The 120,713-nt window shown below is 55.2% G+C and overlaps 3 protein-coding genes across 8 annotated transcripts; 2 read left to right on the top strand and 1 right to left on the bottom strand.

The window, feature by feature from the left end:
- Positions 1-15,261: 15,261 nt before the first annotated feature.
- Positions 15,262-42,241, top strand: GRAP (GRB2 related adaptor protein). 2 transcript variants are annotated; one of them, XM_005583086.5, is made up of 5 exons: positions 15,262-15,421; positions 20,638-20,735; positions 26,763-26,885; positions 38,541-38,709; positions 40,767-42,241. In XM_005583086.5, the coding sequence occupies exons 1-5, from the start codon at positions 15,344-15,346 to the stop codon at positions 40,950-40,952; spliced, it is 654 nt and encodes a 217-aa protein (XP_005583143.1). In that variant the 5' UTR covers positions 15,262-15,343; the 3' UTR covers positions 40,953-42,241. The 2 variants fall into 2 exon arrangements, with proteins under 2 accessions (XP_005583143.1, XP_045231197.2); XM_045375262.3 differs by lacking the exon at positions 38,541-38,709.
- On the bottom strand, positions 42,223-113,808 carry SLC5A10 (solute carrier family 5 member 10). Of its 5 annotated transcripts, none has more exons than XM_065532858.2 (15): positions 113,223-113,808; positions 105,352-105,423; positions 104,867-104,971; positions 104,468-104,527; positions 103,527-103,631; positions 94,476-94,581; positions 94,211-94,291; positions 92,414-92,619; positions 87,788-87,923; positions 50,837-50,944; positions 47,741-47,891; positions 43,335-43,503; positions 42,984-43,199; positions 42,702-42,759; positions 42,223-42,589 (listed from the first exon to the last, which is right to left on the bottom strand). In XM_065532858.2, exons 2-15 carry the CDS (start codon positions 105,364-105,366, stop codon positions 42,483-42,485), a joined length of 1,623 nt encoding a protein of 540 aa, XP_065388930.1. In that variant the 5' UTR covers positions 105,367-105,423; positions 113,223-113,808; the 3' UTR covers positions 42,223-42,482. The 5 variants fall into 5 exon arrangements, 4 of the variants coding, with proteins under 4 accessions (XP_065388930.1, XP_005583146.1, XP_015293235.1 ...); XM_005583089.5 differs by lacking the exon at positions 113,223-113,808 and adding an exon at positions 112,131-112,282; XM_015437749.4 differs by lacking the exons at positions 104,468-104,527; positions 113,223-113,808 and adding an exon at positions 112,131-112,282.
- FAM83G (family with sequence similarity 83 member G) lies at positions 60,591-94,859 on the top strand. Its single transcript, XM_065532857.2, has 6 exons — positions 60,591-60,651; positions 61,192-61,841; positions 76,929-77,096; positions 85,101-85,225; positions 85,930-87,196; positions 91,884-94,859. The coding sequence occupies exons 2-6, from the start codon at positions 61,320-61,322 to the stop codon at positions 92,271-92,273; spliced, it is 2,472 nt and encodes an 823-aa protein (XP_065388929.1). The 5' UTR covers positions 60,591-60,651; positions 61,192-61,319; the 3' UTR covers positions 92,274-94,859.
- Positions 113,809-120,713: the final 6,905 nt, after the last annotated feature.

Genomic DNA, 120,713 nt, shown 5'->3' with positions numbered 1-120,713 from the left:
TGCGCCACTGCATTCCAGCCTGGGTGACAGAGCAAGACTCCCTCTCAAAAACAAAACAAAACAAACAAAACAAAACAAAACAAGAAAACATCGAGTAGCAGTGGTAAAAGTGAACCTCTGTGTCTTGTTCCTGATCTTAGGGGGAAGCTGTCTTTCAGCATTAAGTATGATGATAACTGTGGGTTTTTCACAAATACCTTTTATCATGTTGAGGCAAATCCCCTCGTTTCATAGTTTTCTCTGTGTTTTAATCATGAAATGTTAGAATTTCTTAGATGCTTTTTCTGTGTCAGCTGCTATGACTGTGTTTTTCCCTTTGTTCTACTAATGCGGTATATGACTTTAGTTGATTTTCTTATGTTGAACCACCCCCTGCATTCCTGGGGTAAATCCCTCCCATCCCCTCAGCTGCAGCACCTGATTAGAGCCTTCGTCCTTGGCAATAATTGTTGTCTCAGTGATTGGCTTTCTGTGAGGTGAGCAGCAGGCCCTAGATGGAACCCCTGGTGTTTTGGTAACACCAGGATGGCCAGTAGCCTCCAGACACTGGAGGAGTCAAGGAAGGATCCCCGTTCGAGACTTCAACACTTTGATTCCTGACTTTGAGCCTTCAGAACTGTGAGATAATCTTTTTTTTTTTTTTTTTTTTTTGGGACAGAGTTTCACTTCATCACCCAGGCTGGCGTGCAGTGGCACAATCTGGGCTCACTGCGACCTCTGCCTCCTGGGTTCAAGTGATTCTTGTGCCGCAGCCTCCTGAGTAGATGGGATTATAGGCTGTGCCACCACACCTGGCTAATTTTTGTAGTTTTAGTAGAGACAGGATTTCGCCATGTTGGCCAGGCTGGTCTTGAACTCCGGATCTCAAGTCATCTGCCTGCCTTGGCCTCCCAAAGTGCTGGGATTATAGGCACAAGCCATCATGCCCGGCCTAATTTCTGTTCTTTTTTTTTTTCTTTTTGAGATGGAGTTTCACTCTTGTTGCCCAGGCTGGAATGTAGCTCTTGGTGTCTACCCAAATGAGTTGAAAATGTATGTCCACACAAGCCTGCACACATATGTTTATAGCAGCCTTATCCATAATTGCCAAAACTTGGAACTAAGATGTTCCTAAATAGAGCTGGGGGCGGTGGCTTGTGCCTGTAATCCCTGCTACTTGGGCAGCTGAGGCAGGCAGTCACTTGAGATCAGGGGTTTGAGACCAGCCTGGGCCACAGAGGGAGATCCATCTCTATAAAAAAAATACTTTTAGGGTCGAGCGTGGTGGCTCATGCGTGTAATCTCACCACTTTGGGAGGCTGAGGTGGGTGGATCACCTGAGGTCAGGAGTTCCACACTGGCCTGGCCAACATGATGAAACCTCCGTCTCTACTAAAATTACAAAAAATTAGCTGGGCGTGGTGGTGGGCTCCCGGAATTCCAGCTATTCAGAAGGCTGAGGCAGGAGAATCGCTTGAACCCGGGAGGTGGAGGTTGCAGTGAGCACACATCTTGCCATTGCACTGCCGCCTGGGCAACAAGAGCGAGATACCATCTAAAAAAAGAAAAAAAAATAGGCTAGGTGCGGTGACTCATGCCTGCAATCCCAGCACTTTGGGAGACTGAGGTGGGCGGATCACGAGGTCGGAAGATAAAGAACATCCTGGCCAACACGGTGAAACCCTGTCTCTACTAAAAATACAAAACTTACCCGGGTTTGGCAGTGCGCGCCTGTTGTCCCAGCTACTTGGGAAGCTGAAGCAGGAGAATCGCCTGGGTGAGGCAGAGGGTGCAGTGAGCCCAGATTGTGTCACTGCACTCCAGCCTGGGAGACTCTGTCTCAAAAAAAAAAAAAAAAAAAAGTAAAAGAAAAGAAAAAAAGAAAAACCCCGAAGACAAAACATTACAAGAGGCAGAAAAAGAGTGGAAGACAAAAATAGAAACAAAGAAAACAAATAGAAAACAGTAAAAACAAAAAAAGGCAGCTATTAATCCAATTATATCAACATCCCTTTGCGTATCGATGGTCCAAATGAACCAAGTAAAAGACAGAGATTGTCAGAGTAGAGCAAAAACCAAGACGTAACTGTATGTTGCTTACAAAAACTACACTCTAAAGACATATGTATTAAAAGCGAATGGATAAAGAAAGATCTACTATGCCAACACTAATCAAAAGACAGCAGGAGTCTCTATATGAATTTCAGACAGTACAGACTTCAGAGCAAGGAAAGTCATCAGGAATAGGCCAGGCACAGTGGCTCACACTTGTAATTCCAACACTTTGGGAGGCCAAGGCGGGCAGATCACCTGAGGCCAGGAGTTCGAGACCAGCCTGGCCAACACAATGAAACCCTGTCTTTACTAAAAATACAAAAATTAGTGGGGCGTGGTGGCACTTGCCTGTAATCCCAGCTACTCTGCAGGCTGAGGCACGGGAATCGCTTGAGCGTGAGTGTCAGAGGTTGCACTGAGCCGAGATCACTGCACTCCAGCCTGGTTGACAGAGACCCTGTCTCAAAAACAAAAAGAAAAGAAAAGAAAAGAAAAAGTCATCAGAGATAAAGACAGGGCATTATATAATTATTAAGGAGTCAATGCTCAAAGAAGACATAACAATCCTTAACATGTATGATCCTAACAACAGAACATGAAAATATGTGAGGCCGGCCGGGCGCGGTGGCTCAAGCCTGTAATCCCAGCACTTTGGGAGGCCGAGGCGGGTGGATCATGAGGTCAGGAGATCGAGACTTATCCTGGCTAACACGGTGAAACCCCGTCTCTACTAAAAATACAAAAAAATTAGCCGGGCGTGGTAGCGGGCGCCTGTAGTCCCAGCTACTTGGGAGGCTGAGTCGGGAGAATGGCGTGAACCCAGGGGGCAGAGCTTGCAGTGAGCCGAGATCGCGCCACTGCACTCCAGCTTGGGAGACACAGCGAGACTCCATCTCAAAAAAAAAAAAAAAAAAAAAAAAGAAAATATGTGAGGCCAAAAGGGATAGTACTGCAAGGAGAAACTATTATAATTGGCGACTTCAGTGTCCCTCCACCAGAAACGGACAGATCCAGCAGGCAGAAAATCCGTAACTCAGTAACACCCTCTATAACTGGATATAATGGAAACCTATAGACTATTTCATACAATGACAGCAGGAAAAGAAAGAAAAGAAAAACACTCTTGTTTTTCCCATATCTTAGTCTGTAGAGCAGTGACATGTTCACAACTCACTGCAGCCTTGAACTCCTGGGCTCAGGAGATCCTCCCACCTCAGCACCCTGACTAGTTGGAACTACAGGCTTGCATTTCTCTCTTTTTGATATTTTTTCATCAAGGAGCTCAAAATGTCATAATTTTTTAAAATTTACTTTTTTGTAGAGATGGGATCTTGCTATGTTGCCCAGGCTAGTCTTGAACTCCCGGCCTCAAGCAATCCTCCTACCTCGGCCTCCCAAAGTTCTAGGATTACAGGTGTGAGCCTGAGTCACCATGCCCAACCACAATTTTTTTTTATTTTTTGAGACGGAGTTTCGCTCTTGTTGCCCAGGCTGGAGTGTAATGGCACAATCTCAGCTCACCACAACCTCCGCCTCCCGGGTTCAAGCGATTCTCCTGTCTTAGCTTCCCGAGTAGCTGGGATTACAGGCATGCACCACCATGCCTGGCTAATTTTGTAATTTTAGTAGAGACAGGGTTTCTCCATGTTGGCGAGGCTGGTCTCCAACTCCTGACCTCAGGTGATCCACCCACCTTGGCCTCCCAAAGTGCTGGGATTACAGGCGTGAGCCACCAAGCCCGGCCCCAATAAAATGTGGTGTGTGTTTGTTTTTTTGAGATGGAGACTTGCTATGTAGCCGAGGCTGGAGTGCAGTGGCACGATCTCGGCTCACTGCAACCTCCACCTCTTGGGTTCAAGCGATTCTCCTGCCTCAGCCTCCCAAGTAGCTGGGACTACATGTGCGTGCCAACATGCCCGGCTAATATTTTGTATTTTTAGTAGAGACGGGGTTTTACCATGTTGGCCAGGAAAGTCTCGATCTCCTGACCTCGTGATCAGCCCGCCTCGGCCTCCCAAAGTGCTAGGATTAAAGGCATGAGCCAGCGTGTCCGGCCTACAGATACTTTAAAAAACATTTTATTTGTCATGCGTGCCCAGTGAGTCACCACGCCCTGCAATGATGAGTTTTATCTGGGCTGTTGTACATCTGATAAACGTCCAGGGGATGGCGCCCAAGAGGCATTTGGAGCTCAGAGAAGAGGTCAAAGGTGGACTTGGTGGGGTTGGGGAGGCTCTTGGGGCTGTGGGAGTGGTTCCTGAGCTGTGATCCCCACTGTGCCCCAACTTACATACCCAGAACAGCCGGGCTTGGGTAATAGTGGGATCTCCTGCTCACACTCAAAGGGCAAAACTGGGCAGAACTCAGGGCTTCCATTTTTTTTGTTTTTGAGATGGAATCTCGCTCTGTCCCCCAGACTGGAGCGCAGTGGCACAATCTTGGCTCACCGCAACCTCTGCCACCCGGGTTCAAGCAAGTCTCCTGCCTCAGCCTCCCAAGTAGCTGGGATTACAGATTCGTGCCACCATGCCTGGCTAATTTTTTGTATTTTTTTTTTTAGTAGAAATGGGAGTTCACCATGTTAGCTAGGCTGGTCTTGAACTCCTGACCTCAGGTGATTCTCCTGTCTTGGCCTCCCAAAGTGCTGGGATTACAGGTGTGAGCCACTGCACCCAGCCAGGGCTTCCTTTTTAGGATCCAAAGTTAGGGACAAGCTGGGGCCACCCTGGCAGGTCTCTTAGCCCTGGAAGGATCTGGCTGTCCATAATTAATGAGTCTTTTCACTCTAGCGACACCAAGGTATTCCAGGGCCCAGCTTGGTAGGGCCAGGAGCCAACAATGAGTCCACTCAGTGGACCTCAGGGACCAACATGGGCAGGCAGCAGACAGGGGCCAGGGGTCATCAAGACAGCAGGCTTGGCTTAATAGCCATCCTAGGGATGTGAGGGGTGTGTCCTTGTGGGTTCGACTTGCATTTCCCTAATGATGGATGAGGTTGAGTATCTTTCAGGAGCTGTGAGCCATTTGCATACCTTCTTTGGGGAAAAGTCTTTTTTTTTGTTTGTTTGTTTTTTGAGATGGAGTCTTGCTCTGTCGCCCAGGCTGGAGTGCAGTGGCCGGATCTCAGCTCACTGCAAGCTCCGCCTCCCGGGTTCACGCCATTCTCCTGCCTCAGCCTCCCGAGTAGCTGGGACTACAGGCGTCCGCCACATCGCCCGGCTAGTTTTTTTTGTATTTTTTAGTAGAGACGGGGTTTCACCGTGTTAGCCAGGATGGTCTCGATCTCCTGACCTCGTGATCCGCCCGTCTCGGCCTCCCAAAGTGCTGGGATTACAGGCTTGAGCCACCGCGCCCGGCCGGGGAAAAGTCTTTTAAGATCCTTTGCCCATTTTTAATTGGGTTGTTTGTGTTCTAGTATTGAATTCTATGAGTTCTTGTATATTCTGGATATGAAACCCTCACCAGATTTATTATTTACAAATATTTTCTTCCATTCTGTAGGTTGTTTTCATTGTCTTGAAAGTGTCCTTTGATGAGCAGAAGTTTTAATTTTGATAAAATACAATTTATCCTTTTATTGCTTGTGTTTTGAGTATCACATCAAAGGTTCCATTGCCAAATACAAGGCATGAAAATGTACCCCTACGTTTTTAATTTTTATTTAATTATTGTTATTTGTTTGTTTGTTGTTTCTGGTTTTTATTCTTTGAGACAGGGTCTTGCTCTGTGGCCCAGCCTGGAGTGTAGTGATGAGATCTCTGCTCACTGTAGCCTTGACTTCTTGGGCTCAAGCAATTCTCCTGCCTGGGCTTTCCAAGTGCTGGGATTACAGGCGCAAGCGGCACACTCAGTCATTTTTTTTTTTCTTTATCAAGATTGTTTTGGCCATTCTAGATCCTTTGCAATTCCATGTGAATTTGAAATCAGCTGGTGAATCCCTTTAGTGAATGTTTTATTTCAGTTACTACACTTTTTTTTTTCTTTTTTTTCTTTTTTTTTTGAGACGGAGTTTTGATCTTGTCGCCAGGCTGGAGTGCAATGGCATGATCTTGGCTCACTGCAACCTCTGTCTCCCGGATTCAAGTGATTCTCCTGCCTCAGCCTCCCGAGTAGCTGGGATTACAGGCCCCTGCCACCATGCCTGGCTAATTTTGTATTTTTAGTAGAGATGGGATTTCACCACGTTGGTCAGGCTGGTCTCGAACTCCTGACCTCAGGTGATACACCTGCTTCAGCCTCCCAAAAAGCTGGGGTTACAGGTGTGAGCCACTGCACCCAGCTATTTTAGTTACTATACTTTTCAACTTCATAATTTCCATTTGGTTCTTTTTTTATAATTTCGATTTTTTTTTTTTTTTTTTTTGAGACACAGTCTCACCCTGTTGCCCAGGTTGGAGTGCAGTGGTGCGATCTCAGCTCACTGCAACCTCTGCCTCCCAGGTTCAAGAGATTCTCCTGCCTCAGCCTCCCGAGTAGCTGGGATTACAGGCATGTACCACCATACCCAGTTAATTTTTTTTTTTTTTTTTAATCTTTAGTAGAGACAGGGTTTCACCATGTTGGCCAGGCTGGTCTCGAACTCCTGACCTCATGATACACCCTCCTCGGCCTCCCAAAGTGCTGGGAGTACAGTCGTAAGCCACTGTGCCCAGCAATTTCTATCTTTTTTTTTTTTTTTTTTTTTTTTTTGAGACGGAGTCTTGCTCTGTCACCCAGGCTGGAGTGCAGTGGCATGATCTTGGCTCACTGCAAGCTCCGCCTCCCAGGTTCACGCCATTCCTCTGCCTCAGCCTCCCGAGTAGCTGGGACTACAGGCACCCGCCACCACACCCGGCTAATTTTTTGTATTTTTAGTAGAGACGGGGTTTCACCGTGTTAGCCAGGATGGTCTCGATCTCCTGACCTCATGATCCGCCCACCTCGGCCTCCCAAAGTGCTGGAATTACAGGCCTGAGCCACCGCACCCGGCCCAATTTCTGTCTTTTTATTGGTATTCTCTGTTTGATGAAACACTGTCATCATACATTCCTTTATTTAGTTGTGGTTTCCTTTGGTTTTATGAACATGTGTATAATGGCTACTTTAAAGTCTTTTTCTGATAAATCAACATGTGGCCTCTCACAGGCAGTTTCCTTTGCCTGCATTTCCCCCCGATCTATGGGTCATGCTTTCCTGTTTTTTAAATTTTTTGCATGCTTCATATTTTTTTTGTTGGAAACAGGACATTTAAATAATACATTGTAGCAATTCTGGGTATGAGTCTCCCCTGCCCTGGGCTTCTTATTATTATTTTCTTGTTTATTTGTTTAGTGACTGGCTGGATTATTTTAGTGAAGTCTATTTCTTCCCTATGATGTTCAGCTTCTAAGGTCGTTCTCAGGGGGGCCCAGCTTTGAGTATGCCTGCAGTTACCCTGGGATGACAGTGGTTTTCGAAGGCTCTCTTCCTCTTTCCCTGACCATACCCAGCTGTTAAGCTATGCAAATTTTCTTTTCTTTTTTCTTTCTTTCTTTTTTTTTTTTTTGAGACCGAGTCTCGCTGTGTCGCCCAGGCTGGAGTGTAATGGTGCAATCTCGGCTCACTGCAACCTCCACCTCCTGGGTTCAAGCAATCCTCTGCCTCAGCCTCCCAAATAGCTGGGATTACAAGCACTTGCCACCATGCCCGGCTAATTTTTGTATTTTTTTTTTTTTGGTAGAGATGGGGTTTGACCATCTTGGCCAGGCTGGTCTTGAACTGACCTCGTGATACACCCACCTCAGCCTCCCAAAGTGTTGGGATTTTAGGCGTGAGCCACTGCACCCAGCCCTTCTTTCTTTGTTTTAATCCTTGCTTGGTTGAAATAAGCTCTACAAGTTGCCAATGGATTGCTTTATAATTTCCTGTAATGCCCCGCTGTACACACTGATCCTATCAAGTCTGGCTCCTTGGAAGGAATAGTGTGTGAGGTCCATGTCTGTTATTTGTTCTGACTTCGGGAGGGCTCCTTCTACTGGTGCTATTCCCTGTTTTCTCCTGCAAAGGAGCAGCCTAGAGTTCAGCTTGTGTCTTGAATCTTCTCCCAATTATCTCTCACTGTAATCTCTACTATTCTCAAAAGCACCTTTTGGGCCGGGTGCGGTGGCTCATGCCCGTAATCCTAGCATTTTGGGAGGTTGAGGTGGGCGGATCACCTGAGGTCAGGAGTTCAAGACCAGCCTGGTCAACATGGTGAAACCCCGTCTCTACTAAAAATTGAAAAAAAAATTAGCTGGGTGTGGTAGCAGGCACCTGTAATCCCAGCTACTCGGGAGGCCAAGGCAGGAAAATCGCTTGAACCCAGGAGGTGGAGGTTGCAGTGAGCGGAGATTGAGTCACTGCACTCTCAAACAAACCTAACCAAAATCAAAACAAAAGCGACTTTTGCTTTGAATTCCTTCATTCTCTGTAGCAAATGAGGTCAGTTGCTTTGGGAAGAGATTAGGAAGTCTTTTTTATGACCTGTTTCTTCATCAGGCAAAAATCTTTCTCGGAGCCAGGGCCCTGGAGCTGGGGGTGGAGACTTTGGAAAGCTTCTCTCTGAGTGACACCCTGCGCTAGGGGCTGAGGACTTGGTGGGAGTGGGGGCAATGGCCGAGGTCCTCGAAGTTTGCCTCTCCTGGTATGGAGTCACTTCCACATGAGCCAGGGCCGGAGTGATCAGGGCCCCAGCACCCGCAGCACACTGCACCCAAGGCAGAGCCTCTGTTCCATGAGCGGGGCTGGGTGCAAGAAGGAGGCCCCCAACTCTTGGCTACACTCACCCAGGACTTAGTCTCAGCAACAGATGGCTGGGGGTAGAATAGGAAATTGATGTCCTGTTCTTCCTGGAATGAAAACCTCCTGGCTGGGCGCGGTGGCTCAAGCCTGTAATCCCAGCACTTTGGGAGGCCGAGACGGGCAGATCACAAGGTCAGGAGATCGAGACCATCCTGGCTAACATGGTGAAACCCCGTCTCTACTAAAAATACAAAAAACTAGCCGGGCGAGGTGGCGGGCGCCTGTAGTCCCAGCTACTCGAGAGGCTGAGGCAGGAGAATGGCGTAAACCCGGGAGGCGGAGCTTGCAGTGAGCTGAGATCCGGCCACTGCACTCCGGCCTGGGCGACAGAGCAAGACTCCGTCTCAAAAAAAAAAAAAAAGAAAAGAAAACCTCCTATTGGGAGCTGGGGGCAGAGGGAGCCCTGTTTCCTTGGTCTGGAGGCAGCAGGGGACCCCATGTTCTTGCCTGCAGCTGTCCAGAGTGGAGTCTCAGCCTCACTGAGCTGAAAGGAAGGGCACGAGGGGCCATGATCTCAGTGCAAACACCATGGCCTCACCTTTTCAAACCAAATATTCATAGATGTTCACGAATCCATGTTTCTTCATTCGCATTTTCTTTTTTTCCAGACAAAGTCTTGCTCTGTCCTCAGAGGCAGGAGTGCAATGGTGTGATCATAGCTCACTATAACCTTGACTTCCAGGACTCAAGTGATCCTCCCACCTCAGCCTCCTGAGTAGCTGGGATTACAGGTGTGAAACACCATGCCTGGCCTATTTTTGTTGTTGTTTATTTTTGTAGAGATGGGGTCTTACTATGTTGTCCAGACTGGTCTTGAACTCCTGGGTTCAAACAATCCTCCTGCTTCAGCCTCCCAAAGTGCTGGGATTACAGGTGTGAGCCACCATGCCTGGCCTGTTTCTTCACTTTCTTTTCTCTTCTTTTTTTTTGTCTGAGACAGAGTATCCCTCTGTCACCCAGGCTGGAGTGCAGTGGCATGATCTCTGCTCACTGCAATCTCCACTTCCCAGGTTCAAGTGATTCTCCTACCTCATCCTCCCAAGTAGCTGGGACTACAGGTATGCGCCACCATGCCTGACCAATTTTTGTATTTTTAGTAGACACGGGGAGGCGGAGGTTGCAGTGAGCTGAAGTCATGCCACTGCACTCTAGTGCAGACAGTAAAAGCAAAACTCTGTCTCAAAAAAAAAAAAAAAAATTTCAGGGAGTTCTCTCAGGTGTTTCAGCCAATCTCTGCTAACAAAAAGTTCCCCAGTCAGCCTCTTTGGAGTGTTCCAGGGTCTAGTAGTCTAGTCCAGTCTAATAACTACAGAACTCAAACTGCATTGAAATTGCAGTTTCTATCCCATCTCAAGATCTTTAACATAATCACACCTGCAAAGTCCCTCTTGTCATATAAGGGAACATTCCGAGTTCTTGAGGTCAGGACCTGGATGTCTTTGGGGCCGTTATTCAGCTGATCACAGGGGGTTAGGGTTTCAGCACTGAGACAGTGGCTGGGTCTGCCCTGGCCTGGTGTGGCCTGTGGCCAGTGATGAGTCTTCCTCCTGTGAGCAGCTTTTGAGGGACCTCCATAAACCAAAACCAAAATCCTAAGCCCCTCAACCATCCAAACGGACTCCTTCTCTTGGCAAGGGCATTCCAAAGTTAACCTGAAAATGAGTTCAGGATATGATGAGAAGGGAGAGCTGGACATGCCTCGTTATAACCTCCTCACTTTTGGAATTACTGATAGAACAGACTCTTTAAGTCTGATAAGAAACATTTACACTCTATTGTCTGAAGCCAGCTACCTGGAGGCTTCATCTACATAATAAAACCTTGGCTTCCAAAACTCCTTATTTTTTATTTATTTATTTTTTTTTTTGAGATGAGGTTTTGCTCTTGTTGCACAGGCTGGAGTGCTATAAGGTGATATCAGCTCACTGCAATCTCCGCCTCCTGGGTTCAAGCAATTCTCCTGCCTCAGCTTCCCAAGTAGCTGGGATTACAGGCATGCACCACCACTCCTGGCTAATTTTGTATATATATTTTTTGAGATGAAGTTTCACTCTTGTCGCCCAGGCTGGAGTACAGTGGCATGATCTTGGCTCACTGCAACTTCTGTCTCCTGGGTTCAAGTGAGTCTCCTGCTTCAGCCTCCCAAATAGCTGGGATTATAGGCACTCGCCACCACGCCTAGCTAATTTTTTTTTATTTTTAGTAGAGACGGGGTTTCACTTGTTGGTCAGGCTGCTCAAACTCCTAACCTCAAGTGATCTACCCGCCTTGGCCTCCCAAAGTGCTGGGATTACAGTGAGCCACCATACCCAGCCTAATGTATTTTTGGTAGAGACAGGGTTTCACAATGTTGGTCAGGCTGGTCTTGAACTCCTGACCACAGGCGATCCTCCTGCTTTGGCCTCCCAAAGTGCTGGGATTACAGTGAGCCACCATGCCCAGCCTAATGTATTTTTGGTAGAGACAGGGCTTCACCATGTTGGTCAGGCTGGTCTTGAACTCCTGACTTCAGGTGATCCTCCTGCCTTGGCCTCCCAAAGTGCTGGGATTTCAGGTGTGAGCCACTGCACCCAGCCCATTCCTTTCTATTGATAATAACTCTCTCAACCAATTGCCAGTCAGAACATTCTTGAATCCACCTGTGACCTGGAAGCCCCCGACACCCGCACCCTTTCTTCCAGTTTCCCACCTTTCTGTACTGAACCAATGTACATCTTACATGTATTGATTGATGTCTTATGTCTCCATAAAATGTGTAAAACCAAGCTGTGTGGCTGGGTGCAGTGGCTCATGCCCGTAATCCCAGCACTTTGGGAGGCTGAGGCGGGTGGATCACTAGGTCAGAAGTTCGAGACCAGCCTGGCCAATATGGTGAAACCCTGTCTCCACTAAAAATACAAAAATTAACCCAGCCTGGTGGCCCACGTCTGTAGTCCCAGCTACTTGGGAGGCTGAGGCAGAAGAATCACTTGAACCCAGGAGAAGGAAGTTGTAATGAGCCGAGATTACACCACTGCACTCCAGCCTGGGTGACAGAGTGAGACTCCGTCCCCCTCCCAAAAAAAGAACCAAGCTATGGCCTGACCACCTTGGGTACATGTTCTCTGAGGGCTGAGTCCTGGGTCATTGTTCTCTCATATTTAGCTCAGAATAAATCTCTTCAGATGTTTTACAGCGCTTGACTCTTCCCATCAACACTTCCCATAGGAACCCAGGCTGCAGCCCTGTGATGGGGCTTGATGCTCTGCAAGCAGCTAGCTTCTTATTTTAAAAAAAGAAAAAAAATTATTTAATTTTAATTTTTTTTTTTTTTAAGAGAGTCTCATTCTGTCGCTGAGGCTGGAATGTAGTGGTGTGATCCCGGCTCACTGCAGCCTCCGCCTCCTGGGTTCAAGTGATTCTCGTGTCTCAGCCTTGTTGGGATTACAGGTGTATGCCACTATGCTTGGCTAACTTTTGTATTTTTAGTAGAGACAGGGTTTCACCATCTCTACTGGCCAGGCTGGTCTCGAACTCCTGGCCTCAAGTGATCTGCCTGCCTTGATCTCCCAAAATGCTGGGATTACAGTGTGAGCCACCGCGCCTGGCCTAAGCCTCCAGCTTCTGATGGCCCCGTTGTTCCAGGCCCCAGCGTCTCCCTCATTTGGGGTCCTGCATTCAAGGGTCCTCTCAGTCAAGTCCCATTTGTGGGGTCCTCTCTGGTCTCCCAGAATCAGGGCAGATTTACCCTCCAACAAAGCTTTGCTGCTTACCTCACTACACTCCCTGAGCTCACTGTACAGTAGGCAGCCCAGGCTCCCAACTCTGGCCTGAACCACCTTGGGCAGGAATCCTCCGGGTTGAGGCCATGCGGCGAAGGAGCTGTAGGCATGGTTTGGCCCTCAGGCCTGCCTGGGTTTGAACCCCAGCCCTGCCACCTACCAACTATTGGTCACTTACCTCTTTGTGAAGGACTTGGCAGAGAATAAATACTTCTAAAACACATAAAAATAAACCAGGCGTCTGTCCCACCAGCCCCGGGGGACACACATTCAGCTTCATAAGGGGAAGTCCTTCTCCCCTCATGTGGTTGGAAGCACCTCAAAACTGAGGCGGGGGCGGATCCCAACCCCTCCATTGCATCATTCTGAGGCTTTGAAACCTCAGCTGCAACAAAGCCGGAAAGAGGGGCCTTGTAACATCCTGTCACCCCTGGGGTCGGGGGCAGCCAGAAGGCAGGGGTCTTTGAGTAGAGGGCAGGGTGGAGGAGCCCTGGAATGGGGCTAGGTGAGGCCAGGGCCAGCTCCATCCTGCCTGGTTGGCTCAGGGACTCCACATTGGGAGGAAAGCAGCTGTCATCTTCCCTTCTTTCCTCTCAACATTTTTTTTTTTTTTTTTTTTTTTGGAGATGGAGTCTAGATGTGTCACCCAGGCTAGAGTGCAATGGCGCGATCTCGGCTCACTGCAACTTCCATCTCCCTGGTTCAAGCGATTCTCCTATTATTGGCCAGAAGGTCAGGGTGCATTCATAGAATGATGGGTCCATGTCAAAAGGATAAGGAGCCAGCTTGAAGGAGACCCCACTGGCCTAATCAGGGGCATTTTGAGCATCAAAATAAATGTGATAGTAGTGGATTATAATCCACTGGCTAAAATATGAAACCATGAGTCCATATTAATATAAATGAAGGAAGAAAAATTTCTTTACAAAAAAAAAAAATGTGACTTCACACTGATTCATCCAGTGTCCATGCAACACCACAGGGCTCTGCTTGGTTTTCCTTCCACGTCTGTGTCTCCCTTCTTTCCCAGGGAGAACCCTGGTTCCAAACAATATAGCTGTGCTTATCCATGCATGCTCTATCCTGCAACACTTACAAAACAGTTTCAGAATTGCTGCACCGATGCCCTGCTCATAACAAACCCACGAAGGAAAGGTAGAGATTTATTTATAATTCTTTTTTTTTTTTTTTTTTTTTTTTTGAGGAGTCTCGCTCTGTCACCCAGGCTGGAGTGCAAGGGTGCAATCTCGGGCAGGAGGATCGCATCGCTTGAGTCCAGGAATTCAAGACCAGCCTTGGTAACGTGGCGAAAACCCATCTCTACTAAAAAGACAAATAATTAGTCAAACATGGTGGTGGGCACCTGTAGTCCGAGCTACTCCGGAGGCCAAGGTAGGAGGATTGCTTTGAGCCTGGATGGATCCTTGGCTCACTGCAACCTCTGCCTCCTGGGTTCAAGTGATTCTTGTGCCTCAGCCTCCCCAGTAGCTGGGATTACAGGCACGTGCCACCATGCCAGGCTAATTTTTTGTATTTATAGTAGAGATGAGGCTTCACCACGTTGGCCAGGCGGAATTCGAACTCCTGACCTCTGGCCGGGCGCGGTGGCTCAAGCCTGTAATCCCAGCACTTTGGGAGGCCGAGACGGGCGGATCACGAGGTCAGGAGATCGAGACCATCCTGGCTAACACGGTGAAACCCTGTCTCTACTAAAAAATACAAAAAAACTAGCCGGGTGAGGTGGCAGGCGCCTGTAGTCCCAGCTACTCAGGAGGCTGAGGCAGGAGAATGGCGTGAACCCGGGAGGCGGAGCTTGCAGTGAGCTGAGATCCGGCCACAGCACTCCAGCCTGGGTGACAGAGCGAGACTCCGTCTCAAAAAAAAAAAAAAAAAAAAGAACTCCTGACCTCCAGTGATCCGCCCATCTCGGCCTCCCAAAGTGCTGGGATTACAGGCATGAGCCATTGCCCCAGCCCACAAGTCTTATTGACCTTAGAATTTAAGTTACCTAAGGTGCCCGTGTTTAAACCAGAAGAGGTACATTCTGAGCTGGGCTTTGATGGATGAATAGGAGTCTCCCGGGAGCAGAAAGAGGAGAGCACCAGGCAGAGGAACCGCATGTGCTAAAGTCTGTGGTTGAAATGAGAGTTTGGTGTGGCCCCTTGCTGTGGCTGAAGCCCCGGGTTTGTTTAGAGTGAAGGGGATGACAAAGGATGAGAATGGGGGTTGTTTGTAGGGGCAGGTGGAGGTGGTGGCTTGCAAGGGCCTTGAGTGCCAGGTGAAGAGCTTGGGATTGAAGGAGCAGGAGGCAGGGCATCACAAGAAGCACCAGGGTTTAGGAAAAGATGGAGGGTCATTGGCAAATTGGTGAAGGGGGGCCAGCATCTGGTGCCATGAGATTCAGTGCCTGAGCCAGCAGGACAGCTTCGGCACTTCTCCTCCAGGCACCTCACTTTTATGGAGGATAAAACATGGGCACAAGGGGGCCCCACTCCCAGAGCTTCAGGGAGACTCCCCAAAGGCCATTCCTGGCACCTGGGGTCTGAGGTAGGGACCGAGCTGGTTCACAAGCCCTCCCTGTTCTCTGACATGTCTATTTCCTGTTTCTCCCCCATCAGGAGCAGTTTCAGTCTCAACTTCAAAAGAACAAACACGCACTCAAAACAAAGGAAGACGGTCCTCGACTGCAGAGGAAGCAGGAAGCTGTCGGCCCAGCTCTGAGCCCAGCTGCTGGAGCCCCGAGCAGCGGCATGGAGTCCGTGGCCCTGTACAGCTTTCAGGCCACAGAGAGCGATGAGCTGGCCTTCAACAAGGGAGACACACTCAAGGTAGGGGGGCTGGAGCCTGCTGAGTTGGCCCCACACGGGGTGGGGGTGGATTTAGAAACCGGGGGCCTGGGATTATCCCAAGCAGACGGTGGCCCCTGGAAGACAGGCCCAGCCTCTCCAGTTATTGGCTGTGTGACTCCGGACAAGCCACCTCTTCCCTCGGAGCCTCAGTTTCTCCATCTAGGAAATGGGGAGATAACTGATGACCCTCCTTTGGGGCTGCTGTGAGGATTCGATGAGATATTACCACAGTGTCTGGCAGGAGTTAGTTCAACCCCCAGTTTTCCAGGAAAAAGTTTGAAAAGAAAATTGTTGCGAGAGGGAGAGAATGAGAGCTAGAGAGAGAGACAGAGTATGGGAATGGAGAACAGAGGGAGAAGGAGGGAGAGAGAGAAGGTCTTAGGAAAGAAATAAGTACACATGCTAACCTAGTAGGGCTAAAATAGCTGTGATGAAGGCATCAAGGATGAGCTTCCCAGTAGTGTGGAGTAAAGGGAAAATAGGGTCATACCACAGTTCATTTTTCCTTGTCTGGGCCGCTTTTTGACAGACATTGCAGCCTTCCAAGACAGTCTAGACAGATGGGCCTGTGGAATGTGTCTCTGGAAATGTCCTTGCTTAAAAGTTTGCATACGAAAGCCATGCCCAGGATTCTGGGAGTAGCCATGCCAAGACATGTGCACTGGAACTGCCAGTAAACCACGCTAGGGAAGTGACTGCCCTTCCCTGGGGCTCAGTTTCCTCACTGGAGCAATGGGTGTTAGACTGAACGCTCCTCTGCGCTGAGCCCTGGGCGCTGCTCTTGACCACAATCTTCAAGCACAAGACGGGAGAGCTCCCTGTGCCATCACCCTGCTATAGCCAGGCCTTGAATTCAGCAGCACACCCCATGTTCCATTTAAGCAATGGGGACTGGCACCCCCATTTCACAGGTGACTAAACTAGGCACAGGGAGGCAACATGACCTGCTCGGTATGGAGTCCTTTTGTCCCTTTGACTGTATCCCTTTGACTGTGGAACCTGCACTTGGTCTGAACAGGCTGGGCTGGGGGTTGGGGTCCAGAGGAGGAGGAGCAATTCCTCCTTCTCTATGTTGGGGTGCTGGCATCTGGGGTCACTGCAGTGCTGGCTGTGGGCCTCGTGGACAGGGCCAGGCTGAGCACTGGGGCTGTGAGCCCAAGGCATGACCCTCTGTGGGGATCCAAGTCTTCGTTTCTCATCTGAGAGCACTTGGAGGTCTTTAGACCCAGGTGTGGTGTTGGGAGGGAGTGGGGCAGTGATGAAATAGGAATGGGGTGCACGGGAGGCGCTGAGCCAGGCATGGAGGGATCAAGTGGCTGGGGTGGAAGCTGAGCTCCACGACCAGCCTGTCCTCTTGCCCAGCAAGTGTTTTCCAGCACTCCCTGTGGGCCAGCCCCTGCCACGGCACTGCCTGCCTACAGATTGAGTCCAGCCTGGGGGAGTGGGCAATGAAGCCCATTCTTCAAATCTCAACTTTGGTCTTGGATGAAAACTCTGGCTCATGGACTCACTCTGGACAAATGGCCCCAAACATCACCTCTCTGGGACAAAGCCTCCCTCCCTGATGGGCCAGGCGTTTCTGGGTGCACGCATCCCCCTGCTGCTGCCAGCTGGAGGGGGCTTCACTCGCATCTCTCCACGAGCAGCCTGGATGACGTGACCCAGACTCAGGAAGCCCATGTCACCCTGCCATCTCCATGGGAAAGGGTGACGGTCCAGCCCTGGGCTCCCCGAACCTACTTTCTGCAGCCTGTCATTGTCTTGTCGGCAACTCTGGCCAAACCTACCTGAAGTCCCTCCTCTGGCCCAGGCCTCCATCGTCACTCACCTGGGCTTGTGCGGTGGCTCTCAAGGCCTCCCCCCGCCACCCCCTGCTTCCCAGCCCAGTCTCCATGCAGTGGCCATGACTCAGAGCCTGGCCCTCCCCTGTATATCTCATGACACCTGCTCCTCCCTCCTCGGCTCCAGGCACCCTGGCCTCCTTTCTGTTTCGGGTACAGAGCATGCCCCCACCTCAGGGCTTTGGCACTGGCTGTTCCGTCCGCCTTGGACACTGTTCCCCACATTTTCTTACTGCTGGTTCCTTCTTGTAATTCGGGTCTCAGCTTCCATGTCACTTATTCAGAAAGGCCTTTCTGGACCACCCCACCTGTCCCGTGTTGACAATCTCCCCGCTCCCACCCAACCAGACATTCTCCATCTCTCTCCTGATGGCCATTTTTCACAACACTTACTGCTCCATTAAACTACCTTGCTTACTTGTTTCTTCCCTTGTTTATAGTCTGTCTCTGCCTACTAGAATGTGAGCTTCTTGTTCCCTGCTCTGTCGTGGGGTGCCTGGAACACAGTAGGTGTTCAGTAAACAACTGTCAAGCAGCAACTGCATCAGGCTGGGATGGTAAAGTGGGGCAGCAGCCCAGGTGGAGGGCACCATGGGGGCAAAGGCTCAGGGGCAGGCCGAGGTCTGCCTTTCACCTTGAGCAGTGATACTCCTCCAGGGAGGGGTTGGCCTCTCTCCCTTCTGAGAATTCCCGGGCCTCAGAGGGTCTGGGGCTTTCGAACAATGTTCACAGTAAGAAATCAGTTAACGTGAGGTCAAGAGATCGAGACTAGCCTGGCCAACATGGTGAAACCCCGTCTCTAGTAAAAATACAAAAATTAGCTGGGCGTGGTGGCAGGCACCTGTAGTCCCAGCTACTCGGGAGCCTGAGGCAGGAGAATCGCTTGAACCTGGGAGGCAGAGGTTGCAGTGAGCCGAGATTGTGCCACTGCACTCCAGCCTGCTGACAGAGCGAGACTTCATCTCAAAAAAAAAAAAAAAAAAGAAAAGAAAAAAGAGAAAGAAATCACTAACTAACGTAACCAATGGGACACTCCTGGGTCCTCTGAGTGCAGATGACAAGGAGACAAAACAAAGCAGGGACTGCATGAGATATAGTGCATCCCGGCCGGGCGCGGTGGCTCAAGCCTGTAATCCCAGCACTTTGGGAGGCCGAGACGGGCGGATCACGAGGTCAGGAGATCGAGACCATCCTGGCTAACACGGTGAAACCCCGTCTCTACTAAAAATACAAAAACTTAGCCGGGCGAGGTGGCAGGCGCCTGTAGTCCCAGCTACTCGGGAGGCTGAGGCAGGAGAATGGCGTAAACCCGGGAGGCGGAGCTTGCAGTGAGCTGAGATCCGGCCACTGCACTCCAGCCTGGGTGACAGAGTGAGACTCCGTCTCAAAAAAAAAAAAAAAAAAAAAGAGATATAGTGCATCCCATGTCCACACTGCTGCATGCAAGGCAGGCCACAAATACACCCACTGGACAGAAGAGGGAGGACACTGAGGTCAAAGCCACAGAGAGTCAGAAGCAGACAGAATGTTCTGGAGCCCCAGGCTTCAGGGCCTCCTCCTGGAATCCATGGCTGTGGCATGTGGCCTACAGGTCCTTGTTTTCTCCTTAGGTTGGGGGAGTTGTGTTGTTTTGTTTTGTTGTTTTGAGATGGAGTCTCACTCTGTTGCCCAGGCTGGAGTGCAATGGCACGATCTCGGTTCACTGCAGCCTCCACCTCCCGGGTTCAAGTGATTCGCCTGCCTCAGCCTCCTGAGAAAGTTGGGATTACAGAGGTGTGCCACCATGCTTGGCTAATTTTTTGTATTTTTAGTAGAGATGGGGTTTCACCATATTGGCCAGGCTAGTCTAGAACTCCTGACCTCAGGTGGTCCACCCTCCTCAGCCTCCCAAAGTGCTGGGATTACAGGCATAAGCCACCGTGCCCAGCCTATTTTGTTTTGTTTTGTTTTGTTTTGTTTTGTGTTGAGCGAAAGTTTTCCTGAGTCAGCCACCTGCTTCCGTTCGCCCCTGGGGCTGCTGACCTGGCCCAGGCTGCAGGGACAGGAAGGAAGGGGCTCAGCCAGCCTGGCCTGGTGGACAAAGCGGGGGTGGAGATGGGTGTGCAGAGGCCACCTGTGAGGGTGGGGCCTCAGGCCTGGGTCCTAGGAGGCCAATCCCAGCTACTCTTGGCAAAATGTCATTGCTGGAGTTGATGCCCCTATGTTGGCCTGCCTTGGGCCTTTGGTACCCCATGCCCATTTTTTTTCTCTCAACAAGTACCCCTGAAAGATTGAGCTGACATTGGAGCGTGCTCCAGGACTCCTCACAGGAGAGATGTCCCCTCAAGCTGGGGTCCAGAGACAAAGAGGACTGGAGGCGAAAATTGGTGGGCCAGGACCCCCTTGACCAGTGAGCCAAAAACCCCGAGCCTCAGAGTCCTAGCTGACCAAACAGGCTGCGCCTCTCCCCTGCTGTGTGGCCTTGGCCAAGTCACTTCCCCTCTCTGGGCTTCAGTTTTGTTATCTGTAAAATAGCATTTGGTGATGTTGACCTTGGGGGCTATATCAGAATCAGGGGGACACATGGAAGGCGTGCCCAGGGAATGGAGGAAGGACCCCCGGCCTTGTGCTGTGCCCCTCCCAGACCCAGCCCCGCTCCGCCTTGGTCGCTTGATTGCTCCCCCTCAGGGACTCCCACCCCCGCTCTGGCAATTTCAGTTCCTCCCGGCCCACCTGTGGGGTGAAGAGGAGCCCGTGTGACTGAGCAGGCCATGCCGGGGCTGAGAAACAGCCTGTCTCAGACCAAAGACCCCCTTTTCTGCTCCCCAGAGCCTGAAATCCCCCCACTGAATTGTCACCCCTCAGCTGTTTAAATGCGAGGGACCCTAGGTGACCACTGGTGGCTGTGCTCAGGTTGGGCCCCCCGACTTTCACCCCAAGGCTCAGTGCATGGCATGTAGGTGCTGTGGACCCCCCAAACTCGCGGGCACAGCCCAGGAAGGAACTCAGGTCCCCAGTTCTGCTCCTGCAAACCCCATGGTCCGCAGGGCTCCTGCTGTTGGAGCCTGAGAGTCCAGCTGCAGCCACCCCAAGCCTCCTATGAGTCCCCGACTGTGCCTCCCTTGGAGTCTGTGAATCGCCTGAGGATGGGCTGTCCTGGGGCCAGAGGATGGGCAGGACTGAGGAACGAGGTGTTCTAATTCAGCCCTTGTGACCGTGGGCAAGTCCTGTCCCAGGCCCCCAGCCCTTCTCTGTGAGTAGACTCAGAAGCTGGTGCAGGCGAAGCCCACCTGGGGCCTGGCATGCAGTGGCATCTCCGGGGGTGACAGTTGTTCTTTCTCGGTGACTGAGTGGCTTTGTGTCTCCTGCCCACAGATCCTGAACATGGAGGATGACCAGAACTGGTACAAGGCCGAGCTCCGGGGCGTCGAGGGGTTTATTCCCAAGAACTACATCCACGTCAAGCCCCATCCGTGAGTGGACACCCCCCATCCCATCCCCGTGGCTCTGTCTCTCCTGGCCATGGGACCCCCTCACTCCTGGACCTCTGTCCATCTGTCTGGGGCCCCCAGGCTCCACAGAGGCCACCAGCCTGAGCAGGCACAGGAGACTGAGTTCTGAGGATTTACCCAGGGTTGGGGCAGAGTTAGGGCAAGCCCAGGCCTCGACACCGAGGACCTGAGCCAGTGGAGAATGTCTAGGAGGTCCCTGAGAGAGGACAAGGTCCTGGGCTTTTAGCTGGCTGGGCCACTGGCTGCTGTGTGGCTTCAGGCAGGTCCCTGCTCTCCGTTCCTCAGTTTTCCTATCTGTAACTCAAGGAAGGCAGATGCTCCAATCTGTTCAGACTGTGGAGGGTTCTAGAGCTCTTGCTGAGAGCTGGTCTGGCGCTGAGTAGTGACTGGGAGAGGGCTGGGCAGGAAGCAGATCCTGTAGGCCCTGCCTTTGGGTTGTGGGTGGAACTGGACATTGGCAGAGCAGAGTCTGGGACCAGGGTGGAGCAGGAACTGGGCCTGGGGCGCAGCTATCCTGGGGCCTGGGACCTGCCGGCCTAGGGATGTCCCAGTTGGGGCTCTGGGCAGGTGGCAGCCAATACTGCTGCCGTGAGAATGGCTGGAGCAGGGCCCAGCCCCAGAACAGGCATGGGGCCCAAGAAATCTATGCGAACCAACTGGATATGCTTTGAATGACAGCTGAGGCAGCCCCAAGATACAGCCACTTAGTCATTCACTAAACACTGGCCACAGCTCCAGGGGTCCCAGCCTGGGCGATGCTGGAGACACAAGGAGTCAGAGCAGCCGTGTTCTGGGGGAGACAGAGGACATGAAGGACATACTACATGGGAAGACAGTGAGCATTAAGGTGATTTCCCAGGGAAGGCTTCTCAGAAGAGGTGGCAATGAGTGAGGTTTTGAAGGATGTGTAGGAGTTGGCTAAGTAGAAAAAGAGAAAGGCATCCCTGGGAGAAGGTCAGGATGAGCAAAGGGAGAGCAATGAGAGAGAACCTGTGGTGTGTGGGACTGGCAGGAGGACCTCAAATGCCAAGCCATGTGGGGAACCACGGAGGTGTTATGTTAGGACCCAGTCAGATATGGAGACAGGTGACAGGGCCAGGCAGGCTAGAGGGACAGTTTGGGAGCTGAGATGTGTGTGCGGCTGTGGGGTAGGAAGGGAAGGAGGTGCAGGGCCAGGGTGGGGCCTGAGAGGTATTTCCTCTTTATCTCTCTTTAAGTTGGTTCCAAAGCTGCCACCACCTCAAGCTTCCTGTGCTGGGCGAGGCCCCCTCCCACCCAGGTCCTCAGCCACCTGCCTGGGCTCCAGGCACTCCCAGCCTCCCCCACAGCGGCTGCCGCTTCCAGTTGGCATCTGGGGCTGCAGCCTGGGTTCCAGGCCCCACTATGTCCCTCGTGGTTGTGTGACATTGGGCAGGTTTCTGTGGTCTTTCTGTCAATTAAGGGGGAGAGGGAAGGAGTACGTGAAGAGGGAGAGAGACAGAGAGAATCTGACCCAGGGCCACAAGCTGGAGCGAGTGCCCCAGGTCCCTGTAAGCCAACAGGCACATCCAGACAGGCCAGAGGGCGTGAATGGGAGCAATTCCCCTGGGCCAAGCTGTCAGGGAGGGGCCTTCAGGTGGAGGAAATGGCCTGGCAATGGCTGGAAGGCTGGCTGGCCTACAGCTGCTGAGAGGGTCGCATTTGCTCAGGTAGGGGAGAAAAGATGACAAAAGATGGCGGTGCCAGGCCAGGCCAGTCGGGGGGATGCCAGTGGTCAAGGCAAGACTCTAGCAGCGCAGTTGGGAGCCATGGAGGGTTCCAGCTTTCCATGCCTCTGGGGTCATCTCTGGCCACTTGTGTCTGGGACAGAGCAGGGATGGGGTCAGGCCCCTGACTAACCTGCCTGAAGTGGTGCCCAGGTGTGTCCTCGACTAACCTCAGCACCTGCTTTGCTCCCAAAATAACTACGGGGAAACTCCAACTCCACACCTGACTCAGCCCATAAAGGCCCCAGGGTGTGGGGGCAGAGAGAGAGCTGGGGCCTCAGAAATTCAGAGATAGGCCTTGTGCCTGTGCCAGGCCCACTCCTTCCCTGGGCACCTCCTCTCACCCCTGCCAACCCTGGGAGCCCCTGGAGGAGGCACAATGTATGCCAAGTGTTCCAGAGCCGTCCCATCAGCAGGGACCACAGCGGCACATGACCCAGCCTCATGGCCCGTGGGAGTCAGGGATGGCTTCCTACAGGAAGGGTGTGGCCCGCTGGGCCTGGAAGTTCAAATGGACGCTGCCAGGGAAGGCAGAGACAAGCCTGGCAGGGGGAAGTGTGGGGGAAGCAGCAAACACCCGCATTCAAGCAGCTCCTGCATCCTCCCAAGGCCCTAGGAGCTGAGCACCGCCATCGCTGTCTTTGAGACAAGCAGACAAAGGCACAGAGAGGTTGAGTGCCTGTCCAGGATCTCACAACCGGCACGAGGTGGAGCGGGACTGCAGCTGTATGGCGTGGCCCTGGGCTGGGACACCCTGAAGGACAGCAGGGAAGCTCATAAGAACAGCTGTGGGACTGGGAGAGTCCAGACCATGCACTTGCTATGCAATCTGGTGGGGTGTGGGGGCGTCTCTGCCCCCATCTGGGCCTTGGTTTCCACATCAGTAAAACAGGGATGGTGCGAGGTGGCCACAAATGGAGTGACACTGGTGTGGGGGAAGGAGCCGGGCCCTGGGGGTTTCAGGAAGTGCTTTCTTCTTGCCTCCATCTGTCAAGCCATGGTGGGGGCAGGGCTGGCAGGGGACGTGGGAGACTCCTAGGAGGGTGTGATTGTGACACTCTCTGAGGGCAACAGCCGCCCACACACTGATGCCGCCTGAGGAGTTTTGTGGGTTCTTCGAAGAAACCTGCCCCTCAGGAAACTCCCGCCCTGGGCCACTCTGGGCACGGTTCCAGGATGGAGCTGGGGGCCTCCTGGTGAAGAAGCTCTCTGCAACTCCCCTCCCTGGTAAGCCCAACCCTGGGCCCCCTGTGCTCTCCTCCTGCCGCAGCCTGTGGCATTCATCTCCGGCCTTGAGACACCCAGGCTGGCTGGGCACCTGCCTTCAGGTCTCCAAACCCCAGGAGACCCAGGCTGAGCTCTCCAGATGGTTGCCCCGAGCCCTATACCCAGCGGCTACCTTCCCCACGCTCCCTCCCAGGAGGAAACTCACTGGGACAGGGCCGACGGGCCCCCATTCGTTTGGGGGCAGCAGCGGTCTAGAATCTCATGTCTAGGGCTCCAGCTTCTCCGGAAGCTGTCCCTGGGACACGAGCCTGATCACAAGGAATTTATTTAGCAATGGGGAAGAGGACAGGGAAGAGGGGGAACCAGTGGGGCCCACTGTTGGTGTCATCGCTGCTGGGGGCAACCGGAGCTCCATCTGGCCGGGGATGAGCGCCAGCTGGAGACAGTACAGAATGCGCACTTGGGAGTCGTCCCTCCGGAGGGCTGGGCGCTGGGGTGTCTACCCCCCTGCTCCATCAGTCACTGCTGGGAGTCAGACCGTTCCTGGGAGCCTCAGCCTGCCCTGAACCCAGGCCAAATATGTCAATCACCAGAAAAAAAGCCCCAAGGTCTGCGCTGAGCAGCCTTCATCCTGCCAAGGCCGGTGCCGGGACACGGCCAGGACACTAGCGGCATGTGCGGCACCACACGCCTTCTGCACTCAGCCCCGAGGGCTCATCAACATCCGAGACAACAGGAAAAGTCCCGCCTGGCTTCCACCACCTGTGCCAAGCTCAGTCTGACTCAGGGAGAGGAGCATTTATGGAAGGAGTGAAGGGAAACATTCTGTCATGATCCCACCATGAAACCTCTGGCTGTTCTGAGCCTCAGCTTCCCCATCTGAACAATAAAGGGGTCAGAGCCAAAGCTGGGCTAAAACACTGGAGTTAGGAAAGCCAGTCAGAGACCACGCAGCGCCTCCAGTGGTGGGTGTTTTAGTCCTGCAGGCTGCTGTCATGGAATGCCATCCACCGGGTGGCTTATGAACAACAAACATTGGTTGCTCACTGCTCTGGAGGCTGAAGTTCAAGATCAAGGTGCCGACACATTCGTGTTCTGGTTCATAGACGGCTGTGTCTTTCAGCTGTGTCCTCACATGGCAGACAAGTGAGCTCTCTGGGGTCTCTTTCATAAGGGCACCAATCCCATTCATGGGGGCTGCTAGTCACCTCCCAATGACCCCACCTCTAACTACTGTCACATGGGGGATTAGGTTTCAATATTTGAATTTTGGGGGACACAAAGTCAGCCTATAGCAGTGGCTAATTCCTGAAGAGGTCAGGGGCTACCAGGAGCCACACAGCAAGATCAGCAGGACTGGAAAAGGAGTTTCACTCCCAGACCCTGGGGATCTTGCAAGAGTCTAAGCATTTACCAGGCACCTGCTGCATACCCAGTTCTGTTTGGTCAGCAGGAAAAGGAACTTGTGCCTGTGAAAAGAATCTAGGTGGTTGCCGGGTGCGGTGGCTCACTCCTGTAATCCCAGCACTTTGGGAGGCCGAGGCGGGTGGATCACGAGGTCAGGAGATCGAGACCATCCTGGCTAACACGGTGAAACCCCGTCTCTACTAAAAATGCAAAAAATTAGCCGGGCGTGGTGGTGGGCGCCTGTAGTCCCAGCTGCTGGGGAGGCTGAGGCAGGAGAATGGCGTGAACCCAGGAGGCGGAGCTTGCAGTGAGCCGAGATCACACCACTGCACTCCAGCCTGGGCAACAGAGCGAGACTCCATCTCAAAAAAAAAAAAAAAAAAAAAAAAAAAAGAATCCAGGTGGCCTGGAGTCTGTGGAATGGGTACGGAGAGAGGTATTTCCTCACCAGATCAAAGCTACTATTATTTTTGTTGTCTAGTTTTATATTTTTTCAACTTAAAAAGTTGCTATGTTTTTTTGGCTGGGCGCAGCAGTAGTCCAGTAGTTCACGCCTGTAATCCCAGTATTTTGGGAGGCTGAGGTGGGCAGATCACGAGATCAGGAGACCGAGACCATCCTGGCTAACATGGTGAAACCCTGTCCCTACTAAAAATACAACAACTACAAAAAAAATTATCTGGGTGTGGTGGCACGCACCTGTAGTCCCAGCTACTCGGGAGGCTGAGACAGGAGAATCGCCTGAACCCAGGAGGCGGAGCTTGCAGTGAGCCGAGATCATGCCACTGCACTCCAGCCTGAACGGCAGAACGAGACTTTTTTGTTTGTTTGTTTTTTGAGACAGAGTCTTGCTCTGTCACCCAGGCTGGAGTGCAGTGGTGCGATCTCGGGTCACTGCAAGCTCCGCCTCCCGGGTTCATGCCATTCTCCTGCCTCAGCTTCCCGAGCAGCTGGGACTACAGGCGCCCGCCACCACGCCCGGCTAATTTTTTTGTATTTTTAGTAGAGACAGGGTTTCACCGTGTTAGCCAGGATGGTCTCGATCTCCTGACCTTGTGATCCGCCCGCCTCAGCCTCCCAAAGTGCTGATATTACAGGCATGAGCCACCGCGCCCAGCCCAAAGTGTTTTTTTTAGGAACGGGGTTGCGGGGGGCTCTATTCCCCAGGCTGGTCTCAAAGTCTTGGCCTCAAGTGATCCTCCCATCTCAGCCTCCCAAGTAGCTGGACTACAGTCATGCACCACCAAGCCTGATTTGTGTTTTGACTTTAAAGAATCTACCATCTCAAAGGGAAAGTTAGACTGAGGTTGGCTGGGTTGTGGCTCACTGGAGTGTGACTTTTCTGTTTTCATAAGGGTGTGTGTTTGCTGGCGTGGTTAGGTAGGCTGGCCTTAGGAGCTAAAATGCTGGGATTGTGTTCCAGCTCCTGCCTGCCTCTGCTGTGTGATTTTGGGTGTATTGCTTCACCTCTCTGTGCCTCAGTTTTCCCATCTGTAAAACGGGTACAATCACATCTCCCTTGTCTCAGACACTGAACACCTGGCACGGGGTGGGAGGCTGGCTGAGAGCCTGATCTCCCGCTGCCTTCACCGGCTCCCTCTCTCCACAGGTGGTACTCGGGCAGGATTTCCCGGCAGCTGGCTGAAGAGATTCTGATGAAGCGGAACCATCTGGGAGCCTTCCTGATCCGGGAGAGTGAGAGCTCCCCAGGGGAGTTCTCCGTCTCTGTGAAGTGAGCTCTGGCCCTTGGGGATGTGTGCAGAGGAGGGTGGGCAGGGGATGGGCAGCATCTGAGCTGAGCCTTGGGGCCCGGGACGGGCTCACGGAGTGAGGGTGGAAGAATGGCATTCCTGCAGAGGGAGCAGCCCGGGCGGAGGCCTGGACACAGGTGATGGTCTGGGCACCCCAGGGTGCAGCCCAGAGCATTGGGGTGTGTCGGGAAAGCAGGCTCAGGCCAGCTGTGGAAGGCCTCAAGTGCCAGGCTGAAGGTCCAGGCTTCTACGAACATAGGAGCCATCATAGGTTCTTCATCAGGAGAGGGCGATGTCCAGGGTGGTGGTGTGGCAAGAGACTGAGGGCAGGAGAGTGCCGAAGTGCCCAGGGCGGGTGTCCAGGATGTGCTCCGGACAGGGTCCCACTCTATGTGATCTAGTTGGGAAGATGCATCCTGAGGCCAGGCTGCCTGCGTTGGAATACTGGTTCTGCCACTTCCTGGCTGTGTGAGCTTGGGCCAGTCATTTACCTTCTCTATGCCTGTTTCTTCACATGTAAAATAGGCTATTGCATGGAAAAAACAAGTTAGTATATTTAAAGCAATTAGAATAGTTCCTGGCATGGAGGCAGGGTGGCCGTGCTGGGGAACATCTGGCATTGTATTAGGGCGGCCCTCAGCCGTGGTGTGGCAGCCTCTGGGCAGCACAGGACCCAATCCCAAAGGGCCACCCTGGGGTGATCGAGGAAGCCAGGCTGGAAGGTAGCAGCAGGAATAGGGGTGGGGGGAGACAGGGTCAGACTCCTGGCTGATCTCTGTCCTTCCCACTGTTAGGCCCTGGTAGAATCTAGATGATTTAATTCAAGGAATATTTACTGACTACGTGCCATGTGCCAGGATGCTCTAGGGGCTGGGGAGACCACGTGGGAAAAAGCAAAGTTGCTGCTGTCGTGGGTTTCAGTCTTAGTGAGTGAACAAGAAAACATGTAAATACGGAATGAACCAAGGTGGTCAGGAAAGGGCTCTCTGAGGAGGTGGCATCGCAGCAAAGATCTGAACTAGCAGGTGGAGGCTTCCCAGATGCTCAGGAATGAGGAGGACCTGAGAGGAGAGGCTTCCAGGCAGAGGGATTAGCATTTGTAAAGACCCTGAGGTGGGAATGCGCTTGGGGTGTGTAGGAACCCGGAGGAGGTGACGTGGCTGGAGCAGAGTGAGCGAAGGGCAGGGGCTGGAGTTCCACCCACATCCAGTGATCACGGAGGGCCTGAAAGGAGGTGGGGTCTTCTCTGAGAGCAATAGGGAGCCATGGAGGGTCTCGAGCAGGGGAGAGATGTAATTGGACTCCATTTTTAGCAGATGACTCTGACTGCTGTGAGGAGAAAGAACTGTTGGGGGAAGAGTGTGGCGGCAGGGAGGCCTTTGGGGAGCCAGGAGGGAGATGATGGCCTCTGGGACTGTACGGGTAGGGGCTGAGGGGACACAGAGAAATGACTGGGCCCAGGCGTGGAGGTGTGCGGGGGGACCACCAGCAATACCAGCTCTCAGGGCTGCTGTGGCCACAGAGCCCAGAACGGAGGAGGCGCTTACCGTGCCTGCTCTTACTGCCACCAGCAGAGCTAGCACTGGAGTGGCAAAGAGGCCAGCTGGGAGGAAGGGATGAAGGAAGGGGTGGCCCCAGAGGAGGGCAGCGTGGCCTCTCATGATCTCCTAAAGGATGAAGAAGGCCAGGTGTGGTGGCTCACACCTGTATTCCCAGCACTTTGGGAGGCCAAGGTGGGTGGATCACTTGAGGTCAGGAGTTTGAGACCAGCCTGGCCATCATGCTGAAACCCCATATCTACTAAAAATATAAAAATTAGCCAGGCATGGTGGCGAACGCCTGTAATCCCAGCTACTGGGAAGGCTGAGACATGAGTATCATTTGAACCTGGGAGGCAGAGGCTGCAATGAGCCAAGACTGTGCCACTGCACTCCAGCCTGGGTGGTGGAGTGAGACTCTGTCTCTAAAAATAAAAATAAAAATGAAGGACAAAGAAACACAGGCCTGGGTTGACAGCTAACACTGGGGCTGGGTGTGGAGATGCAAGCTTGATGGGGCTTGGGGTCCGCAAGAAGCAGACAAAGGCAGACTTCAGACAGGCTGGGTCATGATGCCCCATGAGGGCTCCTGCTGGGGGAAAAGCATCCCCACCTGATGCCTTCTAGGCTCTGCCGGGTCCCTGTGGCTCCCGTGTGTTCAGCCAGCCCGTTTCGAAACAAGCTCAAGCTGTTCACTGTGTGGGATCAGCACATCTGCTGCTAGCCCTGCAGGGTGGTGAGCTCCCCTGGGCCTGGAGGCACCTGCAAGGGGTAGGAGCCTATGATCAGGAAGGTGGCTCCAGGGGTGTGTTCGTCCCTTTATTGTTGGGATAAAGGAACACGTGAGGCTGGGTAGTTTATAAAGAAAAGGCGTTTATTTGACTTGGTGTTCTGCAGGCTGTATAGGAAGCATGGCACTGGCATGTGACTCTGGTGAGGCCTCAGGAAGCTTTTATGCATGGCGCGTCACATGGCGAGATGGGGGCAAGTCGGGGAGGGAGGTGCCAGGCTCTTTTCTTTTCTTTTTTTTTTTTTGAGACAGAGTCTCGCTCTGTCTCCCAGGCTGGAGTGCAGTGGCCGGATCTCAGCTCACTGCAAGCTCCGCCTCCCGGGTTCCCTCCATTCTCCTGCCTCAGCCTCCGAGTAGCTGGGACTACAGGCGCCCGCCACCTCGCCCGGCTAGTTTTTTGTATTTTTTTAGTAGAGACGGGGTTTCACCGTGTTAGCCAGGATGGTCTCGATCTCCCGACCTCGTGATCCGCCCGTCTCGGCCTCCCAAAGTGCTGGGATTACAGGCTTGAGCCACCGCGCCCGGCCGCCAGGCTCTTTTCAACAACCAGACCTCATTCATTACTGCAAAGAGCCACTGATGAGGGTCTGTCCTGTGACCCAACACCCCCGACCAGGTCCCACTTCTAACACTGGGTGTCACATTTCAAGGTGAGATTTGGAGGGGACAAATCAGGGAGGCAGATCCTACGTGTTACGGGTCACAGGCCCCGCACCCTGAGCCTGGTCCCCCAATTTGTGGAACCAGCCATCAGTCTTGTTCCCTTCCCTCTTCTCCAGGGGGCAGGCTGGTGATCCTGAGGGGCAGGAAGGGCGCATGCCCCCTTTGAGCCTCTATTTCCCCATCTTAAAAATGCGAGTGCTATCAGCGTGTGTGTGTGTGTGTGTGTGTGTGTGTGTGTGTGTGTGTGTGTGTTGGGGGGTTACTGCGCGTACTTGGCCCTGACTGCCCAGCCCCGCGATGGTGTGGGCACCTGGAGCCTGGAGTCCCCGCGGGCTCACCTCCCAGCCCCCAGCCCAGCCCCCACTTCCCTGCAGCCCCGGGGAGCTGCGGCTCCTGCAGAGGCAGGACGTGGCAGTCTTCCAAGTGTCGGCTGTCCAGGGTCTGGTCATCTCCTGGGAGTGGCGTCCGCCAGGCGGGCTGGCCTGGCTGAGTGGCTCCTGGAACCAACCCCAAAGCCCAAGGTCACCCAGCAAAGTGGGAGCACAGGGGACTCAAACTACGTCTGGAGCCCGAGTTGAGGGGGAGGGGCTGGCCCTCCCTCCGCCCTCCGCTTCCTCCTCTAGCAAATCACGCGGCCTCACGCTCCAAGTTAGCGCCCCAGTGTGCTGCCCTCTTCAGGCGTCTCTCTGTAAGTGCAGCCACCTGCGCACACGCACATGATCAGACCTGAACACCCCAGCCGTGTGAGTTTGTTCAGCACTCATTTACTGAGCATCAGCTGTGCAAGAACCACAAGGCAGGACTGGAACAGGAGACAAACCAGAGGCATGTGAAGGGGAAATGGTCACAGCCTGGCCCAGGGGTCTCTGTGATAAGCAAATGAATAAATGAAATTCAATGACAGTGGATACATTCCACATAGTGTAGGCACCAGGGAGGAAGTGACATCTGAGTTGGGCTCTAAAGCATGAGTAGGAGTTTGGTGTACAAGGAGAGTAGATGATATGCCAGGCACAGGAAACAGCGTGAGCAGAGATCTAGAGGTGGGGAAATGAGGGGTGTGTTTGGATAACAGGTGTTTTCTGACCAGGAGGAAAGATGAACAGTTTTAGGGAGTTCTTGAGCAGGTGAGCCAGCACTGGTGTTTCCTGGGAAGGGATCTGGAAGCGACCCTCAGAGAAATCCTGGCCTGTGCCCCCCAACCCTTTCTCCAAGGCACACTGGCCAAGTGTGCCCAGGTCAAAACTGTCAGGGGCTTCCTGGGCTTGGCTGGCTGTGGTTTGCACACAGCACCAACAGGTGGCGACCTTGACCCTTGGTTTCTTCCTGCCTGGGCCCAGGCTCCTGGGTCCTGCTCCCACTGTCCATCATCTGTCATGGGGCCTCTCAGTGGTCCTTGGACAACCACCAAGCAGGGGTCAGAGTCGGAAGCTGAGGCTTAAATGGGGCATGTGGCTAAGAGCATGGTATTTTGAGCAACAGTCAGCTCTGACACCTGCTGGCTTCTCGCTGTATAATCCTGGGCAAGTTACCCCTCTGAGCCTCGGTTTCCTCATTTATAAAATGGACAGCTTTGTAACATGTTTTGTATGATGACTGGCACATGATAAGTGCCAGTTGTCATAATTATATTAAGCCCTAAAGGACCGCACACCAAGCTGGGGAGGAATTAGGGAGGCCCTTCTGGCCTGGAAGGCTGCCCCCCACCCCCTGCCCATGAATCCAACACTCTTAGAGAAGAGGCAGCAGCACAGGGAGGCAGGGAACCCAGATTCTGGGAAGCCGGGTGACCCAATGGCCATCTAGGAAAATGACAACCTGGCAGATTTGTGTGTAAGAGCTCTTCCGCCCTTGCTGGTTGGTACTTGTGAACTCTGATGCCACTATGCATGGCATCTCTGGCATACTAACACCAAGCCCCGTAAAGCTGTCAGAGGTGGGGTTTATGGGCCTCATGCTGCCTCCCAGAGCAACCATGGCCACAGCTAGCTGCCCTTTACGAGTTTACAAAGGGCTGTCCCCCTCCTCCTCCGGGGAGCATGTCTGAGCTGGCAGGCAGCGGGCCAGGGGCCAAGGCTGGCGTGCAATGTCTGGGCTGCCTACCTTTTGCCCCACACTCCTATCCAAGTTACTGTGGACTCTTCTGCCATAAATGACAGTTTGTCTCCAAGTGACATATTTGCCTCCTTTCTAGCCAGAGGTACCCTGGAGTCAATGCACATGTGTTTGCCCTGCCCAACTGGTCACTGAGCCCCTGCTGTGTGCCAGCCCTGTCCCAGGGCCTGGGGATTCAGCCACCAACAAAATAGGACAAAGCTCTCTGTCCCTCAAGTGCTCATATGCTACTGGGTGACAGACAGTAAGTGATTAGAAAATTATATAAAATCTTACACAATGACCAAGGCTTTGGAGAAAACGAAGCAGGGAAGGGGTGGAGCGGGGGTGCAATTTTAGGAGGAAGGGACTGGCTGCAGGCAAGGATAGGGAGGAAGTGAGGCAACCTGCATGATCCCCAGAAGTCCAGCTTGCAGGTAAAGGAAACTGAAGCCTGGAGAGGTACAGCAACTTCTCCAAGGTCACACAGCAAGGAACTTAGAGCTGGTGCCCACCGACCTCTGTGCCCTGACAGACCTGGTCTGTCCTCCACCCACCCTCCCTGAGCTCCAAAGACCCAGCAGGAGTCTGTCTGCACCCGTGTCCTGCCCCTCCCAAGGTCAGCTTGACTCTGGTTCCTGTCTGCTGCCGGACAGGTTGTTCCGCCCCTCCTTTTCACAGATGGGCAAACTGAGGCCAGAAAGGGGCCATGCCTGATGGAGATCACCCAGCAGGCAGTTAGCATCCAGGTGGGCCCACAGGTCCACAAGCCCTGGTTGGCGTGGTTGGCGGGGTGGGGGGGTCCTAGGGCTCCTGCCCCCACCCCAGCCTTGTTTTTCCTCTCTGGGCTGACACTGTTACCTTTGCTGCTGCTGCTGCTGCTGCTGCCACCAGGCCAGAAAAACTCGCTGGGCAGGACTGGCTGCTGCCAGCATTAGGCCTGACTTGGTCCTTGGGGCTTTTCTGACAGCCCAGGGGCCAGCCTAGCCCCTTGTTCCCTGGGTAGGTGGAAGTAGGGGTCACACAAAGAGACAAAGACACCCATGATTGCTCAGTGAGAGACTCACACATAGCAGTCACTCCACAGAGTGGGAGACACGCACAGACACACACACGCAAGCATCCCAGGAATGCACGCTCAGACATAATGAAGACGCTCTCACACCCCAGGCACTGCCCACTGGAGTGAATGGCTCCAGCAGCCTCTCCTCTCACCAACTCAGGCCCACAATCCCAGTGCCCTCTCCCTCCTCTGGCTCTGGGAGGCTCATGCAGCAGAGCTGGCTGCACTGGATCCAGCCCTCCTCGTTCCGGGGCCATCTGGACTCAGATTCAGTTCCTGAACCTGGGCCTTGAAGGATGGCTAAGGCCAAGACTAGACCGAGAAAAGGGAAAAGGCATTATTTCTGGTGAGGGCCATGAGCAAGAGCCCAACCACGTTGGGGAAAAGGGCCAGGCTGGGAGAGGGAGTGACTGCTGGGGTGCTGGGCTGTGAGACGGAGACAGCAGCGCTTGGCCTCAGGCAGGGACTGGCTCAGCAGGAGGGGCTCCACCCAAGCCTCACTGTCCTCTGCTGTAAAGCAGGACGTTTGGACCAGGTGGGAGAAGGGACAAGATTTGCCATTTGCTGAGCACCTCGTGTGTGCCACACACAGACTAGGCAGGGACTGGCACATGCACGTTTCCAGATTTGAGAATTCTTCAATTCCCAGGTTGGAAAGCCGTAGAATCCCTGGGTCCCTGGCTCCCTTTCTCTTATCTCCTGTTCTCCACTCCCTGACTCTACTACATGGTCAGAGAACTGCTCCAGATAACTTTCCAAGTATCTAAAGATGACCTTCAAATACCATAAAATTTAGCCGGGCGCGGTGGCTCACGTCTGTAATCCCAGCACTTTGGGAGGCTAAGGCAGGTGGATCGCGAGGTCAAGAGATCGAGACCATGCTGGCCAACATGGTGAAACCCTGTCTCTACTAAAAATACAAAAATTAGCCAGGCATGGTGGTGGGCGTCTGTAATCCCAGCTACTCAGAAACCTGAGGCAGGAGAATAGCTAGAACCCAGAGGTGGAGGTTGCAGTGAGCTGGTACCACTGCACTCCAGCCTGGCGTCAGAGCAAGACCCCATCTCAAAAACAAACAAACAGACCGGGCGCGGTGGCTCACGCCTGTAATCCCAGCACTTTGGGAGGCCGAGGCGGGCGGATCACAAGGTCAGGAGATCGAGACCACGGTGAAACCCCGTCTCTACTAAAAATACAAAAAATTAGCCGGGCGCGGTTGTGGGCGCCTGTAGTCCCAGCTACTCGGGAGGCTGAGGCAGGAGAATGGCGTGAACCCGGGAGGCGGAGCTTGCAGTGAGCCGAGATCGCGCCACTGCACTCCAGCCTGGGCGACAGAGCGAGACTCCGTCTCAAAAACAAACAAACAAACAAAAACAAACAAACAAACAAACAAACAAAAACAAATACCATAAAATTCAAAGTTGTGGTCGTTTGGGGTTGAAATCCTTTTCAAACCCACCACACCCGTTCTGTCCCCTCACTCAGAGGAGTGAGGCCACCTGTACGCAAGCCCTTCCTCGGGGCCAAGAGAGTCAGGGCCTTCTGCCTGGGTACCCGGTGCCCCAGAGGTGGAGTCATTGGGATTCCTGTCTCCAGGCTTCTCGCCTGCCCAGCTGTGCGTCACTGTCACTCCACTTCTTGAAGCACCGCTCCTCCCCGGGCACCACGACCAAAGTCCAGTAAACCCTGGGCTGGTTAGCACGTGGCACTAGGGAGTCATGGGGCTCAGAGGCTGCCTCTCAGAAGCCTCTGGGAGGCTTCAGCAGGTCAGACAGGGCGGGAGACATCCATCTGCCTGCACACCTACCTCCGCGTCACGAGCAAATGGACACATATGTCCCACAGCTGGCAACACAAGTGGCTGAGTCACTGGGAACGAGGTCCTCTGACGGCACGTGAGCACCTTTGTCTGAGGTTTGGGGACCATTGTTCCACCTGTCGAGAGCCTCTGTTCTCATGGGGAGAACTGGCTCCCCATCTGGCTTTGTGACCCTGAGGGCTGGATGCATCTTAGAGCAATGGGTCGGCTACCAGAGCCTGGGTTCAGGGTCAGAACACCTGGCGGGCTGCCATCCCAGTTCAGAACCAACAGAAGAGGGTTTCAAGAACAAAGCATCGCAATGAGGACCTAAGGCCTGGGCAGTGATGCTCTGTTCGCTGAGTCCCAGCTAGACTGGACCTTCACGGCCCACTCCTGCCTCCCTGCCTTTTTAGTGTCTCATATGCAAATCATTATGAATAGCAAGTTACAAGACGGGTGTGAGAGGGGCTGAGGGACCCAAGAAGGCCCTGACTCTGCGTGATGGGATCTGATGCAGCTCTCAGAGGATGGGCCATTTTACCTGGGCCTTGAGGCATGAGTAGGAGTTCAAGAAAAATTCCTTCCAGTTGGAGGAAATACTATGTGCAAATGCCTGGAGGTGTATTTAGAAGTGGTTTGGGGCTGGGCACAGTTGCTCATGCCTGTAATCCCAGCACTTTGGGAGGCTGAGGTGGGCAGATCACCTGAGGTCAGGAGTTTGAGACCAGCCAGTCCAACTTGGTGAAATCCCGTTTCTATTAAAAATACAAAAATTAGCTAGGCGTGGTGGCGGGTGCCTGTAATCCCAGCTACTTGGGAGGCTGAGGCGAGAGAATCGCATGAACCCAGGAGGCAGAGGTTGCAGTGAGCCGAGATTTCGCCATTGCACTCCAGCCTGGGCAACAGACCGAGACTCCGTCTCAAAAAAAAAAAAAAAAGAGAGAAGTGGTTTGGACCCCTTGACTGTGATGGAGTAGGGGGAATCCCATTTTGCCCTATGCCTCATATAGACCAGAGGGTGGGAACCTTGAACACATCTATATCTTAAATCTTTAATCTTAAAACATCAATAAGGAAGTAAGCCGCCCCAGGGATGACTGGTAGAGAAACTAAACCACAGGCGGGGATAGGACAGATGGAGCAACAGATCCGGGCAGCTGGGGTGACAGGCACCACCCTCTTGTTCAGGATAACCATAGACCTGAAGGAATTCAGGCTGTGGGTGAATCCCAGCTTGCAAATGTATTGCAACCAAATTGTTTAACCAGATTTTAATTTACAACCCAGGAGGCGTGTGTGTGTGTGTGTGTGTGTGTGTGTGTGTGTGTGCGCGCGCGCATATGTACCATCAAGTCATCAAGTGCTTTGGACTGGTGGTTGGATCTCATTTAGCCCAAATGTGAACAAAAAGATCCCTAGCCTGTGGCTCAGGAGGCTGAGGGGCCATCTACCTCCCAGTGGCCATCCTGTGCCCCTACCCTGCCTCACCCCACTCACAGGGCCCCAGGCTTTCCCAGCTATCAGCTCTGCCAGCCACCTGAACAGGTGCCCTCCCTCGGGGTCCTAAACTGTCTTCTTCTGGTTGGGAGCTGGGACTGTTCTATGTTCTCCCCACAGCCCCTAGCCCAGCCAGGTGGGCCTAGGGCAGCTCTGTTGGCAGCACCCGCACAGCCCCCAGCGTCCCAGGCCTCTCAATTCCCTTGAGAGTAGTGCACTAATGCTCACATTTGGCAGGCCAGGACGCGGAGGCCCAGAGAGGGGGCTGGGGTGTAAGTCCAGGCAGGCTGGCTATAGAGCTGGGAAGGGTAGCTAAGGTTTGGCCAGGCAGAGAGGACGAGGCAGGGAGGGAGGGTCTCCTAGGGGGCACAGCCCAGGTAGCAACATGGCAGAGTAGAAATGGACTTGGAATGATGAGATCTGGGACAACAGTAATATCATAATTGGAATAATTATTATTGCTATTGTTTTGTGATAATAACCAATCGTGAGGACACTAGGCAACATTTTATATGTGTGAACTCAGATGTGGCCCCAGCTCTGACCTTTTTTGCTGCTGTGGCTCTGGGCAGGTCGTGGCTGCACTCAGGGCCTCAGTTTCCCCACTGAGGCATGAGGAGTTCAAGAAAAATTCCTTGCAGCTGGAGGACACACTGTGTGCAAATGCCTGGAAGTGTGTTTAGAAGTGGTTTGGACCCCTTGACTGGAATGGAGTAGGGGGAATCCCATTTTGCCCTACGCCTCATACAGACCAGAGGGTGAGAACCTTGAGCACATCTTTTTTTTTATTTTTTTTAGATAGAGTCTCGCTCTGTCACCCAGGCTGGAGTGCAGTGGTGTGGCTCACTGCAAGATCCACCTCCTGGGTTCACGCCATTCCCCTGCCTCAGCCTCTGGAGTAGCTGGGACTACAGGCGCCCGCCACCACACCTGGCTAATTTTTTTTTTTTTTTTTTTTTTTTGTATTTTTAGTAGAGACAGGGTTTCACCGTGTTAGCCAGGAAGGTTTTGATCTCCTGACCTCGTGATCTGCCCGCCTCGGCCTCTCAAAGTGCTGGGATTATAGGCGTGAGCCACCTTGCCCGGCCTTGAACATATCTTTATCTGAAATCTTTCATCTTAAAACATCAATAAAGCAGCAAGCCACCCCAGGGATGACGGGTGGAGAAACTAAAACACAGGGCCCAATTGCTCCTCCTGGGCCGTGAGGCAGGCCAGCCACCCCCGCAGCACAGCGGGGCAGCGCCGTAGTCATGTCTGCCATGATCTTGACCCACAGCCGCACCACCTCCAGTCCCAGCCCCACGCGGCCTGTCCCGGGTGAGACATGCCGAGTGTGAGAGGCTCCAGTTAGGTCCCTCTGCCTGGTCCCAGCTAGGACAGGCTCTGCCTCTGGCCAGTTTGAAAGAGCAGGCTGTCTCCTCCACTGGGCCAGAAGGTACTTGGGGTGATTTGGCGGTAGTGGACTGGAAGTCTGGGCACAGACTGGAAATAAGAGAGAAAGGGGCCTGTTTGCTTCATCGGAGAGGATATAAAGTAAATGAAGCTGGACATGTAAGTAGAGCCGGATCTTGAGTCTGAGGTGTTGAGAATTTACCCTGAGGCCAAGGGAGAAGCCATAGAAGGTTCGTGGGAGGGGGAGGACATGAGACATCCAACAGGTCTGAGCTCCTCTCATAGCAGTAGGCTTTGGTCTGAGTCAGGATGAGTCTAGGACTTGCTCCCCAAGGGACCATGGGGACTGGGAGGAGCAGGGGAGCAGGGAGAAGGTCCAAGCTGAGGCGAATGGCGAAAAGATGTGAAGGAGACGCTCTCTGATCACGACGCACTCAGAGGTACCTATTTCACGTTGCCAATATGCCAGCCACTGTGCACTTACCCATAATGGAGATGTTATCACTATGAGGAAACTGAGGTTCAGAGAAGTTAAGAGACTTGCATGAGGTCACACAGTGAGAAAGTGACCTGGTTCAGAGCCCACACCCTTAACCCCATATTCCACCGCCAGATGGGACTCCCCAGACCCCATGGGGAGCTGGCTCAGTGTGGCCTCTCCCATTTGCACCTTATCTGACTCCAGGTCCCACCCTGAGACAGGCTGGTTCCAGGTGGAAGTGAGACGGGAGCCCCTGGGACCATGCCAGGCTGGGACGGCCACCATCTGAGGTGGCCCCATGTCCTTTCCCCTAGCTATGGAGACCAAGTGCAGCACTTCAAGGTGCTGCGCGAGGCCTCTGGGAAGTACTTTTTGTGGGAGGAGAAGTTCAACTCCCTCAACGAGCTGGTCGACTTCTACCGCACCACCACCATCGCCAAGAAGCGGCAGATCTTCCTGCGCGACGAGGATCCCTTGCTCAAGGTAGGAGTGGGTGGGGGCTGGCCTGTGGGAGCCTCTCTGTGTCTCCTGCCATCTGCAGCAGAGGAAATGCTGACACCGAGGCCAAGCACGGGCCTGGTCTCCCTTCCCCAGCAGCCTGGTGTTGTAAGAGGGGTCCAGCCCAGGCTTCAAAGTTATATACTGGTGGTGGCTGTGGTGAGACTTGCAAGGGTGGGAAAGGAGAAGAGGGAAAGAAAAGCAAGGGACAGAAGGAGAATCCCATGGGGACAAACTGTCTAGCTTGTTCTCAGCTCCTAGAATAGTGTGTGGCACACAGTAAGTGCTCAATAAATGTTCATCGAGTGCAGGAAGGTAGAGACCCCCGCTGAGTGTACTGCGTACCATGCACTGAACTGGTCTCTATACTCTGGGAGCCTCATCGTGCCCATTATATAGATGAGGAAACCAAGGCTCAGAGAGTGCAGTGACACATCCAAGGACACTTACTCAGTAGGCTCAGTCCTGGTTTCTGCTCACAGAAAAGTTGACCTTGGGTGTGGGGCAGCGGGAGTGCTCATGGGCGAGGTCCTGGCTAGCCACGGGGTGGGGGGTGGGGGTCGTCCACCCCTTGACCTCGAAATAACAGCAATTTGCCAGCCAGCCCTTTCATCAGGCGGCCCCAAGGGCCAGCTCTGAAGCTGATTAGGATGCCGACAGTAGCCACTGGGGTTATCAACCCCAACAGGCTGTTTTCTTCAGGAGCGGGGATGCTGGCAAGGCCTGGGGCTGGAGGTCAAGACCCTGGGACACTTGAACTTGGGCTCTGCAGAGGAGATGGGGAGTGTAGCCAAGGCCTGGGGAGAAGCTGATAACCGCTGCAAAGAAGCTCCAGCCATGTCTTGTTCCCAGCACCCGCCCCCTGCCACCTTTGCATGTGATCAGAGGCCAGTTCATCCCCTCAGTGTCCCCTCTGTTCAATAGGATGAGCCCTGGGGTCTGATATGCCAGGAGAGTCAAACAGTGCCTTGAGAGACCCCCACTAGTTTCTCTTCTGTTGGCCTTCCCTGCCTGACTGAGTGCCCAGGTCACTGTGAGCTCCCAGCCTCTGGGGACTTTTCTCTCCAGGTGGGCCCCTGCCTGCCAGATCTCCATCCTCCTCCCTGTTCACTGCCTGGACCAGCTCTGCTCTGGGAGAGTGTGAGGAAGCCAGGATGGAGCTGGGGCAGGGGCAACTGAGAGTTCCCCTACACCCACCACCTCGCTCTGGCCCAGGCCATGGGGTCACCTACCCTGTGGCTCGACTCCAGAGCTGCCTCAGGCCCCTGGGACCCATGACGCCTCCTCCTTCCTGGGCAGACAGTTGCTAATTACAGCTTCTCTGCTGATCCTATCACCCGCCCTGGATGAGATTCTGCAGGTTCAGAGCTGAGATCCTGGTGGGCAGGCAGGGCCAGGGTGCTGGGTGGAATAGTCACAGTGCCGGGCAGACGTGCTGCAGAGAGCTCCTGTCCAGCTGCCACGCACAGGTGGGGAAACTGAGTTCCACAAAGGGCAGGGACCTACCCAGCATCACACATGGGGCATGGATAGGACTGGAACCCAGGCCTGAGAGCTCAAAGTGACAGTTCTCTCCCTCAGTGGCTGACCAAGGGCAAAAGCAGTAAACATGGCTCTTAGCTGCATATCACTTTACAGTTTATAAGGCCCATTCTCATGGCTTTGTGACCTGGAGTCAGAAGCTACCATGGCTACTGCAGAGTCAGGGAAATAGGATCCCAAGAGAAGCAGGGACCTAACCAAAATCCCACCCTAAGGACCAGGACTCAGGTCCCCTGGCCCACCAGCCCTATGATCCCAGCTGGGCGGCTGGGAAAGCCGTGTTCTAGGTAGATGCAGCATCTGCACAGCAGACAGGCAGGGGTGTGGGCAGCAGGAGGCCCAGTGGTGGCATCACCACTGATCTGGACTTAAAGTTCAACTTCAGTGCTGCCCCAGACCCCTCCTCACCTGTGGCAAATCACTTCTCTTGGGTGCCTCTGAGGGAGGGTGGGTTGCAGGGCTTCTGAAGGCGCCCTACTAACCACCTCCTCCTCTCGCAGTCACCTGGGGCCTGCTTTGCCCAGGCCCAGTTTGACTTCTCAGCCCAGGACCCCTCGCAGCTCAGCTTCCGCCGTGGCGACATCATCGAGGTCCTGGAGCGCCCAGACCCCCACTGGTGGCGAGGCCGGTCCTGCGGGCGCGTTGGCTTCTTTCCACGGAGTTATGTGCAGCCCGTGCACCTGTGAGCAGCCCGGCGGCCGATCTGGCCGACGGGCCATTTTACAGGAACTGAGGTCCAGAGAGGACATGGACACCCCCAGCCCGGTCAGAGTCACACGGGGCTCAGTGGACGGCCTTGGACTGAATGTGGGCTCCCAACTGCCTCCAGCCACTTTGCACAAATTGGGATGGCCCAGGTTCCCCAGCAAGGGTACCCTGTAAGGGTAGCTCTGGGGCTTCCTGGCTGGTTGCTTCCCATTGGCTGCCAGCTGTGTGACATGACAGGGCGAAGTCTGTGGAGGCCCCACCCACCTCCTCTGGTCAATGGTCCCATCTGCCAGGAAGGTTGAGGACTCCCAGGTTTCACCCACCGGAGGCTCAACCTGAGGAACCCTGGCCATGGTGGGTGGGTACACCTTGGGCTGACCACCCACTGGGCCTGCCTGCCCCTCCCTCAAAAGGCCCCTTGAGTTGTACGGGCTGTTGGGAGGTGGCTCAACCTGGAAGGATAGACTGCACACCTGTTGACCTAAACTCAGTGGACAGACTCCAGGTGGACACCGCTCCTTAACAGCCCCATGACTTCAATTCCACCTGGGGCACCCAGCACCCGCACCCTGCCACAGGACTAGAGGCCCTGAGACCCTGAAAAAGGGGCTGGCAGTAGGGAAGGTGGAGGCACACTCCTCTCCTGTTGGACAGATGAGCTCTGAGGGCAAGCCCTGGGCCCAGCCACGCAGAGACCCTGGCTGCCCTGGCTCTTGTTTGTTTAGGCCCAGGTCTGCCCAGACCAGGGCCCAGGAGAGCTCTCAGGAGGCTGAGAAACCTCCAGGCCAGACAGAAAGTTGGTGCCAGAGCTGGGTTTTAGAGATCTTACAGGATCCCAGTGGGACAGCTACCTAGGTGGGGCACGGCCCCTACCTGAGAACAGGAGGGTCCTCCAGAGAATGTACCACCATCAGGGATATGAGCAGGGCCTGCCCAGAGCCTGGGCACCTTTGGGAGCGGGAAAAGTGAGGTGGGACTTGAAAAGGCTTTAAACGCCAGGCTGATGGTTGAGGGGATGGTGGGCAGGGAGGGAGGGCAAGGAGGCTCCCTCTGGCATTTGGGAGCAGGTGGGTGGAGGGAGGAGCCCCTGGAGGTGGCTACAGTCCCTTAATGGGAGGCCTTGTTCTGGGCATGTGGGGCTCTCCCTTTATCCAGAGATGGCCCAAGACCCTAGAGCCCTGAGTGCTGGCAAATCTCACTGCTCCTGACCTGGCCTGTGTATTCAGAACAAAGACAGTAAAACCAACATCAGGATGTCCATCAGAAATCTAATTTTCTTTCCAATGATGACTGCTTTGGCACTGTTTTTGAAATGTCACATGTTTTTCTCCCATTTCCCCCCTAAGTTTTCAGGGCTCCTGCTTTGCTGGCTTGGCCAGTTCTTGGGCACCGAGCTGCTGTGCAGCCGTGAGGGGAATCTGCCCCTCTTGGGGCCTCGCGATCCCCATGAGGGAAAAGGGTGGACCTGAGGACTCGGAGCTCCTGCCTTCCTGCCCAGAGTGGCAGTGTCAGGCGAAGTAGGCGTACAAGAAGATGTTGACACACATGAGGAGGATGGCATTGAAGCCACAGACACGGGCCCAGAAAGTGTGTTTCTGGGGCATTTGGCCATCACCTGGAGGGGATTGCAGAAGGAGAGGGACAGATGAAGGACACAAGGCTACACCTGGTGCCCTTGCCTCCAGCCCAGGGTCAAGGTGGAGGAGTGTCTAAGGTCACCCACTTACCTGCTTTGGTTCCCAAGGGCAGATCCCGAGCCAGGGTCCACCAGGTAAGGTTCTCAATCTGTAAGAAACCAGTGGGGATAGGGATGGGGTGAGGCTGGCAGGGTAGGGGTGACCCAGACAGGATCAGAGGTTGGGGATGGCAAGATGGCAGCTGAGTTCAAAAAGGGATGGGGTTAGGGAGTCCAGGGCTAGAAAATTCTGAGTCAGAGCGGGTCGGGGATCAGAATAGGACCAGAGTAAGAAACTGTTAGGGGTCAGGGTCAGGGGTCAGGGCTGGCTCACCTGGACACCCTGTGGGGGTGGGGTCAGCAGGCTTCCAGCCACCACAACAGCACCGCTGAGTACGAAGAGGGCAACAGCGAAGTGCAGGTAGTGGATGCTCCCCAGGACGGCCGGCCTCGTGTCTGGCTCTCCGCAGGGCGGGGCTGGGTTCAGGAATTCCAGGACCAGCCTCGTGGCCCCCACCACCAGCCCTGCTATCAGGCCCCAGAAGGCCCCCTGGGGAGGAGGGAGACAGGGCATGTGGGGCTATGGGAGGAGGACCAAGGATCCCCTGACAGGCAGCAGGGAAGAGCAAACTGTGGCATGTCCCTAGGGAGAGCAGACCACCTAGTCCTGTCCCCCGATACCCACCTGCTCGTTGGCACGTCGCCAGAAGATGCCCAGGACAAAGACTGCAGTCACTGGTGGGGCCAGGGAGCTGGTCACTGACTGCATGTATATGAAGAGTTGCCCGCTGTTGGAGCCCTGCAGGACGGGGATCCAGGCCACACTCACGCCGATGAGCGCCACTATGACCAGCCTGTGGGCAGGTGGAAGGCAGGCAGCGGTCGTCCTGGGAGGTTCTTCCTCAGCCCTCTCCCACCTCCCCTGGTCACTAAGACTTGCTCTCTAATCGTTCCCCTGCTACCCCAGCTCCAGCCCCTCCCTGGCCTCTGGTCCATGCCACTGGTGACCTGGCCAGTCCTGCCCTGCTCCAAACCCTTTGGCAGCTCCCTGGCTCCTGCAGGTGTAGCTCCTGACTCTAAGTGCTGTCTGCTCCTTCCCTGCCCTGGGTTCTCAGCCCTTGGAGCTCTGCCATAGCCACCCAGCCTCTCCCTCTTGTCTCTCCTTCAAAGCACCTGTCCCAACCACTACACGCACATTTACCTGGGTGTCTACTTGTTTACTGCCTGTCTTCCCCTCCCGACTGGAAGCACTAGGAGAGCAGGAGCCTCATCCCTTTAGTTCATTGCTGTGTCTTCCAGCATACAGTAGGTGCTCACTAAGCATTTGCTGAGTGCATGAATGACCACTGCCCCCACATCCGGGCCAGACTGACTGCCTGGTGGTTCTTTGAAGACACTAGGCTTTTTCACACCGGCCGGCCTTTGCGGGAGCTGGGACCTCTGGCTGGCACATCCCCACCCCTACAGGCCTGTGCCGCACATCCTTCACAGGGCAACCTCCCTACTAAGGATGCAAGGTTTGGAGCCAGAGGTGTGGGTTGGGGTTAGAGCCTATACTCCCCAGCTGTGAAGCTGGAGCTCTGCTGGGCCAGCATGAGCCTGTCCCCTCCTGTCCCCTGCGTGTCAGCTCCTGCTCGCCTCTCCCCTAGGCCAGAGCCCCTCCACAGCAGGCACATGCTTCACTTGTTCATCCAACGAGCCACTGGCGAGGTGCCCACCTGGGTAGGACACTACCCTAGGATCCCCAGCTGGGCGATGAGTGGGACCTGGTGCCTGCCCAGCACTCAAGAGTCCAGCAAAGAAAACAGATGAGCCTGTTACCTACACTCAGGGCTGGGCTGGAGCAGCACAGGGGAAACATCAATCTAGGAGGGCTTCCAGGAGGAGGCCCCCCCCAAGAGCCTTGAGGGGCATGGGACCCAGCTAAGGGGACAAAGCTGGGGCAAGGCATCCATCTGCTCCTTCCTGGCTGAGCACCTCACCCCTGTGTCCTGGGTCAGTTGTCATTCCTCACCCCCAAGGTGGGTGGTGGGTGACCCGCTGGAACCCTGGCTGTGGTGGCAGGGATGACAGAGGCTATGTGTTCAGCTAGGGTGGGTCCTCTCTGCGCCTGTTCGTCTTCCTCCCTCCCTTTCTTCCCTTCTAGGCCTGAGGGAGAGGGTGGAGGAAGGAGGTGCCACCTTGATTAAGGCTAATTAACCCCTAGCCAGGCAGGCAGGCGGGCGCTGCCCTCATCAAAGGCCGAGGGGGGCCTCCATTAACGCCTGCCCACCCCGCCCTCTGCACACAGCTCTCCCGCCCAACACCAGACTCTGCATCTCTGTGCCAGGACCCAGGCCACTCCAGCCAGGCCCTCGCCTTCTTATGCAGCCTTCTTACCTAGTCTGCCAGAGGACCCCCAAACCCAGAGGCTGTTCCTTCTGCCTGGAATGCTACCCCCTCCCATTGCCACCATCAGGGTGGACAGTGCCCTCCCGCATCTCTCTGGGCTGCAGCCACAGTTACCGTGGAACCTCTCAAGGAGGGGTGTCTGAGATCTCTCTGAGTGCTGTACAGGGTTTCCGGGAGGCCGTGGGCCCCATTTGTGGACTGAACAGCCAGGACCACAGACAGGGGAGAGTGGGGAGGGCAGTGGCAGAATGTTGGACTGGGGTGTGGGGGCTTGGGGCAGGCAAATAGCCGGGGAGTGGTCATCGTTGTTCCCCAACCTGTGACAGCTCCTCCAGCCTCTGCTTAGCTGGACGGAGCCATCATGGCACTGGCATGGTCCTGTACCCGGCCCTGCAATGGCCTCCTCTCCAGGCCTCTGGACTGTTGGTCTTCTCTCTCTAAGCCTTGCCTCTCCCTGACGGAGGCTCTTGTCAGGCCATTCACCCTACCAGAGATCCATGACCCACGGGGGCCTAGGAGATACCGCTCCAATGGTAGTGGTTAGGGCAGGAGGAGGCTGAGACGACTTTGAGGGGCTGGGGGTGTTGAGGGTATCCCAGTGCTGTAAGAGGGAGGGGAAGTCGAACTGGCCAGCCTGACACCTGGCACAGGGCCCTTTCTGCTCTAACCAGCTGGCAGTTGAGAGAACTGGGGCCCAGAGAGGGTGAGCAACCTGCCCCGCACCACACAGCCTTGTGCCCTGCTCCTCAGGGAGGCTGAACTCCAGGCTTGCAGGGCTGGGGGCGGGGGGTTGACTTGGCAGAAGAGGTGGGAAGGAGAGTCAAGGGCCTGGGCAGCTGTATGGGTGGGTGAGCTGGCACAGCAGGAGGCCAGGTGAGGACTTTGGTTGCAGGTGGGAGTCTGGGTGAGGAGACCAGGAAGTAGTGGGCAGGGGACATGAGGGCCACTGGGCAGGTAGAGGGGCTACCAGTGTCACACACTGGGCGGCAGAAGGGCATCCAGGTCCCAGGGCCCAGGATGCTGGAGCATGGAGGGGCTTAGAGCAAGGTCTGGCCGCAGAGGAGACGCATGGTCAGAGAGGTGCAGGGTCTTCCCCAGGCCACATGGCTTCTGAGGAGAGGCAGGGGAGCCAGAGGGGGAGAGGAGGTCAAGGGGCCAAGTGCCCAGGACGCAGGGACATGGAAGTGTCCTGCCCAGTGAGAGGCGGGAGGCTCCTTGTTTTGGAGGATCCTGTGAGCCCGTGGATGAGCTCACTCGCACCCGCCTCTGACATGTCCCAACAGGGCCCTTCCGACAGAAGTCTGACTGCTTTGCATCCCCAGGACGGCTGCCTGGAGCTCGGAAGGAGACCCCACCCCCAGGATGGGTGCCCTGGGCTCCTGACCAGGGGGTTCACTGTTGGCCAAGCTAAGTGCCAGAAGGCTAGAACCCTGACCAGCAGAGTGTGGGCCACACTGCTCAGAGGACAACAGGAGGGAGGGACTAGAGGGGCAGGGAGGGTGCAAATAGACACACACGTGCACATGGGAGCTAACCTCTGAGGATGTAAAGGCATAAGAATGATAGAATGGGCTGGGCACACTGGCTCATACCTGTAATCCCAGCCCACTGAGGCAGGTGAATAACGTGAGGTCAGGAGTTCGAGACCAACCTGGCCAACATGGTGAAACCACGTCTCTACTAAAAATACAAAAAGTAGCCGGGCGTGGTGGTGGGAGCCTGTAATCTCAGCTACTCAAGAGGCTGAGGCACGAGAATCTCTTGAACCCGGGAGGTGGAGGTTGCAGGGAGCCAAGATCGCACCACTGCATTCCAGCCTGGGTAACAGAACGAGACTCTGTCTCAAAAAAAAAAAAAAAAGAATGATACAATGTACTTTGAGGACTCAGGGGAAAGGCTGGGAGGGTGTGAGGGATAAAAGACTACACATTAGGTACAGTGTACACCACTCAGGTGATGGGTACACCAAAATCAAAATCTCAGAAATCACCACTAAAGAACTTATTCATGGAACCAAACACCACCTGTTCCCCAGACACAGCCCTGGTCCGCATGAAGAGCCCAGATATGTAGAGAAGGGTGTCGGGGAGGTCTCTTGGCCTATAATGGCCACATGTGCTGTGGGAAGAATCTGGCAAGAGTTCCTGGGGTATGAAGGGGAGAGGGGCTCATTCCTTGGTTGAGGGTCTCAAGGAGGACTGCATGGAGGAGGGGACACAGGTAGAGTGTAGAAAGATCAGCGTGAGTCATCAAGGTGTAAAAGGAGGGGACAAGCTGGGCTGGGAGGAAACAAGCCGGAGCTCAGTGGGGCCAAGGCCATGGAGGCTGAGGGATGTGGCAGCTCAAGTGTGGCCAGCCCTGAGTGCTAGCACGGGGGCCCTCTGTGGGGCAGCTGGGAACCACAGGAGGAATGGGGGCCCAGGTTTTGGGGAAGATAGAGAGATCTGTAGCATGGCTGGGAAGAGAGGGCTGGCCCCTGCAGAGGGAATCCAGCTCGGGGGTGGAGACGCATCCCAGATGAGGGCTGCGATCACACAGAGGTGGACAGGAGAGCAATGTGAGAGGTGGTATGGACGGGGTACACTGGGCCCTTCTCTTCACTCCTCCCTGGAATCCACCTTTCTCTAAGTGGCAAACTCCCGCTCATCCCTCAAAGTCAGTGCCGGCGCCCACCCCCGTACCGTTCCCCCACCCCCATACCGTCCCACCAGCAGCAGCTCTCGCTCGCCGGAGCGGGGCCGCAGCCGCCTCCAGATGTCCATAGTGAAGAGGGTGCTGCTGCTGTTGAAGATGGAGGTCAGCGACGACATAAGCGCGGCCAGCATCACTGCGATCATCAGCCCCCGAAGACCTGGGGTGGGACGGGGGATGCGTGACCCTGTCCGGTAACAGCCCCGGGAGCCCCTCCAGCCTGAGGTCTACTGCCTGAGGCCTGCCTGCCATTCCCATGCCCCTCCAGGCAGAGGGCCAGGAGGGAGAGAAGCTGAGGAGCTTTGAGGTGAGCAAGACCCAAAATGAGGAGACTGGGGAGGCCAAGGACAAACCGTGGGGACTTCGGAGCTGGCTGCTTGAGCCCTAGGCTTGCTGGCAACCCTAGGCCCGACCGTAATTACTCATAATGCTGAGGCCGCGATCAGACCTCTCCTTTCTGCAGAGCCTGGCGTTGACAAAGCACTTTCACACCCATGCCTCCGTCTGAGGAAAGCGTGATTAACCCGCCTGACAGATGAGGAAATGGAAGCTCAGAGAAGGGAAGAGATTGCCCAGGGACTCACAGCAGGCCAGAGGCAGAACTTTGGGGTGCGGTGGGGTTGGTGAGGAAGGCTTGGGTGGGGCCTTTGCTTGAAGGTCACACCCTGGGCAAGATGCACACCTTACCCCAGCATGCAGTGCCCCAGTATCTGGAATTTTCCACCACTTCCTGTGCATGGCAGGACCCAGCAGGCATAGTGGATCCCCTCTCTCCTTGGCTCTGTGGTTTTCCAGAGTGGGAGTGAGGGCTCCCCTAGGAGGTGCGGGTAGCATTGCTGTGAAAGGCCTTCTGGGAGTTGTAGGCTCAAGAGGGCCTGGGGGTGAGGAACCCTAAAGAAGGTGGAACGATGCTGAACTGCCCGCTCTCTGCTGTGTGGCTTCAGGCTGGTCACCTCCCCTCTCTGGGGACAAGTTCAAGTCTGTCTACAAGGACTCCTACAATTTTAAGCAACTCCTTTACCTCTATAAACTTTTGCCCGTCTGTCCTAGGATAAGCCTGGCATTGGCCTCCCTGTCCCGAAGGCACAGCCATTTATTGCCTGGCTGGGTTCTCTGGCCTCGGTTCTGCGTCTGATTGGCTGTGTGACTTCCAGGAGTCTCTGGGCTCTCTGTTCACTTGTCAGAAGCTGACTAGGATGGAGCCCAAAGGAAAATGAGTCAAATCACAGTTTTCCCCAAAACATTTCTCCACCCGCCCCCTTGTCTTGCTCATGGAGATGGATGAACTTGGAGCTTATTCCATCCATTTCTGAGAGAGGGAACTCAGGGCCTAGAGAGGGATTGTGGCCCAACAATGGCTCAGTGTCAGCCCCGGGGGACTTAGCAAGTCCCTTTGCCCAGAACAGAAGAGAAAAGCGAAGCCCTTAGGTGGGAACCACAGCGTGGCCAAGCCTGCATTTTCCCAATGTCATTATGTTTAATCCCAGCAACAACGCTGAGGGCTGGGTAGATGCCATTATCTCCAATTTACAGATGAGGACACCCAGGCTCCAAGCAGGGAAGTGACATGCCCCAAATTTCTTGGCCAGCTAGTGGCAGAGCCAAGATCTGATCCTAGGTTTGTGTACTCACTTCCATTAGGCCTGAGCTCTGCAGGAGGGAGGGAGGGAGGGAGGGAAGGAGAGGAAGAAAGAGCAGGGTGGGGCTCACCCGAGGGACTGAAAGCTTCCAGGAAGAGGGAATTAGAGGGAGGGGGTCAGAGGGAGGGGGACCAGGGAAAGCTCCAGCACCTGAGAATCTGTACAGGAAAAGCTTGGGCTGCCAAAGGCTCAGGAAACTGTTTCTGCTTTTTGCTTAGGGTTGAACCTCCCACACCCCTTGCCATGTTGCTTCCTCCACCTTGCATACCTCCTGTGATGGGGAACTTGCATACCTCCTGTGATGGGGAACTTGCATACCTCCTGTGATGGGGAACTTGCATACCTCCTGTGATGGGGAACTCATCACCCCACATTAGAATAGCAGGGATGCTGCTACCACGAGAAACATGGAAAAAGCCAAAACCTGCCCACTAGTTCTACCTGTCGGCTTGCAGTGTCTCAGGGCGGGGCGGTGCAGAGGATAGGCACTCATGCCTGCAGATGTAGTGGGGGGGTCCTGATCCCAGCAGAGTAAGCAGTTTGTGTCTTGGGTTTGTGTCTCAGTGACTATATAACCTCAGACAAGTCACTTTCCCCTCTCTGTGCCTCAGTTTCCCCATCTGTAAAATGGAGCCAATAACCCTATCTCATAGCATTTAATGAGAAACTGTTAGTAAAGGGCCTGGCGCCCAGTAGGCATGCAAGAGGAGAGAGTGGGTGGCCTTTCTCAAGAGATGGTACAGCAAGAGATAGGAGGTCAAGGTGTGCAGGCAGATGCGTCGGGTCAGAATCCCAGCTTTGCAGCTTACTTGCCATGTGACTTGGACCAGGTCACTTAACCTCTCTGGATCTCAGTTTCCCTGTCTTTAAAATGGGGATGATATAGGCCAGGTGCGGTGGCTCACGCCTGTAATCCCAGCACTTTGGGAGGTCGAGGCGGGTGGATCACCTGAGGTCAGGAGTTCGAGACCAACCTGGTCAACATGGTGAAACCCCGTCTCTACTAAAAACACAAAAATTAGCCAGGTGTGGTGGCACACGCCTTTAATTCCAGCTATTTGGGAGGCTGAGGCAGGAGAATAGCTTGAACCCGGGAGGAGGAGGTTGTGGGGTGCTGAGATCACACCATCACACTCCAGCCTGGGCAACAAGAGCAAAACTCCATCTCAAGAAAAATAAAAATAAAAATAAAAATGGGGATGATACTAACAGCACTAGGGGTTCCCGAGAAGAGGAGGCCAGTGCATCACCTGGGAAGCCCTGGGGATGGTGGTGGCATGCAGTGGGTGTTCGAGTGTTTTCTATTGTGAGTGCTTCTGTTCTCCTCTCCTAGGAGCAGAACAGCCCACCTGGACGTCACCCAGCATCATACTGGATCCACAGTGGCCTCCACAGTCCCCACACTCATTGGGCCCCAGGTCCCAACCCACGCCTTCCACCCAGACCCCCACCCACACAGCCTCACCGATGGGCATCAGTTCCATGACCAGCTTGGGGTAGGCGATGTTGGAGCAGCCGACCTCGGCCCCACAGGCCCGCAGGCACTCGGATGGCACCACGCAGCCCACGTCATCTGTTTGAGAGAGGGACACTTGGTGTCTCTCCCCATAGACATGGGCACCTGGGGTGGGCAAGACAGGGCTAGGGGCAGGAGCCTGGCCCAGACCTGCTCTGTCAATGCCTCTGGCCTGTTACCATTTGGCCCTGGGCCTCAGTTTCACAGGGGAGTTTCACTGTTTCACAGTTTCACCGTTTGATCCAGCTGCCCTACCCTACCATCTCTACCCCCATTAGCTTTTCAGGAGCCATGGGGAGGGCATGGCCTCTGAAAATTATTTTCCCTGCTGTTCTCCATCATAACGCTTCTCCCTGATCCCACTTCCCCTTGGCCAGGGGGCTCACCTGCCGTTGGCTCTGCTGTGTGAGGTCTGCCATTAGAGTCTACCTGGGGCCTGAGCCTCCCTTGTTCCCCTCGTCCCCAGCCATTCTCCCCAAAGGGGGAAATGGAGGCTAGAGAGGAGAGAGCCCTGCAGGATGGGCCCTTCCCCAGGCCCTCAGCCTGTCCCCTGGGCTTTGTGTTCACTCAGCAACAAGTCGACAAGTGGCGTCTGTCCATGGGCAGCTGGCTTGAGTGTGCTGTCACACAGCTGCAGCTCAGGCAGCAGGGCTGTGGTGAAAGCTCAGGGACTGGCGAGGCCTGCCTGCTCCAGCTTCCTGGCTTAGGACGTGGGGTCAGAGCCCATCCATACCTCTGTCTCCAACCCTGGGGTCCAAGCTTTAGGCCAGGCTATTTCCTGCTGCAGATTGCTGAGCTGATGCCCAGGACTCTCTAGCTGCTCAGCCTCTCAACAGTCTGCAAGACCCTGGGTGATCCAGACCCTCAGCCCCTCCCCGCAAGTCCCTCTTCGCTCCCACCCCAGGCCTGCCCCAGGCCTCCCCTGAGGACTGCCTCCTTCCTGAATTCGGGTCTGTCCTCCCCACCCCATTCTCCCATCTGTCCCCTTGCCCCACATCACTTTCCCTCATCCCTTGTCATCCCTGGGAGGACTTGGACATGTTTATTCGGTTCTTGCCACTTCCCTGTGGCAGGCGAGTCCTGAGAGGATGGGATTTGCCTCGTGCTATCTCCCCCATGGCTGGGGTGGTGCACACGGCTCATCTGTTGAATGAATGAAGGACTCACGAATTTCCCAGGCTCAGGCCAGATCCCAACTGAACCCTAAATCCAGGCATCCCTCGGCCTCCTGCCCTGTGTGGGGCAGAACCCCGACCCGCATCCATAGCCTTGATGACGTGTGGGGCTCCCCTCACTGCTCCGCTCAGTGAGATTTTGCTGGTGTTGGCAGTCGCGGGCCTGACTTTGGTCTAGTGATGTAGGGATGGAGAGAGTTGACCCACATTCACGGTTTCCTTCCATAAAAGACTTTCTAGAAACCTTTGGCCCCTGCTCCCGGGGGTTTTCAGCAGGGCCCAGAGTGCAGAGCTAACCGGGAGACGATGATTATGGGGGAGTTCAGAAACAAGTTGACTGACAGCACTGCGGTGGCCTGTTAGGGGCAGGCCGAGTTGCAACACAGCAGCTGCAGGGGCGGCCGGCATTGACACTTCTGTCTTAGTGCTCCCTGTGTAGGCTGCACCCTCCAAAGCCCCTTTCTGATATGTCCCTTCTTAGATGCCCAGCCCATGGGGGAAGGGCGGGCCTCAGACCTCTTCCTCCAGGCCAGCTGGGCTGGGGCAGTGTCCTTTACCCTGGCACCCTTGACTGTGTCCCAGTCTCCAGCCCAGCCTGTTTGAGCTCCAGGCTTCCTGGACACCAGGTTCCTGTCATCCCCCAGGCACCTCCCTGGCTCCTCCCATCAGCCCCCAGGCCGGTGGCTTCTTTCCCCCTCCCGTCTGCGGCCCACCCTGCCCAATCCCAAGCTCCTCCCCAGCTTCCTGTCCATCTTCTCCACACTTTGGAATCACAGCTCTCAGCATATCACTTATTTCTTAGGAACCTCCTCCCTATCTCCACCTCTCAGCCCATGGCATCCTGAGGAAAAAAAAAAAAAAAAAATCCTTTCTATGGCATTCGAGGCCCTTGACAATTGGTCCCAGAACCTCCCATCCCAGCACCGTGCACCAGCCACCCTGACCTGCTTGCATTTTCTCACACACACCCAGCACTTGGACGCCTCCATGCCTTTGCAGACGCAGTCCCTCCTCCCAGGGCACTACCGTCCGTCTAACACCCACCCCCACCCTTGTTTACCTCCTGCTTCAAGGCTCATTGCAAAGGGCTTGTCCTCTGAGGCCTTCCCTGACTCTCCCACCCCCCCCAGGCAGTAGCAGCTTCCTCCCAAGGGCTCCTAAGGCCAAAGATTGAATCACGGTTGTTTGTTTACATAGTCTACCTTCACCAGGACTGAAGCTCCCCAAGGGCAGACACTGGGTTTGAATCATCTCCAAGTCCCAGGTATGGCCCAGAACAGACTTTCTGGGAACACTGGTTGAATGAATGAATAAGTGACTGCATGGTGGGGTGGAGGGAGGAAAGGCACAGGAGGAGAGGAGGAGTGGGAGGAGGCATCCCAGAAAGAGCACTGTTTGATCCAGCTGCCCCATCCTACCACCTCTACCCCCATTAGTTTTTCAGGACCAGAAAGGACATAACTTGCCTGGGGGACACAATCAGATCCAAGACAGAGCCAGGGACCCCATGGCAGAACTCTGAGGCCACTGGGGTCCAGGATTCACAGGACAGGTGATGGGCCACTGCTGATGGGCTTTGAGCCTAGGCAGGCGGATTGGCACTCAGAGGACCCAGCCCTCCTGGGAGGGATAGGTGAGGTGTCGCAGCCATATAATGGTTCAGAAAGCCGGAGTCAGGAGATTCTTCGTGAGCTTCTTCAGGCCATTCCAGGCTCTCGGCATGGGAAACCGCCCTGAGTACCACTGGTTTGACTAAGTGTTTGTGCTGAGCAGCAAGAAAGAACAACTTCTCCTTTGTGAGAACAGTGGCAGTGGTGTCACCATTGAAACACAGTCCCCCAGGACTCCAGAGTAAGCAGCCCCGGGGAGGCGGAGCGGGGGGCAGTGAGAGTTGGGGAGCTGGCAGGGGTCTATGGGTTTGCCAGGGTGCTGGCTTCTGCAGGCCTAGGAGTTCCCCACTGGGCCCCACTTTTGCATCAGCCCTCCGTCTAGCCAGGGCCCACACCAGAAGCTGGGGGTTGCCTCTCCTCGTCCCTTTGTCTTCCCTCCCCATGGCCAATGCCCAGTCCTGTTTGATTACTGCACTACCTCCTCGCTGTGCCTCCTAATCCACTCCCACTGCAAGCAAGCAAAGGGAACTTCTAAACCCACCAATCCGCCCATGCTCCTCCCTGCTCACATCCGCTCCGTGCCTCTCCAGCCGCTGCAGGGGGACCACAGGCTCTAATCAAGGCCCTCCCACACCCCTTGCTATGGCCACCTCGCTCAGCCACCCTCTCTTTGACTAATTTCACCCAGACTTCTGGCACCCCAGGCTCTCCTGGACACCTCTGGGTCTCTGTGTTTGCTGTTCCTTCTCCTCGGAACACCCTTCCCACCTTCTGCCCTTCCCTGGGTTTATCCCAGGGAACTTATACTTATTCTTCTCAATTCATTATGGATGTCTGAGCCCTTCAGGCTTTGGGGCTATATCCTCCACGGCACCAATAACTCTATGCCCTGTGACTGTCCTGCCTCCCACCCAGGCTATGACTATGGGGCCTCAGGGAAAAGTCTGGGTCTCAACAGTGCTTAGCACAAGCAAACATACGGCAGCTTCTGCCAGTGTCTGTTGACTGAGTGAATGATTTTCTCCCAAGGAGGTCACTGGACAGAGTCCCTTGAGGGATAATCAAGGTGCTCTCCACTCCCTAACCAGGCCCGACCCATTCCCAGGAGCCAGTCCAGACACTGCCATTGCAGGAGGGAGCAGGAGAAAGGCCCCCAGACCTGAGTTCAAATCCAGTTATCAGCCACGCAGAGTGGCTTACATCTGTAATCCCAACACTTTGGGAGGCCGAGGCAGGAGGATTGTTTGAGGCTGGGAGTTCAAGACCAACCTGACCAATATAGGGAGACCCCATTTCAATTAAAAAACAAAGCCTAAGGCCGGGCGCGGTGGCTCACGCCTGTAATCCCAGCACTTTGGGAGGCCGAGGCGGGTGGATCACAAGGTCAGGAGATCGAGACCACGGTGAAACCCCGTCTCTACTAAAAATACAAAAAATTAGCCGGGCGCGGTTGTGGGCGCCTGTAGTCCCAGCTACTCGGGAGGCTGAGGCAGGAGAATGGCGTGAACCCGGGAGGCGGAGCTTGCAGTGAGCCGAGATTGCGCCACTGCACTCCAGCCTGGGCTGGGCGACAGAGCGAGACTCCGTCTCAAAAAAAAAAAAAACAAAAAAAACAAAGCCTAGACCGGGTGCAGTGGCTCACGCCTATAATCCCAGCACTCTGGGAGGCCGAGACGGGCGGATCACGAGTTCAGGAGATCGAGACTATCCTGGCTAACATGGTGAAACCCCGTCTCTACTAAAAATACATTAAAAAAATTAGCCGGGCGCGGTGGCGGGCACCTGTAGTCCCAGCTACACGGGAGGCTGAGGCAGGAGAATGGTGTGAACCCGGGAAGCGGAGCTTGCAGTGAGTGGAGATCGCGCCACTGCACTCCAGCCTGGGCGACAGAGCAAGACTCCGTCTCAAAAAAAAAAAAAAAAAAAAAAAAAAGCCTGGTGAAAGCATGTCTTTCCCAAAAAAATTAAAATTAGCGGGGTGGTTCGTGCCTGTAGTCTCAGCTACTCAGGAGGCTGAGGTAGGAGGATTGCTTGAGTATGAGAGGTCCAGGCTGCAGTGAACCGTGATTGCACCACTGCACTCCAGCCTGGAGGTGACAGAGCAAGACCCTGTCTCAATCAAACAAACAGAAACAACAAAACAAACTCAGCTCTCCCAATCCCTTGCTGTATGATCTTGAGTGATTAAGATCTCTGAGACTGGCCAGGCACGGTGGCTCATGTCTGTAATCCTAGCACTTTGGGAGGCTGAGGTGGATGAATCACTTGAGGCCAGGAGTTTGAGACCAGCCTGCGCAAGATGGAAAAACCCTGTCTCTACCAAAAAATACAAATATTAGCCAGGTGCAGTGGTGCGTACCTGTAGTCCCAGCTACTTGGGAGGTTATGGCACGAGAATCGCTGAACCTGGGAGATGGAGGTTGCAGTGAGCCGAGATCAGGCCACTGTATTCCAGCCTCGGAGACAGAGCAAGACCCTACCTCAAAAAAAAAAAAAAAAAAAAAAAAAAAAAAAAAAAAATCTGTGAGGCTGTCTTCTCCTCTGTAAAAACTCTTCTGAGAACATCTATAGGTCAAAAACCGACCCTCAATCTAAACTTCACACCTTATACAAAAATTAAATCAAAATAGATCACAGACTTAAATGTAAAATGTTAAAAAAAACTATCAAACTTTTGGGGAAAATAATAGGAGAAAATCTTTAGGACCTAAGTCTAGGCTGTAAAAGTTGATCATACGTATTGGGTCATTCTTGTCTACAGAACTAAAACAGAGGTAAGAGGCCAGTGGGGGAAAGCACCGAGGGTACATAACATTATTCCAAAAATGCAATTCCCTGTGAGCCTGGCTGGTGAAAGCAACGTCCTGTTACAACCTGAAACCAGTTTTATCTATAGCTGCTGAGATAACTTGCTACAAATCTAAGACTAATTTTGCTTACCACTGTCACTCACCAATCAGAACTCTCCGGGTCCCCAAACCCTTACTAGTGCCAAGGAACTTTCTCAAAGAGCACTAAGTAACATTTCTGCTTTTTAGAAAACCTCTAACCTGGCCGGGCGCGGTGGCTCAAGCCTGTAATCCCAGCACTTTGGGAGGCCGAGACGGGCGGATCACGAGGTCAGGAGATCGAGACCATCCTGGCTAACACGGTGAAACCCCGTCTCTACTAAAAAATACAAAAAACTAGCCGGGCGCGGTGGCGGGCGCCTGTAGTCCCAGCTACTCGGGAGGCTGAGGCAGGAGAATGGCGTGAACCCGGGAGGCGGAGCTTGCAGTGAGCTGAGATCTGGCCACTGCACTCCAGCCTGGGCGACAGAGCGAGACTCCGTCTCAAAAAAAAAAAAAAAAAAAAAAAAAGAAAACCTCTAACCTTCTTTGTGTTCTCCAGACACATCAAAGACCACCCAGTCTTTGTGTATGCCCTGAATTGCAATTTTTCTTCCCAAATAAAACGTTAAATGTAGAGATTCGTCTCCACATTTTCATTTTGACTTCAACAAAGTGAATAGTTCTTAGACTTGACACCAAAAGCATGATGCATCAAAGGAAAAATTGATAAACTGGACCTCATCAACATTTAAAACTTTAGCTCTGTGTAAGACACCTGCAAAGAGGATGAAAAGGCAAGCTACTAACTAGGAGAAAATATTTGCAGAGCACATACCCAACAAAGGTCCTGTATCCGGAATATATAAAGAACTTTTGAAACTCAACAGTATAAGCCTGGGCAACATAGTGAGACCATGATTCTACTGAAAATAAAAAACAATTAGCCAGGCATGGTGGTGCACGCCTGTAGTCCCAGCTACTTGGGAGGCTGAAGTGGGAGGACGGCTTGAGCCCAGGAGTTTGAGGTTGCAGTGAGCTATCATCATGCCACTGCACTCCAGCCTGGATAACAGAGCAAGAGCCTATCTCTAATAAAACAAAAGAGTAAAAAAGTTAAAACTCAAGAGTTAAAAAATAGACAATCCAATTAGAAAATGTGCAAAAGTGGCCGGGCGCGGTGGCTCACGCCTGTAATCCCAGCACTTTGGGAGGCCAAGGCGAGCGGATCACGAGGTCAGGAGATCGAGACCAACCTGGCGAACACGGTGAAACCCCGTCTCTACTAAAAATACAAAAAATTAGCTGGGCGTGGTGGCGGGTGCCTGTAGTCCCAGCTACTCGGGAAGCTGAGGCAGGAGAATGGCATGAATCTGGGAGGCGGAGCTTGCACTGAGCCGAGATCGCACCACCGCACTCCAGCCTGGGCGACAGAGCGAGACTCTGTTTCAAAAAAAAAAAAAAAAAAAGTAAATGGGCAACAGACATGAACAAATGTTTCAAAGGAGAAGACAAACAGATGGCATATAAGCCCGTGAAAAGAGATTCAATGACATTAGCCATCAGGAAAGCACAAGTTTAAACCACAGTAAGATATGACCTACCTATCAGAATGGACAAAAAATAATAATAATAATAATAATGGTAACACCACATGCTGGCAAGGATGTGGAGAAACTGGATCATGCACATATTGTTGGTGCAAATGTGAAATGGTGCAGCCACTCTGGAAAAAGTTTGGCAGTGTTTGAACACACGACTACCAGGACCCAGGAATAACACTCTTGGGCATTTATGCCAGATAAATGAAACCTGATGTTTATATACATATGTATATGAATGCTCATAGCAAGGTTATTTGTAATAATTAAAAGCTGGAAACTCCACATATCCTTTAATCACTGAAATGGTTAAGCAAAGTGTGGTATATCCGTACCGTGGAATACTAGTCAGCAATGAAAAGCACAGACCACTGATCCATGAAACAACTTGGATGACTTGCTGGAGAACTATGCTAAGTGGGAAAAAAGGCCAATCCCAAAAGTTTATATACGACATCTTCCATTTATATAGCATTCTTGAAATAGCAAAATTGTTGAATTGTAGAATAGATTAGTGGTTGCCAGAGGTTAGGAATGGTGGTGGGGGGAGGTGTGGGGATGGCTATAGACAGGGAGATCTTTGTAGTGATAGAACAGTTCTGTATCTTGACTGTAATGGTGGTTACACAAATCTCTATACATAGTAAGGATGTAGACACACACACACACAAATAAGTGCATGTAAAACTGGTGAAATCTGACTGGTGCAGTGGCTCATGCCTGCCTGTAATCCCCGAACTTTGGGAGGCCAAGGTGGGAGAATCACTTGAGGCCAGGAGTTTGAGACCAGTCTGAGCAACATAGACAGGCCCTGTCTCTACAAAAAAAAAAAAAAAAAAAGAAAAAGAGAAAAAAAATTAGCTGGGCATGGTGCCTGTGGTCCCAGTTACTCAGGACCCTGAGGCAGGAGGACCGCTTGAGCCCAGGAGTTCAAGGCTGCATTGAGCAATGATTGTATGTACCACTGTACTCCAGCCTAGGTGACAGAGCAAGACCCTGTCCCAAAACAAACAAAAAACTGGTGAAATCTAAATAAACTCCGTGGATTGCACCAGTGTCAATTTTTTGGCTGTGATATTATTGTATTATAGCTATGCAAAACGTCGCTACTGGGGAAAACTGGGTGCATACAACCTTCCTGTTCATCAACTGCAGAAGTGTGGGGGTGGTGGAGGGGAGGGTGAGACCTTGGACTCCCTTCCTGAACTCCCCAGCCTCTGTGCATTGGTAAGAACACAGTGAGAAGCTGAGGCGGCTCAGAGAGGGTCTTGCAGGGGATCCACAGTGGCAGAGGGGCTATAAATGGGTCTTTGGGACCCTCAAAGCAGGGCTCCCCTGCTGGGACCACCTCCCCTCTCTGGCCCTGGGGCAGGGGAGGGATGCAAATATGTGTGCCTGTCCCCCCAGGGCCACTATGTTCAGTAGCATAAAGCCCTTGGGGGGGCCTGTATGGCAGAGTGTAGGACTTCAGGCTTGAGGGGTCAGTGATGGGGACCACAAGGATGCTGGGCCTAGGAGGCCAGTCATTGTCCAGGGCAGTGGACTCAGAAGCAAGGAGTCCTGATGGGCCATGAATGGTGGAGAAGGCCTTGGAGGAGGAGGATTTGAGGGCGCAAGGCCTAGAGATGTCACCAGCCTACCGAAGCAGCATCCTTAAGGGCCCCAAACCAGCCCCATCCAGATCCAGAGCAAGTATGGGGGATGGGAGGAAGGGCTGGGCCTGGTGCCTGGCAGACTGGCTGCTGCACGCGATGGGGTGGGGGCCGTTTGTTGGGCCAGGTTTAATGGGCTTTGCTGTCCCACTCTCAAAGCCTGCCTTCAGATGTGGTCTCCACGCTCCCCATAACCAGGGTCCCAACCCCAGGGGACGCTCAGCAGAGAGCTGGGCCTGACCCCAGCCCACAGCTGCCCTCTTGGCCCCTCCCTGCCCTAGGGTTCAGGTCGGGTGCTGCCCGCCACGCAGAAGCAGTCCGGGGACCCCTCCCAGAGGGGATCAGGGCTCAGGACTGAGAACTAGGTACCTGCTCAGGAAAGGCCAGAGGTTGTATCAGTCAGTGCTCTATCCCTGCCTGGGGGCTCCCAGTCCACTACCCTAGACCTATTTCCACAACTGGACAGCTGGAAATCTACACAGCCGCACGGACTTCCCGCCACACCGGCGAAACTGGGCACAGCCAGGGTTGATCCAGGATCACCAACAGACCCTGGGGGCACAGGGGGTGCCAAGGCTGTTGACCCGCTGTGTGACCTCAGGAAGAACACTGTCCCTCTCTGGGCTGGGTGTTCCAGGAGCTCTTGGGCTTAGGCCTCTGAGCTTTTCGGAATTCGGGCACCAGGGGACAGTGGGCAGTGCGCCCACCCCAGGTCTGTCTGCCTGTGGAGGGGTGAATCAGCTTCCGGCCCCGCCCCGGGCGGCACGTGACTGCAGGTGGCGACGGTGGGGTGGGCGGGGCGGCCCTGAGTCACCAGTGCTCCCCCGCCCGGCCTCGCGCCGCCGCCGCCGCCGCCGCCGCCGCTGCGTGTGCGCCGCGCTCCGCCCGTGCCCACTCGGTAAGCAAGTCACAGCCGCGCCCCCGGGATCCCGGGTCTTGCGGGGCGCCGCCGCCCCACAACCGCACTTTTGGCTCTCCTGGACCCCTCCCAGAGCCCCGTCCTCTTCAGGGCAGGCCTCCAGGGTTGCCGGCACCTGGGAATTTTAAGACCTCTCCCTTACCCGGAAGCCCTCGGTTTGCGGGGCGCCGCTGTGCCGGGGCCGCCTCCCACTCTAAGAAGCTACTGGGAAGTTCCCCGGCTGCCCTAGTTTCCCTCAGAAGTTGCCAGGACTTCAGGCAAGTCCTGGGATGTGGGTTCCCTGTCCCCTGCACATAGAGGCACGCTGAGCCCTGGGACGTGGCCCACAGCTCTCTCCCTGCTGTTACGATCCCTTACTTTCTTCCCATCCTCGTCCAGTGCCCCCACCTCATCTTCCCAGTCCCAGCCCCAGCCCCGTCCTTCCCACGCCCACCTGAGTTCCCGGCCCCGCCCCCCGCCGCCCCTTCCCGCGCGGCCCGCCCTCCGCGCCGAGCCGGGCTCATCAGGTCTTTCCCGCAGGTTGCTCATGGGCAGAGGAGCAGAGGCTGCGGAGAGGCCCCCGAGCGCGCGGTGCCCCAGCCGGGCCGGAGCTAGGAGCCGGACCTTGCCCACCTACCCGCGGCAGCAGTGCCCGGGCAGGCGGCACCATGGCCTTCTCCCAGGTGCAGTGTCTGGACGACAACCATGTGAACTGGCGCTCCAGCGAGTCCAAGCCCGAGTTCTTCTACAGCGAGGAGCAGCGGCTGGCGCTGGAGGCCCTCGTGGCCCGCGGCCGGGACGCCTTCTACGAGGTGCTCAAGCGGGAGAACATCCGAGACTTCCTCTCGGAGCTGGAGCTCAAGCGCATCCTGGAGACCATCGAGGTGTACGACCCGGGCTCCGAGGACCCTCGGGGCACGGACCCCTCCCAGGGGCCCGAGGACCACCGGGTCGGCGACGGAGAGGAAGCCAGCGGGGCGGATGGGGTCCCCACCGAGGCTGAGCCGCTGCCCTCCCTGGAGTACTGGCCCCAGAAGTCGGACCGCTCCATCCCGCAGCTGGACCTGGGCTGGCCCGACACCATCGCCTACCGCGGCGTGACCCGGGCCAGCGTCTACATGCAGCCCCCCATAGACGGGCAGGCCCACATCAAAGAGGTGGTGCGGAAGATGATCAGCCAGGCACAGAAGGTGAGGCAGCGTGGGGACTCTGGGAGCCAAGGTCCAACCAGCGACCGGACCCCTCAATACAGGCTCACTCAGAGCCCCAAACGGGAGCCCAACATGGCCTTCTAGGGATTTCTGCTGTTTCCCTGGCTGCCTCCTAGGTGGAGGTTTCCTCCCCACCTTTGTGGGGATCCGCAGTTTCCTTGCAGGATAGGGTTCCCAGGTCCTAGCCGGTGACAGTGGGCTGCCCTGTCTCAAAGGGCCTCTGTATTGTTGCGGGGTGTTTCTGGTTCCCCAGAAGAAGGGACCAAGATAGGGTGGAGTGGGGAGGGGAGGAACCCCAGGGCTTCCTCTCACTTTCCCTTAGAGTGTCTCCGATTGGCTGCGAAGGCCCCCACACACCGTGAGCTCTCTGGTGGGGAGAGCTTTTGTTGCGGGGTGAGGGGATAGGCATGGTCCGAGTCCATCTGAGACTGGCCTGGAGGTCCTGGTTCAACACTGCCTGTTTCCTAGCTGTGCTGAGCAACTGGGAGCAGATTGCGCACCCTCTCTGAGTCTCTTTGTGAGCTTTGCAATGGTGGAAACTTTCCAGGCCAGGATGCACGGGTGAGGACAAAGCCTTCTTTGGCCCTCCCATTCTCCACCCCTTTTGGGCTATGCAGTGCCCTAGCTGTGGGGGCCATTCTTGGCTGACACACCATCACACATTCTCAGAAGGGGTGCTTGCCACTTGCAGAGATAGCTAGGCCACTGCTGGACAGCTGTGACCATGAGCAGGTGCTAATGCCTGCTGCACGTAAGTACCTTCTCATCATTGCCAAGCACATCTTGACTTGATAAATAAAGCTTACCTAGTGAGCTATGTTGAGAAGGGGATTCTGAAGTCAGATCTGGGCCTCAGGTTGTGGGATGAGGTCTTCCTTGCTGGGTCTAATCCCTTTATACTTCCAATCCCAGAGCAGAGCAGCCAATTGCACAAGACCAGAATGCTGGCTTCAGAGACCATCCTGGCTAACTGACAGGGCCTTGGGGAAGTTTGTAGGCAGAGAAACCAGAAGTGGGTCAAGAACTGATGAGGTGACCCCGGTGGCTCCTGGCCCTGGCTCCAGTTTCCAGGAAGGTGGAGTCCCTGCCCAACAAGGGGACCAGCTGGGTCAGCTAGCTGGGTCGGGGTGCCTGGTCCCCAGCCTGACTGCTCTCAATTCACTGACTGACCCTGGGCAACTTTGAGGCTTCGGGTTTTTGGTCTGTAAGATGGAGGTGGTGCAGATAAAAGCTGCATCTTTGGCTATTGTGAAGATGGAATATCGGGTGACAAAAGTAAGGAAGGAGTTAGAGGAAGAGGAGGAGGAGGGGGAGGAGGAAGGGACTTTCATAGTTTGCAGGCTGAGAGACCCGCCCCACACCTGCCATGGTGTGTGGGAAGTGCTGCTGACGTCTGTGACTGGTGGAGATGACTGGCTGGAGGCTAGAGAACCCAGTCTTCACAGAGAGCCTGCTGGGATCCCATTACCCAGCCTCCACTTCCATCTTGAAAACAGAGAAACCGAGGCCCTGGGTAGGGGGACTTGCTGTGCCAAGGTTCCCACTCCTCTGTGCCTCCCTTCCTTGTCAGAGACAGGAAGGAGGCAGATGGGAGCAGCCAGAGGGTCTGCTCTCTCACAGACAGACAGATCCCCCACCCCGTGATGGGCCAGATAGGGGCTCCCAGGGCCAGGGCTTCCCCTGCTGACTCCAGGTTCTTCCCTGAGTCTCTGGCTACAGCTGTGACCCAGCCACTCCATACAGTCTCATGGGCCACCTGGAGCTTCCTTTGCTTCCCACAAAAGCCCCACAAGGTTATTAGTGTCACCTAAGGTGACATTGCCTTCCTTTGCTTCCCACAAGGCTATTGCTGTCACCTGTCTAAGGTGACATAGCCAGGAAGAAGCTGGTCTCCAGTTTGGGTGCTAGTCTGTCTACACGGCCCCACAGTGAGTGATGTCCTCGAGCCTCGGACAGATGGGCCCTGCTCTCTGCTTTTCCAGCCCTCAGGAGGGGCACTCACTGCTGAGACTGCTCCCCACTCTCAGACCTCAGGGAGTCCTCAAGTGTCCCACAGTGGGGGCCTCAGAGGCCGAAGAGACTAAGCCCCTCATCTGACAGACAATGACACTGAGGCACAGAGAAGGACAGGGATTTGTTCATGACTCCACAGCATTGTGGTGAGCCAAGCCCCTGCTTTCTGCCCTGGGCACGTCCTTCCCTGCCACATCTGTCCTGGGACCCGTGGCCAGCATGGCATATGTGGGCGGGGATAATAACAATAGCAAGTGCTGATTGAGTGCGAGGCGCTTTATAATCTCAGCTAGTGTTATCCGTCCCATTTTTCAGATGTAGAAACTTGTTAGTCCCTGCCCAAGGTCACCTAGCTAGTTCTTGGGTGGAGGGGTGGGGATCAGGCCTGTGTTTCCCTCAAACTCTAGGCTACCCCTTATGCCCTGGCCCTGGCAGGACAGAGTGACAGGCCGGGGCTGGGAGGGGCAGCTCATCCAGGCCACTGCAGTCCTCCAGCTATCCTGCCCCGGCTGCTTCCCAGGCTCACAGGGGCAGGGCCGGGACGCTGACGGATGCTGACGGTGCTCTTTGTCTGCTCGCCTGCCTGCCGGGAGCGCTCCCTGCCTTATCTCTCCCCATGAATCATCTTTCGTGCCCCTGCTCCCGCCTCCCCTTCTCACTCTGGTATCGTGTGGGGAGAACTCTGCCTGCCCCCTGCCTGGGTTGGGGATCCCTCTGCCTGGGCCCCCTCGCCACACACTGGCCCCTTCCCACCGGGGGCTTCAGGCTGGGGCTGCTGGGGCTGAGTCAGGACAGCCCAGCCCGCCGCCTCCTCACTCACCTTACCTGTTGTCAGCACAACAGGCAGACCCTGGGGCAGGGAAGTGACACAGCACTCAGGGGAGCGGCTGTGTTCCCGTCAGGACTGCTGTCAGTCCCCCCTTCCTGCCCCCCCACCCCCGTTCCCAAATGATTAGAATGGAACTAGCGGACGGCAGGACTAGGAGCCAAAAGTCCGTGCTCTGCCTCCGCCTGACTGTGTGACCTGGAACAAGCCCCAGCTCCTCTCCAAGCCCCGGCCATCCCATCTGTAAAATGGGTACAGGTCTTGAAGACTGTTAGGGGCCCCTTCAGCCCTGATACCTTGCTGCCCTGCGATCCTAGACTCTCCTGGGACAAGAGGCGGGTGGGTCCCGGGTCTCACTCCCAGCACCTTGTGCCCTCCGAGCCTAGCCTCCAGCCCTAGTGGGCTCCAACTCCAAGATGGAAGGTCACTGCCTGCCCCTCCCCCAGCCCCAGGAGCCATGATTTATCCGGGGAAAAACCTGCTGTGGGGTTCCAACTGCATACCAGAGGACGGGCCTGTAGGATCACGCCTGGGAGGGGCGAGCCCCGGCCTCGCTCGGCTGCAGCCTGAGAAGGGGTGAGGCTGGGCTGGGTTGGGGCTCCCTCAGAGAGAGCTGGATGTAGATGTTCCAGCTGGTTCCTCCAGCAGGTGCTGAGCCCCCCTCAACCTGACACGGCATGGGGGCCCTAGCAGGATCCCTCACCAGCCCCAGGAGCAGGGATGGATCACACCTTCCTTATTTCACAGCTGAGGAAACTGAGGGAGGGTGAGGCGCCGGTGGCCAGGGCCAGAACGCTGATCTCTGCATGCCAGGCCAGGGCTTGGGAACAGACCCAGAGAAATAAAGTCGAACCCAGGTTTCACGATGCCTGATTCACCCCACATTTTTTCTGTCAGGCCCCTGCCTTCACACGCTGAAGTCCTGGCCCACAGTTTGGCTCTGGGAGAATAGAAGCAGCTTAATGAGGCGCTTACTAAATGCCAACCCCGTGCCAGGTGCTGAGCGGGCACTTTACCGTGCTGTGTAATCCTCCCCACAACTCTGGAAAGTAGGTGTTGTCGCCATTGTGCTGCAGATGAGGAAACTGAGGCTTGGTGGGGCCCGGAGGTGGCAAATAACTTGCCCGAGGTCACAGAACTGATATCTGGAGGGACTGGGCCCAGATCCCCAGTCTGCAGGCCCTGAGCACCCCCCATTCCCTGGAGAAGCAGTGTCACTGTTCCTTCTGAGCCCTACCCCTGCATGGGAGCACCAGAGCCTCGCTGCTGGATCCTGTTGTTTACTGATTCAGGACAGTAAAAGCGTTTTTTTTTTTTTTTTTTCTTTTTTGAGACAGAGTCTTGCTCTGTCGCCCAGGCTGGAGTGCAGTGGTGCAATCTCTGCTCACTGCAACCTCCGCGTCCTGAGTTCAAGCGATTCTCCTGCCTCAGCCTCCTGAGTAGCTGGGATTGCAGGCGTGCGCCACCATGCCCAGCTAATTTTTGCATTTTTAATAGAGACGGGGTTTCACCATATTGGTCAGGCGGGTCTCGAACTCATGACCTTGTGATCCACCCGCCTCTGCCTTCCAAAGTGCTGGGATTACAGGCATGAGCCACTGTGCCCGGCAGTAAAAGCGTTTTCATGAGACTCCTTGGCAGCTAAATACTGGGCTCTCTGGAGGAGAGCTGGGACGGGGACTCACAAGAACAGGGTGAGCTCTGTGGCCTGGGGACCAGGAGGAAGGCCACTCATTGCATCCTTTAGCGGGGCAGTGCCAGGACAGCTCCCCACACTGCCAGAGGCCACAGGTAGCCCAGTTGGCTCCTTGGGGGGCCCACAGCTGGCCCAGGCTCCCACCACAGGTCAGAGAGTGGGTGGGGAACCATCTGATAAGGGAATCACAGGTGTTAACTCCTGTGCGCTCCAAAGTCTCCCTTCCCCGCGGCGCTTGCGTCTTAATTAAGAGTTTCAGGATAGTCGGGAGCAGCCCTTCGAGGAAGGAGCTCTAAGGAGAGAGTGCCTGCCCGTCTGGGCAATCCAGTGGGAGAGGCAGCTGCTCAGCCACCGGGTTGGCCTCCTTCCCACGACCCCAAGAGCCAGAGCCTACCATCATGTTCATATCACAGCTGGGGAAACTGAGGCTCAGAGTCGGCTGGGGCCTTCATAAGGTTACACCAAAGGTCTTAGGTGTGGCTGAACCTGGATTGGGTCTCGCTGGTTGGAGAGGGTCTCCCTAAAGCTGAGGGTCCTGGCCCCTGGGCCAGCAGAGGGTACTGGTCCCACTTAGCCACTCGCATGCTGCAGGACTCTGGACCTCAGTTTCTTCACTTGTAAAATGGGGATCAGGCCTTGTCTTGAAGCAGTGATAGACAGGAGCATCCAAAAGCACTGAGCTACCCTCTGCCTCGCGAGCAGCTGGGGAGAAAGATGGGGTCTCGCCCTGTGCCATGGCCCACGTTGGCCCCAGCCTGGCAGGCCCTAGCCTGGGTGGGCTGTCCTAGTCCCCTTTAAGGGTCTGAATGACCCCTGGCCTCGAGTACCTTGCCAGGTTAAATGCCACGTGGGGTCGTGGGAAGACAGGCGTCCATATTACTGGGACCCAGGCATGAGCCCCAGCTCTGGTGTTATCTTTAGTGGTTGCTCGGAGATAGTTGCTTGGCCTCTCTGACCTTCTGTTCCTTCCTTCTCCGTGTCATGGTGGTGCTAACAGCTAACACCTGCCTCATAAAGTCATCGTGAGATTTAAATGGGAAAAAGTGGGGTGTGTAAAACACTGTGTCTGGCATGGAGCTGGCATTGGTAGATGCCAGATCTCTCCCCTCACCTCCTCCACCTTCACTCCTCACTCCTGTCCTGAGAGCTTCTCTCTGGGAGTAGTCTGGGGGTGGAAGTGGTGAGCTCGCTGTCCTGGCAGAAGTTCAAGCAGGGGCTCAGTGGAATGCAGCAGAGAGCATGTGGGCACCAGGTGGCCTGGAAGCCTCAACCCTGCTCTGGCGTGCTTTGTGACCTTGGGCAAGTCCTTTCCAAGCCAGGCTTTCTGGGGCATTAGGATGCTTGATGTCCCAGTGTCTATTGCTCTTGGACCCTGAGAAGCTGAGGTTTTAAAGGCTTTTGAATCGGTGGTTCTGAGATTTTCCTGTTTGAAAATTCTCAGCTGGTGCCATTTGCTGCCCACATGGGATGGTCTGGTTGGCTGGATCCTGTGCCTGCAAGCCTGGAAGCTCTGAGGATTCTGAAGCTCCTTGCGGCCAGCGGGAAAGGATCTTGCCTTTTTGCCTCATCCACAGGGAATAGCCTTGGTCACCTCATGGCCTTTCTCCAAGCTCTGCCAGCCCCTTGTCTCTGCAGTATTCCTGAGCCGTGGCAAGGAAGCTGATGTCCGTCTGGGGGAGGTAGGAGACTCAGGGTAGTGCCTCCATGCCACTGGGCTAGGCAGAGCCTCCTGGTCAGAGCGCTCTGGGCATGACTAGCTTGGGCTTCTTGACCCCGACCCACTGCAGCCATTTGGTGCTCAGAAGGCCTGATCTTCCTTTAATTGGCCTTAATGAGGCTTCAGTCTTAATAGTCGGTGGGGAAGGTGTTCACAGAGCTGATGAACGTCAGAGGGGAACGGGACCTCAGAGTTCATCCAGTTTCACTCCCCGTGTTACCAAGAAGAGAAACTGAGGCTTAGAGTGGGAAGTGACCCGCCACAGACCACCCAGGGGAGGCATGGCAGAGCCAGGGAGGCCCAAGCATTGACCTTCCAGACAGTGCTGAGGGTCAGGTATTTGTTTCAGGAGCTGAGGTGGGCTCTGGGAGGCTGTGGGTGGGTTCAGAGCTTGGAATGGACACAGGGTCCCCCGTTAGGAGAAAAGCCTAGGAACAGGAGGCCTCTGCCACTAGTTGACAGGGTGGCACTGGGACAGTGACACCCCCTCTGGAAAACGGGAGTGGCCATCACCACCCCTCCCTGTCTCCAGAAAAGGGACACCTGTATGCGTGCCAGCTGGTTGACCTAATTATCCTTGCTCTGGCTGGGGTCAGCATTTGTTACCAAGTACACAGACTCCCTTTACCCTGGGAGGCAAGATGAGACTGTTAGCTAAACTAGTCCTCTCGGTGACAGGCTTTCAGAGCCACTGTATGGGCAAACTGGTTTGGAGATTGCCAGGAGGTGGCAGGGAGCACCACCCAGGGATCCTAGGAGGCCTTCCTAACCCAGAGAACCTCCTTGGGCCTCTTCAGATGGCATCTCACTAATCCTGCCAGCCGCCTGCAGGGGAGGAGGAGGGGAGAGGGAGTAGGATCATGTCATGAGCATAGAAAAACTGAGGTGCTGCAGCCAGGTCTGTCCAAACCGTGCTGCTGGAGGACGGGGTTGCGGCTGGAGGAGGGAGTGCAGGTCTGCTAGTAATGAATTCTCTCAGCTTTTTTGTATCTGAAAAAGTCTTTAGTTTGCCTTTTGTTTTGAAATGTATTTTTGCTGGGTATAAAATTCTAAGTTGATTTTTTTTTTCTTTTTCCATTTAGTGCTTTAAAGATATTGCCTGTTGTCTTGTGGCTTGCAGTGATTCTGATGAGAAGGCCACTTACTTTGTTCCTTGGCATGCAGTTGTCTTCTTCTCTGGTTGTTTTTAAGGCTGTCTTTGTTATTGACTTTAAGTGATTTGATTATGATGTGCATTGGTATAGTTTTTTCATGTCTCTTCTGCTTGGCAGTCATTGAGCTTCCGAGACCCGTGGATTTAGTCTTTTTTTTTTTTTTAATTGAGATAGAGTCTTACTCTGTTGCCCAGGCTGGAGTGCAGTGGCACAATCTCGGCTCACTGCAACCTCCACCTCCTTGGTTCAAGCAATTCTCCTGCCTCAGCCTCCCAAGTAGCTGGGATTACAGTCACATGCCACCATGCCCTGCTAATTTTTGTATTTTTAGTAAAGACAGGGTTTTGCCATGTTGGCCAGGCTGGTCTCAAACTCCTGACCTCATGTGATCCACCTGCCTCTGCCTCCCAAAATGCTGGGATTACAGGCATGAGCCACTGTGCCCGGCCTTGGATTTAGTCTTTAATCAAATGGTAGAAGTGTTTTGGCCATTTTTTTTCTATTTATTTATTTATTTATTTATTTTTGGTCTCTCCCTCACTCCCAACCCTTGTACCTTCTGAGACTGCAATTACACATATATTGGATGGCTTGAAGTTGACCCACAGTTTGCTGATGCTGTGATTATGTTCTTTCAGTCTTTCTGTGTGTCATCTTGGATAGTTTCTACTTACATGTCCGCAGGTTCACTAATTTTCTCTTCTATAGTGTCTAATCAGTTAATTCCACCTATTATATTTTTAATCTTAAATGTTGCATTTTCACCTCTTGAATTTCGATTTGTTGGCTAAAAAAAAAATCTTCCACATCTCTACCTAACTTTTTGAACACATGGAACACAGTTTTAACTGTTTTCATGTCTTTGTTTGCCAATTCTAACATCTGTGTCATTTTTTGGTTGATTTTGATTGTTGTTTTTTTTTTTTTTTCTCATGTGCATCATGTTTTCCTGTTTCTTTGTATGTCTGGTAATTTTTAATTGGATACCAGGCATGTTGGATTTTATGTTGTGGGCTGCTTGTAGTTTTTGTTTGTTTTGTTTTCTCCTTTAAATATTTTGGATCCTTGTCCTGAGATGCAGTTACGTTACTTGGAAACAATTTAATGCTTTTGTGGCTTCCTGTCAAGCTTTATTAGGCAGGTCCAGAGCCGACTTCACTCCAGGGTAGGAGTTGCAAATTATGGACCCTGGGCCTGTTGCCGGCTTTTATAAACAGTAGAACACAGACATTTATTTATGTACTTTGTTTGGCTGCTTTTGTGTTACACCAGCGGATTTGAGTAGTTGTGACAGAGAACATATGGCCCTCAAAGCCTCACATATCTACACTCTGGTTCTTTAGGAAGTTTGCTTATGCCTGGTCTAGGACTTATTTGTCCACTGCTGAGGCAGTATCCTTCTGAGGACCCCCCTGCAGGCCCTGTGTGTTAGGAGGGGTTTCTATTCTGGCTGGGGGCACATACACTATTCCTGGTCCTGCGTGAGCACCAGCGATTGTTCCAGCCGCCCCCTTCTGGTGGTTCTCTGCTCAGCCTCCCCTTTCCGGTGGTTCCCTTCTCAGCCTCAGTAGTTTCCTCACTTTCGGGTGCTGCTCGGCCATCAGCGGAAGACTCCAGGGCGACCCTCTGCAGGTCTCTGGAGTTCACTCTGTGCAACTCTCTCCCCTGCGGCACTCCGTCCTGCAAATCCTAGCTGCCACACTCAGAGTGAACCCTGTCTCCTCAACTCAGGGAGACCACACGACTCCACCGGGGCGCCCATCCCTGTGCTGCAGCCTGGAAGTAGTGGGGCAATCCTAGGGTTCAGCTGGTTTGTTCCTCTTCTCTCAGGGATCGCTGTGCTGATTGAAGCCTGTTGTCCGTGGCATCATAGATTTTATCCAGGTTTTTTATTGCTAAGGCAGGAGGGTAAATTCCATCTCTGTCATTCCATTATGGCCGTAAGTGGAAGTTGAATCCAAGGTCATCATGGCCACCACCTCAACCTTTAGGACAGTCTGCTGCATTCCTGTGAGCAGCCCTGACACGTCACTTACAGCCTTTCAGCTGACCCGGAGGGAAGTGAGACGTTCCTGGCCTGTTCACCCCAGAGGGAGCCGTGGGTCTGGTGGGATGGGACTTGGGTTAGTGGGAGGACGAGGAGGGTCTGTGCAGCTGCTGTTTGTGCATCCCATGCTGGGCCTTCACCTGCATGAATTCGCTGTAATTTCCAACAACCTTGTGGGTGGGGATTGTTACTGTCCCCGTGAGGAAACAAAGGTACTTGCCCACGGCCATGCAGCTTCCCAGGAGGAGCTGAGATTGGAGCCAGCGGGTGCGGAGCCCGCACTGCCACTGCCTGGGCATCTGCCATCAGAGCTGGAGAATATCGAGCCCCAAGATGAGAGACTGTCTCCACCCCCTGCACTTCTCAGATAGGCCTAGGGACTTGTCTGCAGTGTGCACAGTGTCTATGGCTGCTTCAGGGCTCCAGGCTCTGGGGCAGGCTTGGGGGTATCTGTCCTCCACCTGCCTGCAGCATAGTGAGGAGGGAGAATATGGCCACCTCTCTGCTCTCTCTTTGTAAGGCTTGTCATGTGCAGGTTGGAAACTGTCCCCTCTTACCCACTCTTGGGACTCAGTCCTTGGGGAGACTCCATTGCTGTGCCTGAGAAGAAATTCGCAAGTGATACACGCTCAACCCAGACGGGTCAGAGTGACGACACGGGAGGCTGGGGCTGCACTGGAGCTGGGATTTGAAGGACAGGTAGGAGTTGTCTGGGCAGATGCAAAATGGGCAGGTGGCAAGGAGAACAGCATGTAGGAGACACGGTGGCTTGAGGCAGGACACGTCGGGGAGAGGGGTCAGGACGTGTCCGGGAGAGGGGTCAGGACACGTTGGTCAGGGCCCCCTGAAGAGGTGCTGCTGCAGAAGCCAGGCCTGTGCACCCGTGATTTCCCACCATGTTCGGAACCAGGCCAGCCCGTCTTGCCCCTCCCCTCCTCCCCAGGCACCTCTGTGGAGACCTGTTCTACCCACTCGCCCTGCGAGGGCACTTCTGCTTCAAGAGTGGTTCTGTGGTCACAGGAAGGCTAGGAAACAGCTGTTGTGGGTGTCAGGAGCCACAGGCTATTGTTGGCACCTGTGAGGCAGGAGCCCTGTGGGGAGGCAGGGAGAGGGCGGCCACCAGCACTTCCTCTCCCAGACCCGTGGGCGCAATGAGATGTGCTAGCTGCCCAGACAGGCTCTGCCGGGCACCGGGCAGGGAACAGGAGTTGGGGTCCCTCGGCAGGAACATCAGAGATGAAGGGCCTTGGACATCTTGTCCACCTTCTCCTTTGGACAGATGAAGAAACTGAGACCCAGAATGCAGGTGTGGCTCGCCCAAAGCCCAGCCTAGAGCTCAGGCGCCGGGGCTGGGCCCACTCCGCCCGCTCCACCCGTGCTCAGGGGGCTCCGGCTGGGGCTGAGGGAGATTGAGGAGGCGCATGCCTGTGCTCCCTGCCTCTGTGACCTAAAGCCCTGTCCCACCCGCAGCGCCTGCAGCCAGCGTTATGGGGCTTCAGGCCGTGTCTGCTGGGGGTCAGTGGCCACAGGTGGGGTACCCCTTTGTGTGAGATGCTGTCACCCCTCCACCCCAGCTCAAGCCGCTCCGGTCACTGCCTGGGTGATGGAGGTGCTCCTGGCAGGGCACTGGGGATCCCTATGCAGCACCACCTTGGACCAGTGCCCTCCCCTCTCCCAGCCGCAGTTTCTGCATCTCTCACATGGAGGCAGATGTTCACCTGTCCCAAGGACACAGAGGGACACGGGGGATTCGAGACATAGGCAGAAGACAGGGTGGAGTGGGCTGGCGGATCCACTGGGCAGGAAGGATACAGCATGGGAGGAGGTGCTCATAGGGCGGGGCGCTGGAGGGCTTACGCATATGGACACCCCTGGACAGACATGCAGGAGGCGATTGGGCACCAGGAGCTCCCAGGGAGAGGCCTGGGCTGGGGCAGGCGCAGGCTCGCTTTTGGCTCACTGGAGCCCAGTGCCCATCCCACATCCCTGCTGGTGTCCCAGCACGTGCAGCCTGCCTGCCTCTGCCCCCCAGGTGTGGCCGTCCTCCCACACCCTGCCGTCTTGGGTCATCCTCCCACACCCTGGCAGGAGCCAGATGGTTGTCTTGGGCATTGCGCCTCCTGGGTTCTGCAGCTGCATCTTTGAGGCCTCAAGGCTGCCCAGCAGAGGCCTGTCCATCAGTAAGATGCACAGGGACCACTGGGCTCCCTCCTTCACCTGGGAGCTGGGCTGTGTGGCCTGCGCGGCCTGCACAGATTATAGACTGCTGGGCTGGGAGCTGCCCATTGGCTCTGACAATGGGGCCTGGGGTGCAGGACACGCACGTGCCCGCCCGCCATGCCTGCCCCTATGCCAGCTGCTCACATGGACGTGGCTGGTTCCTGCCTCAGGAGCGGAACAAGCTCAGTGCTGGGATGCAGGCCACCCGCCTCCTGCCCAGTATGGCCCCTGACATACAGCAGGCAGAGCTGGTCTTTGGAGTCAGCCACCCCTCTCATTTCCACAGCCCTTGCCCTGCCCAGGACCTCTAAGAGGACGTGCGGGCTTGGGGCCGCGGGAAGCATCTGGTGCTTTTCTTGACTTGGGCCAGCTCTGCCAATGTGTGAACTGGATGGAACCACAGGGGCAAGCCAGGCCCATATCCCCACTTGACAGATGGGGAAACCAAGGGCCCAGGAGGGGCTGTGGTCCCAGGTGCCCTGATTCCTGCAGTCGTTCCCAGACCAAGCCAATTGGTCTTGTTCTCAGTTGATAACAGCTCTCCAAGACCTTCCTTAAACCAGGCCCCATCCTGGGCCCAGACAAGGGCTCTGCTCTTGCTGAGCTCACAGTGTCACGAGTGAGCTGGGCCTCCCAACAGAGTTAGGCAAGGTAGCGAATGCCTCTGTGCCTCAGTTTCTTTATCTGCAAGATGGGAAAAAGAACCACTGCCTCCCGGTGTGCTTGTGAGGACTGAACAAGGTAACAGTTGTAAAGGCTCCTTATAAACCATCAAGCAGCCCAAGGGCCCAGGACTGGCGCCCAGTCGCTTGCGCAGAAGGTGCTCTGGGTGGGGCAGGGCCCTGGGTTCTAGCCTCAGTCATGGACTGTGATCCCAGCTTTCCTGTGTATAAAATGGGAAAGGGCATGACAGGACTCAAGAGCCCCCAAGAAACCTTTGTGACTCCATGGACAGGCCAGGCTATTGGGGGTTGCCTGTGGAGCACCAGGCACCCCCTCCCCATCCCCAGCATAAGCTCGCACCTGTTACAAACCCATCTCTGACCACGCCAGGCACTGAGCCCAATGCCTGGGGGGAGCCAGCGCTGTAGGGGGATCCATTTTGGGGTGCAGGCCTCAACATATCCAACCTGACAGCAGATGGTCCCTGGATCAAGCACCCTGCTGGCTGAGGGCAACGTGGGGAATGGCGCACATGGCGCAGGTCCTGCTGGGGCACGTCCCCCAACCCAAGCCCAGGGCAAGTCCCCATCTGCCATGGTAGGCAGGCCCTGGAGCTCTCCCGGGAGAAGCATGCCTGCTGCGCCCTCATTAGGCTCTTTTCCAGGGTGGCACGTGAGGCTGTTTGCCTGCTCAGAAGTGGCTTAACCAAGGAGATTCCGGGGCTGCAGTGGCTTTGGGTCTGGGAGATCCCAGGCAGGGAGGACCCTGCTACCATCACACACCCCTGCCCAGTGTCTCATCACCCTTGACTGGTGGCTCAATCCAGGGTCATGGTGACCAGCCCGCATTGTGTCTCCTCTGCCCTCTCATCCGCCCCCTCTCCAAGCAGTCTCTGGCCTTCCTTGAACATCTCCTGGGTCAGGGAGTGAGCTCCCTCTCAAGATCCCTGTCTAACCTGGGGCAGTCCTGGGGGCAGCAAGTTCTTCCCATCTGGTGCCAATTCTGCCTCCCCTGCCAGTCGTAGACCCTGCATCAACCAGCTACTCCCTCTGCCTCAAAACAGCCCTTCAGAAACAGAGAGATAGGGAGCAGTCATCTCCGCAGAGGACAGAGAGAACCCTAGGCCTGGGAGTTCTGTGAGTCTCAGCTGGTCGCACACCTCCGCTTCTGAGCCCCCACTGTCTGGGGGGGGACCACTGTCTCGCAGGCCCTCCGAGACTAAACATCCAAGGCAAAGGGCTGGAGATCAACCCTGACCTGACTCGGAGGTGGGTCTAGGCCCTGGCCCAACTTGCTTTGTGACATCCAACAAGTCTTACGACCTCATTGAGCCTCAGTTTACCCGGCTGCATGCTGGGCTGTCACCACCATGGTGCCTGTGAGAGGTTGCAGGAGTCAGACTGACAAGATCCCCTGTAAACGGTAACGTGCGGGGTGACTGTGGGAGAAAGGCAGCAAACAGGCGTCACCAAGCCCCCCCCGCACCGCCCCCAGTCGGGCTCTTTGCAGGTGCTGCGGTATTCAGGTGTGCTCAGTTCTCCTGAGAGATGGAGCCTGATGTAGTGATGAGAAAACTGGGTCCAGAGAAGCCAGGTGTCTTGCTCAGGGTCACACAGTGAGTCTGAGGCAGGGCAGGTATGGAGCCCTCCCCTCTGCTGGAGTTTGGGCTTTGGTGCCAGATGAACGATGGGTGTCAGCAGGGGCCTGAGGCCCAGGAGGAGCCCAGATGGGCCTGCAGGGGCCAGCCTGGTGAGCTCACTGTGGGGCGTGCACACACATCCCCAGCAGGCTCCAGACCGCCTCCATCACCCTGAATCTCCACATCCCAGTAAGGCTGACTTCTGTTCCCTGGCAAACCTGGGTAGTCTGTAGCCTGACTCTGTCCCCAGCGTGCTGTGTGACCCAGGGCAGGTCCCTCGCCTCTTCTCCAGGGGGTCCTCAGACCTAGGACAGGGATGGTGGTGCCAGCCTCGGAGGGTGGGAGGGGTGGGGCCGCCCAAAAGCGGGACATATGTCTGCATCAGCAGTGTGGACGGCTGTGGCCAGGCACAGGCCCTGGCCTGACTCCCTCTTCTTGCTGCCCAGGGACAGGGAGGGGACTAGGTGTGAGAGAGGCCTGACAGTCACTGAGCCCCACTGGGGCTGGGCCCATATCACCTCATCCTGTCCTTCTGCATGCTCCACCTCACACCTTCACCCACCCAGGATCCCTGCCCTGTTGGTGGTGCTTGGCTGGGCTGGGGGTAGGTAGGTATACCCTGACCACTGAGGCCCCACCCTGAGCCAGGTCCAGCAGGTCACCTGCTGTGGGGACAGATATTGTCAGCTGACGGGAAGAGCACCTGGGTTTAGGCACTGGCCAAAGTCCACACCAGCCCAGGAATGCACGGGAGGCCCCAGGGAGCCGCCACGCCAGCTGCTGCCCTTCCGGTCATTGACACATCAGGTTCATCTCAGCATCCCCAGGTATTACAAGGAGGGCAGAGTATAGCCGGCCCTGGCCTGGGAATGCACCGACACAGGGCCCCTGGGCTGAGCCCAGAACTGGGACTGCAACTAGAACTTCAGGGCAAGAGAGGCCCCTGGTCCTGGGCCTGAGGCTCCAGGAGTGGGGTCAGAGTGGGCACCCATGAGAGGCTGGTGGCACAGGAGGGCTGTGCATTCTGCCAGGGCACCCTATCCCCACTGCTGCACCATCTGACAGGCCCCAGTCTCTCTTCTTGCTCCCAGGTGATAGCTGTGGTCATGGACATGTTCACCGACGTGGATATCTTCAAGGACCTGCTGGACGCCGGCTTCAAGAGGAAAGTGGCCGTGTACATCATTGTGGATGAGAGTAACGTCAAGTACTTCCTGCACATGTGTGAGCGGGCCCGAATGCACCTGGGACACCTCAAGGTGAGCACGCTCCTCACTTGCCTGGGTGACTGGAGGGCAGGGGTCATTCAGTCTGTCAACAAACACTTGAAGTACCTGCCTGCCCAGGACGGAGTCCTGTGCCAAGCACTGAGAGTCCAGTAATTCTAGAGCCTCCTGCCAAGCAGTCACCTAGCCTCTGCTTGAATTCCCTGAGGGACAGGATACTCACTACCTCCAACGTGGCAGAGATAAGATATGCGTTGATGAGTTGCTTGCTGACCAGGTGCTGGAGCTCATGCCAAGTGCTGCATCATGTTATTTCAGAGCAGCCCATGCCACATCGGTTATCTGTTTGCTTGCATACCTCTGGTGATAGTGTGCTCACTCCTTCCTCAGGTAGCTCATGGCCTTTCTAGAGAGCTTCAACTCCCAGAAAGAGCTTCAACTCCCAAGTCCTTTCTTGGGTTGAGCCAAAATCTGTCTCCTTAGAATGTCCATTTACTTGTTTTAGGATCTGACTCAGACGGAGGAAGCTCCCTGAGGCTGAAGTCAGGGAAAGCTTCCTCGATGGCTGCTCAGTTGAAGTGAATTTGAGGCACAAGAGCAGAGGAGAAAGAACCTTTGGGGTGGGGGAAACCACGGAACAGAAGTGGATCAGAGAAGGCTGCCGATGGGGTCAGGGTGGGCTGTGGTTCTCAGCACTGCTTTGCTCTGTGTCCTTGGGCATGTCACCTCCCTTCTCTGGGCTACAGGATCTTATTGGTCCAACGCTCTTCTGCCCAGACACCCTGGCATTTGGTGTCTGGAGCGCTCCTTCTGCCAGCCATCGCTTGGCACCTGCTGTGTGCAGAGCGCTTCCCTGAGAGCAGATCAGCGTGCGTGATGACGGTGAATATTTCTTTTGCATTGACCGTGCGCCAGGCCCTGTCACAGGCACTTTGCATTGGTTAATTTAATCCTCACAACATCCTAGTGGGATAGGGAGTTGTTCCCATTTTGCAGATGAGGGAATAGAGCCACATACCCTGTGTCACTGCTAGTAAGTTAAAGATAGTGGGGTAGGGGCCAGCACCAGACCCTTGGGCTCAGCACCAGCGTCTGACAGGTCAGAATTCTGCAGGTTTCAGGCTTGTGGTCCTAGGAGAAGGGGCACCACCAGTCTGGTTAACAAGGGGCCGGGCTCCACGACTGTAATTTGTCAGCATTTGTCAAGCGCGCCCACCCCGCCCCTCCAACCCCAACGCCTCCGGCTGAGTCCTTTCAAGTGGTTGTGAGCACTCCGTGGTGAGTCTCTAGCTCTTGGGACATTTTTAATGTGGTGTCCCTGGTGGGTTGGCCCCAAGCCCCACGCCCACCTCACTCCCCGCCGTGTAATTAGCGCAGGGAATCGATTCCGGTGGCAGACAGCTCATGCCGGAGAGAGCCACAGTGTGGAAAGGCCACTTTGGAAACCTGACTGCAGAAGGCCTGGCCCTGCCCGATGCCCAGGAAGAGACCCCAGTGGGGCCCCACCAGCACCGTGCCCCTGCCCCAGGCCCAGCGAGTGCTTTGCTCTTCCCCCAGTGTGCAGACGCAGGCAGGGAGCAAGCCTATCGGTTTGGAGCAGGGACCCTAACCTGGGACCAGCTGCTCCAGAGACCTCGCCTTCCACCCAGTGCCCCCAGACCCCTTCTCAGCAGAGAAGCCCTGGCTGCTCCTCTGCTTGCAGAGTTCTGAGTTTCCAGGAAGTCGGAGGCAATGGGGCAGGTGGGGGACCTGGAGTGCCTGGGACTGAAGGGGCCTTGAGGTCATTCAGATGAGGCTCCCACAACACAAATGGGGAAACTGAGGTCCGAGGGAGGCCATGCCTTGCCCAAAGCCATTCCCAACAATTTAGGGGTGGCGCCTAAAAGCCAGTAGTGAGAAATCAGCTCTGATAAGGAGGATGCAGATCCCTGGTACTCAAGCAGCAAATAATAATAACTGCAAATAATAATGCAGAGCATCAAAGGATGAACTTGATCCCTCATACTAATTTCTCTCATCCTTTTTATTGTCTCAACCAATCTTCTAGGACTCCCACCCCACTCATTCACACCAACTGCTCAACTATCAATAAACCTAGGAATGGCCGTCCCACTATGGGCAGGGGAGGTAATCACTGGCTTCCGTTATAAAATCAAAGCCAACTGCCAGCGCAGCCTGCCCTGGTGCTGCCCGCACGGCTCACTGGCCATTGACCTGCCATGGGACCTGGGCGTGTGGTTCTACCTCTTGGGCCTCGAGTGCCCCATGGCCATAGTGATACCTCACGGGGTTGTGTGAGGGTGAAATGAAAGGAGATCGTGGTTGTAAAGTGCCCTGTGTGCTGAGGAAAGTTACACAGCTGCTGGCAAGAACCATACATTCTAAACCCCAGGCCCTGGACTGGGGCAGGGGCTTGGGTATGAGGCCTGCCCTGTCCCACCCCCAGCCCTTCTGTGACCAGCCAGTCAGGGGAGGGCAGCTGGCACTGCAGGTCCCTGGCCCAGCCTGCCCTGCTCGGCCGTCTCGCTTCCCCAGGGAAGGTGGCAGGGTCTGTAAGGTGACGTATCCAGGAGCTAGACGCCTCCATGGGAAAGTGTGCCCTGGCTTCCTCATTCTCGCCTCTGAGCTTGCCCTTCCACAGCCCTGGGCGGGTGGCCAGAGGCCCTGAGAGCCCAGCCCAGTCTAGTGTCACCCTGTCAGAGGGCCTGCCTTCCCCACCTACCTCCCTCGCCTTGGGCTAGCTGGGCCCAGACCTGTCCCAGGAGCACTTCCTTTGCCGATAATCCCTGGGCCTGCCCTCAGCTGCCGCCACCCCTGCCCAGCTCTGCACCAATCTGCCCCAGCTCCTTCGGGCCCAGGGTACAGGTTTTCTGGTAGGGTCATCCTTATGACCTTGGGGTGTCAGGTGCCAGTTTGGGGGTGATAGCAGGAGCCAGTCCTGAGCCCCAGCTGTGCCACTTGCATGGTAACCTTGGGCAGAGTCACTGAATCTTTCTAGGCCTCCATTGTCTTGTCTGCAAAATGGGGATATGGTCATGTATTTGTCAGGGCTGCTGTGAAGAATGAAGGAGGTCATTTGTGTGGCGGGCCTTCAGTCATGAGCTGCCTTCCCATCCTGTCTTTGGCTGGGGACAGGCACAGCTCCGCCATGAGACGCAGCTCTGGTCTGAGTGCCAAGCGGCTTTCTTTCCCTCTGTGCCAGGGTCTGGCCGTGGTTCACCCTGACTCGGCTCCTTCCTCCTGAGCATGGAGCCCACACCAACACACTCTCAAAACTCTGCCCTGTTGCTTGGGCCGAGCCCACTCCTGGTCCCCAGGTGAGGCGGGAGCAGCATGCACCAGCGTCTCCCCAAGTGTGGGGCTCCCAGCCATTCCTGAGCACCTCAGCCAGTTGCCCTGGCCGGCCCCTGATGGCCTTCCAGGTGGGAGTACAGAAGTGATCACCCCAAACGACAAATGGGGAGCAGGCCTTGGGAAGAGGGCCAGACCTTTCACTGCCACCCCCTAGGGTCACAGGACCAGGCCGCATGACTTGGCTGCTTTTGGGGGTGATACTGGGTGTGGGGGGATGCTCCCAGGCTAACAGGAGACAGGCTGGGCCTGAGGCTCCCAGCTTAGGACAGACAAGAGCCATGAGATGCCTGGGCCATCTGAAAAGCTAGTTGGCTTCGTACAGCCAAACTGGAAAAACTAGCAGCCCCTGGGCAAAGGCCAGACTGTTTCCCATTTCTGGTGAACAAAGAAACATCGGCTGGATGGCCATGGGAAGGCACGCGGCGAGGACGTGAGGATCACTGCCGCTCAGGCCGCCCGCTGGACACACACGATGCAGCCCTTACGCTGCCCAGGCTCCCCCGGTCCCCGGGGATGCCTGGGTCTTGCTGTCTCTACTTGGGCCTGGGTCTGTGATGGATTCAGGGTATAAGGCAGGGGTTCTCGAACGGGGGGATTCACTCTGCCGAGGGACATTTGGCATTTTTAACTGTCACACCTAAGGGGTACTACCAGCATCGAGTGGCCAAGGATGTTGTTAAACATCCCACACTGCTGGGGACAGGTCCCACACAAAAGGGGACATGTATCAGTTGCGCAGAGGCTGAGCAGCCCTGGCCTAGGGGAGAGAGGAGCTCCTCAGACCAGGGCCTTGGAGCCAGGCTGGCCCTGCCTCTTCATGCCGTCACATACGTCGGGCCAAATGTAGTTCACAAAGGGCCCACCACCCCAACTTCACAACAGCCTGGAGAAGGCCAGGGTGAGTGTTGACCGCCCTTCCCCACCCTCCACAGAGATTGAGACAGGCTCTGTAGAGGAGAGCGGAGGCTGCTGGGGGCCAGCACCTCAGGCAGCCAGGCTCCCGCCGCCATATTGGGCTCTGTTCTTGCATTCCTTACACTAGGCCTGGCCTGGCCTCAATGTTCCCAGCCCAGACCTGGTCAGGATGCATCTCTGGGCCTCCCCACTCCTCTGCTGGGCCAGGAGATGCCGACAGGGCCCTGAGGAGGTGGGTGATGAAGAAACCCTGTCCTCAGTCCCAGGCCAGCCCAGGGCTACTGAGAGACAGTGGGCAGGTCACTTCCCTTCCCTGAGCCCACCAACCACCCACCCCATATGGCTGACAGTCTTGGCCTCCCTGGGGAGTCCGTGCCTTCCTGAATATTTTGTGGTCCTCTGTGTTGGTCCCCCACAGCCCACTGTGCCACTTCCAGTTCATGGGGCACCCCATGGGAGCCGGACACTTTCCCTGGGTGGGCCCCGCCTATACTGTGGCTCTATTCAGTCCTCACAGCAGCCTTGCAGCACACGGATGAGTAGGCCCTTTCATAGATGAGAAAACTGAGGCGTGGAAAGAGAGGCCTTGGTTGGCATCCGTTTGGTGCTAGGACTGGAGCCTGTTTGACTGGAGCTCAGGAATGCCTAGACCCTAGACCCACTCTGCTCCAGGGACACCTGGGCTCAGCCCCCTCTGCGTCCCACCAGCGGGTTTGGTACAGTTGGATCACGAGTCCTTTTAAGCACATGTGGCCTAGAGGCCTTCGGGGATTGGGGGCAGGGTGCTGTAGTTTGCCCCAGCCCTAGAGTCCCCACCTTGCCACCCTCTGAGAGCAGATGAAGCACCGCCCGGCCATCCTCTCCTGCCCTGACTCGCCCTTGACGTCCTCTCTTACGTATGAGGAAACTGAGGTCCCAGAGGGTCCAAAGACTTGCCCAGGGCACCCCTCTTGGGTCAGCCCCGGCGTCCCTCCACCCATTTGCTGTCCTCTGCCGGGGGTGTCCCAGGAGCTCAGAGACAATGCGGCTTTGTGGGATCCTCCACCTCTGCACACGCGAGCCCAGAGTCTTGAGACGTTACCTCATCCAGGCCAGGCCCCGTGGGGTGGGGCCCATCCAGGCACACGCGGGGGAGCAGGTCACGAGGCAGGAGGTGGGGGGCCCTGCTGCAGGCCCCCACCTGCTGCTGAGCCCCAGGTAGAACGGGCCTAAGAGTTGGAGGCCTGCCCTGCTGTGTGCTAAGGGAGACTAAGGCCCAGCAAGGGCCCGAGACTTGCTTCAAGTCACACAGCGAGTCAGCGGCCCAGCCAAGGTCTGCGGCTCACATGGAGTCTGAGTCACTCTGAGATGGAAGTGGTGACTTTCCGAGCCCTCATCAGGACAAGGTTTGGGATGGGTGGGGACAGACACTGTCCAGAGGGGTCCTGATGCTGGTGGCCGATTTTCCAGGCTAAGGAGGGGCCTGTGGCTGGGCCAGGAGCCCGCAGGAGGCGATGGAGCTGGGCTTGGTTGGGCTCAGTGACAGGGAAGGCCTTGTACCACCTCCAGGATCTTTGTCTGACTTCTCAACCCCGAGCGTGCTCCGTGTTGGGTACAAAGTCACGAGTGCTAATTGTCCTGGGCCGTGGCCAGCTTCCTGCTGAGCTGGCTGTGTGCAGACCTGCAGCCTGCGGGGCGGGGGAGGGGGGAGCCAGCGAGGGCGGTCCAGAGCAGATCTGCCTTCTGCACTGGGCCCTATGACAAGGTGATCGTTTATCCCACGGGTGGGCATCAGACAGGGACTCACCCACGGCCCACACCTGCCCACCTCTGTGGTTGCTGGCCTGGGGCCACCCCAGCCCCACGGGTCTGGGACACGGAAAGGACTGGCGGGGCAGGAGGCTGGATGGCATGGCGGGCGGCTCTGCTCTCTCAGGCTCCGCTCCTCTCCCATAGCATTCGCTTCACACACCCACTCCCTGATGCCAGAACTGCTCCTGAGATGCACACCCAACCCCATCGCTTTTGCTCTAAATCCTCCCATGGCTCCCTGTTGGCCCCAGGGCCAAGCTCAGGCCCTTAAGAAGGTGCAGGGTGTTTTACCAGGAGCCCGCCCCTGCTCGCTCTGCAGGCTCCGTCACCCACCCCTCCTCCCCTGAGGTGCTCTTGTATAAAGGCCTCTCATGCCTGGCCTTTGAGTCCCTTCCCTGGAATGCTTCCCCACCTCCCCCTGTGACCCATGTCGTCCTTTCCTGGGAGCCTCCCGGCCAGCCCTTCACACTTCGGGCTACTCCTCTGCAATCCTGGGCATTCAGCTCGTTTTCGTTTACCTCCCTGCTTCCCCTTCACCTCCCAGGGGGGATCCTCATCACAGGCATCTCTATCTGCAGCTGGGGGCCTCGGCAGGGGTTGGTGACTGTGTGAATGAGTGGAGTGAATAAGCTGGGGCCAGTGAGTGGGTGAGGGGACAGACCAGTAAGTCACAGCTCAGCCTGACTAAGAACACGTCATAGCCGAGAGCCAGAAGCCCGCACAGAGCCCCTCGGGAGGGAGTGAGACTCCCATCACAGGAGGCATGCAGGCAGACCAGTCAGGAATCCCTGGAGTTGGTGTTAAAACTGAGATTCCCCGCCTGACCGCAGGTCTCCTGAGTCAGACCCTCAGGGCACCCAGGAGCATTTCTTAAAAACTGCCCTGGACACGGGCCAGATGAGCCCCAGATCCCCTTTACACCTGAGATTCTACTTCGGGATGCCCTTGGCCATCCTCGACACCTGGGTTCCATCCAGGCTCGCCCTGCCCTTCCTGGGGTCTGCCGTGCCCAGCACCAGCCTTTACCATGTGCTCCTCCCTCACAGCAGGCCCTGCTGCCAGGGGAAGGGAAGTCAGCACCTGGAACTTGCAACACACAGGCCCTTGGCAGCTCCAGAGACTCCACACTGGGACAGAGGGCCCTTGTGTGGCCAGGGTCCAGGAAAAGGCTGGTGACAACCTGGCCTTGGAGCTGAGGCAGTTGAGGGACCCGCTGTGCTCCTAATGCCCAACGAACCCTCTTCTCCTTGGGTCGCATCTCCCTTTGCCACAGTCTCTTGAGGGCCTTCCTGGTCTGCTCCTGGGCCAAACCGAGTAAGCCGGCACCGAATTGAATCTCTGACCATGTACAGGACCTGGCCTGGGTGCTGGGTGGTGTCCTGGCCATGGGGAAGGAGAAAGGTTTGCTGTGAGTCCTGCCCTCCAGAGACTGGGGTGTTGAGAAGCACAGGGGAGCGGCCTGGTAGGGCCACGCACCCTGGAGGGCCACAGACTTATTGGAGTGTAAGGGCCAGATTCCGAAGGGCAGGCCCCCTTCCTGCCCTCCTCTGGCTGCATCACCCCCTAGCCATCCACGAGACACTTCTAAAACATGTGCACATTACCCTCCCGCTCAGGACCCCACCACAGCATCCACCACCCATGGCAGCATTTCCCAAACCGGCTGGCTGTGCAAGCCTTTTCCTGCCTGATGCTGCTCTTCAGACACCTTTGGGGCCAAAGCTCAGACCATCTAATCCCACCCGTTTTGTACCAGTGCCTGCCCCCTTTGCAGCTTCACGGCTCAGCAACTCCCTCCTTACCCCGGGGCCTGCAGTCCCAGACACACCAGCTCCTTCCTCCAGTCCTTATAGCCTCTTCCTTCCCCTCCTGACTACCCCAAAGTCCCCTTTGAGCCCTGGGCAGCTGCCGTCCTCCCCTCGCCCTGTGTGGTCAGGGCTGCAGTCGTGTAATTCTGTCTCTTGGTTCCCAACACAGAATCTCAGAGTGCGGAGCAGCGGGGGAACCGAGTTCTTCACGCGGTCGGCAACCAAGTTCAAGGGTGCCCTGGCCCAGAAGTTCATGTTTGTGGATGGAGACCGGGCAGTGTGCGGCTCCTACAGGTGACTCTTCAGCTTTCAGGGAAGTTGTGGGAGCCAGTCTGGTTCCCAACTGGCTTCTGTCCTTAATGCTAACTTACGACACCCTGGTTATTCCAGTTCATTGATCCCAAGGCTGCTGAGGTGTGCGCAGGGCTGGAGCACACCTGCCTGCTTGTCTGTCTCTGGAGGCAGGCAGAGAAGGGCTTTGTCTGAGGACACTGTTGTTCCAGCTTGGAGATGTCACCGGCCTGGAGGTGGGGTGTGGCCAGGCTGTGCCTCCACAGTGTATGGGGGTCACTCTGAGAGCTGTCCTCAGGGATGGGGCCAGCTCTGTGGGCACCACCACATGTGGCATGGGGTGGGCACTGCCCATGGTTACATGGGGGTTGGTGGCAGCATAGACACATGGCAGCAGTGGCCACCACGTGCAGCACCCCCCACGGTGTCCAGGGTTTTCCTGAGCTGCTTAGTGAATCCTGTACCAGCCTGAGAGAAGCACAGTGCCGTGCCATTTGCAGAGGTGGGAACAGGCTTGGTGCGACCAACTTGCTTGACATCCCAGACTCAGTCTGACCCCACAGCATGCACCTGCTCTCTGCCCCCATTCACTTCTCGATCCCAGGGCCCTGTGGCCACAGTCTGAGGCTCAGCAGCTGCGGGTACACAGGGGCTGCTGGGAGAAGCAGGGTCGTGTGCCTGACCGGCGCCCCCTCCCTCTGTTGCAGCTTCACGTGGTCGGCCGCGCGGACGGACCGGAATGTGATCTCCGTGCTGTCTGGCCAGGTGGTGGAGATGTTCGACCGGCAGTTCCAGGAGCTGTACCTCATGTCACACAGTGTGAGCCTCAAGGGCATCCCTATGGAGAAGGAGCCGGAGCCAGAGCCTATCGTGCTGCCCTCTGTGGTCCCCCTGGTGCCCGCGGGCTCTGTGGCCAAGAAGCTCGTCAACCCCAAGTACGCGCTGGTCAAGGCCAAGAGCGTTGATGAGATTGCCAAGATCTCCTCTGAGAAGCAGGAGGCCAAGAAGCCCCTGGGGCTGAAGGGCCCAGCGCTGGCCGAGCATCCAGGGGACATCCCCGAGCTGCTGCCACCCATCCACCCAGGACTGCTCCACCTGGAGAGGGCCAACATGTTTGAGTACCTGCCCACGTGGGTGGAGCCAGACCCAGAGCCTGGCAGCGACATCCTGGGCTACATCAATATCATCGACCCCAACATCTGGAACCCCCAGCCCAGCCAGATGAACCGCATCAAGATCCGTGACACCTCCCAGGCCAGCGCCCAGCACCAGCTGTGGAAGCAGAGCCAGGACAGCAGGCCCCGTCCAGAACCTTGCCCTCCCCTAGAGCCCAGTGCCCCCCAGGACGGCGTCCCAGCTGAGAATGGCCTCCCCCAGGGGGACCCTGAGCCACTGCCCCCTGTGCCCAAGCCCCGGACAGTCCTTGTGGCAGATGTACTAGCCCAGGACAGCAGTGGTACTGGCTGGGCCCTGGAGCTCCCCAAAGAGGAGGCTCCCCAGAATGGGACAGACCATAGGCTACCCAGGATGGCAGGCCCAGGCCACGCCCCACTCCAGGGGCAGCTATCTGTGACCCAGGATGACCCTGACAGACTCGGAGTGGGGCTCCCCAATGGGCTGGATGGGGCGGAAGAAGAAGATGATGACGACTACATAACCCTCAGTGACCAGGACAGCCACTCAGGCAGCTCCAGCCGTGGGCCTGGCCCCCGACGGCCCTCAGTGGCCTCCTCTGTGTCAGAGGAGTACTATGAGGTGAGAGAGCACTCAGTCCCTCTCCGGAGGCGCCACTCAGAGCAAGTGGCCAACGGGCCAACCCCACCACCGCGCCGGCAGCTGAGTGCCCCCCATATAACCCGAGGGACCTTTGCTGGACCCCAGGGTGGCTCCCCGTGGGCCCAGAGTCGGGGGAGAGAAGAAGCAGATGTGTCGAGGAGGATGCAGGCCCAGCACTCCCCAGACAAGGAGGCACAGGTGAGTCAGGGTCCCTGCACACCAGGGGTCATGAGTCCCTCCCTGCCAGCCACCCAAGAGCCCGAGCTGCTGTCTTCTGGGCTACGGTGTCCCTAACTCTGATGACTTCAATTCGCTTGTTACAGATGGGGAAACTGATGAACAGGCAGGGGTGGGAACCATCCAGGGCCGTATGGAAGGCCATCGTTAATGCTGGGGACTCTTGGTCCCAGAGTCCTGAAAAGGCAACCTAAGGAAATGACGTTTCCCCACCCATACGTCTCCAATGCCTGTAGTTAGAGGATCTTGATGGCACCTTCCAGGTGGGTGACACAGTCCCTAGTTTGCAGATGAGGAAACGGCGGGGCACAGGGACATTCGTTTACAGCCTTGAGGTCACGCAGCAGTAAGTGATACCTGTCCAGACCTTGTACCAAGCCACATCCATGTTAATCCCTTTGATTGTGGCCCTGAGGACCACTCTTCCCCACACCCCAGGTTGGGGAACAGTTCACATCTATCCTTTGCCTCTCCTCCTGGTGACTTGCAGGACAAGGTCCCAGAACCCTGGGTGCCCTGCAGCCTGGGCTCAGTGCCCAGAGCCCGTCCTACCTGGGAACAGTGCGCGGCTAATCATGCCCGGCATGATGATCAGGCCCATGGGGAGCATCTTGAGGTAGCTGGCCAGGATGGAGCCCGCCTTGGCATGGTTCAGGTCCCGGGCTGACAGTGACCGCTGCACGATGACCTGGGGGTGGAGTGCGAGACGGAGTGAGTCCAAGCCTGAGGGACGCTTGTGTCAGGATTGGTCCTTGGTGGGCCTCAGGGAGTGGGCATCAGGCACGATGATGTCCCATTAGCCCCCGACCCGCCCAGAACAGCCACACTCAAAGCCCCAATACTGTCAGCAACCAACCAGGAGAGCTCGCTTCAGCAGGCCAAGCAGCGAGAGCCGAGGTACACTCATTTCCAGGGACTCAGTCCCCTGACCTGCCAATAGGGGAGCTGTGGATCCTGCCCAGCCCACCACCCCTGGCAATTGTCAGGGCTGGAGGAGACCCTGGGTGGGGTGGTATGGGGACACACACCCCTACCCTCATCTCCTGGACCCTCATGACAGCAGCTGGCACGTTCATGATGCCAGGAGCAGACATTGGCACCAACTGTATTTGCATGGCTGGCAGAGTTCAGGCGCTTTAAGACCTGGGGTTTGGAAAGCTTGCAGTTCAGTAGCAGAGGGAGGCTAGAAGCTACCTGAGGGCATCGGCCCTTCTGGGCGCCTTCGGCAAATCCTAACCAGGCCTTTCCAGATTTGCAGAATGGGAGGAGGGAGCAGTAATGTGGACCCATAATGTCTGAGATCCCTCCCAGCACTGATATTATGATTCTACTTCAAAAGAGTTACTTTTTAAACAGCTTTATTGAGGTATTCACAGACCATATAATTCCCCCAGTCACAGTGTACACTCCCATGGTTTTTAGTATGTTCACAAAGCTGTACGACCTATGACTCTGAAACGTAAGTATTTTTCCTTTGCAGTTCCACAGTTTAAGTCACCACCTGCAACTCAGCAGCAGGAAGCCTCCATGATTTTAACTTACTTTCCAAGCTTGCTAGTTTAACGGATAGCTCCCAGCATCTACCCCTAAGCTGTGGATGTCACAGAAACATTAATTACAGAGGCTAGGAGTGTCTGTGGGCTGCAGCCTCCAAACGCAGGGCAAGCTGCTGTCCTTCCTGCTTCTCTGCCAGCTTTCTGTGACTTGGGAGAAGTCCTTGCCTCAGACTGGGCCTCAGCTGTCCCATCTGGACAATGAGAGAGTTAGATGGTGGTTCTGTCTAGGTGCTTGGGAGAGAAGCATTTCCCTAAGACCCTGCATGTCGTTCTGCCATTGATGGGATATTTGCCTCTATATTTCCATCTGTACTTATGGCAGCTGGCCCAGGGACAGGTGCTGTCACTCCAGGTGGAGAAGCTGAGGCTCAGAGTTCCCATGAGCTGTGAGGCCTGCCAGTCCCCCTGAATAGGGCAGGGGCTTTCCCCACCCCTGACTGTCAGATAGCAAGGCTGGCCCCCCTACTCAGATGTCAGCAGGCCACTGCTCACCCCCACCTCCCAGCACTCGTGTCCAGTCCCAGCCAGACCCCCTTCCCTGAGGAAGCTCTCACTCCCTGAGTGGCCATTTCACCTTGGACTCCTCGTCTGCAAAATGAGGAGAGTTGTTGCAACGACTTAAGTGAGGCTGCTAGTGTAGCCAGCCAAGCCTGTCCCTGGCTCCTCAAGGGCCTCCGCTGAATGTGAGTTCCCTTTCTCAGTGAGTAAGTTTTGGGGTGTGGCCATTGGAGTCAGCACGCTGCCCACGAAAGCTGTGGCTGCTGTTATGACTGAGGCGGCTGCTGCTGACTAAGGGAGGGCACCCAGCCTGGAGCTGCAGCATCAGCAGGTGACAGAGCTGGCAGGACCCTGGGAGGCCTTCTGGTCTGTGCACCGCCCTGTTTCACAGACAGGGACACCAAGGCCCAGGGAGGGGCAGGGGCAGAGCCCAGATGGGAGCCCAGACCAGGGCTCTGTCCACTGGACCCTCTGCCTCTTCGTTACTGGTTTTGTTTCTGGTTAGAAAAATGCCACCCATTTGTCATGGATGAGCCAGAAGATAGTGAACGGCTCACCCCTGTATCCCAGCACTTTGGGAGGCCAAGGTGGGTGGATTACTTGAGGTCAGGAGTTCGAGACCAGCCTGGCCAACATGCTGAAACCCTGTTTCTACTAAAAATACAAAAATTGGCTGGGCGCAGTGGCTCACGCCTGTAATTCCAGCATTTTGGGAGGCTGAGGCGGGTGAATCACGAGGTCAGGAGATCGAGACCAGCCTTGCCAACATGGTAAAACCCCGTCTCTATTAAAAATACAAAAATTAGCTGGGCATGGTGGTGCGCGCCTGTAATCCCAGCTACTCGGGAGGCTGAGGCAGGAGAATTGCTTGAACCCAGGAGGTGGAGCTTGCAGTGAACCGAGATGGCGCCACTGTACTCCAGCCTAGGCAACAGAGCAAGACTCCATCTCAAAAAAAAAAAAGCAAAACGTCCCATGGTCTCAGCACACAGAACTGCTGCCTCCCTTCTGACTAGACCGTGGGTGTCTTCGAGGGCTACCCTGGCCCCACAGCAAAGTGGAGTCAGACCCCTAGGTGCCCCTAAAAGTCCCCAGTGTCAGTGAGAGCCACGCAGAGACCAGGAACCTCAAGCAGGACTAGTGCCTGGGCTTCTGGACCGAGGCCCCGCATCCAGCAGGCAGATCCAGCCCGAGGGGAGGAGGATAGGGAGATAGGGCAGAGGCCAGGCTACAGCCCGATGCTGGTTGGTGCCCTGAACCACCTGGGGTCAGTAGTGTCCCTCCTCCACCTCCCTGTGTGATCCTCTCTGGGTCTCGGGCTCTTTATCTGTGTAGTGGGGCCCGCCCAACCCTGACCCCAAGGCCAGGACGTGTGCAGATTCATTTGGCTTTGATGGGAAAATCTCCTGACTGATGTTCCACCCAGAGACGCCCGTGCCATGCCAGGCCCATGCTGCGTTGGGAGGAGGTGGGATGTGGCAGTTGTAAAGGGGCTCAGCCTGGCAGGGTACCACATGCCTACTGTGCCCTCCACGGCCAACCTTTCACCAACCCCTGGCCCACTGGGGCTGGCCCTCAGCCCTCCCAGGAGAACTGGGCAGATGCCTGCTGTAAGCCCACACGTTCCCTGGAGAGCCCTCCCATGAGGCATGGAGGATGTGAGCAGCTTGTGAGCACAGCATGCCGGAGTACAAGGGGCCCTGCTTGAGGACCACGTGTTACAGATGGGGAAACTGAGGCCCAGCCTTCCAGAGCTTCTGATAGCTCCCAGCTGGGGTCCGTTCTTACTGTTGGAACCCAGGGAGGGTCTCTGGGCAGATTCTGATGGAGCCTGTGCTGCTTGGGAGAGGAAGAGCAGAGCTGGGAACCACGGAAAAGTCACTCCACTCTGGGTTCAGATCCGTCTCTGTCTTTGGCCTCAGTGCTCTGTCCTATGAATGGAGCTGGCGAGGCCTAGTCCCAGGGGAGGCCCCATGGGAAAGGCTTGTGTGAGCGCTGTTATCGTTCATTCCACAGAGGCTGCCTTATCCTATGGTGGACCCCTGGGGCTGGGTCCAGAGGCATGGACAGTCGTGGGGCCTGTGGCCACTGCTTCCCAGACCTTTTCCCACACACATGCTCCCTGGAGCTGCCCACGGCCTTTGGGACAAGCAAAGCAAGGGCACCATGTGCTTCTGTCCAGAGACGGGAAGCAGTTCATCTGAGGTCACCTGGAGGGCTGGTGACAGGGTCTTGGGGGCAGGGCCAGAGTCACCCCCTGCACTCAACAGAAACTCCTGCATTGCTTTCGACAACCCCATTCAGCCCATTTCCAACCACGTCCAGGCTTGTGTCGAAATAGAGGAGGCTGGTGGGGGTGAGCTGGGAGGAAGCTGCCTTGCTACACCCACAAAGGGCAGGATTATTCCTATTACAGACAGGGGAACTGAGGCATCGAGTGATTAAACCAACTGGCCTAGGCCCACTAGCTGGTGAACGGCAGAGCCAGGAGGCGAACCCGGGCCTGCTGGCTCCTGTGTGCCTGAGCAGGGTCCTGTGCTGGGGCGGGGTTGGCCCTTCTCGCTCAGCCTCACTCTCTGCTCCCTCTCTTCCAGGCCCAGCAGTTTCATCATCACAGGGCCCCTGCCTCAGGGACTAGGGATAAAGACGGCTTCCCAGGACCCCCTAGGTACCGCTCTGCTGTTGATGGCGTCCAGAGCTCTACCAGAAACGCGGGCCCAGCCGTGGCCGGCCCCCACCGCTGGCAGGCCAAGGGAGGCCAGGTACCCCGCCTGCTGCCGGATCCTGGCAGCCCAAGACTGGCCCGAAATGCCCGCCCCTTGGCCGATGGCAAGGCCACCGAGGAGCATTCGAGTCCCTTCGGAATCCCATACTCCAAACTGTCTCAGTCGAAGCATCTAAAGGCCAGGACGGGTGGTAGCCAGTGGGCCTCATCTGATTCTAAACGGAGGGCTCAAGCCCCCCGGGACCGCAAAGACCCCTAGCAGCCTGTCCCAGCCTGGAGCCACACCTTCGGAGGCCCCAGCCCGGACTCATGATGCGGAGGGCAGACGGGCCACCTGGGCCTACCGGAGCCCGCTGGGACGGCAGGAAGGTGGGATGGGCGGGAGACGTTGGCACTCACCTGGTCGGTGCACCAGTACCAGGTGGCCATGATGGTCAGGCCAAAGGTCATCCCGGTCCACGGCAGGTCCCCTGTGTGGGGGTCTCGAAACATGTGCATGGCGTCTGCACGCGGCAGGTGGCAGGTGGTGTTGGCAATGGTCCTGGAGGGAATGGCCCGGGCATAGGCTGCCTCCAGCTGCCCGTAACCGCCGATCTGGTCGAAAGCTGGAGGGGTCAGGGTGGGACAGGGACAATTTGGTGGTTGGGGGGCCCTGACTCCCCGGGCTCCCCCTACCTTCATCTCACAGGAAACTTCCTGATGCACCAAACTAGGGTTTTTTTCCACCTCATCTTTCCCAGTGTTTGGAAAGGTGTGAGGGTAGAGGGGTTTTTTGTTTTTTTTTAAAGGTGTATTTGAATGACTATTTTATTTGTATTTAAAATAATACTATTAAGTGAGCATTTTGCACATGGGCACCCCAGTGTCCTGCTGGCCCGGCAGGAGTCACTGTTGGCCTCTGGACACCCATCAGCCTTGGGCAAGAGGTTCTCAGCCAGGTTTCTGATTGTCGATTCAAGGAAGCAACAGTAATTTTTCTTGACATTTGAGGACCTTCCTGAGGCTTCTAAAGTGTTCATCCTGATCACCTGAAGGGTGTGATTTTAGCAGAGCTGAGAGTGGCTGGTGGTGACGTGGCCCCAACCCCCTGAGGCACAGAGAAGAGGGAGACAGAGGTCCAGAGAGGGAGGGGGCCTCCATCAAGACCACACAGCCCATCTGGCGGCCTCAAGCCGGGCCTTTTTCCTCTCCAGTCCGGAACGCCTCACTCTTCCTGTCTACCTCGGGGTCAGGGCCTGGCATGGCCAAGCCCTGGCCCGTCTGTGTCTGTCACTCCCCTCCCTTCCAGACTGGGCCTGGCTGCTGGGATCCCTCTCATGAGGTGGGTCCTAGGGACACTAGAGCCCCTGGTCTGAGAGGAAGAAGCCGGGATGTAGGAAACTAGTTTCCACCCCAGGCCCCACTCCCTAGCCTTTTCCAAGTGGGACATGGAAGAGGCAGCCTGCTGCCTGGATGCTGGTCCCCCAGCATCACCGTTTCCATGGAGCACAGGCCAGGCTCTGTATTCAGACCAAGGGTTCGTGTGAGGCTCAGAGCAAATGAACAAGTGCCATTCAAGGGTTAGAAACTGCTCAACCACAGAGTCCCAGTGTCTGAGTCTGGAAGACTCTTTAGACATGTGTTCACTCTCTGCGGGGTCCTCCTGGCTCTGCTTACATACTTCCAGGGACTGTGAGCTCTGTCTCTCCGGGCAGCCCTGTGAGCTTCCTGTCTGTTCCAGACTAGTATTGCCAATATCTCCAAGCTCTCTTCTTTCCTCCTTGGCCTTTGTCCTGCAGGAGGTGGCATCACCTCTTGGGATTTTGTACATGCTTTTAAACAATTGGAGGAGCCGCCCAGGCAGTTTTGTGGTCTCCTGGTTGTGTGCCTTCACACCCGCCTACAGCCCCACCTCACCATCGAGCGCTGAGCCAATGTGGGTGTGGCTGGTCCTGAGTTCCTGAGTCAGCTCCTTGCCAGGGCCAGAGCTGGTAACAGCGGGGCAGTAGGGTGGGCAGCCTCTACCAGCCAGGGCAGTCACTGAGGGGCCAGCAGTGGGGCTGACTGTCTAGTGGCTCAACCTCCTGAACCCACCCACCCCCAGCGATGCTACCCAGAGCCCCAACAGCATGAGTCCTGCAGAGTGCCGGGCAGTGCCAGACTCCACAGGGCTTGCTGTGGGGATAGCCCCGCCATGGCCACAGACCTTGTCCTCACCTTTGATTGTCAGGATGACAGCCCCCACCACCATGATGAGCGTCTGCAGGGCATCCGTGTAGATTACAGCGGCCAGGCCCCCTGCCAGTGGAAGCAAGGTTGCTGGAGAGGGCACTGGCCCCAGGGAGGAAGGACACAGGGAGGAACTTCTGGGGCTCCTGCTGGGGCCACTTCCTGGGCTGCTCCCTCGGGCCTGTAGGAGAAGGTGGCCTTCTGCCCCTTTTACACGTCCCCTGGGTGGATCTCCCTGCTGTGGGCGCCATACCTGCGATGGTGTACAGGGCCGTGATGCCGAGCGTGAGGATGGTGGAGAGGTAGAAGTTCCAGCCCAGGCAGATGTGCACAAACAGAGCCCCCGCATACAGGTCCAGCTGCAGAGGGAGAGAGGCTTGTGTGGGTGGCTGAAGTCGCTGTTAGACCCAGGGCTCCAGCAAGCCACTCCCTAGGTGACCTCAGGCAAGGCCCTCTCTGGGCCTCAGTGGTCTGTGGATGAGGAAGGGAGACCCCCACTCGCCTGTCTGCCTGCATCACGGGGGCCATTGTGAGGTTGGGGGAAGAACTGGCCATGGAGAAGCTGCAAGCTTGTGTGGATGTCAGGGGACGTTACTGTTACTAATAAAGTCCAAAGTGGCCAATGCCCTTCCTGAAAGCAGCGTTGTTATTGAATCTGGCCCCTTCCCCAGGGGATAAAAGGTGGAGCCCTGTCCCCTCGGTTCCCAGGGGGACCTTGATGAGGAGTTTGTGAGGAGTCCGTGAAGACCAGTAGGCCTCAGGAAAAGTGTGTGCTGGGCGGGCCAGGAAACAGAGGGTCAGCCTTGCTTCCTGCCCCCACCCCCCGGTGGGTTTGGAACTGAAGCCTGGAGTGGCTCAGAGGCTGGGTCTCAGGCTGAAGCTGGTCTCCCACTGACTGAACACAGCCCCTGCCCTCGCAGAAGCTGGGACTGCTCCTCCTAAAGGCAGGAGTGTTAGCCTGGAGGCCAACCTCAGCCTGGCATGGGCCTCACAGACCAGAATCCCACCTTCCACCTGGCAGTGGGGGCCCAGAGAGAGGGAGGGCAGGACCCTGTTGTCTGGGACATGGGCTGGTAACAGGCTTCATCTTGCTCCACCCTGAGTTCCTAAATCTACCGCTCTGCTTTGACTCAGGAGATGCGAGATGAGCCAACACACAGCCTCTGGGGCCAGGAGCTTCCTGAGAAGGCCGGAGACCTGCGCTTCCTAGTGTGGGGACACATCTGCACGAGGCTCAGGAAGTGCAGGCCCCAGGCCCCTTTGAGCTCCCCCAGGCAGGGATCCCTGCCTCCCCCAGTCCCAGGGACACAGGGCCCAGGCGGGTTGGGATCTGGCTCCAAAGCCTGTGCTTCCTGTACCTCTCCCTCCAGGCGCCTCTCAACCTGTCTTAGAGAGACCAGCCAGTTTGGAAACTGGCCAGGGGCTTTCAGTAGAACCTCGGCCCCTTCTGGTCCTTATCTTTGGTTCTGTGTGTGTGTGTGTGTGTAGGAAGGGCAGGTGGTTCAGGGGAAGGTGTGGTGGGGGGTGGGGGCTTGATCTGCCTCCAGCCCAAGCAGAGAAGTGCAGAGGTGCTGAATATCAGAGCAGGACGGACTCTTCAAGCCGCTGCCCCATCAGACTAGAGGAGAAACTGAGGCCCCAGGAAGGGAAAGGACGTCCCCAAAGTCAGCCCCTAGTAGGTATCAGAGATTGGAGTTGCCAGGAGAGGGAAGGTCAAGAGGGACCAGGAGGCTTCTAGAAGGCCCACTACAGCAGCCTGCAAGCTTCTGTCCTAAAGTCACCGCTCCAGACTCCCGCTGGACCCTGGCTGCCTCTGGACAGAACCCAGGTCTGTGTGCCCGGCCTCTGGCTCTAGCCACGCCAGACATATGGCCCTTCATCCCATGCCCAGAACTTAGCTGCCTCCAGGTCTTTGCTCACCGGCTCACCAGATTCCCTCTGCCCTGGAACATCCCAGCCTCTGCTTCTCATCGTTCAAAACACAGCCATGCCAGCCCCTCTGCTCCTTGAGTTTATTGTTCATGCACCCTCCCTCCTGCCTGCCTCCCTCCTTCCTGCCCTTCCTTCCACGGCGGCAGGCCCCAAAGACTGAAGAGAAGTCCCGCAGGTGCAGGAACGGCAGGAGCAAGGGTGTGTGGTGGGCCTTTCACTGCTGTCTCCCCTATAGACTGGACCCTACATGGCATCCAGTGAAGGTTTGCTGCTGCTGCTGCTGCTGCTAGAGGCCCAGTAGGTGTGCAGTTGCCTGTAACTCCCAGGCAGCCCCCGGGTGAGGAAGTCAGACAACACCTAGCCCTATCCAACCCCTCCTGCAGCCTGAGCACTCTTCTCTGTGGGCCTGGGCAAGCTTCAGCCTGACAGACGCCAAGAGCCACACAGCCCTGGCTCTGTGTCCCTGGTCTGCTGTGTCCCAGCCGCATGGCTTTGAGCAGGCCACTTTACCCCCTAAACCTCAGTGCCCCTGATCTGTGACATGGGGAAGTGGGTGTGGAGCACACATAGCCAGCCACCCAGCCCCTCCATACCTGCCGGCACCCTGCAGCCCCTCCACCCCCTCATCTTGGCACGGGATGGCCCCTGGGACCATCTGAGATAGCCAACTCTCCTCTGTGCCTCCCTCCCCAGTGACCCAGGAGCAACTGCAGCCTTTTTTAATTTTGAGACGGAGTCTTGCTCTATCGCCTAGGCTGGAGTGCAGTGGCGCGATCTCGGCTCACTGCAACCTCTGCCTCCCAGATTCAAGCGATTCTCCTGCCTCAGCCTCCTGAGTAGCTGGGACTACAGGTGTGCGTCATCACGCCCGGCTAATTTTGTATTTTTTTTTTTTTTTTTGAGGCGGAGTCTCGCTCTGTAGCCCGGTCTGGAGTGCAGTGGCCGGATCTCAGCTCACTGCAAGCTCCGCCTCCCAGGTTTACGCCATTCTCCTGCCTCAGCCTCCCGAGTAGCTGGGACTACAGGCGCCCGCCACCTCGCCCGGCTAGTTTTTTGTATTTTTTAGTAGAGACGGGGTTTCACGGTGTTCGCCAGGATGGTCTCGATCTCCTGACCTCGTGATCCACCCGTCTCGGCCTCCCAAAGTGCTGGGATTACAGGCTTGAGCCACCACGCCCGGCCTAATTTTGTATTTTTGTAGAGATGGGGTTTTGCCATGTTGGCCAGGCTGGTCTCGAACTCCTGACCTCAGGTGATCCACCCACCTCGGCCTCCCAAAGTGCTGAGATTACAGGTGTGAGCCACCGCGCCCAGCCCAGAGTCTATTCCAGCTCCTAGAAGGCACAGATGGGGAGGTCAAGGCCCGAAGGGCAGAGGAACTTGCCCACGGAGGCAAAACACTGAGAACAAAATCAACAAGACTGCACCCGGGAACAGCATCCCGAGGAAGGGCCACTCCTGGGGCACAGGTCAAACCAGGACCTCACTCTAGGCCGCCACCCATGGGGCTGGAGCTACTGGTCCACTCCCAGCTCTGTTCAGAGGCGCCCGCCTGCTCCTGTGATGTGGCCCCACACTCACCCTGCACAAAGTGTCCTGTCCACCTCCCTGCTCCTTCCTCCCCACGCAGGACCCCCACAGCTCCTCCCTTCATCTTGTACCCAGAAACCCTGCCGGTCCTTCACGGCCCTGGCTGTCCCCCAGGATGCCCTGCTGACTGGCCACTTTTGACAAGTGACAAATGTGCCTCTGGGCCACATGCCGCCCTGATGTCTTTCAGGTCTCCCCCATCCTACCCGGTGGGTGTGATAATCCCCTCCACTCCACCGTGGGGAGCACCTGGGCATGGAGAAGTGAAATGACTCTGTCAAAGTCCCACCGTCCTAAGAGGTGGCCCCAAGGACGTGCCCTTCCTGCTGGCTGACCCCGGGGCCTTCAAGGTCCTGGGGAGGAACCTCATGGCAGGGGCCCTCCCAGAGAGCGCACGCTGTTGGCAGAAGGCCACTCCTCTCCTGGCACCATCTAGCCATCACTGGGGGCTTGCAAGGGCGGAAGCCCCATACACAAGGAGGGAGCAAGGCTGAGAGAGGACGTGTGGGCCATGTGGTGCAGGATGGGGCTGATCTGGTGGGCTCTGCACAGCTGAGAACCCCAAGCTCCCCATGTGCATGAAGGAGCCTCACTCCATCTCCCAGTCGATGGAAACCGTTCACTCCAGGACATGTCTGAGGCCGAAGAAGGCTGGAGACCGGCCCTGGTGCTCCAGCTGCCCTGTCCTGGGCCCCTGCCCTGCCCCCTCTTGGCTACCTTCCCACATGGAACTTTTTTTTTTTTTTTTTTTTTTGAGACAGAGTCTCACTCTGTCGCCCAGGCTGGAGTGCAGCGGCCGGATCTCAGCTCACTGCAAGTTTCGCCTCCCGGGTTCACGCCATTCTCCTGCCTCAGCCTCCCGAGTAGCTGGGACTACAGGCGTCTGCCACATCGCCCGGCTAGTTTTTTTGTATTTTTTTTTTAGTAGAGACGGGGTTTCACCATGTTAGCCAGGATGGTCTCGATCTCCTGACCTCGTGATCCACCCGTCTCGGCCTCCCAAAGTGCTGGGATTACAGGCTTGAGCCACCGCGCCCGGCCAACCCGGCTAGTTTTTTGTATTTTTAGTAGAGATGGGGTTTCACTGTGTTAGCCAGGATGGTCTTGATCTCCTGACCTCGTGATCCGCCCGTCTCGGCCTCCCAAAGTGCTGGGATTACAGGCTTGAGCCACCGCGCCCGGCCCCCACATGGAACTTGTATCTCCCATCCTTGGGGGGACAGCAGAGAAGCTGGGCTGAGCCCTGCACTGGCAGTAGGAGTTGACTATGATTTCTCCCAAATCTTTTTGGTGTCCTCTGCCCCTGAGCCTTGCCCATTTCCATGGAGGCCATCATCGTCCTCCGGGGCTCCCCCTTGCCACACTCCCCGCCTCTGACCCACAGGCCGCTACTGTGGATTCCCTCTCCAAAACACATACCCACTCCCCGAAACCTCTACTGACCCCATCCTAGGCCCAGTCCCCTTGCCAGCCCCTCACTGGTCCCTCCTGCACTTGGCTTGTGCAAGGAAAACCTGGGGCTCTGCATTTCTGTTTTGTTTTTGTTTTTGTTTTTAAAAAAACCTCTGCCTCCCAGGTTCAAATGATTCTCCTGCCTCAGCCTCCCTAGTAGCTGGGATTACAGGTGTGTGCCACCACGCCTGGCTAACTTTTTGTATTTTTAGTAGAAACAGGGTTTCACCATGTTGGCCAGGCTGGTCTCGAACTCCTGACCTCAGGTGATCCCCCAGCTTGGCCTCCCAAAGTGCTGGGATTACAGGTGTGAGCCACTGCGCCCGGCCAGGTTCTGCATTTCTACCATTCCAGGAGTAAGGTGCACCCCCACCCGGCAGAGGCCCTGTCCAGAGGCTCTGAGTGGTCCCCACTGCCTCTCTGCTCTTGGTCATCGCTACCCCTCCATATCCCTACGCAGCCCCAGCCCCACCAGCTTCCTGCTCCTGGACTTGCCAAGCTCTTTCCCTGAGGCTGCAGCAAGGCTGGCATTTCCACCCCAGACTGCGCTGTCTCCAGTGAGCCCAATCCCTGATCCTGTCTCCCCATTTCTGCCCCACCCCCCTACCGTGCTTACTTCTTTTATCACACACTTTTACCGTTTCTTATGATTTCCTTGGTCTGTTTCCTTACCCCGTCTAGATGTCTAGAAAGCATCTATGGCTGTGGGGGGCTCACCCAGGGCCTGGCACACAGTAGGTGCACAGTAAGTAGGCGCTTTCCATAGGGCAGGGAGTGGCAGCCCAGAACCCGCAGGCCAGGCCCAGTCATGCCTTGCAGTATCGTCTGCAGGCACTTTCAGGCCCCAGGGGCAGAGCTGAGGAGTGAGGACAGAGACCATGTGGTCTGTGAAGCTGAAAATATTTCCTCTCGGGCCCTTTGCAGAAAAAACGAGCTGACCCCTGGCACAGATTCTCTCACCTAGACCCACGAGGCATGCGGGCCGCCCTGGGGATGTGCCAGTGAGCAAGGGAACCAACAGAGCACACAGCCAGCAGGCATTCCCGGCCCATGGGGGTAGAGCGAGGTAGGGGGCTGGCCCGCGGGGACGGGGGTGAAGATGGAGGGAATGGAAAAACTTGAGGGACATGAGGGAGCCACGTGGATATCCAGGCAGAAGGTTCCAGGCAGAGGCCACAGCAAATGCAAAGGCCTCGAGGTAGGAACATGCCTGGTGTGTCCATGGAAGCGCAGAGGCCAGTGTGGCTGGAGCGGGTGGGGGCAACAGGGCGAGGGAGGGGTGAGGTCAGTGAGGGCGCAAAGCGACCCCGTGGAGGACCTTTACTGCAAGTGGCGTGGGACATCGCGCCCGGTTCCAGAGGCTAAATGACTGGCTAGAGCCCCACAGTGATGGAGCTGGATTTGGGTCCCTTCGTCTGAGGGTCAGGGTGGTGATTCTCCATGTCCTGCCATCGCGGGTCCTCCTGTGGGCCAGTGCCCCTGCCTGAGGGATGGCAGCAGGCACCCTAAGATCTCTGTCTACACAGGCAGCGGCTGGGACAGGTGCTGGACGCGCAGACACATGAGGCATTCCTGGGGCACAGCCCAGTGAGGTCAGGACCTCTGGGGACCGCCTGGGCGCGTGCACTTCAAACAGCCAGGGTACCAGTCCTCTTGCAGCCAAGCCCAGCAATTAGCGTTCCTCAAGCTTCGTCCTCTGCTTCATCCAGGCAGCCCCAGCATTGGTTCTGAAGCCCAGCCTTGATGTGAGTGGGTGCTCACTGCTTTATAGTTGGGTACACTGAATCACTCCCATCACAAAGTGGAGTTTGAAGGGCCATGTCCTGGCTGCTTCAGGGCAGCAGGGCCGAGGTTGGGCCTCTTGGCTGGGAGGCACAGGCCTGGGTTCTAACAGTAGTCCCTGCCTGACTCGCTGTGACCTGGACCTCAGTTGTGTCATCTGTAAACTCGGAGAGCCGGACAAGATTGTCCCTAAGATCCTCTCACTTCACTGAGCTCTTCCTTCTGCTTTTTTTTTTTTTTTTTTTTGGAGACTCAGCTCACTGTAACCTCCACCTCCCCAGTTCAAGTAGTTCTCCTGCCTCAGCCTCCTGAGTAGCTGGGACTACAGGCACACGTCACTACATGTGGCTAATTTTGTGCATTTTAGTAGAGATGGAGTTTCACCGTGTTGCCCGGGCTAGTCTTTAACTCCTGAGCTCAGGCAATCCGCCCGCCTCAGCCTCCCAAAGTGCTAGGATTACAGGCGCCAGCCACCGTGCAGGCCCCCTCTGCCTTTCTAGAAGTCCCGCCCAAGCCATCCACTTTCAGGACCCTCCGAGTGTGAGGTATAAGCTCCACCGCAGAGAAGCCAGCAGGGTGAAACCCTGTGCCCGCGGCTCAGCCTCCCTCCCTCACCAGACCTACCTGGGGCCTCCTCACAGGCCTGGCCTCCTCTTGTCTCTCTCCCCTCCAGTCCACCCTCTGGAAGATTCCAGAGAGCACAAAGTACAAACACGACCATGTCACTATCCTACTTAAAACACCACCCCTGTTCCACTTGGGCTCCCTGGATACTTCAACCTCTTACAATTAAACCTCCCTCACCTCCTCTCTCACTGCAGGCCAGACGCTGAAAGCTGGCAGCTAAGAGGCAAACGTGGCAACGGGCCTGTCGTGTGTGAATGCTGAGGCATGTTCTCTGGTTTGCTTTTGTCCCCACTACTGCCTGTTACTCACTCCCAGCTTCTCCCCACACTGTTCTTTATCTGGTCCCCAGAGGTGTCTGACTTAGTGATCCCTACAGTCTAGGGCTCCAGACCCGACCACCCCGAGACACATCCTGCCTCTTCTCACCTCTCTGTCATTTGCTCCTGTCCCCCATCGGCATCCCTGTTTCCATCAGAGCCCAACTTAAATGCCACCCCCAGCAAGCCCCACTGTGTCCTCTTCTGAGCTTCATGCCTGTCCCATGCATCCATCTATTTCTCACTGCAGTGCGAGCCCCTGGCAGGCCGGGGCCAGGTCTTGTTTATTTCTGTATCTCTGGCTTCCAGGGAGGTGGCTGGCATGGGGTGGGGTGGAGATCAAGAAATGTGGGAGAGGAAGGGAGAATATGAGTGGAAAACTCTAAACTCAGCCTTAAGGGCAGGCCAAGGCCAAGTCCCTCCGGACTCTAAAGGGCTCCCAGAGAAAGCAAACCTCCTAGAGTACACCAAGGGCATCTGGCGAAGACTGTGGCCCAGGGTTTGCTGCTGGCCACCCCTGAGACCTGCCCACAAGAAGGATGAGACACTCTGGGAACCCCCTCAGAGTCACCCAGCAACGCCAGTGCAGATGGAGGCCCAGTGGGGGCTCTGGATGGACCCTTTCAGGGTCCTCTTTCCAGGTAATCCTGCCCACAGCTCCTGGTTGGCCAGCGAGGCCTCTACCTCTCCTGCGCCTGCATTCCCTCCACTAAATCGATGCCTCTTCTGGGGTTTCCTAGTCCCAGAGCTGAATGAAGACGGCCCAGGAGGCCGTTTGCCTCTGAGGGAAAGCCGGGCCTCACAGAGCACTTCCCACAGACACAGCAGCCCTCACCGGCCTCACAGGAACCCTGGGAGACAGGGTCAGCTGCCCCTCCTTACAAGGGAGGAGCCCCAGGCACAGGGACCCTTGGGGGTCTCAGGGGCTAGTGTCGGCCCCCTCAGAATCAGGCAGCCCCAGGACTCAAGCCCCTTCAGAAGCCTGGGGCTGGATGAAGCTGGCTGCCCCCAGGGACTTGGAGTGAGAGCGAAAGGCCTGGTGTTGCCACAAGGTCACCAGGAGGGTTGGGATAATCTTCCCCTCCCTGGGCCTTAGTTTCCCTCTCTGTAAAGTCAGAGGCTTGGACAAGATGAGCTCTATGCTTCTGACATTCAAGGTGTGTTCCTCCTCTTAATATGCCAATGGGGCAGGGCCAGGCCCCCAAGGATAGGTGTCAGTGATGGAGCCCACCAGCCTTGGGGCGAGAGGCAGGTCAGCTCAGTGCAGACCAGACAGGGCCAAGACCACGTGGGCTTTTGGCGCCCCCTAGTGGGAGGTCCTGGCTCACCCCCGTGTCGGCCCCAGTGCTGACCTCAGACCATCCTAACACCCTGCGTCAGAGCAGAAGTCAGCAGGTTGTGTTCTGTCCCTGACTAGGGAGCTCTGGACCACCTGTCCAGACTCGCTGCGTGACCCCAGGTAAGTCATTGCCCCTCTCTGGGCCTCAGTCTGCCCAGCTGTGAAACAAGGCAGAGATGAATGAGAAGACGTCAGGTCCACTTGAGGGGCTCACAGATTGAGGGTGTTTCCAGGCTATGCCAGCAGGGAGCGGGGGGCAGCTCACCGATATCTTGGTGAAGACAGACAGTAGCAGGGACAGGACAGACAGGTACATGCGGATCCGCTGGCCTCCATAGCGCTTCTGAATGTACTCAGGTAAGGTGACGATCTGGGGAGGCACATGGGTAGGGGCTAAGCATCCCCCAGATGATGCCCAGCGCTCCAGACAGGGCCTGTCTCAGTCACTCTGCCTCTCCCACCGCCACAAAGCAGCTGTGAGCCTCTCAAGGGCAAGGCCCAGGCACTGACCCCTTACAGCCTCCGCACCCGGCCTTGAAGCCCAGGCTGCTCCAGCTGCGTCCCGAGGGTGCCAGGCAGGGGAGTGGCAGGCTGAGATCCCAAGACTGGCTCTTTAGGGCCGAGACGAGGAATGGATTGGAGGGGCCGTGGCTGGAGACAGAGGGACAAGTTTAGAGGCTGTTTTGACAAATCCAGGTGCACTATGATGAGGCTGGATGAGGGAGATGGCTGTGAGGGGCAGAGCTGGGGACAGGCTGAGAGACATCTGGGAAGTGGAGTTGACTGGACTTAGTGGCTGCATGGCCAGGGCTGAAGGAGTGGGCAGAGTCGAGGATGGTGCAGCCAGGTGTGCCATTCAGGCATGCCACCCAGGTGTACAGCCCAGGTATGCCACCCAGGTGTGTGGGCCAGGTGTGCAAACCAGGTGCATGGCCCAGGTGTGCAGCCTATGTGCCCTGCTGGATGGGACATTGTTCCTGAGATGCAGCACTCAGGGCCATGGAAACCAGCCAACACAGCACCCAGGCTGAGGTCCAAGGGGACCCACCTTAGTGGGTTGATACAAATGTTAGTTGGGCTAATAGCAAACCCAGCCCTAAGAGTTCACCAAGTCCTGATGTGAGGCCACGGTGGTCCTGTCCATTACTACCATCAACTTGGACCAAGGCCCAGCCCCCCGGTTGGAGGCCTCATGAGTAGACTCACCTCTGAGGAGATGTAGATGGGCACAAACACCCACGCCAGTGCCAGCAGCACGTACGTGGCCTGTGGGGACAGAGGCAGGTGAGGACTGCAGGTGCAGCTCCCACAGCTCTGCTCCAGAGACACAGCAGACAGAGCCATCTGGTGGCCTGGCTTCCCCCCGCCCCTCCTGACTTGCCATGAGATCCTGGGTGGCTTCTTCCCCTCTCTGAGTCTGGGGAAAGGCCCACAGCTCCCTGCCAGTCATGCCATCCAGCACCTTGGTATTCTGAAGACAGGATTTGGCCCAGAGCCCACCTGGACATGGGCTGACACCAGCCACTGGGAGCTGCCCCCCTCCAGGGCTGTGGCCGCACCTTGTGCCCTGGCTCTCCCACAGGCTGCCCGTCCTCCAGGACTCACATTCCACTCGAAGCCTGCCACGGCCAGACCTCCTGCCGCGCCTGAGCCTGCCAGTCCAATGAAGAGGCCAGAGCCCTCGCTGCTGGCGAAGAGGGAGGCTCCGATCTGGAGGAGAGAAAGGGAAACGCATCAGAGGCAGGCTCCCTGCACCGGCCCCATCCTGGGCCTGACAGCTTCTCCTTCATCCTCACAAACCTAAGCGGCATCCTAGCCTCACCTCATGGATGAGGAGCCCAGGGTGTGAGTTCTACCCATGACTAGCTGCACAGCTAAGGAGTGGATGTAAGTTTCACACTCCAAAGCCCCTGCCCCTTACACAATTTCTAGCAGCTCAGACCTATGCCCCTCACTTGGGGACCTCCTGCCCGCCTCCGGCCTGTTCCACTGAATTGGACTGGCTCAGAGATGCAAGTGCCAGGTGACCTAGAGATCAGACACAGCTCCACGGACAAAATGGGGTGTGTGAGAAGTCAGGGTGCACTCACCGGCCACCACGTCATGTCCCGGCCTGCTAGGAAGTAGCCATTCACCGTGTTCCTGCTGGCCCGACAAGAGGACTGCAAGAAGAGAAAGACGAGACAGAAGTTGGAAGCCCGTGCACTGCTGGTGGGAAGTAGAATGGGACTGCTGCTGCAGAAACGGCGTGGCAGCTCCTCAAAAAGTTACGCACAGAATCACCATATGACCCAGAAGTTCCACTCCTAGGTGCATGTCCAAGAGAACTGAAAATACACATCCACTCAAAAACTTGTACACGAACGTTCATAGCAGCATTATTCATGATAGCCAAAAGTGAAAACAACCAACATTTCTGTTGACTGATGAGTAAATAAACAAAATGTGGTGTATCCTATATAAAGGAATATTATTCAGTCTTCAATAGGAATGAAGTTCTGCTGGGTGCCGTAGCTCATACCTGTAATCCCAGCACTTTGGGAGGCTGAGGCAAGTAGATCACTTGAGCCGAACAGTTTGAGACCAGACTGGGCAACATAGTGAGACCCTAGGTCTAAAAAAAACGCAGGGTGTGGTGGCACACGCCTGTGGCCCCAGCTACTTAGGAGGCTGAGGTGGGAGAATCACTTGAGCCCAGGAGGTGGATGATGCAGTGAGTAGTGACTGTGCCACTGCACTCCAGCCTGAGCAACAGAGTGAAATCCTATCTCAAAAAACAACAACAGATATCTTGGGAATGAAGCTCTGATGCATGCCCAACTTGGATGGACCTTGACAACACGATGCTTCATCAACAGAGACAGACACAAAAGGCCACGAACTGTATGATTCCATTTATATGAAATGTTCAGAACAGCCACATTTATAGAGATAGAAAACAGATGAGTGGTTGCCAGGGGCTGGGGGGCAGGAAGAACGGTGCTTGACTGCTTATGGGGACAGGGTATCCATTTGGAGTGATGAAAATGTTTTGGAGCTAGCTACAGGTAATGGTTGCCCAACATTGCAAATGTACGAAATGCCATGAATTGCACACTTTAAAATGGTTAAAATGGGCAGGCACGGTGTCTCACGCCTGTAATCCCAGCACTATGGGAGGCCGAGGTGGATGGATCACGAGGTTGAGATCGAGACCATCCTGGCCAACATGGTGAAACCCTGTCTTTACTAAAAACACAAAAATTAGCTGGGCGAGGTGGCAGGCGCCTGTAGTCCCAGCTACTCGGGAGGCTGAGGCAGGAGAATTGCTTGAACCCGGGAGGTGGAGGTTGCAGTGAGCCGAGACTGCGCCACTGCACTCCAGCCTGGTGACAGAGTGAGACTCCGTCTCTAAATAAATAAACAAATTAAAATTGTTAAAATGATGAATTGTATATTATGTAAATTTCATCTCAACTTTTATAAAAAGAACAGAAGCAGTCAGTTCCTTACCCACGTATTCCCACATGCCTTTGGTTTCGGGGGAGTGTAGAATTTTGTCCTCCATGTAGATGGAATAAAAAAATCTGCAATCAGAATGTCTGGGAGTAAAATCCTGTCTTCTCTGCTTCCTGGCCATGTTACCTTGGGCAAGTTACTGAACGCATGTGCCTTGGTTTCTTCCTCTGTAACATGGTCCTAAGAAGTTCTTCCTTCATGAATTTTGTTTTGTTTTGTTTTTTGACAGAGTTTCACTCCATCACCCAGGCTGGAATGCAGTGACAGGATCTCAGCTCACTGCGATGTTCACCTCCGGGGTTTGAGCGATTCTCCTGCCTCAGCCTCCAGAGTAGCTAGGATTACAGGTGCACACCACCACACCTGGCTAATTTTTTGTGTTTTTGGTAGAGAGGGGGTTTCGCTATGTTGGCCAGGCTGGTCTCTAATTCCTGACCTCATGTGATCCACCTGCGTTGGCTTCCCAACGCTCAGAGGGTTTTTATGAGCTTTAGTGGGTTAATACATGTAGCATGCTGAGAATGGTGCCTGGCATCTGGTAAGTGTTCGATAAGGGTCAGTGAGTACATGGATTTTTCTTTTCTTTTTTTTTTTGAGACGGAGTCTTGCACTGTCGCCCAGGCTGGAGTGCAGTGGGGTGATCTCGGCTCACTTCAAGCTCCGCCTCCTGGGTTCACACCATTCTCCTGCCTCAGCCTCCCGAGTAGCTGGGACCACAGGCGCCCGCCACCACGCCCGGCTAATTTTTTGTATTTTTAGTAGAGACAGGGTTTCACCATGTTGGCCAGGATGGTCTCAATCTTCTGACTTCGTGATCCGCCCGCCTAGGTCTCCCAAAGTGCTGGGATTACAGGCATGAGCCACTGCGCCTGGCTGGTACATGGATTTTTCAAGCCCCTCCTTAGTGCTATTTGGATGGGAGAAATTGAAGTTAAATCATCTGGGCATGGTGGCTCATGCCTGTAATCTCAATACTTTGGGAGGCCAACAAAGGAGGGTTGCTCAAGCCAGGGATTCAAGACCAGCCTGGGCAACATAGTGGGACTCTGTCTCTATAAAAAGTTTTAAAATTAGTTGGACATGGTGGTGCATGCTTGTAACCCCAGCTACTCGAGAGGCTGAGGTAGGAGGATCACTTGAGCCCAGGAAGTCAAGGCTGCAGTGAGCCGCAATGGCGCCACTGCCCTCCAGCCTGGGCTGCAGAGCAAGACTGTGTCTCAAAAAAGAAAAAAAAGAAAAAAGAAAGAAAAAAGGAAAAAACAGAAGAATTTGAAAAGAGGGGCACAGGACAGGTATTTAGACATAGATTTTATATTTCTTTTCAGAACATACATAAGGCTGGATCACAAAATATATCCATCAATATGCAGGTCTCTTTCTTCCCGCATTAATTGCCCTGCCCTATACTCAAGATGATTAGGCTTCATTGTATGGACTCACCATTCAAAGTTTTATTTATCTATTATTTATTTATGTATTTATGTATTTATTTTTGAGACCGAGTTTCGCTCTCGTTGCCCAGGCTGGAGTGCAATGGCACGATCTTGGCTCACTGCAACCTCTGCCTCCTGGGTTCAAGTGATTCTCCTGCCTTAGCCTCCCTAATAGCTGGGATTACAGGCATGTGCCACCACGCCTAGCTAATTTTGTATTTTTAGTGGAGACAGAGTTTCTCCATGTTGGTCAGGCTGGTCTCGAACTCCCAACCTCAGGTGATCCGCCTGCCTCGATCTCCCAAAGTGCTGGGATTACAGGCATGAGCCACCGCGCCTGGCCTATTTTTTTTTTTTTTTAAGACAGGGTCTCATTATGTTGCCCAGGCTGGTCTTGAACTCCTGGGCTCATGTGGTCTCCCCGTCTCAGCTTCCTGAGTAGCAGGAACCACGTGGACACCACCACACCCAGTTCAGAACTTTTGATGTGGCTCCTGAATGTTTCTCTCCAGCTCCAGCTCCAGCTCCAGCTCCCACCACTTTCTCTTTGTGTGCTGTGATCTTGCCATACTACATGTAGCATAGTCTGAAGGCTCACCATCTTGGCCCGGATGGCCATATCCAGATGTGTACGGGGTGCACTGCACAACTTCAGAGCATCTATGGTTACGGCCAGTGCTTTTTCCTGACACTTCTCATCTTTCAAGCCTATAGTGGGCATTGTCAGTTGCCTTCTTATATCCAGGGCTCTGGGGGCTGCTGGCAGTTGTTGGGGGCCACATGTACCCATTTAAGGCTCCCCAAGGACCCCCTATGCCAGAGTTGGCTTCAACTGCTTGAGCTGTGTGGAGTTCTTAGTCCTCACAACAGCTCTTACGAAGTAGGTGCCATGTTACCAATGAGGAACCTGATGGTGTCAGAGATGAAAACATACCCATCTAGCAAGTGGCGCAGCCTGGATTTTAACTCAGGCTCAATCACTGGGCTGGTCATTTCACATCAGGAAATGAGGGGAGCTGGCTTAGGACAGAGCTACACATGGATGGAGGCTAAGAGAACCACAGTGAGGTGTAGCCGTATCCTTAATAATGCTGTGAACCTGGATCATACTGCACCTGAAGCCCTTTCTGTTGCTGGACGCAATTACATTTCCTGTATTCTTTTTTTTTTTTTTTTTTTTTGAGACAAACTTTCACTCTTTTGCTCACGCTGGAGTGCAGTGGTGTGATTTCAGCTCACTGCAACCTCTGCCTTCTGGTTTCAAGCGATTCTCCTGCCTCAGCTTCCCGAGTAGCTGGGATTACAGGCACCCGACTAATTTTTGCATTATTAGTAGAGATGGGGTTTCATCATGCTGGCCAGGCTGGTCTCGAGCTCCTGCCCTCGTGATCCGCCCGCCTCAGCCTTCCAAAGTGCTGGAATTACAGGAGTGAGCCACTGCGCCCGCCCTACATTTCCTATAATCTTCGAGCTCATTTGAAAGTAGTTTTCTGTCACTTGTTAACAGATATTTTAATGAATGCAAAGGCTCAGCTCAAAGTCCCCTCCTCCAGGAACATTTCTTCCTTAAAGGCTCCCGCCGCAGACTCTCCCAGGCCCACCATCTAAACATCTTTGCAGGGCTGCACCTGCCTGGCTTGCTCTGTCTGCTTCTCCCTGTGGGATGCAGCTCCAGCATCCTCCCTGTCTGGTTCTGATCTTTTCTGGATGTGCTCACTGCTCTCTGGCTAGCCACTCCCCACCGGGCCAGCCTGGCCTGCTTGGAGGGACAGGGCAGAAATCCTACAGCCCTACTGCCAGGGGCACCAACCTGCAAACAGCAAGGCTGAGCTAGGAGAGGTGGGTCATGGGCAACAAGGGCTGGTGACCCAAGTCACTGTGCTACAAAGGGCCTGGCCTCAGGTGCCCAGAACATCTTTCTTAGACGTGCACTTCTGACGAAATACCCCACCTGTGCTAGCCAGGACAGCCTTGTCTCCCCTCCTCTTTCCCTCTCAGATCTTACCTGGCCCTTACCTCCCCTCATCCAGAAACCCTCCACTGACTGTTCTGCCCCACGTGGGCACCTCTTCCACTGAATTCTAGCCACCAACTCTCACAGGAATATAGCACATTACAGTTTGCAACAGATTTTCACTTCTATTGGCCCCTTGCTCCTTGGAACAGCCCTGAGATGTGGGCTGCACAGAAACCCACATTGCGTGTTTGAGGAAACTGAAGACCACAGAGGTTAAGTGACTTAAGTACACAGAGCAGAGCCGAGACTTGAACTCGGCTTTGCCGATGGCCAGCACTGGGCTACTTGTAAGTTAATATTTAATCACATACAGGTTGAGGAGCCCTTATCCGAAATATTTGGAACCAGAAGAGTTTTGAATTTCAGACTCTTTCAGATTTGGGGATATTTGCAGAATACCTGCCCGTTAAGCATCCCCAACCCAAACATCTAAAATCTGAGATGCTCCAATGAGCATTTGCTTTGAGCATCATGTTGATGTTCTAAAAATGTTTCAGATTTTGGGATTTAGATTTTTGAAATCCAACCTGTGATAATTAATTTTAATGACTGCGGCTGCTACTATTATAATCACCACTGCTACAACCACCACCACCACCACCACCACCACTACCACTGTAGAACCAATGGCAGCAGCAAGGTCTGGTCCTGTGCGGGCCTCTTGATAGCAGACCTCACCCCAGGTAGGTGGTGTCTCCATGTCACAGATCAGAACACTGAGGCCCAAAAAACTAAGGGGACGTGACCAGTCTCCTGTTTGCCAGGCCTTCGTGCTTAGGCCAGGGGTTATGGTAGATAAGAAGGGATACTCGGCCGGGTGCGGTGGCTCTCGCCTGTAATGCCAGCACTTTGAGAGGCCAAGGTGGTCAAATCCTGAGGTCAGGAGTTCAAGACCAGCCTGGCCAACATGGTGAAACCCTGTATCTACTAAAAATACAAAAAATTACCTGGGCGTGGTGGTGGACGCCTGTAATCCCAGCTACTTGGGAGGCTGAGACGGGAGAATTGTTGGAACCCAGGAGGTGGAGGTTGCAGTGAGCCAAGATAGCACCACTGTACTCCTACCCGGGTGACAGTGCTAGACTCCGTCTCAGTTAAAAAAAAAAAAAAGAAGAAGGAGTACTCATTCTCCCCAGGAGACTGTCAGGGCTCAGGGATGCCAGCCTGGGGACCTCTGGGACTAAGGAAGTGGAGCCCAACCTCCAGGCACTAAGCGTGGAGCAGGTGACCTGGACCAGGCTGTGGCCACCTTCCCTCAGGAAGGCTTCCATGATAGACCAAAGGGGAGCTCTTCCCTTGCCGCAGGGCCAGAGCCTTGGCTTCTCCATCGGCACATGAGACAGCCTGTCTCCAAGGGCCCCGCTGCGCCTGGAATCTGTGCGTGGGGTCAGATCACTGCTCACTTCTCACTCTTACGAAAGGAGAAAGAACCGGCTTATGATCTAGAGCTAGGCCACAGGATGTGAGTCCCAGGGAGCTTGTTAAAAATAAAGACCCCTAGCTCCCAGGGCCCTCCCTTCCTCCGGATTCTGATCCAGCAGTTCTGGGTGCAGCCAGGGAATCCCTGGGAGCCTGTTGTTCAAGCAGATGGGAGTCACTGACACCATGGAGACTGGGACCAGGAGGCTGATGGCCACACCCAAGGACTCCAACTGGGCAGCAGCACAAAAGCCCAGTTACCTGTTCCAGAGACCTTCCTTCTCCTCACTTTACAGACGGAGATGCCATTACCCAACTAGAGAAAGGGGCTTGGTCAAGGTCTCCAAGCAAATCTGCCCCAGGCTGGGAGGAGGACCACAGGATCACCAGGCCACCAGGTGGGACCAATGCTGACACCATAGGGACATGCTGGACCCCGGTTCCCATCCCAAGCACCCGCCCTGAGAGCCCAGTTGGCCGCCACCACCACAGTTCCCCTTACCCATATGCCCACGGCCACATTCAGAGCAAAATACACGGTGATGACAATGATGTCAGCCACGCTTAGCTGCGTCCCGGGAGCATGGAGGTCGCTGGTGGAGTTGGCGGCCATGGCTGTCCTGCCGCAGGCACTAGGTCCAAGCCCGAGGGACTGAGGGGCAAACCAGGTCAGAAAGGACTTCCTGGCAGGGAGCTAATTGATCATTAAACCGAGCGGACAGTGGCATCTCCAGCCCATGGTGTGGCTGCGTGCAGGGCAGCTGCGTCACCATGCCGTTCGGCTTCCTCATCCCATAGTGGGGAGCAGATCTCAGAGTGTAGGAGTCAGGGAGGCTGGGAGAAGCGAGTGGGAGGAGGAGGGGAGGGAGCCTCCTTTGAAGGGGTGGCCTGCCCCTCCACACCTGTGGGCGAGGTGGAACGAGAGACTTGAGAAAAGAAATAAGACACGGAGACAAAGTATAGAGAAAGAAAAGCGGGGGCCCAGGGGACCGGCGCTCAGCTTACAGAGGACCCACGCCGGCACCGGCCTCTGAGTTCCCTTAGTATTTATAGATAATTATCTTTACCATCTTAAAGATAAGGGAGTGGCAGGACAATAGAATCCTTTTTAGGGAGGAAATCAGCAGTAAGACGTAAGAACAAGGATCTCTGTGACATGAATAAGTTTAAAGGAAAATCCTTTTAGCAGCATTGTTTCATCCTATCACATGGGGATAAACCTTGGACAATACCTAGCTTTTCTAGGAACAAAGACGCACCCTGCACGCCCAAAATCCATTAAACCTTGAGTTACCACAGCACATGTCTCTTGCAAGGACAAGGTTAGGGGTAGGGTCACAGATTAACAACATCTCAAATACAGAACAAAATGGAGTCTCTTATGTCTACTTCTTTCTATATAGACACAGTAACAGGCTGATCTCTTTCTTTTCCCCACATCCTTGAACTCGGAGGGGGCTTGGGGAAAATTAACTGTGTTTAGTGGACCCAGGAGCAAACCAAATAGTCCCAGAAAGGCTGGGTTGCTTAATGGGTGGCTTCAGCTATATCTAATTTGTATAAGAAGCATAGAGCGTCGGGACGAATGCCTTACCTCTGAAGACACTGCCGTGGTGGGCAGCCATGTCCTCCCTTGGCCATCGGGCTGTGAGTGGACTGAGCAAGGCTTAGGAGGGTGACACCTGCATTATGGCTCACTTCCAGCCAACACAGCTCAGGCTCAGAGACAGCCCTGTGTTGCACAATAAAGTCCTGCTGCCAACGTTTCTGCTGTCTTTTTCTAGACCGGTGAAACAGCCCCAAGCCCCTCAACTTGATCATCCATTCTGCCCCTGCCCCCAGTGTCTGCTTGGGACCACAGAGGGACCCAATGTCTATCAAACACCAAGGACCATGCGTGGCTGTTCTGCACATGATCCCATTTCACGCTCCCAGCAGCCACGCCGAGTAGGCAATGTCTCATCCCACTCAAAGAAATGGCCATCCGCTGTTACACAGCCGTTGAAGACACAGAGCAGGTTTCAGTGCAGATGTGGCCCCACCGTCTCCACCGCAGTGACAGTGACAGTTCCATTTGGATTCCATCAGAGTGGGATGCTTGCTCACTAATTCTATCAGTGTACACAGCAGGGCTGGCTGGCAGTCTCACACCTCTGCTCAGTGACATGACTTTGCAAAGCATTTGCAGTTTAACCAGACAAGCAACACTTCCAGAAGTGTTAATGAGTGAGCGACTGCCACCAGGAACACGCTGGCCTGCAAACCCAGCCAGCCTGTTACTGGATAACCCTGAGGTGCAGGTAAAAATTAATCACCTCGGCCAGGCGCAGTGGCTCATGCTTTTGGGGGGCTCATGCCTTTAGGAGGCCAAGGCGGGTGCATCGCCTGAGGTCAGGAGTTTGAGACCAGCCTGGCCAACATGGCGAAACCCCGTCTCTACTAAAATTACAAAAATTAGCCGGGCATGGTCGTACGTGCCTGTAATCCCAGCTACTTGGGAGGCTGAGACAGGAGAATTGCTTGAACTCAGGAGGTAGAGGTTGCAGCAAACCAAGATTGCGCCATTGCACTCCAGCCTGGGTGACAGAGGGAGACACCATCTCACAAAACAAACAACAACAACAAAAAAACCCAGTTAATCCCCTCACATACAGGGCTAGGTAGAAGAAGGAAGGGAAAAAGGAAGTCACTGCTGAGAGAACCCACAGGCAGGCTCAACTGCCTGCCATCTCCCTTTGCCTCCGGCCAGCCAGTCTCAGATGGTGTTTACTTCCCAAGCCATTGCTCGAAATGTGTTATAAAATAAAAGACTGCTTTGCACTGATCAGAAGGACCCAGCTGGAAGGATCCACACTTATCCAACCTATCTCATTAAGATAGAGTAGTTGTACCAGCAGCATTGGCTCTGAGAGCCTTGGCTAGGTCTCAGAAGGAAATAAACCACTTAGTGATAATTGCCGTCTTTGGATCAAAAGTCCTAGGGATTTTTGCCCCTGAGTTTAAAGGGAAAAAAAAAAAACAATGAAAAAAGAGAAAAAAATGCCTGGGGAAAGAAAGCACCAGTAAAGGTGCTCTTTTTTTTTTTTTTTTTGAGACGGAGTCTTGCTCTGTCACCCAGGCTGGAGTGCAGTGGCCAGATCTCAGCTCACTGCAAGCTCCGCCTCCCGGGTTCACGCCCTTCTCCTGCCTCAACCTCCCGAGTAGCTGGGACTACAGGCGCCCGCCACCTCGCCCAGCTAGTTTTTTGTATTTTTTAGTAGAGACGGGGTTTCACCATGTTAGCCAGGATGGTCTCGATCTCCTGACTTTGTGATCCACCTGTCTCGGCCTCCCAAAGTGCTGGGATTACAGGCTTGAGCCACCGCGCCCGGCCAAAGGTGCTCTTAAGGGCCTGAGACTGATTTGTTGAAGGACGGGAACAGGAGGAGGGTGGTGGCGGAGGACATGGAGGGAGAAGTACCAAACAAGCCCAGCCATGTCTGCGGAAGATGAAATGCCACCTGGAACCCAATCACACCCACATTCCCACCCCACCTGACCCAGCAGGGTCACCTTTTCACTCACCCCAAGAAAGATGGAGACCGTTCTAGCTGAGAAGTCATCCGTACCACCCCCCTCTAAGCCGCTTCCATTCCCAGAAGAAGTCCCTCAGACTCATAAGAACCAGGAACGGGACGTGGAGGGGTCAGCGGAGCCTAAGCGGGATGACTGGAGCCATTTGTATCTTGTGTATGGGGGACATCTATGAGTTCATGAGTTTCTTTCTTAAGTGTTTCAGAATTGTGACCAAGGCGTGACCAACCGTGGGATGAGCTGGGCAGCACTGGAACGGACCGCACGTGAGTGAAGGGAGCCCACGGTCATCTGTGGCAGCTTGCAGCGAACCCCTCCAGGGCCTCTCTCTGCCTGCCTGCCAGGTCTAGTTCCAGCTTATCTGTTGCTCCTGCTTTTGCAATAAGCACAAGACTGATCATTTATTCCTGCTAAGTATTGTCTGCCTGTCTGCCCTGATGGAAACACTCCCCAACAGTCCCAAGCTGCAAGGGCAAGGGTGCCCAGGGCAGCCAAAAAGTTTGGAAATTTCCTACATAACCACCCAGAGAAGGTGGTGAGTGAATTATGAGACCTCCAAACCATGCAACACCATGACCATTGAAAAGATGAGGTGGCTTTATATAATGGCATGGAAGGATGATATACTTGTTTTTTTGTTTTGTTTTGTTTTGTTTTGTTTTGAGACGGAGTCTCGCTCTGTCGCCCAGGCTGGAGTGCAGTGGCCGGATCTCGGCTCACTGCAAGCTCTGCCTCCCAGGTTTACGCCATTCTCCTGCCTCAGCCTCCCAAGTAGCTGGGACTACAGGCGCCCGCCACCTCGCCCGGCTAGTTTTTTGTATTTTTTAGTAGAGATGGGGTTTCACCGTGTTAGCCAGGATGGTCTCGATGACTTCATGATCCGCCCGTCTCAGCCTCCCAAAGTGCTGGGATTACAGGCTTGAGCCACCGCACCCGGCCAAGGATGATATACTTGTAAGTGAAAAAAGCAAGCTACAGAATATAGATCTATATCCATGTTTATCCTCTCATTATGTACAATGTAAGGTGCTGAACAGTCACAGTGTTTTGAAGGACACACACCAAACTGCTAAGGAGAGGAGAAAGGAGAATTATCACTTTTTTTTTTTTTTTTTTTTTTTTTTTGAGACAAGGTCTGGCTCTATTGCTCAGGCTGGAGTGCAGTGGTGCAATCACAGTCTCAGCCTCCTGGGCTCAAGCGATCCTCCTACCTCAGCCCCCCAAGTAGCTGGGACCACAAGCATGCACCACCATAGCCAGCAAAGTTTTGTGTTTTTTTGTAGAGACAGGGTCTCACCATGTTACCCAGGCTGTTCTCAAACTCCTGGGTTCAAGCAGCCTTCCAAAGTGCTGGGATTACAGGCGTGAGCCACTGTGTCTGGCCCAAGTTATCACTTTTTACGCTCTGGTGTGGGTTGGGCTTTTTTGTAAGACCTCTGACCTTGGCCTTGGTTTAGACCAGCAAGCTGACCCCCAGGGGTGCCCCCGACGCTGCCTGGGCTCCCCTCACCAGCCAGGTCAGGCAGGTTCCTGCCACTGATAGGGAGGCTCAAGGACAGTGTTGCCAGGTGCTTTGTGAAGGGTGGTGGGTCCTGGACAACCATTTCCTGAATGCTCACCTGCCCACCTGTCCTGGGCACCTGCATCTGCGTTGGTTGGTCACCTCCCAGCAGCCCTTCCAGGTGACCTTCACTTCCCTCCACGCCGCTGCTCTGCTGGCCGAGTACCACGTTCTCACATCCAGGTACCCTCTTGACTACTCCCCTTGAGGGCTTCAGGTTTGAGAATCCACCCTCCATCACTCCCCATCCACCCCCCCACCTCCCAAAGCTCAGTGGGCTCGGCTGGGACCCCAGGGGCCAGCCCACAGCCTCATCTTTACCACGGTTACGGACGCCTACTGAGCGGTCCCATGTGTGCACGCATGGTCCACCCTCAACTCTCCCAACTCTTTGAAGGATGGAAAATCTGAGGCACAGAGAAAGAGAGGAACTTGCTCGAGGTCACACAGCAACTAAGAGACAGGGGAGGACTTTGAACCCAAATTGTCCAGCTCTTGAATCTGCCCTTTTAATATTAAACTCTAACACCCAGCATGGCTCATGACAGGTATTCAGTGGGAATGAATGACTGCCCCCCTCAGCCCCTGGGGTCCCAGCCAAGCCCAGGGAGCTTGGGGAGAGGGTGGGTTTGGGCGGGCAGTGATGGAGGTTGGACTGTCCAGCCTCAGGCCCTCGGGGGGAGTGGTCAAGCGGGCACCTGGATGGGAGAACCCGGAGCTCAGCCAGCAGAGTAACAGAGTGGAGGGAAGTGAAGGCAGCCGGGAAGGGCTGCTGGGAGGTAACGGAACCGATGCAGACCAGGCGCCCAGCACGGGCGGAGAGGGACGGATCACCGGCCTCCAGTCTTATTCTTTTGAATCTGCCCGCCATGCACAGAATGTCAGAACACCCTAAAAGCCTAACCCTGGACATGACACGCCTGTTTCAAACTTACCTTCAACGGCCTTTACTGCTCCAGAGATTGAATGCAAGGCCTTGGGCTCGGCACCAGGGGCCCTGGAACCTAGCCCTGCCCCCACCCAGCTCTAGTTCCTGCTGCCCCCAGTTCCTCCCTGGGTGTCCTCAAGTCCCCCTACCTCTCAGTCTGCTTGGTGAACTGGTACTTATCCTTCAAGATGGAACTGAAACATCACTGTCTCTGTGAAGGCTTCCTTGGCTCCTCCCTCTTCTGGGCCTCCCTGGCCCTGCTGGGCTCGTGGCTGTGCCACCACATGACACGGTAGTATCTGCCCCCACCCCCCCGCCACCCCGCTCCTCTGGTGACCGACACAGGGTCTCCCCTCACCACGTCACTGCAGGAGGTCCAAGGAGCCCAGGGAACTGAGGAATCTTCAGATGCTGGGGCCGCTGAGGCCCTTCAATCCCAGAAGCCTCTTTTCTTTCTCTTTTCTTTTTTTTTTTTTTTTTTGAGACGAAGTCTCGCTCTGTCTTGCTCTGTCGCCCAGGTTGGAGTGCAGTGGCACTGCACTGGGCTCACTGCAAGCTCCACTTCCCGGGTTCACACCATTCTCCAGCCTCAGCCTCCCAAATAGTTGGGACTACAGGCGCCCACCACCACGCCCAGCTAATTTTTTATTTGTAGTTTTAGTAGAGACCGTGTTAGCCAGGATGGTCTCGATCTCCTGACCTCGTGATCTGCCTGTCTCAGCCTCCCAAAGTGCTGAGATTACAGACGTGAGCCACCACGCCTGGCCCGCCTATTCTTTTTTTTTTTTTTTTAAATCATTATCGAGGGAGAACACTAACATAATGTTTTTATCATTATCGAGGGAGAACTTAACATCTGTCATTTTAATCCCTTTAAAGTGTACAAGTCTGTCGCTTCCAGCACCTTCACAATGCTGTGCATGCATCACCATTACCTATTCCAACATTTTTCTTTTTATTTATTTAATTTTTTCGAGACGCAGTCTTACTCTGTCACCCAGGCTAGCGTGCAATGGCGCGATCTCGAGTCACTGCAACCTCCGCCTCCTGGGTTCGATCAATTCTCCTGCCTCAGCCTCCCAAGTAGCTGGAATTACAGGCATGCACCACCACGCCTGGCTAATTTTTGTATTTTTAGTAGAGACAGGGTTTCACCTTGTTGGCCAGGCTGGTCTTGAACTTCTGACCTCAGGTGATCCACCCACCTCAGCCTCCCAAAGTGCTGGGATTACAGGCATGAGCCAGTGCGCCCGGCCTATTCCAACATTTTTCATCCCCTCCAATGAAACCTTGTACCAATTAAGCATCACTCTTCATTCCCCCTCCCCAAGCCTCTGGCAGCCACCAGTCTACTTTCCCTCTTTGTGGATTTGCCTTTCTCTGGTGTTGTGGTATCACAGGTATGTAGGAGTTGCCTTCTCTAGTGTTGTGGTGTTGTATATATACATAGGTTTCCACCCAGGGTTCCTGACTCAACTCCATAGCCCTTGCTACATTCTATTGTTATCACATCTGGCATGTCAGGCCTCAGGAAACAGAATCTCTCTGACCTTCTCCTGCCCTCCTCTCACCTGCCCCAAGGCGGCCTCTAATCTTCCCCTGCCTTTCTAATTACAGGTCATACAATCCTCATTCCAGAGTGGGTCCTGCTCCACACCCTGGGGGAAGGAATGCTGATCTCAGGAAGCTTTCATAAAAACCCAAGAAGACTAGGTCCAGAGAGCTGCCAGATGGCTGAACACGTGGAGGCAGGCAGGAAGGTGAACGAGAACTCATCTCCAGTGCTGGGAGGGTGGCACTCCCCAAATGCAGGGACAGAAGCTCCTGTGCTCAGGACCCTTCCAGACCTCAGCCTGTGTATCTCTTCATCTGGCTGTCTTTGTATCCTTTAAAATACCCTTCCCAATAAACCAGTAAGCCTCCTAAGTAAGTGTTACACTGAGTTCTGTGAGCCGCTCTAGCAAATTAATTGAATCCAAAGAGGGGGTTGTGGTTACCCAACTTGAAGCTTGTGGATCAGAAGTTCCAGAGGCCCGGACTGGTGGGAAGGAGGAGTCAGCCTTGGGAACTGAGCCCTCACCCTGGGTATGTTGTGTTAGAATTGAATTGGAGGGCACCTTGCTGGTGTCTGCTGCAGAATTGATTGCTTGTTTATTGGTGGGGAGACATCTCCACATTTGGTCCCAAAAGTCTTCTGCGTTTGTTGCAGTGTAAGAGCAAAGGTAAAACCCGGTTTGGAAGTTTTTCCGAAACAGATATATTATGTAAGTGGAATCACACGTTACGTGGTCTTTTGTGTCTGGGTGCTTTCGCTTAGGATGTTTTCACAGTTCATCCATGTTGTAGTGTGTGTCGGCGCTTTGCTCTGTCTTCTCACTGAATAATTATCAACTGTACGTGTATGCCATAGTTCGTTTATCCATTCATCGATTGCATGGATATCTGAGTTTTTTCTACCTTTTGTGTATTGTGAATAAAGTTGCTATGAACACTGGGGTGAAAGTATCTCTTGGAGACCCTGCTTCCTTTTTAAATTTTTTTTTAAATTAAAAACATTTGCTTTTGTTTTGTTTTGTTTTTGAGACAGAATCTGACTCTGTCACCTACGCTGGAGTGCAGGAGTGCAGTCTCGCCTCAAAGCAACCAACCTCCACCTCCCGGACTCAGGTGATTCCCATGCCTCAGACTCCCAAGTGGCTGGGATTACAGGCTAAATTTTGTATTTTGAGTAGAGACAGCGTTTTTCCAGGTTGGCCAGGCTGGTCTTAAACTCCTAGCCTCAAGTGGTCCACCACCCCAGCCTCCCACGGTGCTAGAATTACAGGTGTGAGCCACCTCGCCCAGCCGAATTTTTTTTTTTTTTACTTCTAATGGTACTTTGGAAGAAGCCCTGCTTTCAATTCCTTTAGGCATACACTTAGGAGTGAAATTGCTGGCTTGTGTGGTAATTCTATGTTAAACTTTGAGGATTGGCCAAACTGTCTTCCAGAAGAGCTGCACCACTTTACATTCCCACCAGCAAG

Source organism: Macaca fascicularis, chromosome 16 (assembly GCF_037993035.2).
Source record: "Macaca fascicularis isolate 582-1 chromosome 16, T2T-MFA8v1.1".
NCBI classification, from domain to species: domain Eukaryota; kingdom Metazoa; phylum Chordata; class Mammalia; order Primates; family Cercopithecidae; genus Macaca; species Macaca fascicularis.
This window is presented reverse-complemented; position numbering and strand designations above follow the sequence as displayed.

What these genes read in the sequence shown, in the direction of transcription:
- SLC5A10 (XM_005583089.5), bottom strand. Translation starts at nt 112,241, where the DNA reads ATGGCCGCCAACTCCACCAGCGACCTCCATGCTCCCGGGACGCAGCTA. An exon ending in GGCCCTGTACACCATCGCAG is followed by an intron (nt 94,292 to 94,475) that starts GTATGGCGCCCA and finishes TTCCACTGGCAG; the next exon opens with GGGGCCTGGCCGCTGTAATC. An exon ending in GCCCTTGGGAACCAAAGCAG is followed by an intron (nt 42,590 to 42,701) that starts GTAAGTGGGTGA and finishes AATCCCCTCCAG; the next exon opens with GTGATGGCCAAATGCCCCAG.
- FAM83G (XM_065532857.2), top strand. Translation starts at nt 61,320, where the DNA reads ATGGCCTTCTCCCAGGTGCAGTGTCTGGACGACAACCATGTGAACTGG. An exon ending in TGCACCTGGGACACCTCAAG is followed by an intron (nt 77,097 to 85,100) that starts GTGAGCACGCTC and finishes TTCCCAACACAG; the next exon opens with AATCTCAGAGTGCGGAGCAG. An exon ending in GCAGTGTGCGGCTCCTACAG is followed by an intron (nt 85,226 to 85,929) that starts GTGACTCTTCAG and finishes CCTCTGTTGCAG; the next exon opens with CTTCACGTGGTCGGCCGCGC.
- GRAP (XM_045375262.3), top strand. Translation starts at nt 15,344, where the DNA reads ATGGAGTCCGTGGCCCTGTACAGCTTTCAGGCCACAGAGAGCGATGAG. An exon ending in ATCCACGTCAAGCCCCATCC is followed by an intron (nt 20,736 to 26,762) that starts GTGAGTGGACAC and finishes CTCTCTCCACAG; the next exon opens with GTGGTACTCGGGCAGGATTT. An exon ending in GAGTTCTCCGTCTCTGTGAA is followed by an intron (nt 26,886 to 40,766) that starts GTGAGCTCTGGC and finishes CTCCTCTCGCAG; the next exon opens with TCACCTGGGGCCTGCTTTGC.